Source organism: Staurois parvus, unplaced genomic scaffold (genome assembly GCF_062004578.1).
Source record: "Staurois parvus isolate SC_StPar_1 unplaced genomic scaffold, SC_StPar_1.0 ptg000084l, whole genome shotgun sequence".
Classification (NCBI taxonomy): domain Eukaryota; kingdom Metazoa; phylum Chordata; class Amphibia; order Anura; family Ranidae; genus Staurois; species Staurois parvus.
The window spans coordinates 233,359-377,537 of NW_028317880.1; the positions used below are offsets into that span (position 1 = coordinate 233,359).

Below are 144,179 nucleotides of genomic sequence, written 5' to 3' on the forward strand. Positions count from 1 at the left end.
AGGTCGCCCATGCCTGGCTGCTTTCTGGGTAGACATTTTATAGCATGCTACGCATTCCTAGAGCTTTAATTGCCTAAAGCTTCATGTGTGACAGAATGGATAGATTTTTCATTGTTTTCCGACAGGTCAGAGGGGAAGCGTTTTATGTTCCGTAGAAACAGACATCCTGCAGGCCTTAATTAGAGGTTTACAGCTCTGACCAAGGCCTATATGCTGGTGTCTGCTGAACCTAATTTGAGATAACAGGCTCTTTTGAAGTGTGTTAAAAGTTAAAGCTTTGATTTCCATAGTTTGAAGGAGGAGGGGGGGTAAGATCACTGGGCTCAAAAAAAACAAAATGAGACCTGACAAGATGGCTGTCGCCTACAGCTTCCATGTGCCTACTGCACACAACCATTACATCAGGCTAACTCACTTATGGGTTCTCAATGACTAGAAACAGGGTTTAACTCTCAATATGAATTTGCATGTAATAACGTCCTCTTTAGTATCACTCCCAAGTATAGAGCAGATTCTTCTGTGTGCTTGATGGGGCCCTAGTTGGTACACATTAGAAGGCCATCTTGATGGAATCAGAATCTCCTGAAAAGGGTACAGTAGTAAGAGAAGCTCCCCCAAGACTAATGGTGAGAAACTGGGGAAGGTCCCTTTAACACAGAAGATGAATGCAAGAATTGTTAAAGTTGAGAAAGACTTCAGTAGAATTGAATTCCTATAGGTAGGGAATTAGCCTGATGAAGCAAGCTCCTTTACAACTGGAGGATGTTTGAGATGAGATACTAACAGTATTCCTGCCTGCAAGGACAAATGTGCAGCAGCAAGAGTCCTGCATTCAGAGCAATTGGGGGGCCCCCTTGTTCTCTTGATCCCTCTGAGAAAGAAGTGATGCTGATGACAATACCACAATCCACCTGCCTGCAGGGACAACTGTTTAAAATTTAAAATAAATACACAAATAAATAAAAATAATCATAAATAAATACTTGTAATAATAAATTAATAATAATTAACCCATAACCTTAACCCCCTAAACCTGAACAAAAAAATACTTTATTATTATTAATAATAATAATAATAATAATAATAATAATACAAATAATAATAATAAATTATTAAATACATGTAAAATAAATGCACAAATAATTAAAATAATCATAAATGCTTGTAATAATAAATTAATAATATTTAACCCATAACTTTAACCCCCTAAAACCTAAAAAAGTGATAAAATAATGATAATAATAATTTATTATTATTGATAATAATAATATTATTATTATTGATAATAATAATAATAGTCATTTATTTCATTTTTTAATGGGTAGGGGTTAATTATTATTTATTTATCATGATTTTTTTTATTTATATGCGTATTCATTTTATTTATTTTACATTTATTTATTCATATATTATTACAATTTTTTAAAACATATTTTCATTTGAGCATAAAATCACGCAAAAGCGCGTTAAAACGCGTGAAAGTGTGCAAAAACGCACCAATGGCGCGTTTCTATTATTTTATAAAAATGCACCAAAAATGTGCAAATCTGACAATCTGAGCTATAAAAATAGCTCCAAAACTTTTTGGAGCTTCAGGCATTCTGCTTCAGGTGACTTGGAGTGGAGATGTGAACCATCTCCATTGAGTAATATTGTTTTTTTTTCCCTCCTGAGCGTTTTGGAGCTCCAAGCTTCACGCTACAAAACGCGTTGGTGTGAATGGGGCCTCAGGGTCAGTCCCATATGTGTGCCCCCATAGCAGGAGACTTGCTATGGGGGCACATGGCAGGGGGAAGCCAGGAGCGTCAGCAGTTGACCCAAGAAGAAGAGGATCGGGGCTGCTGCAGGTATGATATGTTTGTTGTTAAACAATAGGTATAAAGTCACTTTTTTACAATTTGCACTTAACAAACAGCTGCACAACAATTGTGTACCATAAAACAACCTCTATTTTATTCTCCAGGGCCTTCGTTTTCAGAAAATGTATAATGTTTGGGAACTAATTTTCTTGCAAAAAAAAAAGTTTTTTACATTGACCCTGGTAGGCAGGGGAGGTTAATAAGAGAAAATTAATTGGAAAAAAGAAAAAAACCGTTTTGATATCTGTGCCGGTCCCAGTCTACAAGTCATACATGACCATTCTCTGCGCTGTTCTGTTATGCAGACCTCTGTAGGTGGTCACGTGAACACGCGCCCAACACAAGGAAGTGCACTGCCAGACAACTACACAAGGATACAGGTGGCCGGTATGACAGCGGTGAGGCGCATGCGCAGAATTGTACCAATCGCGACACTGGCCGGGCGGAAAAGGAAAGAGATGAGGGGACGTTGAGAAATATGGCGTTCTTCTCCGAGTGTCTGACAGAACCGGAACACGGTGAGTGGTTTTACTGGGCTGAGTCCGTGCTGTAGTGACGTGTGTACCTGTGTAATGTGTCTGCTGGAGTGTTCTCACAGAGCTTATTTTTAGTGACAGGTTTGTGAGGTGAGCGCGCCTTCCTTCCCACTTCCAGCTTCTCTATCGTTTCCTGGAATCCCTGCCATCATATGTAGGTGATCGGGCAGGTAGTGATGATACTGGAGGACAGAGCTGCTGCTGGGCCTTTGGTCTTATGTGGCATGTTCTGGCTGATTCCACCTGCTGCACCACATATGGCACCAGGTCGGTGCCCGTCGTCCCCAAGCGGGAGCAGGTCGGTGCCCGTCGTCCCCAAGCGGGAGCAGGTCGGTGCCCGTCGTCCCCAAGCGGGAGCAGGTCGGTGCCCGTCCTCCCTAGGCAGGAGCAGGTCAGTGCTTGTTCTGGCTGATTCCACCTGCTGCACCACATATGTCACCAGGTCAGTGCCCGTCGCCCCCAGGCGGGAGCAGGTCTTTGCCCTTCATCCCTAGGCGGGAGCAGGTCAGTGCTTGTTCTGGCTGATTCCACCTGCTGCACCACATATGGCACCAGGTCGGTGCCCGTAGTCCCCAAGCGGGAGCAGGTCGGTGCCCGTCGTCCCCAAGCGGGAGCAGGTCGGTGCCCGTCCTCCCTAGGCAGGAGCAGGTCAGTGCTTGTTCTGGCTGATTCCACCTGCTGCACCACATATGGCACCAGGTCAGTGCCCGTCGCCCCCAGGCGGGAGCAGGTCTTTGCCCTTCATCCCTAGGCGGGAGCAGGTCAGTGCTTGTTCTGGCTGATTCCACCTGCTGCACCACATATGGCACCAGGTCTGTGCCCGTTGTCCCCAGGCGGGAGCAGGTCTGTGCCCGTTGTCCCCAGGCGGGAGCAGGTCTGTGCCCGTTGTCCCCAGGCGGGAGCAGGCCGGTGCCCATCGTCCCTAGGCGGGAGCAGGTCAGTGCTTGTTCTGGCTGATTCCACCTGCTGCACCACATATGGCACCAGGTCGGTGCCCGTTGTCCCCAGGCGGGAGCAGGTCGGTGCCCGTCGTCCCCAAGCGGGAGCAGGTCGGTGCCCGTCATCCCTAGGCAGGAGCAGGTCATTGCTTGTTCTGGCTGATTCCACCTGCTGCACCACATATGGCACCAGGTCGGTGCCCGTCGTCCCCAGGCGGGAGCAGGTCGGTGCCCGTCGTCCCCAGGCGGGAGCAGGTCAGTGCTTGTTCTGGCTGATTCCACCTGCTGCACCACATATGGCACCAGGTCAGTGCCCGTCGCCCCCAGGCGGGAGCAGGTCTTTGCCCTTCATCCCTAGGCGGGAGCAGGTCAGTGCTTGTTCTGGCTGATTCCACCTGCTGCACCACATATGGCACCAGGTCTGTGCCCGTTGTCCCCAGGCGGGAGCAGGTCTGTGCCCGTTGTCCCCAGGCGGGAGCAGGTCTGTGCCCGTTGTCCCCAGGCGGGAGCAGGCCGGTGCCCATCGTCCCTAGGCGGGAGCAGGTCAGTGCTTGTTCTGGCTGATTCCACCTGCTGCACCACATATGGCACCAGGTCGGTGCCCGTTGTCCCCAGGCGGGAGCAGGTCGGTGCCCGTCGTCCCCAAGCGGGAGCAGGTCGGTGCCCGTCATCCCTAGGCAGGAGCAGGTCATTGCTTGTTCTGGCTGATTCCACCTGCTGCACCACATATGGTACCAGGTCGGTGCCCGTCGTCCCCAGGCGGGAGCAGGTCAGTGCTTGTTCTGGCTGATTCCACCTGCTGCACCACATATGGCACCAGGTCGGTGCCCGTCGTCCCCAGGCGGGAGCAGGTCGGTGCCCGTCGTCCCCAGGCGGGAGCAGGTCGGTGCCCGTCCTCCCTAGGCAGGAGCAGGTCAGTGCTTGTTCTGGCTGATTCCACCTGCTGCACCACATATGGCACCAGGTCAGTGCCCGTCGCCCCCAGGCGGGAGCAGGTCTTTGCCCTTCATCCCTAGGCGGGAGCAGGTCAGTGCTTGTTCTGGCTGATTCCACCTGCTGCACCACATATGGCACCAGGTCTGTGCCCGTTGTCCCCAGGCGGGAGCAGGTCTGTGCCCGTTGTCCCCAGGCGGGAGCAGGTCTGTGCCCGTTGTCCCCAGGCGGGAGCAGGCCGGTGCCCATCGTCCCTAGGCGGGAGCAGGTCAGTGCTTGTTCTGGCTGATTCCACCTGCTGCACCACATATGGCACCAGGTCGGTGCCCGTTGTCCCCAGGCGGGAGCAGGTCGGTGCCCGTCGTCCCCAAGCGGGAGCAGGTCGGTGCCCGTCATCCCTAGGCAGGAGCAGGTCATTGCTTGTTCTGGCTGATTCCACCTGCTGCACCACATATGGCACCAGGTCGGTGCCCGTCGTCCCCAGGCGGGAGCAGGTCGGTGCCCGTCGTCCCCAGGCGGGAGCAGGTCAGTGCTTGTTCTGGCTGATTCCACCTGCTGCACCACATATGGCACCAGGTCAGTGCCCGTCGCCCCCAGGCGGGAGCAGGTCTTTGCCCTTCATCCCTAGGCGGGAGCAGGTCAGTGCTTGTTCTGGCTGATTCCACCTGCTGCACCACATATGGCACCAGGTCTGTGCCCGTTGTCCCCAGGCGGGAGCAGGTCTGTGCCCGTTGTCCCCAGGCGGGAGCAGGTCTGTGCCCGTTGTCCCCAGGCGGGAGCAGGCCGGTGCCCATCGTCCCTAGGCGGGAGCAGGTCAGTGCTTGTTCTGGCTGATTCCACCTGCTGCACCACATATGGCACCAGGTCGGTGCCCGTTGTCCCCAGGCGGGAGCAGGTCGGTGCCCGTCGTCCCCAAGCGGGAGCAGGTCGGTGCCCGTCATCCCTAGGCAGGAGCAGGTCATTGCTTGTTCTGGCTGATTCCACCTGCTGCACCACATATGGTACCAGGTCGGTGCCCGTCGTCCCCAGGCGGGAGCAGGTCAGTGCTTGTTCTGGCTGATTCCACCTGCTGCACCACATATGGCACCAGGTCGGTGCCCGTCGTCCCCAGGCGGGAGCAGGTCGGTGCCCGTCGTCCCCAGGCGGGAGCAGGTCGGTGCCCGTCGTCCCCAGGCGGAAGCAGGTCGGTGCCCGTCATCCCTAGACAGGAGCAGGTCAGTGCTTGTTCTGGTTGATTCCACCTGCTGCACCACATATGGCACCAGGTCAGAGCCCGTCGCCCCCAGGCGGGAGCAGGTCAGTGCCCGTCGTCCACAGGTGGGAGCAGGTCTTTGCCCTTCATCCCTAGGCGGGAGCAGGTCAGTGCTTGTTCTGGCTGATTCCACCTGCTGCACCACATATGGCACCAGGTCGGTGCCCGTCGTCCCCAGGCGGGAGCAGGTCGGTGCCCATCGTCCCCAGGCGGGAGCAGGTTGGTGCTCGTCATCCCTAGGCGGGAGCAGGTCAGTGCTTGTTCTGGCTGATTCCACCTGCTGCACCACATATGGCACCAGGTCAGTGCCCGTCGCCCCCAGGCGGGAGCAGGTCTTTGCCCTTCATCCCTAGGCAGGAGCAGGTCAGTGCTTGTTCTGGCTGATTCCACCTGCTGCACCACATATGGCACCAGGTCGGTGCCCGTCGTCCCCAGGCGGGAGCAGGTCGGTGCCCGTCGTCCCCAGGCGGGAGCAGGTCGGTGCCCGTCGTCCCCAGGCGGGAGCTGGTCAGTGCCCAATTTTTTTCCCCCCAGCCGGGATTAGGTCAGTGCCCGATTTACTTATTTTCCCCAGCCGGGAGTCGGGTGTCCCCTGCAGGTCACTGCAGGGTGTCCCCAGCTGGGAGCAGGTCACTGCCCAGGTTATCTAGCTGTCGCTATCACTGCTGGGTGTCTCCATCTGTCACCAGATCACTGCTACGCGTTTCCAGCTTGGAGTAGGTTGCTGTCCGGTGTCTCCAGCTGGCATCACTTTGACATGCTCTGAGCTCATTCAGAATTCAGTGACCTGCTTTAGGAGAGTTTGTGTTCCCATTGACTTGTATGGGAGTGTAAAACACTAGCTGGGAGCAGGTCAGTGCCCGATTTTCCCCAGCTGGGAGTCGGGTGTTCTCTGCTGTCACTTCAGGGTGTCTCCAGCTGGTAGCAGGTTACTGTCCGGTTTATCCGGCTGTCACCAGATCACTGCTGGGTGTCCCAGCTGTCACCAGATCACTGCAACGTGTCTCCAGCTGGGAATAGGTTGTTGCCCAGTGTCTCCAGCTGGCATCACTTTGACATGCTCTGAGCTCATTCAGAATTCAGTGACCTGCTTTAGAAGAGTTTGTGTTCCCATTGACTTGTATGGGAGTGTAAAACACTAATGAACAAACAAAAGTTCATCAACACAGACTTATTCTCTCATAACAGATTTCATTAGGACCCATTCACTATAGGACTTGAGTATTTTCCTCATGGGTAACTGCAATGATACACAGAAAACAATAGTTTTCTGTGTGTCATGTTCACCCCAGAACTTGTTTCCTTAGTATTGCACCTCAGTGGATGGCCCTGCATGTCACTTCTCAGCAGGCACAGCATGCTCTGTTGCCCATAGGACAGCTTATTCATTTCAGTAGGCTTCCCTACCCACAGGGAAGGAAAGGAAACCAGTCCCTAACCTTTTTTAAATGTGTTGCACTGGACCACATGATCCCTTTTTTGCAGGGCCTTTGTGTGGCCCTATTCCATCCTGATATCTGCCTGTAAAAGCTGAGCTCCTTTCAAAGGAGGGAACAAAAAATTTTATATATATATATATATATATATATATATATATATATATATATATATATATATATATATATATATATATACACACAGTGGGGATCGAAAGTTTGGGCACCCCAGCTAAAAATTTGTATTAATGTGCATAAAGAAGCCAAGGAAAGATGGAAAAATCTCCAAAAGGCATCAAATTACAGATTAGACATTCTTATAATATGTCAACAAAAATTAGATTTTATTTCCATCATTTACACTTTCAAAATAACAGAAAACAAAAAAATGGCGTCTGCAAAAGTTTGGGCACCCTGCAGAATTTATAGCATGCACTGCCCCCTTTGCCAAGCTGAGACCTGCCAGTGTCATGGATTGTTCTCAATCATCGTCTGGGAAGACCAGGTGATGTCAATCTCAAAGGTTTTAAATGCCCAGACTCATCTGACCTTGCCCCAACAATCAGCACCATGGGTTCTTCTAAGCAGTTGTCTAGAAAACTGAAAATAGTTGACGCTCACAAAGCTGGAGAAGGCTATAAGAAGATAGCAAAGCGTTTTCAGATGTCAATATCCTCTGTTCGGAATGTAATTAAGAAATGGCAGTCATCAGGAACAGTGGAAGTTAAAGCAAGATCTGGAAGACCAAGAAAAATATCAGACAGAACAGCTCGCAGGATTGTGAGAAAAACAATTCAAAACCCACGTTTGACTACACGATCCCTCCAGAAAGATCTGGCAGACACTGGAGTTGTGGTACACTATTCCACTATAAAGAGATACTTGTACAAATATGGTCTTCATGGAAGAGTCATCAGAAGAAAACCTCTTCTACGTCCTCACCACAAAAATCATCGTTTGAACTTTGCAAATGAACATATAGACAAGCCTGATGCATTTTGGAAACAAGTTCTGTGGACCGATGAGGTTAAAATTAAACTTTGTGGCTGGAATGAGCAAAGGTACGTTTGGAGAAGAAGGGGCCCAGAATTTAATGAAAAGAACCTCTGTCCAACTGTTAAGCATGGGGTTGGATCAATCATGCTTTGGGGTTGTGTTGCAGCCAGTGGCACAGGGAACATCTCACAAGTAGAAGGAAAAATGGATTCAATAAAATTTCAGCAAATTTTGGATGGTAACTTGATGCCATCTGTGAAAAAGCTGAAGTTGAAGAGAGGATGGCTTCTACAAATGGATAATGATCCTAAACACACCTCGAAATCCACGGGGGATTACATCAAGAGGCGTAAACTGAAGGTTTTGCCATGGCCTTCACAATCTCCTGACCTCAACATAATTGAAAATCTATGGATAGACCTTAAAAGAGCAGTGCGTGACAGACAGCCCAGAAATCTCAAAGAACTGGAAGACTTTTGTAAGGAAAAATGGGCAAAGATACCTCAAACAAGAATTGAAAGACTCTTGGCTGGCTACAAAAAGCGTTTACAAGCTGTGATACTTGCCAAAGGGGGCAGTACAAGATATTAACTCTGCAGGGTGCCCAAACTTTTGCAGACGCCATTTTTTTGTTTTCTGTTATTTTGAAAGTGTAAATGATGGAAATAAAATCTAACTTTTGTTGACATATTATAAGAATGTCTAATCTGTAATTTGATGCCTTTTGGAGATTTTTCCATCTTTCCTTGGCTTCTTTATGCACATTAATACAAATTTTTAGCTGGGGTGCCCAAACTTTCGATCCCCACTGTATATAATTGTGAGGCACTGGCTGGCAGCATTGTTAATATGTGACACACAGGAGTTGATTTACTAAAGGCAAATAGGCTGTGCACTTACTCTGGATCTGAGAGGAACATGCAAAGAAAATAAAAAACAGCATTTTTGCTTGCACGTGACTGGATGAAAGAAATCAGCAGAGCTGCACCTTATTTCAGAGCTTCCCCTCGGTTATAAAGCAACTGCACTTGCAGTGCACAGTATACTTACCTTTAATAAATCAACCCTATAGTTGGTAAGGTTGAATAAAGACTCCTGTTCATCCTAGGTGAATTTATGTCCCTACCATTTCCCATCTCCCTAAGAGATGCCCATCCAAGAGGTGTGTGTTTTTTTTTTTGTTTTTAATTATTACATTAATATTAACACCGACACCACCAATTGTGGAAGGGACTTCTGCATCCTTTCCTCTATGACAGTAAAGAACCCCCTATGTAGTTTAAAGACAAAATCCGGGCAAAATGTTTATTTCCCATGCTTGGCTGTGCCTGTACTGCATGGGTTAAATACTTGTTTTTATCTAGGGGCTCAGAAAGTAAAGATAAAGTAAAGAGAGAAACATTTTGAAAAAAAGTTTTACTTTGTTTCTATTATAAAATTTTGCAAACGGGTAATTTTTCTCCTTCTTCACTGATGTGCGTTGGTGAGGCAGCAATGGTAGGCACACTGATGAGGTAGCACTGATAGGTGGCATTGATGAGCTGGCACTGACTGACAGCACTGCTGGGCACAGGTGGGTGGCACTGATGGGTACTAATGATCAGTGCCGATCACTTCTCTGACAATTGCCGTTATCGGCAGTAGTTTCCTCACACTGTGACAATGCGAGGAAAGTACAGCCGATAACCGGCAACTGTATTTACCCGTTGATCTGCTGTGTCATTAGACACAGCTGATCATGTGGTAAAAGGCCTCTGTGATTGGCCATTTACCATATCACGTGATCAGCCATGTCTGCAGGACACAGCGATCACTGGCGGTGCCAAATGCCTGCTGCTGGGGATGTGTTCTGGGAGGACGTCCATGGATGTCCTCCCAGAACTAGACGAACGCACTGTAGCCGTCTTTCGGCTGTAGCGCAGTAGGGAACCGGTTAAATCACTTCTCATCCAACTTCACTGAGTGACTTCCCTGAGCCTGAATAGTTTTCTCCTCATGCTACAATCACTATTAAGATATTTTATATATTTCAATCATATCTCCTATTAAAGTATTACTAAACCCACAACAGTAAAATCAGTCTGTAAAGCATGCTTGTTATACTCACTGTGGAACCTAAGGGGTTAATCCTCTGCATTGTGTAAAAAGGCTGTTTGATCCTGTTTTCTCTGCTCCTCCGCAAATGTCTGAGTCTTATCTCCTGTTAAGACAGACTGAACCTGTGGCCATTCTGCACATGCTCAGTTTAGTGTGTATTGCTAGAGAGGTTTTTTTTTTCTTTTCTTGGGCGAGTGTATGTGATTAGCACAGTACCAATCAGCATTTTCCAGACAGAAGTCAGGGGTTTTGCATCCCTCTAGAGCAGAATGAAAACTCCTCCTACAAGCTTTAACCAGTACTCTGGACACTGATAGAAGTCCCAAAACTGCTCTAACTGCTGATGAAAAAAGGTATTTAGCAGTTTTTATGTATTAAAATAATTGTATTTCCATGTTCTGTGTACTGTGGGAGACCAGATATAGTGAGTGTAGGGTCCTGGGTTTAGTAACACTTTACTTTTAAGCTTCTCTTCTCAATGGAGAGTATGTTTTGGTGGTTGTAGTTGTTCATCATAACTGAGATTCTCCAGTCCCCCTTATCAGCCTTGTTGCCCTTCTTTGGACACTCTCTAGAGTTCCAGCACATCCTTGATGAGGACTGGTGACCAGAACTGGACAGCATACTCAAGATGTTGCTGAACCAGCGTTTTGTAAAGTGGCAGAATTATAGTTTTAGTAATCATTAAAAATGTTATTTACTCAAGAGATAATGATCTGCTAGCTTTACTTGCTACAGCTTGGCGTGGCATGCTATTGTTAAGCCTGTGGTCTACTAGGACTCCCAGATCCTTTCAATCCTCACTTCCCCCTTGCATGTAACTTTCATATTTTTAGTCCCCAAGTCCATTACTTTAAATGTATTAATATTAAACCTCATTTTCCATGCAGTTGCCCACCCCTTTATTTTATAGAGGCCTTCTTGTAAAGTTGCTATATCCTGTTGGGAGATTATTACCCTCTTTATCTTTGTGTAGTCAGCAAACACTGAGAATGAACTATGTATTCTAATCCCTTTTATATAATTTATGTACAAGTTAAACAGAATTGGTCCCAGGATAGAGCACTGGGGCACCCAGCTCACAACTCCAGACCATTCAGACTGCGTAAACTATTGGCAATATATAAATCCTGTATAATAATAATAAAGATACGCTATTTAAATATACATAAATCCAAGCTGGTTGCTATTAATGATACTGTTTTTAATCAGCAAGTGCTTGGATCTGGTCACTTATCATCCCGTCCAATAGTTTACATACTATTGATGTTAGGCCGACTTGTCTGTAGTTTCTAGGTATCAGGGATGTTGAATTTATATCACCCGACGCCCTAGACATGTAGTTCTGGGCGCTGGGCAGGTAGTTTTTTTTTAACCCTTAGCCCTACTGCGGGCAAGCAGCAGGGCTCACCTGTCAGGTGAAAGCATTCGGGCGGCAGCGTTGCCACCCGATTGCTTTCACACAGCCCACAGTGCCAGTCTCTGCCACCTTGCGTGAACCTCCCCCTGTCTCCTGGGCTCCGCTTGGCCACCTGCGGGCCCAGGAACCGTTAATTGCCGTCGGCTAGAGGGGAAGGAGGAGAGTGGACACGTCCGCTCCCCTCCCCTTCTTATCCTGACTCGTTGAGAGATGTACCCAGCCATTGAGGCCAGGAAAGAATGTAATGTGGTGCGATGTGCACTGCATTACATTCAGTGTAATACAAGGTGAGACATTCAGGGTCTTTTAGACCCCGGATGTCTCCAATAAAAAGAACCTGTCGCCAAAAATCATCACATAGGGGACTTTTTGTCCCTTATGTGATGAAGAAGAAGAAAAAAAAGTGAGGGTTTTGTAAGTTGTAAAACATTAAAGTTACAGCCAAGCACATAACATTCCCTCAAAAAGGCTCCCCCCACTTATGTACAAACTTAAAAGCACACGCTGGGGTGCCTATGCATGAAACCGTCGATTGCGATACACATGTTGCATATCGCCACGCTCGCCAAAATGAGAGCAATACTTCTAGCACCAGACCTCCTTTGTTACACTATACTAATGGCCTATAAAGGGCTTTAAAAATGTTGCCTATAGAAAATATAGGGTACTGAAGTTCGTCGCCATTTCACGAGCGTGCACAAATTTAAGGTTTGACATGTTGGGTATCTATTTACTCGCTGCAACTTATATTTTACCAAAAATAGGGTAATTTTATTGCTTTTTTGTGCTCTAAAATTGAGTATTTTTTGCTGAACTTTTGCTGTAATATTGTGGGCCATGAAAAATTGGAACTACCACTATTTTATTCTCTAGGGTCTCTGCTTTCAGAAAATATATAATGTTTGGAGGTTTTGTGTAATCGTCAAGCCTAAAATGTTTTTTTAAACTTGTGGAAAAACCGCAAAAACGGCTCTGGCAGCAAAAGGGATAAAGGATATGCCTGACATTCCCCTTCTCTGACTAGCACTCAATCATTGCACATTACACTGCAAGGTCTCTCCCCTCCCTGCTATTCTGTGGGTGCGGTGCTGGAGACAGTCAGGGAGGGGAGGGCAATAATTTGCAGGTCCTTTTCTTTATAGGATGAATTCACCTTTTTGTTCACTTTTTTTTTTAATTTTCTAAATTTCATCTTCCCTATGTACCAGTGTAGCATTAATGTACTTCTTTTGGCAGACATTCAAAAGCTTTCAATTTTTTCTACCCACCTTTTATGTCAGTGTCACCCACTTCCAGGTGTATTACTATTAAATAAAATGCATTCAATCATTGATCACTGTTCTCATTGACATTGATTATTTTTCTACCTTTTTTAAAAGAACTCTGGGATAGGCAAAAATCACCTATTAGTACACAACCCTGCACAAAACACTAAACAGTTAATACATTTGTGAAATTCCTTACCATTGAAGAGAAGTCTAATTGAATTTCAGGAAGTCATCTCTGTAATTCAAAAAAATAACAGCATCACATCTGCTCTGCCAAGGAGGAAGTGTAACAACAGGGATTACATCATATCCTCTCCTCTAAGGAAACTATACTTCCCATCAACCTTTTGGAATTGCATTGCATGTGGGCGGGTACCTTAGGCCTGTACATGTTGAATGTGTACTCGCCCACTTCAGCATAAAACATGCCCACACATTCCCCAACTGCCACTGCTATCCTCACATGTGATCACTCACCCTCCAGGCACCACAGAATAGGAACTTATTGCCATGACAATCTGTTTTTAATTCCAGAATAAATATGGCCACGTTCCCAGAATTAGATTTTTTTTTTTTTTTAATCCACCGTTGTCTGCTGGAATTAAATATTAGAATTCCCATGGAATGGGAGGACCCACCTCTCTACCCAATTGCTCTATCCAGTCAGGCGTGCGCTACATAGTTGATGGTAGATCTAAAGAAGATTGTACAATCATATTGTATATTGTATAGTGTATGTGAACTGTACAAAACCCAGAACACAATTCTCCTATTTTCAATACTACAGCTCTATCCACATAGGCTGTTATCTGTTCACTCAGCACACTGTGCCAAGTGAATGATCTATACAAGATGAAAGTTAGGGTAGAAAAATAAAAATCAATGGCCTGTGTATGTAGGTAGAACAGTGATCACTGTGTGAAGTGGGTGGGAGGTAGGAGGGTAGATGATTCAGGGTGTGTGCTAATCAAGTTGCTTGTCAACTCCTTCCCGTGTCATGACCTAAAGGCTCTCCCGGAAGTAAAGCAAAAGTAATGAAGCTTTTTGGACAGCCATCTGGACACTGACATAAAGGTGGGTTGTATTTCTGCAAAAGAAGTACATTAATGCTATATCTAATAGACCCCAGATCTCTCAGTGAAATGTACCTGTCACTGCTTATTGCTATCACAATGAAGTTTAGATTTCTTTTGATAGCAATAAAAGTGGTGTATATTTCTAAAGGTGCTATTGACATGATATTTTAACCACATGTCGGTAAAAACAAGGATTTCTAACCTTCTAAATGTTCTAGTGAGCTCTGTTGGGGCCATAATCTGGAAGTAGAAAGAACATCATTTGGCACCATTCACCGGCCACAACCAGGTGCTCATCGCAAGATTTCTGACAGAGTGAAAAGAATTATCAGAAAAGTTGTCCAAGAGCCAAGGACCACTTGTGGAGAGCTTCAGAAAGACCAGGAATTAATACGTACAATTGTTTCAAAGAAAACAATAAGTAATGCACTCAACCGCCATGGCCTGTATGCATGCAAGACTCCATTGCTGAAGAAAAAGCATGTTGAAGCTCATTTTAAAGTTTGCTGCACAACATTTAGACAAGCCTGTGAAATACTGGGAGAATATAGTCTGGTCAGATGAGACCAAAATTGAACTCTCTGGATGCCATAATACACACCATGTTTGGAGGTTAAATGGCACTGCACATCACCCCAAAAACACCATCCCAACAGTGAAGTTTGGCGTAATGAACATCATGGTATTGCACTGTCTACCAGCATACGGTACTGGCAAGCTTCATATCATTGGATGAAGGATGAATGAAAAAATGTACCAAGACTTTAAAAATTTCTGCCATCTACCAAGATGATGAATATGAAACGAGGGTAGTCATTTCAGCAATACAATGATCTCAAACACAAAGTCAAGGAAACTCTCAATTAGTTTCAAAGAAAGAGAAAATAGCTAGAATGGCCCAGCCAATCACCTGACTTGAATCCAATAGAAAATCTATGGAAAGAACTAAAGATCAAAGTTCATAGAGGAGGCCCACGAAACCTTCAAGATTTGAAGACTGTGTGGAAGAATGGGCCAAAAATCACACCTGAGCAATGTATGTGACTAGTTTCTCCATATAGGAGGTGTCTTGAAGCTCCATTATCAACAGAGGATTTTGTATGAGGTATTAAATTAATTTCATTTAGCGTGCTCAATGCTTTTTCTATGTCATTCTATTTTATTACAAAAAACTTAATTACTGGACTTATTTGTTTTGGTTTCTTTGTATGTATGGATTGCATGGGTTGTTACCGGTTTTGTGTGATGACATTTCATGTCAATAGCACCTTTAGAAAGATATTTACAGAGAAAAATGGTGATGCGTTTAATACGTATTTTACTCTCTGTATTCAAGTGAAAATAAAAATCCAAAAAGATCCAAGTAACAAACTTATGCCCAACACCACAAGATTGGTGGGTACATTTTTCAGATAAGCCACTAAAACTTCACCACATGTGCCGGAAAAATACACAGGGATTGACCCCTAATTAAAGGAAGGTCAAAATTGCTTTGTTTTTCCATTTAGATTTTCAGCCAGAGCGGATTTTATGTTCTTCCTCCACTTTCCATAAACACGTCCCACTCTCTCCAATCATTGAGCCACAGACCGGGTGAAATACTAAATAAATGAAATCATTGTCTAGTAGTAATTTAAAAGCTTTCCCACAAAATCACACTGACCTAATAGTGCCTTTAGACCCGCACCAGTGTAAACATTTTTGTTTGTAGAATACCACACTGCCGCTCCGTTTTGCATGATCCGGCATGCGCTCCAATTACCAGAAGTTTAGGTTCAGACGTTACGTTTAGGACAGGGTCTTTCCTGAAGATGCCATCTTGGTGAAACGCCTTGAAGCTCATGTTGCCATCATTTTCAGTACCCGTGTGACATTACATCCGGGCTAAACTTATGGATAGAAAAAAATTTGCCTTCATTTACATTTTAAGTTAACCCTGACCACGCTTCCTTCTCAAAAACATACTTAAGTCCTTTCTGCAGCAGCGCTGCTCTCTCTCCCTGGTTTCACAGGACACAGGGGCAGCATGTGGGAGCCATCGTCTTCTCCTGCTGTCAGTTGAATACTGTGAGGAGGGAGTGGGTAGGCAGGTCTGGGCCATGCTGTGTGTCTGTAGACACACAGAGCCTGGCTCAGGAGGATGTCCACATCTGTGCCCCCATACCAACTGGCTTGTTGTGGAGGCACATGTAGAAGAGGAGTGGACATCATCGGCCGGAAAACCCAGAAGAGGAGGTAAGGGGACAAGCGAGTATGTATGTATTGTGACAGGAGGTCAGGAAGAACTAAGGGATGTGTCCATGATGGGAGGTATATTTGTCCCAGGTTCATGCTCTACACCACCTGTTTTCCTGTTGTGCTGTGTGGCTCACTGTGGATAATTAGCTCAGGTGTAGTGCATTAAGGGCTCTGGGCTCTATAAAACTCCCAGGCTGCATAGGGAGATTGCTCCACCCTGGAACCAGTTGGCTGTGTAAGACATACTGGGGAGCAACCAAACCAACCTATGGTGAGAAACAATCTCTGTGATTTTGGAACTGTGTGAACACCCTGGGTCTGAGCAGTGGTAGGCTGTTTACAGACCGCTAGATAGGAAAGCTGTGTGTTGTAGTTAGTACCCCAGTGTGGCCAGGCTTTATTTTCTCTTTTGTTTGTTTTGCTGGTGTTTTTATGCACCGTGTGTTCACTGGACTTTGTAAATAAAAGCACAAAACTTATTTCACCAAGTACCTGCTGTCGTGCTGAGCCTCTTTTTATGGTGTTCTGACCCATCCAGGGGGTCAAGCACAACCCGCTAGTGAGCTAATCCCTCACAGTATGTATGAATGTATGTATATAACCTACTTTTTATTTATTGAAAAAAGCAAGTCTTTAGTGTCGCCTTAATTGAACAAAGAGCAGCTATTTGCACATTTACATAAGAAACACAACCTTGGTAGCTAGTGAACTAAAACAATGCAGTCACCGTCTAATTTTTTCAAGGCTTGTTTATTTTCAGCATAACCTTAACATAAAATACTGGGTGAACTGGTTCCTGAACTTTACAACAGTTTGTTTACCTTCTATTTTCCAGGATTTTTGGAGCTTGTATTAACTTTTTTTGCAGCCAGGTCATTTTTGTAATTATTTGTAAATGTCCCACTAAACCATACATATTTCAGGAGCACAGGGCCAATAGACTTAATGGATTAGTTCACCTTTTTAACAAAAAAATAACTGCACATTTCATTTATTTATTTTATTTTTTTCTTGCTTTAGGTAAAAATAAAATGTGCATTTATAATTTTTTGTTTGTGGAGCCTCTAAAGCATTGCACCACCGATCAGTAGATCGCTGGTGCCATGCAGGTCTCCCCCTGACCTGTCGGTATATCTGCTTTCTTGTATACCCTGTATGGGCAAGAAGATACTTACTGACAAGAAGGCTCAATGAGCTCCCCAGCGCCGTGGTAGTTCATTGAAAATTACAAGCTGACAGCTGCAAAGGCTGCCAGGACTTGTAGTTTTCCCATTCATAGAATGCTGTGAATGAATGACGCGGCCATTGGGCAGAGCCCTGCACATCCATGGTTTTGTTTTTTTGTGACAGCTAGTGGGGGGGGGGGAGATTCCCTGCTAGCTGTCACAGCGGGGAGGGGGTGCAGGGACTAATCAGATTGGTGCATGTTACACCCCGAATATGGGTGTAACCTGTTATAAAAGGTGAACTTTATCCTTTAAAAGATGGTGCTTATTATTTGTAGGTCCCTTGATAGTTGAGCAAATGCATATGAAAATTTTATGTTTTTGCTAAAAATACATTGAAATGAATATTGGCACACAACAACATAACTTAAAAAATTGCAATTAAATTGAAAAAAATAAAACGCTGCTGAATTAATAAATAACAGAACAGAAAACATAAATAACAAATATATTAAAATTTCAGTTTGTGCCTTTATGAAAAATTGTGCAAATCAGAGGTACAAACCTGTAAAAATGCAACTTTTGGGAAAAAAAAAAATCGGGATTAGCGCTACACTTGTGTGTTTTGGTAATGCTGACCCACCGTGCCATGTGTCCCCTGCGTTGGTGTGCATTGTGATAAAATGATGGAGGCAAACCATTTGTCACAGCTCATTACAGTGTGCAGCAAGGAGTCGCAGTTCTGTGCTGCACATAGAGCTGAGTAAATGTAGGTTTTAAAGCTTTAGAAAGACAAAAAAAGCAAGCATTGCCACATACTGTAGCACATATTGCATCACACACACCAGCCACATGCATTATGCACACCATCTATCTGCTGGCGATTGGGTCCTTGGTGTGGTGGTGTGTGGTTTTTGTTTTTTTCTCTAAACAGAGCCTGGACATTTTCCCACACACAGTCATCAGTCTCCTCCTCATCATTAGGCCCTCCCAGGGGTGGCCAACCTGCGGCTCTCCAGCTGCTGCAGGACTACAAGTTCCATCATCCCTCTGCAAGTCAGTAACTTCCCATCTTTGCAATGCCTCATGGGAAATGTAGTTCCACAACAGCTGGAGAGCCACAGGTTAGCCACCCCTGCTCTATACCATTGATTGTCAAATACAGGCCCTTGCTGTGCTGTTCCAGAGACCCCCTAGCCACTCATTCTTTGGTTAAGGCCTTTGTACAGGGTATTTGTTACATAATCGCACCGCAACAGTGAGCTGACTGTTTGTGTCTCAAAATCCCCTTTGGGATTGAAGGGAAAAAAAAAAAAACAGACGTAGATATTCACTCCTGTACTGCTCTCTGAAAAACTGTCCACCATTCATAGCTTTTCAGAGGGTAGAAAGCATACCATCTGTCTGAAAGAGACCTTAAAGCGGTAGTAAACTGCATCGAAAACAAAAAACATTCCCTGCAAGGCAAGCATCGCATATTCGCACATTATGTAGAACTTGCTTTACAGTGAAGCCCTCCAGCAGCGCTCTGTCACCAATATAAAGGCTTCCATCTTCAGCCAGTCTTCCTTCCGTCTTCGCGAGCTCCGGCAATCTGGCTGGCTGAGTCGTGATGATGTCACACCTGCACATGCGCACAGGAGTCACAGGCCCCCGGCACAGTGCTCTGCAGGAATGGCACAGGTATGCTGTATTTTCAGAGCGCATGTGAAAACACGAATATCTCCTAACACGGTGCACATATAGGAGATATACCGTATTTCGCGCTCCATAAGACGCACCTAGGTTTTAGAGGTGAAAAAAAATATTCTGAACCAATACAGGGAATGACCAGAGACTGCGGACACAGTACAGGGGATGACCAGAGACTGCGGACACAGTACAGGGGATGACCAGAGACTGCGGACACAGTACAGGGGATGACCAGAGACTGCGGACACAGTACAGGGGATGACCAGAGACTGCGGACCTTTGGGGAGGGAGGAGGAGCGGGCACCTGAAGTTGTCCATCCTTTAGTGTCGGCACGCTGGCTTCTTCCCGCACCGGCTTCTGTGACAGCCGGGTGCCCACTGCACATGCGCAAGAAGTGCTGCACTTTGTGAATGGCCCGGTGCTTGCTGGGACCTATCGTGTCCCAGAAGTCGCCGGACCATTCACAAAGCACAGCACTTCTCGCTCATGCGCAGTGGGCACCCGGCTGTCACAGAAGCCGGCGCAGGAAGACTACAGCGCTGGACAGAGGAACAGGTAAGGTCCTGCAGGAGAGAAGAGCTGAGTGGTCGACCCGGTATTCTGACGCGGTGGCGGAAATACTGGACCGGCCGCTCCATATTTGCTCCATAAGACGCACTGAAATTTTCCCCCCTGTTTTGGGGGAGAAAAGTGCATCTTATGGAGCGAAAAATACGGTAATAATGCTTACCTGTAGGTAAAAATAAATAAGTTTACATTTTTAGGTAAAAATTAATAGTGTGTTTACTACCACTTTAATGTTTTGTTGCTTTTGCCCGTCACTTAGTTGGACTGCTTTTGGATCTCTCGGTTGTCTATAAATTACTTCTGATCCTTTGTCCCTTTTTTAAAGGATAAGTTCACCTTTTTAACAAAAAATAATAAATGCACTTTTTTTTTGCAGGTACTGACAGGCTCATTGATCTACCACAGCGCCTTGATAGTTCATTGAAAACTACAAGTTGACGGCCGCAAAGGCTGTCTGAACTTGTAGTTTTTCCATTGACAAAATACTGTGAATGAGTTACGTGGCTGGATGGGCAAAGCCCTGCACAGCCGTGGTTTTTAAATTGTGACCGTTAGTGGAAGGAAGAAGATCCCCGCTAGCTGTCAAATGGGGATCAGAGGGTTTGGGGGGTCGGTCGGTTTGGGGGGTGCAACGTAATGTTACATGTCACACCTTGAATATGGGTGTAAAGTTATGAAAGGTGAACTTATCCTTGAATGAAGACAGGATTTTTGTACTTGGTGTAAAATCTGTTTGTTGGAATTCATTAAATTACACAGGTCTCACCCCCCTGTGTTTTGAAATCTATTCCTAATATTGCTTTTCTACAAAACTGAAGCATGATGGGAGTGGGTGGGATTATACTTAATGCCTTTTATATTTGCTAGTGTCCAGTTCCTCCTGTAAATGGCAGTATAACCTCTGAATTACATGTGATTCTATGTCTCTTACTAAACTCCCATGACCTGCATCTAGTTATCAATAAACAATAGCTGGGTGCAGGAGGTAGGAGAGGCAAGCATGTCATCAACTTTGTGAAAAGTTCATATTAGTGTTCTTTGGTTTTAAGAAAATTGGAGGAATGCTTGGTGGTTTATGCAGGTACACAGGGATGTCTGCTCCTCATTTATGTGGCTGCTTTTTAAGTGCTATCCAAAATGTGTGCACAAGAGATTATAAAGAGCCAAAATGGGACTTTTTCGGTACACGCCTGTTTAAAATTAAATATTCAATAAAAAAAAATTATTATATAGCAGCTATTTATTCACAGTGACTATATCAAAGAAATGTCCTTGACTACTAATTGGAATATCACACACACACACACACACACACACACACACACACACTTGCCAAAAGTATTGGGACACCCCTGCAAATCATTGGATTCAGGTGTTTCAATCACCTCCATGGCCACTGATGTATAAAATTAAGCACCTAGGCATGCAGACTGCTTCTACAAATATTTGTGAAAGAATGGGTCGCTCTCAGGAGCTCAGTGAATTCAAGTGTGGTACCGTGATAGGTTGCCACCTGTGTAATAATTCCATCTGTGAAATTTCCTTGCTACTAAATATTCCACGGTCAAGTGGAAGCAACAGCAACTCGGCCACAAAGTGGTAGGCCATGTAAAATGACAGAGTGCAGGGTCAGTGCATGCGGAAGCGCACAGTGTGCAAAAGTAGCCAACTGTCAATAGCTAAAGATCTCCAAACTTTGTGTGGCCTTTAGATTAGCACAAGAACTGTGCATAGAGAGCTTCATGAAATGGGTTTCCATGGTTGAGCAGCTGCATCCAAGCCTTACATCATCAAGTGCAATGCAAAGCATTGGATTCAGTGGTGTAAAGCCTTCCTCCACTGGACTCTAGAGCAGTGGAGACATGTTCTCTGGAGTGACAAATCACACTTCTCTGCCTGGCAATCTGATGGACGTATCTGGGTTTGGCAGTTGCCAGTAGAACGGTACTTGCCTGGCTGCATTGTGGCAAGTGTAAAGTTTAGTGGAGGAGGGATTATGGTGTGGGCTGTTTTCAGGGGTTGGGCTTGGCCCCCTAGTTCCAGTGAAGGAAACTTTTAAGGCATCCGCATACCAAGACATTTTGGACAATTTCATGCTCCCAACTTTGTGGGAACAGTTTGGGGATGGCCCCTTCCTGTTCCAACATGACTGCGCACCAGTGCACACAGCAAGGTCCATAAAGACATGGAGTGGAGGAACTTGCCTGGCCTGCACAGAGTCCTGACCTTATCCCGACAGAACACCTTTAAGATGAATTAGAGCAGAGACTACGTGCCAGGCCTTCGCATCTGACATCAGTCCCTGACCTCACAAATGCACTTCTGGAAGAATGGTCAAACATTCCCATAGACACACTCCTAACCCTTGTGGACAGCCTTCCCAGAAGAGTTGAAGCTGTTATAGCTGCGAAGGGTGGGCCAACTCAATATTGAACCATACGGACTAAGACTGGATGCCATTAAAGTTCATGTGTGTGTAAAGGCAGGCATCCCAATACTTTTGGCAATATAATATCTTTGTTCCAGGATGTGTCTACAGTGGTCACTGATTTGGTAGATAATAACTTGCTTAATGAACCAAGAGTCTACACCAGGGTATAGGAAGTGTCTATAATTATAAATAGTATTTTTTTCAAATCACTTTGAAAAACAGCCCCTACCATTTTTGATCTTGGCCATCTTGAGTAAGGGTAGATGATTCATGTAGCATATACTTCCTGGAATCCATCTGCCCTTAGTTCAGGCATGCAAACAGGGTGTGCTTAGCTTGGCAAACCCCTCCTCCCCTTCTGAAGACGCCCGGGATGTATGACATAACTTGTCTAGGCATGGAAACCAGGAAGTAACTGAGGAAATGCAAAAAAAGTAATGTTTAAAACAAGTAAATATGATATACATGATATATTCTCCTATCTATTTACTAATGCTAGCAGCATAAGGATTAAAATGGGCAGTGTTGAATGAGAGAGAGTAAATTTCATCTTTAATCTCAGGTTACCCCTGCTAAAATAATTTATCGGGTCGGTGGGAATAATGTCCCTTACATTGATGATCAGTGGGAATAATTCCATTCCCCTACCCCCCTTACATTAATGATCACGTTTACATATTGTTAAAAAGATCATAGTTATCATGCAGCCATCTCTACGTAGTGTTGAACCCAGATCTCTAGGATATAGACACCATCAGATGGGAGTTCAATCAGCTACTGCTTAAGGAGCCCCTAACAACCCTGGATGAGAATGGCTTCTTTAGGGTGCCGGGCCTAGGAACAAGAAGAACTGCCCAGTGATAGCTTGCATCTCCACACAGTGCTTCAAAATGCATACAGTCACTGCCAAATCATTTTACAAACTACTTGTCTTGTATTGTTGGAAATATAAGTGCCTGAATTGAGGTTCGCTTTTAAGACAGCCATAGATGAGTCGAAAGCCGAACAAAAATTCTTGTCGGTTGTCGAATAGTATGTTTTTCGCATCATTAGTGTGCCAGCTGCGACACTCGATTCCCTTGCCGCAATCGAAAGTGCCTGATCCAACATGCTGTTTTTTTTAATTTTTTTTGTTTTTAGAAAGAACAATTAATGGCACAATTGTATGAGCTATTTTAATTTTTTGATGAACAGAACATTCAGTTTTCGACTCCTCTGTCTGGCTTTGATTAATGGAAAAGATCAACTGGAGATTGTGGTTAAAGATTCTTCTTTCTGTTTGAGATAAACCTTTTGGAAGTGGTTGCTAAAAATGCTGATTGTTATGGCAAAGGAGCACTTAGTCCTCCATGCACACATAGACTGTAATCAACGTTTTTTGGCTGGAAAAAAAACAGGACTAGTGGGTTTCTAGAGGTGTTTTTTTAGCTGCAAAAATGCTCTAACACTGAAAAACACAGTAAACCGGCAGTTTTGGACCTTTTTGTTTTGATCAAAAACCTTTTTTTTTGTTACAAAAAACGCCACTAAACGCTAATGCAATAACATTTAAAAATAGCTGAAAAACTCACATTTTTAATGTGACTTTACACAGCTAACGTTATCAGCGTGTGCATGGAGCCTTAAAGTGACTCCCATTTGTTAATGACCCATAAATAACTTTGCTTATGGCATTTTACTGATAAAGCAGAACATGTTTCTTGTTTAGCAGAAATTACATTGGAGAAAAAAAAATATATATATATATTTATGAGAGAACTTCTCTTTTGCAGGGTTGATAATGCCTGGTGGAGAATCTCCTTGAAGATTTGGATAACATATTGACTTAGACTTTATATGCAGTAGCCATGGAAGAAGATGTGAAGTTGGAAAGTGCCAACGATAACCCCAAGCCAGGAGCTAAATTAGACAGGAATATCTCTGTCAGCGAGTTTTCCTGCAATTGCTGTTATGATATCTTGGTGAACCCTACCACTTTGAACTGTGGGCACAGTTTTTGTAGGCACTGTTTGGCCCTCTGGTGGGTTTCATCAAAGAAGACTGAATGTCCTGAGTGTCGCAACAAATGGGAAGGATTTCCTAAAGTAAATATTCTGCTAAGGTAAGGATAACAGTGTGCTGAATTTTGCATTTTAATCTGTAACAATAATTAGTTTCTGTGTTGACAAATCATGTCTGCTGTGTTTCAACATTCTGTTTGATCGCTGCAGTTTTCATTTCCAATTTATTGTTTGTAAAGGCAGCATAGCAAAGAAATCCCCAAGCACTCCCAGAAAGTACCTGTTTACAGTGCTTGTCCTGTCTATGGCAGGGGTTTTACACATTAATATTATACAGTGCTAACAGTTTACTCAACGTTTTACAATATAAAGGGTGACAATACAGCAACGATACAGTTCAATACAAGAGGGTTAGGAGGGCCATGCTCCTTGGAGCTTACAATCTAAGAGGGAGGGGCTGGTGGTACAAAAGGTAATAACTATGGGGGATGAACTGATAGGAGAAATAGAAGATTTGATTATTAGCTGAAGGTAGGATATGTTTCCCTGAAGAGAGGTTTTCAGAGATCGCCTAAAAGTGGGCAGAGTAGGCAATAGTCGGATAGATTGGGGTAGAGCGTTCCAGAGGATGGTGGAGGCTCTGCTGAAGTCCTGGAGACAAACCTAGGAGGAGGAGACTAAGGAGCTAGAGGGGGGAAGCGCTGAGGACAGTTTGGGTGATATTTGGTGACAAGATTGGTGATGTAATTTTGAGTTCTAAATGGCTTTCTATGTTGTTGGTAATGTTTTGAATTGTATTTGTTGGGCAGTGGGAAGCCAGTGGAGGGATTGGCAGATATGGAATGGTTGGTAAGGTGGATGAGTCTGGCAGCAGCATTCATGATAGACTGAAGAGGGGATAGCCTGCGATGAGGTAGGCCAATGAGGAGGGAGTTAAAATATTCAAAGCGAGAGATAACAAGGGACTGAATAAGTTGCTTAGTGGTTTCAGAGGTTAAAAACGGGTGTATCTTGGAGATGTTGCAGAGGTGAAGTCTACAAGATTTGGACAGTGATTAGATTTGTGGCTGAAAGGACAGATGGGAGTCTAGGATTACACCTAGTACCCCGGCAAGAGGGGAGGGACTGATGGTTGTATTACTTATCTTGATAGAGAAGTCAGGGGATGGGGCACGGGCTGGAGGGAATAGTATTAGCTCCGTTTTTAGAAAGTTTTAGTTTGAAGAAGTGAAGTGACATCCATGCTGCTGATATGTCACTTAGTAGGTTAGTAATGTGAGAGGAGACAGAAGGGGTGAGGAGTAGAAAGATCGATAGATTTGTGTGTCATCACCATAGAAATGGTACTTAAAGCCATGAGAGTTTATAAAGTGACCAAGGGAGGAGGTGTAGATGGAGCAGAGAAGGGGTCCAAGGACAGAACCTTGAGGGACCCCTACAGAAAGAGGAAGTGGAGAGGAGGAGAAAGAGTTATAGGTAACGCTGAAGGAGCGCTGCAATAGGTTGAAGGAGAACCAGGAGTGAGCAAAGGCCAACAGAGTGGAGTTTTTGAGGAGGAGGGGATGGTCAACAGTATAAAATCCGAAGAGAGGTAAAGTAGTAAGAGTATGGAGTAATGGCCATTGGTTTTAGCAGTTAGTAAATCATTAGGGAGTTTTAGTAGGGCAGTTTCAGTGGAGTATAGTGAGCGAAAGACAGACCTTAAAGGGTCAAGGAGGTTATTGTCTGTGAGATAGGAGCTCAGGCAATTGTAGACTAAGCATTCCAAGAGTTTTGAGGTAAACGGGAACTCTATACACTATATTGTCAAAAGTGTTTGGACACCCCCCCCCAAATCATTGGATTCAGATGTTCCAATCCCTTCCATGGCCACAGGTGTATAAAATCAAGCACCTAGGCATGCAGACTACTTCTACAAACATTTGTGAAGAATGGGTCGCTCTCAGGAGCTCAGTGAATTCAAGCATGGTATCGTGATAGGTTGCCTCCTGTGCAATAAGTCTATCCGTGAAATTTCCTTGCTACCAAATATTTCATGGTCCACTGTTAGTGGTATTATAACAAAGTGGAAGCAACTGAGAACAACAGCAACTCAGCCACCAAGTGGTAGGCCACGTTACATGACAGAGCGGAGTCAGCGCATGCTGACGCGCACAGTGCGCAGAAGTCGCCAACTGTCTGAGTCAATAGCTAAAGATCTCCAAACTGCGTGTGGCCTTCAGATTAGCACAACAACAGCTTTATGGAAGAAGCGTAATTAGTCACTCCAGAGAACACGTCTCTACTTCTCTAGAGCCAAGTGGCAGCTTGCTTTACACCACTGCATCCGACACTTTGCATTGCACTTGGTGATGTAAGGCTTGGATGCAGCTGCTCAGCCATGGAAACACATTCCCATAGACACACTCCTAAACCTTGTGGACAGCCTTCCCAGAAGAGTTGAAGCTGTTATATCTGCAAAGGGTGGGCCAACGCAATATTGAACCCTACGGACTAAGACTGGAATGCCATTAAAGTTCATGTGCATGTAAAGGCAGGTGTCATGATACTTTTGGCAATGTAGTGTGTGTATATGCACAACCTTAAAGACCTGACGAGGCATCTGTCAAGAATTTTGGAAGTGGTGATCTGGTTTAGTGCCCCAAAAAAAAGTTTCTGCTATTGTAGCAGACAGACTTATGAATTGCAGGTGCACTGATTAGTACATACATAGTACAGGGGTATGGACAACAGAGCTGTAGGCAGTGTGTGCAGAAGTCTGACATTGCACCTGCAATCTGCTGATCGCAGGTGAAATATTTTGCAAACTCCTGTTTTAAAAAGAGTAATGTCCTTTTTGTTGCTATAAAAATGTAAATTTGATTATATTTTATGTAAAGGTGTACTTTGCCTTTAAACCCAAAAGCAAACATTTATTATTTTTCAGCTTACCAATTGCTAGATGTGGTGGCTGCATTAGTTTTCCTTTTCAGGGTTTGTTTCTTTTTTAATTTGCATTGTTTTTCAAAAGAACACGCTCTCTTGCAGATGTGTCAGTTGCAAGGATGAGACAAACCATTTAACATTGGCAGAGTTTCTTACAGTAATCCGTATTTGTGTAAAACCTTTATCCAAAAAGGAAAAAACAGTTTTAACTACTTGCTTGTAACTACTTACCTGGAGTTTGGCTTCAATTTGTTAGTGTGAATCTGTTTAGTACATCTAACTCTCCCTTGCCCAAAGATTGACAGTGCTGCTGTCCAAATGTGTCCCCTGTGCTCATTCATCCAGAGTGGGGACAATCTATAGGAGGTTTTACTGGCCTGATCACCAGGTGAAAACAGAGGGGGGGAAAAAAGCCTAAAAAATTAAACTAATGCAACAACCACATCTTATGATTGGCAAGCTACACTATATAAAATTTTTTAGTTTTGGGGTCAATACCACTTTAATACAGAGCTTCATAGCTACTGATTAGGCTGACGATTCAAGCACAGGTGGTAATGCCTAAATGGCAACTCCATGATATACTGCTAAATAAATCTTTGGTAATTTGAATGATACATTTATTCTTTTTTCGAGTTCCAAAACAAATGCATTGAAGTCTCAGCTAGTTTGGTGTGACTATACTTCTCCTTTTAAGTTCTGTACAGTCATTTCTTAACCACTAGGGGACCGCCCACAGTACATATACTGCTACAAGGCGGCCCCTGTGCGCAGGTTCACGTATATAAACGTGATCCTGCATTCCATGGTAGGGGGCGTGCATGAGGCATGCGACCGCCCTACCGGCGGCACCGATCGTGGGTGTCAATCACCGGGCGATCAAATACCACCAAAAAGCCCAATTCGTGGGGGAAAAAAAGAATGTTAATTTCACTTTGGTGCAGCATTGCATGACCACGCAATTGTTAGTTAAAGTAAATCTGCTGTAACTGCTTCCTGACCACCCTATAGCAGAAATACTGCTGCAGGGCGGCACAGGTGCGCAAAATCATACATACATATATATAGTGATTCGCACTCCCGTGGTTTTCACACCCCTCCCAGATGGTGTCAGATTGCCCGCCAGTACACCAGTAATCACATTTAACCCCTTGATTGCCAGGAAGATGCTCATGCACAATAAACCTCCATTGCTAGTATAGTGTCTGAACAGATCAATATCTTTGATCAGAGCAGCACTATACCAGCGTTCACATTAGTATAGCATCCTCAAAAATGCAGCGTTAGCGGCATCAACCCTGGCACCTGCGTTTTTAGTCCCTACGCTTACCCCCCCCCCTTCTCCCCCAGCAAGTTCAGTGTCAGTAGGTCACTGTCACTTGATACATTGCACACAAAACCGCAATGTTCACAGAATCGGGCCTGATCTCTGTTGGCACTTGTCGGTAAATTTTGATGATTTTCATATGCAGCAGAGTGCCAGTACTAGTGCCGCGCTATCTTTTGGTAAACTGGCGAACACTAGTGGCCTGGTACATCCTGGCCTTTCATATACCTCTTAGATTGTTAGCTCCAAGGGGCAGGGCCCCCCTAACCCTCTTGTATTGAACTGTATTGTCTCCCTTTTATATTGTAAAGCGCTGAGCAAACTGTTGGCGCTATATAAATCCTGTATAATAATACCAGCACTGCAGTATAACTTGGTGACGTGGCGAGTCCCATAAGTGCAGTACAAGCTGGTGCAGTGGCGAGCACAAGTATTGTCCCACAACCACCAAGAATTCGCACATAGGCCGTAGAGCCACTAGTATCCTTCCGGATGTGCTTGCAAATCTTGATTTAGCAGCCCACAAATTCTGCAGCACCCGTACTTCCCCATTCACTTCCCAACCCGGAATTCAGGTGGAAATAGCAAATTTAACTCCTCCCCTTCATTTTTGATTGTGGATCAAAACAATTTATATGTACCACAGTTTATTGCCGCCAACCCAAATTCAAACCTTGCCAGACCATTCACATGGAAACTCATTACGGTTTCTGAATTCATATTTATTTATTTTTTATTTATTTTTTTTGGGCCTAACCCTCAACATGGGCATTACTTAAAAAAAAAAAAATGAATTGCGGTTGTTTTGGTCCACAGACCCGATTCATCATATGTCCGTGTTCTCTGCTTTCATGGCTAGGCATAGATATTTGAGTATAATGTGTTTTATGCATTTCAACGACAATACACTCTGTCATCCTCGAGGTGACCCTGAATTTGACCGGCTACACAAAATTCAGCCCCTCATAAATCACCTTACCAAAAATTTCCAGATGTCTATACTCCCCAGCAAAACATCTGCGTTGATGAGTCCTTCATTAATTTTTCTGGCTGCCTTGCATTCAACCAATTTCTCCCCTGCAAGTGTGCCAGATATGGGGTCAAGATGTAGAAGACCTGTGAGAGGGCAACAGGCTATACTTATAAGTTTCAAATTTACGAGGGAAAAAAGCCCCCCGGATGCCCAGACTACATGGGGAGTAGTGGCAAGATAGTTTGGGACTTGGGTCATCCTTTTTCCATATGGGGTACCACTTATACGTGGACAATTTTTATTCAAGCGTGCCACTATTTAGACATTTGTACAATCTTGGAACTTGCGCTTGTGGCAAAGTGTGACCTAATGTGTGCCCACCATTAGAAGTGGGTGGACACAGGGCGGTATATTCTAATGGTGAGCATACCACACATTTCTTCTGGCAGAGATTTTTTTTTTTTCATTCAGTCCACAGGCTGCATACAAAAAAAAGAGAACATTAGCATATACAGTAATACCTCGGTTTACGAAAGCCTCTGTTAACGTAATTTTCGGTTTTCGAATGAAAATCCATTGAAAATAATGCCTCGGTTTACGATTTAATTTCTTACTAATTTTTTCACAATACGAAGGGTATGTCAGTGCTGATTTTTAAATGCAACTGCCATCTTTTTTTTTTTTTTTTTTTCTTTTCTCTTTCCTTCACTATAGCTCACAACATTAGCTGTTAGTTTTCCCAGAGCTAAAGGATACTTTGTATCTTTTAAGAAACTGAAAGGAAACATCTTTTAAACTAAAAGAAACTTTCTCTCTTTTAGCTGGAGGGGGAAAGTGACTACTGAATTTCTGAACTACTGTATAGTGAAGAAAAAAAAACAAAAACCAGTAATTACATTTAAAAACTGGCACCTGACAGCTGAGTGTAAAAGAATTGCGCCAAATAAAAAATGTTTTTTTAATTGCCAGCAATTCTTTTACATTCAGCAGTCAGTGTGGAACCCTGCTGACAGCTGAAACATTAACACATGGTTGTCCCTAATAAAATACTGCATGATTTAATAAAATACCTCATGCTGTATTTTAGTAGTGTTTACTGTTTTTCTGACCTTTGAAACTGATAATTGGTTTTCAGTGCATTCCTATGGGAAACAGTGTTTCGGTTTACAAATTTTTTGCTATACGAAATGTCCTGCAGATCGAATTAAATTCGTAAACCATGGTACTGGTACATCACTGGACTTTGGTTATACCAGGATGATGCCTACAGCTGCAGGCATCATCCTGGTATCGTTTTTTTTCAGCCGGCAATCGGCTTTCATGTAAAAGCAATCCTAGTGGCTAATTAGCTGCAGGATTGCTTTTACAAGCAGTGGGAGACTGCCCCCCTCCCCCACTGCCTTCTACGGCCTTCTCGGGCAGTCCCGTGCCATCGGGGCAACCTGAGAATGGAGCTTGTGTTTCTGCCAGCTGACCATAGAGCTGATTGGAGACCAGAATGGTGCCAATCATCTATAATAGCCTAAGAAATCTGAAGCTAGGAGCATTTCATCACTTCAGTTTCACAGGATATAAACAGCGCCATTTGTAAATTGGGAAAGCATCTGATCACACCTATCTTGGTTTGATTAGATAATGTAAGGGCAGAGGAGGTATCTAGAGTCTGATAGACCTCAGATTTCTGAAAAAAGAATATATGACAATGCCCATTGAAGTTATAGGGGATATTTGCATTCCCTGTGATAGCATTAAAAGTAATTAAAAAAAAAATGAAAGGGACAGTGTAAAAATAATATAAAAAAAAAAAATCAAAATAATGTAAAAAAAAAACCCTCGCCCCTCCCCTGCGCACACGCATCTGCATTCATGAGCGTTGACCCTGTGCCAGTATGGAAACAGCGGTTGCACCATACATGTGAGGTATCGCCACGAACATCAGGTCAAGGGCAGTAATTCTAACAGTAGACCTCCTCTGTAAATCTAAAATGGTAGCTTGTAAAGGCTTTTAAAACATTGCCTATGGATATTAAAAAGGTATGCAGTTTGTTGCCATTGCTCGGGGCATGCAGAGTTTTAGAGCATGTCATGTTTGGTATCTATTTACTTGGCATACCATCATCTTTTATACTTTACCAAATAATTGGCCAATATTTTGTGTTTTTGTGCATTAAAAGTAAAAAAGGTGTATTTTTTTTTTAAATTGCCTTTTGAAAAATCACTACGTGAGTACTATGTGACATACAAAATTGCAGCATCCACCATTTTATTCACTAGGGTGTTTGCTTTAAAAAAATATATAATGTTTTTGGGGTTTAAATTAATTTCCTAGCAAAAAATACAGATATTTTTTTTCATGTGAACAAAAAGTGTCAGAAAAGGCTTGGTCTTCGGGTGGTTAGAAGAGTGAGTGACGTGGCATAAACTTCTAATGCTGGGCATAAAATACCCCCGCCCCCCAAAATGACCCCTTTTTGGAAAGTAGACACCCCAAACTATTTGCTGAGAGGCATGTTGAATCAATAGAAGAATTTTATTTTTTTTACCACAAGTTTTTGGAAAATGCAAACAAATATATTTTTTTTTTTACACAAAATTGTTACTTAAATGATTTATTGCTCACACATGCCATGGGTATATGTGGAATTACTCCCCAAAGTACATCCTGCTACTTCTCTCGAGTATGGGGGTACCACATGTGAGAGACGTTTTGGCAGTCTAGCCAAGTACAGGACCCCAAAAACCTTCGGGCTTTTAAAGGGCTTTATTTCCTCATTACACTTCCTGACTACCTATCACAGTTTCGGAGGCCCTGAAATGCCAAGATAGCACCAAACCCCCCCCCCAAATGACCACTTTTTGGAAAGTAGGAAAGTAGACACCCCAAGGAGTTTGATCAGAAGCATGGTGAGTATTTTGCAGATCTCGTTTGTTGCCACAAGTTTTTAAATTTGAAGAAAAAAAACAAAAACATATGTTTTCTATTCTTTTTTATATTTCAAAACCTTGTGGGAAAAATTGAGATCTGCAAAATACTCATCATGCCTCTTTTTAAATTCCTTGGGGTGTCTACTTTCCAAAAAGGGGTCCTTTGGGGGGTTTGGTGCTATCCTGGTATTTCAGGGCCTTCGAAACGGTGATAGGTAGTGAGGAAGTGAAATGAGGAAGTTCAGGCTTTCAAAGTGGTCATTGGATTTCAGGCTCCTGTATGTGGCTAGGCTCCCAAAAAGTCTCACATGTGGTACCCCCATACTCGGTAGAAGTAGAAGTATGTATTTTGGGGTTTAATTCCACATACACCCATGTCTTGTGTGACAAATATATAATTTTAAATGACAACTTTATGTGAAAAAAAAAAAAAAGTTTTTGTCATTTTCCAGAAACCTGTGGGAAAAAAAATCTTCCATGGACTCAATATGCCTCTCAGCAGATAGCTTAGGGTGTCTACTTTCCGAAAAGGGGTCATTTAGGGGTGTTTGTACTGTCCTGGAAATTTAGCACCTCAAGAAATGTGATGGGCAATCAGAAAGTAAAAGCTGTGTAAATTCCATTATCAATTTAACAAAAAACATATAGCGGAATACATTTTGGCCTAAATTTATGACGAAATTTTAGGTTTTTTTTGGATGTTTTATGACGGAAATGAGAAAATATTGTTTTGTTTTTTTTTAAAAAAAAAATTTTTCTCAAAACTTTTTTTCGTTATAGCGACAAAAATAAGCGCACAGGTGATCAAATACCACCAAAAGAAAGCTCTATTTGTGTGAAAAAAAAGGACATAAATTTCATGACCGCGCAATTATCAGTTGAATTAGTGCAGCGCTGAGTAGCAAAAAGAGGTCATGAAGGGGGGTAAATCCTCTAGAGGGCAAGTGGTTAAAGAGGACTGTGAAACAAAGTTGGTTTAACATCTATTTATTTATGTGCGCCAACCCCCATAAAAGTTTCCTAGCTTAACAAATTCAACAATAATTCTGATATTTACTGCAGAGTCTGACATCTGGCCCTAGGTGACAATGACGTCACTCAGACTTCCCACAAACTGGAAAGACAGGAGTTAATAAACGGGTAATTGTCTTTATTTGGTAAAATTCTGAATAATAATTTAACAGTCTCCACCCCCCCACCCCCCTTTTTTTTCTTTTTTTTTTTTTTTTTTTCTTTTCTTTTCTTCTTCATTTGGCAGAGATGTGATAGAAAAACTATTTCCTGATGCCATCAAGGAGAAATATGAAGACCTTGAGCAGAACAGTGAAATTACGCGAGCCTTGCAGGCTTTCAATAAATTTGGAGATGAGCAGAACCAAACGTCTTCCAGATCAGGACGAGCAAATGTGAACAGAGGAGGAGGATTCTTTTCAGGGGTGTTGACTGCTTTAACAGGGGTGGCAGTGAGTTGCTTTATTTACATGAATAAATGTTGCAAAAGGAGTGTGACATATATGTATTTTTTAAACCAAATTCACCTTAAAGGCTCCATTCACACTTGCGCGACTCCAATGTCTCACAATTTCCAGTGCGATTTTGGAGCGTAACTTTAAGTGCGACTTTACACTCTATGGATCAAAGTCACCTCAAAAGTTGCATCAAGGTTAGTGCACCTTTTCAAAGTTGCTGCGTCTTTTTAGGTCACACCGATTTGAATGGGTGGCATCGAAAAGCATGGGCTGTGATGTGTCGTGTGACTAATGTCCAAAGTCGCATGACAAGCCGCACAAGTGTGAATGGAGCCTAAGTGTTCTTTAAAACCGAAATTCACTTTGATCACTTTACTTTAAGTTTCCTTAAAAATGAAATATGATTTCATTAAAAGTGGAATTCCAGGCAGAACACAAGGTTTCAGTGGACTTTATATAGTTTGCTTGCACCAAGCTGGCCCGAGTGAACTATTTACTTCGCTAATAGGTACATGTGCTGTATAAAACTCTATGTAGCCTCAACTACGTACAGTACACACCACTCTGGGAGTTCCCATTCTGCTCCTGGAACAAAATAGTCTTTCTCCCCCCCCCCCCACCTGTGTCCCACTGAGAGCTACCTGAACTAATGTCCTCATTGGTAGATTTCTCCTCTATTCCTGTTCTGGTGACCACTTAAAATTTGGGATTTCCTTTCGCGTTCACTTTTGGTGATAAAATTTACCAAGACAAACAGAGGTGGTTATCTTTTCTAAAAATTCCACAGATAGCAATAAAATTCTGATGGGTGTTATAAGTCCTTTTCACTCGATCTTAAAAAAAAAAAAAAAAGATGGCATCCAGGTTTGGGACCTGGAGTAACCACCATTACATGTCAAACTACCATGATGTCCTATTATATTGATGGGAACCTCCTGTGCTCCTGTCTAAACCAATAAATAAATATAAATGGAATAATAAAGCTGCCAATATCCAATCATATATCTAAAGATCTATAGACAAAACAATACAGTAAATGATGTAGCGCTGTCTATAATGAATATTCCATACTTGAGTGAATAACATACCAAACACACACAAATAAATAAAAGTGAATAAATTCTAAAATAAATAAAAACAAGAACAAAGTGTTAAATAAGTGACTTGATCCTCGTAAAATCCGAAAAAATACTATAGTATCCGAAAGTGACTTGATCCTCTGGGGATCTTTTTGTGAAGGAAGTGAATATCAATCCACAAAGTGATAACAATGAAATGTGTCTATACCAATGATTCCACACAATATAGTGTGTATGTGAATTGATCCTAATAAGGATCTGAAAGTGATAGTGAACACTCAAATAATATAGAATAGTACAAATGGGACTAGTGCATAGTCTCTGTCCAAAATTGGTACTGAAGACGAAAGAACGCACATAAATCCCAAAAAACTCCTAATCACAATAATCCCCAAAAACACCCCAAATCAAATATAAGCCCAAACACAAAGAATTGTGTAAACGAAACACACACGTGACAATAAACGCTATAGTGTAAGTAACCGTGTCACACTATATGTGACAAACATGCATTAAAAAAAACGCATGACTCTAAGAAAAAATGCTTAAAAGGTAAAATATAATAAGTGAACGAATGTCCAAATTGGTGTGTTTAAACACCACGTAGTCCAATGTATAAAGCACCCATGCACGTGGGTGGTGGATGTGCGTGACCACAGAAGGATATCCACAGATAGCTGTAATACCCGCTCACCTCCTTGCTTCGACCCGCAAAGGGCCAAAACACCTGTAGGATCACCAAACTGGTTGCTACATGTATAAGACTCCTCTGTCACTGCGCCCCTCTCCCTGCAGCGATCTCCCCCTCAGGAATAAGTGTAATAGTGGCGTGCTCCTCTCCAGGCAGATAGGTGTGGTGTAGCCAGTTTTCTCGTTAAAAAACTTAAGCAGACTCTCCCACAGCGTATTACTATTTTAATGTATTAAGAATAAAGCCAAACCTTCCAAATTTGCACTCACATTTCATTACATCTCTATAAAAGCATTTGGAACCTCATGTTCTGGGTGTAATTGCATGAGTGTAGTAAGATGGTGTCCACGCTGGAAGTGCGTCACCAGGTGCCTACGCGTTGCGTCACGTGACTTCCTCAGGGCTCACACACACACGCATGCACGCACTTCTTTATTCCCTGTTTATCTGATATTGGGTTCTGCACAGTTTAATTACTCACCCAGCCATTGGATCCACTATTGTCCTGCTTTTTCTGCATCCACCGCTCACGTCCCACGCTACCATTTTCTGTTGTTGCATCATCAGGAGGCTGCCCGCTTTTCCGGGTTCAGGCACAGCCTCCCAATGGCTCACCACTAGGCCTAACTCCCTCCTCCTTTTGAAGGATAAGTTCACCTTCTGGTAACATGCTACACCTGTATTTAGGGTGTAACATGTAACCAAAGAGCACCTACCTGCAATCCCTCACTTACAACAGGCGAGGGATCTTCTCCTTGCATCCACTGTCACAGTTTTTGAAAACAGATCAGCTGTGCAGGGTTCCACCCTAACAGCTGTCATTAATCCAGATTTCTGTGAATAAATGAGTTAACACTACAGTCTGCCATTGCAGCAGATGGCTTTTAGTTCTCCATAAACTGCGAGGGTGCTGGTGAGTGCTTGCTTAGTTCATTGACCGCTCTGCTCTGCCCCGCATGGGTAGACCGCTATACTAAGTTTCTGCAGTAGCCTGACATTGCACCTGCAATCTGCTGATCCTGAGTGCAATACTTTCCACATTCCATGAAAAAAAAAGTTGTTTTTTTTTTTTTTTTTTTTTACTGCAAAAATGTATGCTTGATTTATTTATTTTAAGGTGAACTTGGGCTATAATGAATGGAGTGACATGCAGCGGTCCCAGTGCCTCCTGATTATATGTATGTCACATATTCCAGGAGACACCAAGGGACTGCACATCATTTGCCTAGGCAAGGAGGGAGGATAAGACAGGGAGAAAACCAGTGCAGGGGGGAAGTAAGTACAAAATTAAAAAAATTAAAAAAAAAACTATTGCTGTGGGGGAGGAATGGAGAGGGGTGAACTTCATGACAAGGGTAAGATCTGCTTTAAATTGGTTGTAAAAGGTAAAAAAACATATAGTTTGCAGCTCTCCCCTCAGTACCCCCCCCCCCCAGTAATTGCCAAATCTCGATCCAGCACTGCGAACAGTGTGATCTCTCCCTCCTCATTGGCTCCTGTTGCTCTTAATCACAGCCAATGAGGAGGGAGAGATCACGGAGAGCCACTGTTCTCAGTGCTGGATTGGGTTTGGGTAATTATTAGGGGGGGAGCTGAGGGGAGAGCTGTAGACTGTTTGTTTGTTTGTTTTTTTACCTTCATGCATAAAAGGTGAGGAGGGAGCAGGAGGTCAGAGCCGAGCCATTCTCTGTCTTAGGAGCAAGTACACATGAGTGCCTCCATAGCAAGCAGCTTGCTCTGGGGACACTCATCAGGGAAGAAGAGCCAGGAGCATCGGCGGGGGACCCAAGAAGAGGCGGATTGGGCTACTCTGTGCAAAACCTCATCATACCTGGAATTCTTCTTTAATACTATTTTACCTAGATCTGGTTGAAGATTTATAGTTCTGGTTAGTGACATTCACCACAGAGAACTCTAACCCCCCTTTGGTTTCCCTTTAGTGGGACTATCACTAGGATGTCTTTTTTTTTTTTTTTTTTCTTTCTTTTCTTTTCCCCTTTCAACAAAAAAAAAACTTTTTTTTTTTTTTTCTCCATATGAAGCACACTTCACACAACTTTTAAACTCACTGTAATTCTGTAAGGATACACATATTTATCATGTATATCCTTTAACATGTTTAAATTTACTTCTCAGGTTGTGTTACTAGTGTATCACTGGAGCAGTCGAGAGTCTGAACACGACCTTCTAGTTCACAAGCCAGTTTCTAAATGGACACCTGAGGAGGTAGTGCTTTGGCTTGAGCAGTTGGGTCCATGGGCCTCGCATTATAAAGAACGCTTTTTATCAGGAAGGGTAAATGGAAGGTAAGAAAACCTCTGCAATTTTCACATTTTTCATCTTCACTGGTAATTTCAAATACCTTTTTTTTTTTTTCTACTACCATATACCCAGATCAGCCACAATTTTATGACCACTGACCTGTAAAGTGAATAAAATTGCATTACAATGGCATCTGAAAGTGGGGAATATATTGGTCAGCAAGTGAACATGTTGTTCCAGAAGTTATGTTGAAAACAAAAAAGATGCGCAAGTGTAAAGGTTTGTGCGACTTTGACAACGGTCAAATTGTAATGGCTGGACAAGTGGGCAGTGGTCAGGGCCTACCAAAAGTGGTCCAAGAAAGGAAAACTGGTGACAGGATCATGGCTAGCCAAGGCTTACTGATGCAAATTGGGAGCGAAGGCTGGCATGTGTAGTCCGATCCAGTAGAAGAGATACTGTAGCTCAAACTACTGAAAAAGTTAATGCTGGTTCCAATAGAAAGCTGTCAGAACGCATAGTGCATCGCAGTTTGTTGCTTATGGCGCTATGTAGCCACAGACCGGTCAAGTTGTTCATGCTGACTCGTGTCCACAGCCAAAATCGCTTATAATTGGAACGTGAGCATCAGAACTGGACCACTGAGTAATGGAAGAAGTTGGCCTGGTCTGATGGGAGTGAGTTCGGCTGTGCTGTGGAGGGGGCGAGTTCAGCTGTACTCAGGCAGGGAGGGGAGCGAGTTCGGGTGTGGTCGGGCGGGGGGAGCGAGTTCGGCTGTGGTCGGGCGGGGGGAGCGAGTTCGGCTGTGGTTGTGTGGCGGGGGGAGCGAGTTCGGCTGTGGTCGTGTGGCAGGGGGAGCGAGTTCGGCTGTGGTCGTGTGGCGGGGGGAGCGAGTTCGGCTGTGGTCGTGTGGCGGGGGGAGCGAGTTCGGCTGTGGTCGTGTGGCGGGGGGAGCGAGTTCGGCTGTGGTCATGTGGCGGGGGGAGCGAGTTCGGCTGTGGTCGTGTGGCAGGGGGAGCGAGTTCGGCTGTGGTCGTGTGGCGGGGGGAGCGAGTTCGGCTGTGGTCGTGTGGCAGGGGGAGCGAGTTCGGCTGTGGTCGTGTGGCGGGGGGAGCGAGTTCGGCTGTGGTCGTGTGGCGGGGGGAGCGAGTTCGGCTGTGGTCGTGTGGCGGGGGGAGCGAGTTCGGCTGTGGTCATGTGGCGGGGGGAGCGAGTTCGGCTGTGGTCGTGTGGCAGGGGGGGGGGGAGCGAGTTCAGCTGTGGTCGTGTGGCGGGAGGGGAGCGAGTTTGGCTGTGGTCGAAGAGGAAGGGGTGGGGTTTACTGATGAAGGGTGGATCTTATAGAGGAAGGGTGGGACACATTTAGATTGGGGGGGTTGCCCCATTTTAGCCTTGCCTAGGGCAGCAAATAACCAAAATACACCATTGGGTGTGTTACTGGCCCGATCACCAGGTGAAAACAGGGGGAAAAAAAAGTCAAAAGAAAACTGATATAGCCACCACATCTTAAAGCTGCAATCGGGCGGGGGGGCGAGTTCAGCTGTGGTCGGGCGAGGGGGGCGAGTTCGGCTGTGCTCGGACGGGGAAGTGGTCTCGGCTGTGCTCGGGTGGGGGGTGGGTTTCGCTTAGCTCGAAGGAGGGCCCGCAGTGAAAAGCATAGGTTTTCTAAATATTTTAAAAACTTTTTTCTTTTTGGCTCCTTAATTACTTCTGCAGTATACTGATGTTCTCCTGTATCCTGTCAGCAGTCTCTGACCATCTTCTGTATCGCGTCTGCAGTCTCTGACCATCTCCTGTGTCGTGTCCGCAGTCTCTGACCTTCTCCTGTATCGTGTCCGCAGTCTCTGACCTTCTCCTGTATCGTGTCCGCAGTCTCTGACCTTCTCCTGTATCGTGTCCGCAGTCTCTGACCTTCTCCTGTATCGTGTCCGCAGTCTCTGACCTTCTCCTGTATCGTGTCCGCAGTCTCTGACCTTCTCCTGTATCGTGTCCGCAGTCTCTGACCTTCTCCTGTATCGTGTCCGCAGTCTCTGACCTTCTCCTGTATCGTGTCCGCAGTCTCTGACCTTCTCCTGTATCGTGTCCGCAGTCTCTGACCTTCTCCTGTATCGTGTCCGCAGTCTCTGACCTCCTCCTGTATCGTGTCCGCAGTCTCTGACCATCTCCTGTATCGTGTCCTCGGTCTCTGACCATCTCTTGTACCGTGTCCGCGGTCTCTGACCTCCTCCTGTATCGTGTCCGCGGTCTCTGACCATCTCCTGTATCGTGTCCGCGGTCTCTGACCTTCTCCTGTATCGTGTCCGCGGTCTCTGACCTTCTCCTGTATCGTGTCCGCGGTCTCTGACCTCCTCCTGTATCGTGTCCGCAGTCTCTGACCATCTCCTGAGATAGAGCTCTAGTAGGAAGAGGTGGAGCCTAAAGAGGAAGGGGTGGGGTTTACTGATGAAGGGGTGGATCTTAAAGAGGAAGGGTGGGACACATTTAGATTGGGGGGGTTGCCCCATTTTAGTCTTGCCTAGGGCAGCAAAAAAACAAAATACACCACTGGGTGTGTTACTGGCCCGATCACCAGGTGAAAACGGAGGAGAAAAAAAAGTCAAAGAAAAGAAAACCGATATAGCCACCACATCTTAATGACTGGTAAGCTGCAATAAAATACATTTTTGGTTTTGGGTTTACCCATTCCAGCTCCAGGGATGTACCCATATGTCACTGGAGTTTGAGCTGTTGTACCGGGATGATGCCGATACCGTTTTTTAGAGGCGGCAGTCTGCTGTCTTGTAATAGTAATTTGAGTGGCTAAGTAGCCACTTGATTGCTATTACAAGCAGCGGGAGGGAGTCTTCCGTGCCTTTTAATGGGAGCTCCCGTCCCACTGGCAGTCCTGATCTACCACCCGGCACTGCCACTGGCTGGTTACAGAGCCAGACAAAGACCTTGGCTCTGTAGTATAGTAAACCAGAAGTGATGACTTGACACCACTTCCGGTATACTTGGAACTAAACTGTGCCATTTAAAAAAAAAAAAAAAAAACACATTCAGTCACACTGATCTTGATGTGTTCGAATGAGATTAAGGGCAGATGTGGTATGTGGGTTCTCATTGACCTCAGATTTTTCCATAAAGTCTACCTGTCACATGCCTATTTCTGTCTTAAAGGATGTTTACTTTTTTTTTTTTAAATCATTTTTATTGCTTTCACAAGAAATGTAAAGTGACAGTATAAATTAAATAATAAAAAAAGTACCCCTCCCCCATGCTTGTGCGCAAAGGTGAACGCATACATTGATCCTGCACACAAACCGTGATCTTCCCACACGTGAGGTATCGCAATGAATGTCAGATCATGGGCAGTAATTCTAGCACCAGACCTCATCTAAACTGGTAACCTGTACAGGCTTTTAAAGCCGTTGCCTATGGATAGTAAAATTTACGTCGTCTGTCGCTTCTACATGGGCAGGCACAATTTTAAAGCATGACATGTTTGGTATCGATTTAGTAAGTGTTGTTTTTTTTTTTTATCCAAAATAATAGTTTGAAAAACCACTGTTCAAATACTGTGACATGAAAAAAATTGCAAAACCCACCAAATTATTCTCTAGGGCCTCTGCTTTAATGGATCACCTTTGGGAACATGTACGTCTTCCACCTGATTTTACGGTGGAACATGTAACATGTTCCCGATCCTGCAGCCCCCCTCCACATGTCAGAAGTATGGGGTGAAGCTCCCCGTACTAGCTGTCAGTTTTCAAAAACTGTGTGGCTGTGTGGTGCTCCGCCCACATGGCCACATCATTCATTCACACATTCAACACAAAAAGAGAATAAATGCACTTTTTTTTTTACTTGTTAAAAATGTGCATGTATTATTTTTCGTGGAAACGTGAACTTATCCTTTAAACAATTTATACTTTTTAGGGGTTCTAAGTAATTGTTTAGCAAAAAATACTGATTGTTACATGTAAACAAACTGCCAGAAAAGGCCTGGTCTGGAGATGGTTAATACCGCTTTAAATGATCTGCAACTGATGGCTTAGTGCCTGATACTACAGCATACCTTCAGAGATCTAGTGGTGTCCATGCCTCGATGAGCTGGGGCTATTTTGACAGTAAAAGGGGGGACCCACTCAGTATTAAGTGGGTGACCATAAAGGTATGGCTGATTGGTGTATATCATTAGTAGTATTGTACTATCTGTTGTTTAGTCTGTTCTGTTTTTGAATCTATCAAGAGGAGCAATTGTTATTATGACACTTATGACATGCCTTGACCTTTTGAAAAATTGTTTAAATGCACTTGGACTACACCAAATCAGTGGTAATATTTTTTGGCTTCTTCTGGTCAACATGGTTTTGCTTCATGCAATGAGATACTCTTTCTGTCTTCCATTCAAGTGTTCCAACCTACTCCCTTCTTCCATCCATTTTTATATTTTTCTCTATTTAAGGCAGTAAGATTAACATGGGCAGCCAACTAGTTTCACACCTAACCGCTGAGGTGTGGTGCATTAAAGTGCACACTTTTTTTTCACACTAATGTTCTCTGCGTTAGGCAGCCAATTGAAAATGAATGGACTGTCACCAACCTTAGCAGCCCAGAAATTGTACCTGCAGCATCATTAGCCTATGCAGCATTTTTCAGTGCTTCGGGCTGCTGTCCAGCACTCCTCTGTTGGCAGAGTGCGTTGGGTGCCATGCAGGAAGCAAATGGAGTGCAGTGTCGCTAGTTGCCGTTCTGTACACAAGAATGTGCCATTTCCCACAGCACTACAATGTTAAGTCACACTTGCATCTAGGACCAATCATTTGCAGGTAATCGCTCCATGACAATTACTTGTGTGCAGCTGCAAATAGCGGGAAATGACAGCCTCTCATTGCTTTCAATAGGGCTTCTGCCTCAGTTAATCGCTGGGAATCCCTGCTGGGTCTCCAGCGTCCAATCGTTAATGGCCCATTCACAAGTATGACTGGGGCCTTACTGCAACCACATGGTTAATCCTTGTGTGGGTAATAAACATTAGATGTGCAATGTCTAAGCCAAAGATGATGCTTCTGATGCTAGGACATTGCCAGGGGTGCCAAGTTCCAAAATATATACTGTGACGATCGCAACGTCAGACCCCTGCCCTTCTCACCAAACTCGTGACCGAAGGACTAGCCAATCTAAAACCACGATGTCAGGTGCATAACAATGCTGCTCCCTGCACAACGGTTTTCTAGCTAATGGACCACAATCTATGTACTGGCAGCCTGAGCGCAATTGTTACTGGGTCAGGTTAATTACGCAATTAACCCTTCACACTGCCACCACCTCCTTTTTGTACAGAGAAAAAGGAAACTCGGCAATATCAGCAATAACACTACGATGGTTGAAATAATCGTCTGCATACCACTGTCACCGCAGGCAGGTTATACAGAGGGTTAAACACACACAGTAGCGCTCTTCAGCGGCAGGAATTCGTAATTTGCCTTAAAGAGCTTTAGAAACAGTTCAACACTTTCAGAAAGTAAGATGTATTACTAAAAGGTCAAAAGGGTGCAATAAAAATATTTACAGAATAAGATGTAGCCTATATATACACACACACACACACACACACACACACACACACAGAGGAGAATAGCACAGCAAAGAGATAACAAAAAGGAGTTTAAAGTACTTGCCAGTCAGCCTTGGTTTAAGCAGCTTCAAGTTTCATAAGTCAAAAGGATTTATTGTCTCTACTGTCAGTTTCGATGTTAAAACAGGAGACTCTTCTCTCACACACACACCAAGCATAACAGCCTTTTTCTAGGATCTCAGCAGGGTGTCTCTTTACAGCAGAGAGCCAATTGCCTCATTTGGGGAGGGGTGTTAGGGTGGAGACCCAAGCTAGAACAAAAATCCCTCATAGCTTATATTATGGCCCATAACTTTTCCTCGGGGCATTTAGCAGCTGTGCCACTAGAATAATAACACTGTTCAACAAATTTTTATTTTTTGCCAGTTTTGGAAACAAAAGGATCCATTTCTTAATGAATTTCACATTCTGAGTTCAAATATAACAATGAAATTTGTCAATTGGCTCTAGTTTTTCTGTAAACGGAAAGTTTTCTACTATAGGCGTAATGACTACATAATGCACAATAATTATATAGATAGATGTCTTTCCACAAATATAAAGCAAGTGATATTGACTACATAACAAAGCCTAAATGGCATAATATATTGCATAGGATTACCAAGAAAAATTATAGCCATAAGCTAAGTTGAATCATTTTAATACTTAGGATTCTCACTAGTTTTGTCTTCAGTTTGTGTCGGTTTTGCTTCTTTTGGCTTTTCTCTTGTATTCGAGGAAAGGGCTATCTCTTACAACTGCACGTGACTACACGCTTCAGGTTCTTCCTCACTTGACTCAACCACAAAGGATTCTGGTGCTTTAGGAATTGGTAGCCCCTCTCCATGAGGAACTGGACGTATTGCCGATGGAATATTTGGATAGTGCACAGATAACTTTTTCTTCTTATTTAGCCCTTTTACAATTGGAGGCACCATACAAAAGTAACAATTACTAACATGATCTGTTGGCTCTCTCCAAATCATTGGCACAGCGAAAGGCATAGATGCCTTTTTTCCATTCAACCATTGCTCCAGTGCCGTCCCACAAGAATTGCAGCATATATGTGGTGCCCAGCTCTTGTCCTGGTCTCCTATCTTGCAGCCAAAATACAAGTTGTAGGCTTTCTTAATCATTCCTGTTATCCTCCTTTTTTGTGAGATAAAAGTTATTTCACCGCAGATATAGCAGAAATTATCTGCTTTATTCACACAAGTTCGAGGCATTACTGATTAGCCTATATAAGCATAAAACGAAATGTAAAGACGCTGTCGAACTACAATCAGCTACAGATACTGCAGCTTTTATGCAGTGAAGTGATGCAATTAAAGGCTAATATTGCATCATCTCGGTATACATGCAATTTTCTATTGGTCACCAGTATCAATTGCGCAATATGCAGCTGAAGTTGCATCATAATTTTGAATGGCTTACGTCATTAGATGAGTGAATATATCATGGAAACTAGAGCCAATCAACATTTTTTAGGGTCATTTTCGTTTTCAGCACCCCAAAATTATGTAAGATTAGCTAATTTTATGCCCAAAACTTTTTACCTGTTGAACAGTGTAATAGGCAGATGCATCTGCGGAACGGTTAGATATATGAAATATTCGCGTGAGTGGTTCAGGAGATATAATTTTCTGCCCTCCGATATGTTTCAGGGGGTGTAATATACCAGGAGAATGGTCCCAAATTGAGCCGTCCGAATATGGGCTCCATGTTTAGGTAATTATGTCCTACGTGAAGATATCAACTTATATGAGAAAGTGAGTTTTTAAAAGGAAGTCTGTTTTTACGACCCCTTGGAAGGTCTTTTGAAGTTCAGTGAGAGACTTGGTTTACTCTTTTACGATATCCCAGATGGCGATCTAATAGCCAGCTAGGCCCCAGCTCCGTTCTATAGCTCGGAGCTCTCCGGCTGTGTTTTGGCTGCCTGTGACCTCTGTCATCACTCAGCCCACATGTCACTCCACAGCGAGGGAGGAGGGGGGATGATTGGAGGAGGCAGCCTGCTTTGGGAGTGAGAAATGGTACAACATGGAAAATGCTTAACAAAATGGAGGTTCGTATCCACCTCTGGGTGCACGATTGCTACATATACTGCCTTCAGTTGGGCTAGGTTCACATTTTGTGCAGTGCGGGAACATGTGCAAAATTTGTATGGTTACCTCATCGCATTTAAAAAGAAAAGTGCTTCCCTTTTTGCAAACGCTTAGTGGTGGTATTCATTCTTAATGGCACACCAACGTACCTTGCTAACTTGTACACCAAAACGCATTGTAACAAAGTACCATGCATATTTTGTGCAGCAAAATTTCACAAAAAGGTCATGCACTTCTTTTGTGCACATCATTGCACCTGAATACATGTGAACAGAGCTTAGCTATCCATTTTTAAGTGCTTTTTGCAGAAACTCACTACAGTCCATTTCAACATGGTTACCTATGGGACACGTTCACCGTTGTGTTTTTGGATAGGGTCAGGGAAAAGTTTTCCTCCCAGCAGATTGCAGCATGCATAGGTGTGAACCATGCTTCAGACCTCAAACACTGTACATTTCTGGCAGTAAGTGGAAAATCCACTCCTAAATTCTTTTCCTGTGTTTGTTTTCAATGAAGATTTTTTTTTCATAAAAGCCATAATTGGCTTCTGATTAAAAAAAAAATACATTTGCTAAATTAAAAAATTTGCTCTGTAAGTGAAATTTTTGGTATTGTTCCATTATCTTTGAACGGATTCTTACAGCTGAACCTCACCGTACAAGGAAAGTTCCACTTTAACACCTCCTCCCACCTCCCTCTCCCACTTTTGGGGGTTTGTTTGTTTTTTTTGGAGGGGGGGCCTCAGTGATAGGAGCAGAAGTTCTTACCCCACCCACCCACCTACCAACAACCTTTTGGGACATGTCACAGGTCCCAGGAGGCTGTGGGACAGTTCATATAGCCAGGCTCTTACATGTGCAGTGGGAAGCCAGCTATGAAGCCGCAAGGAGTCTCTGCCAATGTCCCTTAGTAAACATGCTGGTGCCGGGCACCCAAAGTCTGGTGAAGAACCTCCCAGGTGAGGACAACGCTGGATCTCTGCACAAGTAAGTGTCCTTTTAAAAAAAAAAGTAGTCAACTACAGTATTTGTAGCTTCTGACTTACATTTATTTTTAACTACTAGCCTACAGGGCACTTATACCCCCTTCCTGCCCAGGCCAATTTCCAGCTTTCAGCACTGTTGCACTTTTGCGCGGTCATGCAACACTGTACCCACATGAAATTTTTATCATTTTTTTGTAACAGATAGAGCTTTATTTTGGTGGTATTTAATCACCTCGGGGTTTTTTATTTTTTCTTAAACCAAAAACCACTGAAAATTTTGAAAAAAAACGTTTTTTTAGTTTTTGTTATAAAATTTTGTAAATAAGTGATTTTTCTCCTTCACTGATGTGCGCTAATGAGGCTGCAGTGATGGGCACTGATAGGCTGCACTGATGGACACTGATAGGTGGCACTGATGGGCACTGATGAGGAGGCACTGGTAGGTGGCACTGATGGGCATTGACAGACATCACTGATGGGCACTAAAAGGCAGCACTCATATGTGGCACGGTTAGGCGGCACTGAGTGGCACTGTTGGGCGGCACTGACTGGCACTGTTGGGCGGCACTGATAGGTGGCACGGATACACACTGATAGGAGGTACGGATGCACACTGATAGGCCGCACTGACTGGCACTGATAGGCCGCACTGATTGGCACTGATAGGCCGCACTGACTGGCAGCACTGATGAGTGACACTGAAAGACAGCTCAGATGGGCACTGATATGTGGCACTGATGTGCACTGTCAGGTGGCATGGATGAGCACTGAGAGCTGGCACTGATGGACACTGACAGGTGGCGCTGCTGGGGCTACACAGATCATCAGCGCGACAGCTCATGGGGAGAGAGATGCTGATAACCGGCATTTCCCTGGTTACATGTGATCAGCTGTGATTGGACACAGCTGATCACATGACCGAGCTGACATCTTCAGCTCTTTCTGTGGATCGGTGATCTGCTGTGTCCAAGGGACACATCGCAGCGCCGATCGCCGCACTCCGGGAGCCGCGCATGCGCGGTTAGAATGGGAGGACACCATATGACATCTTCCCAGAACGAGAGAACCGCCTTGCGTCCATCATATTAGTATATGGCAAGCGGGAGGCGGTTAAAGTGCATATTAGGGAAAGCATATTTATGCTTTCTCTTTTGTGAACATTTATTTTTTGCAGGTACTTGTATAGTGCCAAAAATTTACACAGAGATTTACATATGTATTGTACATTCACATCAGTCCCTGCCCTCATGCGCTTACAATTTAAGGTCCCTAACACAGTCATACAAACATATACTAGGGCCTATTTAGACAAATGTCAACTGTTAGTAGGTGTAGTGACCACCATAGTATGCTAGTTGTACTGGGGTGAACAAAAAAAAATACTTTTTAACATATAAAATTGTTGTTAGGCTTGTACTTTTGAAACTTTTGTAGCCTTTAAAAGTTCCTCATGCATACATCATTATTTAAAACGCACTGCTGATTTTGTGCTACCTTCAATCTCCCATGGTGTTTTTACAGGCTGCTGCTCTCGCTTGCAGAAGAGGAGTTCTCAAAAGAGCCATACAGCATAGAGAGTAACAGTCATAGAAAAGCCATTATTATGGAGCTGGAAAGAGTCAAAACCCTAGGAGTCAAACCACCTCAGAATCTGTGGGAATATAAGGTACAATTTTCATTTCCTTTGCCTTAAATTCTTTATTTACATTATATATATATATATATATAACGGGCTTTAGTGTCTGTGTGACCACTGTATATTAGGTCAGAACTTAGTAGAGATTATGTTTCTGGGATTTCCCACACACAAAGTGCAAGGCTAGGATGAGATTATTTCTGGTCCTTAGCTGGGTCCTAGGTAGAATTTATAAAGTGAGCACAGGTTTACCTTTTTTTACTTTCGGCTATATGTTCAATCCAGTGTAAGAGAATTTAAAAAAAAAAAAGTTTTCTTTCTCATTTCACAAGGAACGTTGCATTCAGGGAGATTACATAGCTGCCTACAGGAGGATTTGGACATTTTAATTTTTTTGCATCAAGACTTTCCCTACATGCTTCTTAGGGCATTGGGCTGTGTTTTTTTATGGCGCTTTCCAGACCTCTGTGTACTGTTTGCTTCAGAGCACTTTTCAAGTCTAAAGCCATGGCATAACATCTGGGGTGACAAGGGTTTGAGGACTTAATTTTGAGTAGGCCCTGTGGGGTGAGCGTCTGGCTCTATTATATTACAATTATTATTATTCTAATATTACACTTGTTTTCCGTTGGTCTCCATGGAAGAGGTTGATACGGTGAGTAATTGTTGTATCCCTAACAGGAGTGTTGTGCACTTTGTACCATTTTCCTGTTTTTCAGCGTGAAATGCTATCTTCCTGGTATTTCTGCTATTCGCTAGAGATGCGCAGTTTCACCTCAGTAAATACCTACAAAATATTTCCTGTTCCCAGCAGCCAGTTTGTGGGTACGCATCTTTTTTACCTGGTATTCTCAGTTGAGTTGTCTGTTGAACAGGTGTACCAAGTTCAAGGGTCATTTCAGCTCACAGTCCACTAACTGTTCCAGAGTGGCCTGCTATTTCCCTCCTATGGACCTGACACACAGTCTGGACCATTGTCCCCTGCTTGAGTCCATACATTGTTCAGAGTCTTTCTTGGCTCCATTGGGTGTGGCCACTTCCTTGGCTTAATCAATCAAATTCCTTTTTTGTACTCCCACAAAAAGTCACACTTTCTCCCTAGAAAGTATACAATCTCACATAACCTTTTTGTGATTACCATAAATTAAGTATAATAAATTCATATAATCAAACCTAAAGATAAAATAAAAATAAAAATCTATAAAAATGTGAATTGTGTCCAAAAAAAATGTTTAAACAGTAATAGTGTCCAATGTCCAAATCCCAATTTTCCACCTTGATGCAGTTAGAAGGAAATCAATCCTAGATATTCTGAAATACCTCAAAAGAAAAGAAAAGAAAAACCATAGTGCATTATCTTTTACATATATAACACTCCACTCAGTGCTCAACACAAAAATCACTCTTAAATTGTGCAAAAAAAACTCAGTGATCACTATATAACCACACACTTTGTGATCAACCACTTCAATTCCAAAAAAACACTGTGCACAACCCCTAGTGAATAGTGATACTAGGTACTAGTACCCTTTTTTATTCCAGCCACAAATGATACCAGGTACTATTACCCTCTTATAGTTGTTTTCAGGCATGGGCTATCAAAAGTACTCCTTCCTTTCCAATGCTTTACTTCAAGGGCAATCCTCCAATATCCTCGTGAAAATAAACAGGCTCTTAGGCAGAATCCATATTAAAGGAACAAATTTAATCCAAACTGCGTCTTGACGTCACTCCCCTAGGAGTCTTGATGCATGCACACCAAACCGGAAATGTCGCCGCGGCCATCTTTTTGGTGGTGTACATGTGGTTTTCTAAAATGTTTGTAAAAAGCCATTGAAGGAGTAATGCTGGGAGCTGGATTCTGCTTTCTTTTATGTAAGTTGTGATTAAATTTGTTCCTTTAATATGGATTCTGCCTAAGAGCCTGTTTATTTTCATGAGGATATTGGAGGATTGCCCTTGAAGTAAAGCATTGGAAAGGAAGGAGTACTTTTGATAGCCCATGCCTGAAAACAACTATAAGAGGGTAATAGTACCTGGTATCATTTGTGGCTGGAATAAAAAAGGGTACTAGTACCTAGTATCACTATTCACTAGGGGTTGTGCACAGTGTTTTTTTGGAATTGAAGTGGTTGATCACAAAGTGTGTGGTTATATAGTGATCATGGAGTTTTCACTTTTTGGGTTTGAATTTTATATAAATTAAAAATACTTTTTGTATAATTTTTTTTTTTTTTTTTTGTTTTTTTTTTTGCACAATTTAAGAGTGATTTTTGTGTTGAGCACTGAGTGGAGTGTTTATATATGTAAAAGATAATGCACTATGGTTTTTCTTTTCTTTTATTTTGAGGTATTTCAGAATATCTAGGATTGATTTCCTTCTAACTGCATCAAGGTAGAAAATTGGGATTTGGACATTGGACACAATTACTATTTAAAAAATGTTTTTGGACACAATTCACATATTTTTATAGATTTTTATTTTATCTTTAGTTTTGATTATATGAATTTATTACACTTCCTTGGCTTGTTCTGGGGAGGTGTTATACAAGAGTTTATGTGCCAACAGACAAACAGTAGGTGCATGCACGAGGCGTGCACCACTTACACCGCGCTCCTAGTACTGCGTCCGTATAACAGTCTTGTGTAAAGGATAAGTAGTCCCAAAGGCAAAGCCAAGGGGGTCTGTGTTAGTCCAAAAGAACTCCCACAGCAACCACAAGGATCTGGGATGAATCCAATCACATGTAGGAAAAGAAGGTACAATGGCGCTGGAGTTAGTTGAGTAAAATCGGTAACATTATTGAAACAAAGCACACTTACATTTAAAACACATTGAGTCCAGCCTAGATGGATTGTCAACATGGCACAAATAAACAGACTAGGGTAGTACAGGCAGCAGCGGGAATGTAAACCGACCAGGCAGCAATAGATATGAAAAGTGAATGTTCACCTTGTTAGGTAAAATACATCTACTCCTGTGGCAAATCATACCTAGTATGTATCAAGCTTTATCTCAGAACTATTTAAGCTGTGGTGCTGTTTAAAATGTTTTTATTGCAAACAATTGTATTTGGAACTTTAACCCTTTTTTGTGTTATGCTCTTTTTTTTAGGCTGTAAACCCTGGAAAATCCCTTTTTTTGTTATATGCACTGAAGAGCTCCCCGCGACTCAGCATGTTATACATGTACTTGTTTGATTATACAGATACCTTTTTACCTTTCATCCATACAACTTGTCCTCTTAAGGAGGAGAATGAAGAAGACATCATCACCAAGTTTATAGTAAGTCAGTTTTGCATACCCGCTTTTGTGCAGTGACTATTTTTATGTACAGTGCATTCATAAAGTATTCAGACCCCCTTCATTATTTTTTTCTCAATTTTGTTATGTTGCAGCCTTATACTACAGTTGTTTAAATTAATTTTTTTCCTTCTTAATCTATGTACCTCATAATGACAAAGTGAAGACCAAAATTTAGAATGTCTGCGAATTTATTAAATATTTTGTTTAAAAATACGGAAACTTCACATTGGCATAAGTATTCAGACCCTTTGCACATGAAATTTTAGCCTTGGTGACTCCCATTTCTCTTGACTGTTGCTGAGATGTTTCTACACCTTGATTGGAGTCCACCTGTGGTAAATTACATTGATTGTACATGTTTTGGAAGGACACACACCCCTCTCTCACAGCTGACAATGCTTATGTATTAGAGCAAACGCTATGAGGTCAAAGGAACTGCCTGCAAACCTCAGAGAAAGGATTATTGCAAGATGCAGATCTGGGGAAGGCCACAGAAAAATTTCTGCTGCACAGAAGGATTCCAAGGGAGCAAAGTGGCCTCCATAATTCTCAAGTGGAAGAAGTTTGGCACATCCTGGACTCTTCCAAGAGCTGGTCGCTCAGCCAAACTGAGCAATGAAGGGAGAAGGGCCTTAGTAAGAGAGGTGACCAAGAACCCGATGGTCACTCTGACTGAGCTCCAGAGGTCCTATGTGGAGATGGGACAAAGTCCCATAAGGACAACAATCACTGCAGTTCTCCACCGATCTGGGCTTTGTGGCAGAGTGGCTAGACGGAAGCCTTTCCTCAGTGCAAAACACATGAAAGCCCACTTATATTTTGCAAAACAAAAGCTGAGAGTTTTCGTCACAGACCAAGATTCACAGCATGGATCAGCGTGTGCTGCAATGCCACCCAAACTTCACCTGACTTAAGGCAAGCTGATAGATACCTTTTTATAGTAATGTGAGCACAATACAGCTCAAAAGGCTAGTGGAGCTTTCTCTGTGACAGTTCAGCTATCCCCAGAAGATGGTGAAGCATCACAGATGCACAGGCTCAAGGGACTGCAGGTTCTAGACCAACTGCAGGCACATGACAACATTGATTGAATAGGAACAGGAGAATTAAGAATTCTATCTACAATATGTAATATGTACATTGTGAAAATATAAAATCAGATAAAATAGGTATGTATTAAAAAATGCACACAAAAGCCCAATTTAATGATACTGTTAAGGAGGGGTCCCTTTAGGGAGACTAATTCTATTCTGTAATCTCCATCCATCAATGCCACTGAATAGAACAAAGTATGGGTAACATTTTACCTTTCCAGGTATTATGGAATTTTATTTCATTGTGCATTTTCAGCCTGTGAGTGTTCTATTTCTGCAGTAGTTGGAGACTGACCGGGTCTCCGTGTGACAGAGGTATTCCCTTTAAAGTACTCATCCATTCCCACCAGTTGTTCAAAGCCTCCGCAAACACCAATGTCTGTTTTTTGGGTTTTTTTTTAACGATTTCCATTGAGTTTCACCTTTCGAGATGTTGCTTATTTCTTATGTGGATGTTATAGCTTCTCTGCTTGTTTTGCCAATATTGTGTTATGGAGAAGGGTCATTTGAGCACTATGAAAAATTTCAGTCTAAACAGAAAAGACTAACTTCAACAGAATTTCATGGGGAGACCCTTGAAAACCCTACAGTTTCCCTTTTTTACTGCAGAAATTGGCTTCTATTAAAATTTTAAATCTGCTATGCTGCTAATCTCAATTTTTCCATCTCAAAATATTCAGTAAAATGTGTTGACTTCTGTGTTTAATCCTATTTTCCCAAATCGTCTTCAAGGATAGCCCATGAGATATAGGCACCTGCTCCAACAGGAACAGTAAACACATCACCAAGTACGCTTTAAAAAGAAGTTCTTCTGCTGAACTGGTCAGTTTTTGTGTTTCCTCCATTACTCCACCTGGAACCTGGGTGAGAGAGAGACGCCTGTGTTTTTTCTGGCTAGACTTTTCTTCCACTTGCAACTTCACCTACCTGGCTCCTCCGGGAGCCGCTGGTAGGGTTCTCGGCTAAATTGCCCTCCAAGACCACTCCTCCGTATGGAAGGAGGTTCGCTTGGTTCCCTTCCTCCTTCTGTGCCTAGCGAAGGCCATCTCTGGAAGTGGTATACCCCGTTGATGGGGATCAGCACACGCAGCGTGGTTCCCAGTCTGAGTGTCTGGGTGCCTTGCACTGTAGGGCATTTTTTTTAGCAGGGGCTCACGTGGTAGCTGTGTTGGTTTTGTGGGCCGTCTGTGTTCCTGTTTGACCGGACGATGCAGAGGCATTGGTCCTGGTAGAAGTGGAGTCATTTCCAGGTGCTGGAGGCTCTGGTTCCAAGCCTAATTTTTGGCTGGTTGCGTTTTTAATAGTATTTCCTTCAAGCACGGGTTGTCAGGATGCTATAAGTGGAAGAGCTAATGCAGCATGTTGGATTCTCAATGCAGTCTGTATATCAGGCGGATACAGGCGTCCTTGGCACTAGCAGGACACATGTAAGTAGAGGTTGCTGTACCTACTTGCTTTTACTTGTATTTGTCGCTAGGTTTTCACCTAGCCTGTAATCTGTCACCTTCGGACCCTTGGGTTCAGGCTTATTGTGGCAGGGCACTGTTGGGCTCTCCTATCTAGGGCTTCTTAGGCTACATTCACACTAGGGTTGTGTGCAGGCGGCAGAGAGGCGTTTGGGAAGCGTTTTTAAGAGCTTAAGAGAGGGGAAATTATTTGCAGTCCACTGCTTGCTCACAGATCACATTAATTAATCCTAATTGTTTCTATTAGTTGTTACCTGGGTGTGGCTGCTTCGCAGGCGCTTTGGCTTGCCTTCCTACACACAGAACAATGTCCAGGGTGTTAACTCAGCTGGCAGAGATTTCACATCCACCTGTCTCACATAGCCTTCTATTTCCACTACAGAGCTGGAGAGGCTGAATTATAAATTGTAGCCTTTCAGAATGATCATGTTCGCTGGTATACCATGATCTTCACTAACTCTGGATCAGGATATATGGACCTCATATATATGGTTTGTGGGGCCACATTCACTGATCCTTGCTATAGATATTTACCAGGGTAGAGATCTGTCTCCTGTACTAGGTCTACAGCCTTGGCATAAGTCTGTCTTGTTGGGACTAAGGTCTTGTGGTGTATTATACATCTAATACCTGATGTGTAGTAACCAATTTGTGCTACTGGTCTTGCATGTGGAGTTGCTTTAGGTTTGCATGGGACTCTTATGCTTAGACTCTGTCCAAGACCTTAAGGACCCATTCATAGCAGAAACTGCACATTACTGCGTGTTATTTCCTTGTACCTATGCATGCAGTTGACGCACACTTTTCTATCTGCATTTGACCTGTGAGGTAACTTCCTTCTTTTCCTTAGGCTTCTATGTTCACTGCAATGCATTGCAGTGTGTTTTTGTGCATTTGCAGTGCGGAAGAATGCAGCATGCTGTACTTTTCTGCATTGCACTGCAGTGGTGTGAACTATGCCCATAGGATAGCCTGGGTTTTGGACTGTCTGTGCAGTTGGAGTGCAGTCCAAAATGCATCCAACTACAGCCAACAGCTACTAGTTAAATATGCTTCTACTATTTGTTTATGGTTGTCAGTGATGACATTATGTACCACTATACTCCCCCACAGAAAGAGGGTACATTTGGAGACTTATTCCAGTGGATTTTTGGCATCCATTAACATTCCTGATTTACTGTAGTTATGTCATTTTAGGCCAACACCCTACTGCTTAGTCTTTTCAGTCGCAGTAGGTGCACAGTAGCTGGATGTATCAGCGTTGTCTCAATATAACAAATGTGTATATATATTGCTTATTCCTACATAGGGGAGATAACATGGGTCCCTGAATAATTTATATCTCAAGGCACTGGGCTTTCTCACATTCATATACAAAAGTGTAGGTGGTGGAAAGTCACTAAATGTGTTTTTTTGTAGCAGATCCTTATGTACTTATATTCTATATAGGGTGGTGTTTCTATATCTCCACCATAGTTCAGACCTAGTCATTCCATTTGGGTCTGTAGGGGCTTATTTTTTTTTTTTTTAATTTACACTTTGCTGTCAAGTCTTTACCTAGTGTTCTTCAATTACCCTGTTTCTTTGGCCACACAGACTTGAGTCACTGGTCACACAACTGCGATTTGTGTGCGCGATTTTTCAGGTGCAATTTCTGAAGACTTTATTGCGACTTGTGAAGATTTTCAGCAATTTCTTGCAATTTGCATTGTGGTTTCCATTATATTTTTATGTATGTGAAATCGCAATAAACAGCAGAAAAAGTAATGAAGGAACTACTTTAGAAATCGTGCTGCAGCAAATAGCACATGTTAAGACACTGATATTTACATTCATTAGATGCAATTCCAGGTGTGATCTCAATTTGCACCTGTATGACTAGGGCGTTCATTAGTCCTTAGTTGACCAGTGCCTCACTAGAGCTGGCTCTTTTATTAAGGATATTGATTTTTTTGGATCAGTCCAGTGTGCCTTTTGAGCTTTCCAGATATGACTTGGTTTTTCCTACAGCTAGATCCCCTACCTCCTCCTTTTTTTTTTCTTTCTGTAATGAGAATTTAATACAACCTGGTTCACCATATCTATAATATTTATGGTCATCCTGAGGGTGGTATAGGTCTTTGGACTTTTAATGACCCTCCCTAATATAGTAAGTTCTTGCTAATCATCTCATGAGCTGTCCTGGAAGGCAATTTGGGAAAATCGGAGTTAGACTTACCGGTAACTCTGTTTCCAGGAATCTTCCAGGGCAGCGTGTAGTTGGTGATGCGTTTCCTGTTCCTGTTGGAGTAGGTGCCTATATCTAATAGGCTGCCCTGGAAGACTCCTGGAAACCAAGTTACTGGTAAGTCTAGCTCTGTTTTTTTTTTTTTTTTTTTGTAGATGAGCATTATTCAGTGTCTGGCCACTGTACACTATGTGCAGATGTGATGCTGTGACCCATGCCTGCTTACTAAATCTTGCAAATTGCAGTAATAGTTATTTAATACCTTCCTGGCCTCAGTGCCAAAATACAGCATCTTCATGGGTCTGTGATCAACTCATTAGTCATTTTTTGTTTCTTTTGGATTAATTGGGTAATTATGAACAATGGTACATTCAAAGTAACGATTGACACAGAGAAAATATTTGTGCATATATCTGATACATTTCATAAACGTGCAAGTGGAAATTGGGAAATGTGATACTCTTACCAAAAAGTAGGGGCAGTGAAGGATATATGTTGTGTAATCTATTCACAGGTTTCTGTAGCATTAAGTGCATTGCGTGGAAACTCCAGACAGCTGGTAAGCTGCTGTTAGCACTAATATTGTGGTGTCTTAGTGTTATTAAAGGATGTCTTGGACACTAACATTAACTAACTTTTTACTGGTCGTATTAAGACTCATAGCTTTTATTAGTAACTAACCATTAGTTACTGCTAGAGAATAGTTTGTATACCAAACAATACAGCTTTGTTTTTTTTTTTTGGGGGGGGGGGTTCAGGTTGTAGCACATCAGAAAACGCTGTGCTGCGTCAAGCATGGTAGTAATCTCTTAACTAGGGATGAGCTTGCATTTGTTCAGAACCGGATTAGGTCCAAACCTGGAAGACCGTTGCCAAACAAAAGGGGTGGGAATACTTATGATATCATTAACCCAATATGGGCCATATCAAGTAAATGGCATTTACCTCTTGCTGATAGACTCTTCTCTTAAGTTTGCTAGGAAACCAACACTTCTGGTAATCTTGACTTTCTATATTCCCAGCTGTGCTCAGTGGTTTTTCCTGCTGACCATTCTATCACAACGGTGTCATGAAGAGATATGAAATTTAGTGGGAGAAACCGGTGAGCACTGTGGGGAGATAGAAGATTGACACTCCTAGATGTTTCAATTTACCAACAGACTCCTGGGAGGATATCTCATCAGCAGAGTGTCATTCAGTGGTGCAGGCAGCAGGAGAGGTGCTTACCATCTTCTTTTGCAGGCAGATCACCGTCTTTTTTTGTGACACAGTGGTTTTAATAGATTGGCCATAATCTCTATATCAATCTCCATCATTGGAAGCAAAAATTTAAAAAATCTAAAATATTTTTGTTTAGGCAACACACACTGCAGCACTCCACATTGCAGAGCATGCGCATTGTGGTGGGTTGTGTCGGGAAAAATGGTGTGTCCGTTTTTGGCTGCATTGTGGTGTGTTGGCAGCCCAATCAACGTGAAAGGCCTGCCTTAATGCAGCGCACATGCCAGCACAATGCAAATTTATATGTATTCTCAACATACTACAAAGCAATGCTAAAATGTAGTAGCAATGTTACCAGAACAGTGTAATTTCTTCACAAAAAATTGTACTTGTGGCAGCAGTTGTTGCCAGGAAATCTATAGTCCTCAACATTTGCATATACTGTACACGTAAATCAGTCAGCATAATGAAAATAATCCAGTCATTGCACTTTTTTTGTTTTCTAAAAATCTTGATTAAATGTGTGTGCATGCAAATTATGATTGTTGCAAGGGATGATACTGGCAAGGAATGCATTGCTTGACTACATGCTTTAGCGGTTTACCCTTTTTAATTATTTGTTTTATTGCCTTCTCTATATGTTATGTCTGCCTCTTCTTCTTTTTTTTTTCTTTTTTTTTTCCTCCCTCTCTTCCTTTTTCTCTCCCTCCTCTCTTCCTTTTCTTTCTCTCCCTCTCTCTTCCTTTTCTTTCTCTCCCTCTCTCTTCCTTTTCTTTCTCTCCCTCTCTCTTCCTTTTCTTTCTCTCCCTCTCTCTTCCTTTTCTTTCTCTCCCTCTCTCTTCCTTTTCTTTCTCTCCCTCTCTTTTTTTTTTCCTTTTCTCCCTCTCTCTTTTTTTTCCTTTTCTCCCTCCCTCTCTTTTTTTTTTCCTTTTCTCCCTCCCTCTCTTTTTTTTTTCCTTTTCTCCCTCCCTCTCCTTTTTTTTTTCCTTTTCTCCCTCTCTCTCCCCAGTATATTTTGATGTTACATAACTTCAATAGACCTAAAGATGATTTGAATAATTCAAAAAAGTCGTAAGTTACTTTTCTGTATTTTTTTCTTGCTGTTGCATATTGACATTTGCGTACTTTTCACAGGATCTCCAGGATCCAACATGGACTCAATGGCGTGAATTTCTTGTTAAATACCTATTTCTTCCATATCAACTCCTTGCTGAGTTTGCTTGGGACTGGCTTGAAGTTCATTATTGGACCTCTCGGTTTATAATAGTAAATGCCATGTTGCTTTCAGTGCTGGAATTATTCTCGTTCTGGAGGCTGTGGTCAACAAGCCAACTGAGGTATGAATTCACTGCTAATCTGTTGATTTAAATAATGATTAGATGTTTGAGCTTTGGGGCTTCTCATTCCGTCTAGTTTGTGCATACCATCACTGCATGTGCATCAAACACATGCAAGTGTAGCTAATAAAAAACAATTTTTGCTTTAGGGCTGGTTCACACCAGACACAGTCCAGTGCGTTTTTATTCTGCATCAAACACGCATGGACAGTGTTTAACATGGATTCCAATGGCCCTTGTTCACACCAGTGCAGTCAACAAAGGTAGGACATGCAGCACTTTTTCTGTATGGAACACATCTGGAATGCAGCAAAATGCATAAAAAATGCACTGCTATGCATATGTCCCTAATTAAGATGAAGGAAAAAAAGGGGGGAAAATGCCCTGGAACACACAAAATATGCACTAAAACGCTTCCAGAATGCATCAATTGTGGTGTGAACTGGCCCCAGTATTATGCATTTATGGTGGCTGCGAACGCACCTGCATTTGCTAGACACATGGGAGTGTCATTAAGACACAGTGGGTAAATGGTTAGAATTTCTGCCTGGCAGTACTCGGGTCGTCGGTTCGAATCCCAACCACGGCACCACCTGCCTGGAGTTTGCATGTTCTCCCTGTGCCTGCGTGGGTTTCCTCCAAAAGACATGCTGGTAGGTTAATTGGCTCCTGTCTAAATTGTCCTTAGTATGCTTATGTAAGAATGTAAGTTAGGGACCTTAGATTGTACACCCCCTGAGGGTTAGGGACTGATATGAATGTACAATATATGTGTAAAGCGCTGCGTAAATTGACGGCGCTATATAAGTACCTGGAATAATAATATTTAAGATTAATAATACTTGCACGCATCTGCAGAGGACAGAGCATTTCCTGTGTGGTGTGGGAAATGCATTCCTGCACCGCAAGTGGTGTGAACAAGCCCTTAAAGCTCAACACTAGGCAGGCACCACAGTTGAAATGCATATGAAATGTCCGACTGTCTGAAGATTTGTAACTTTTCCCAGCCAGTTTTGGGATTAACCTACTTCCTTCAAACAGCAAAATTAGCATAGCAGTTATTTACATTGATGCTTGGCTCATTTACACTTGCTTTGTAAACACATTAACCACTTGCCCTCCAGAGGCTTTACCCCCTTCATGACCAGGCCATTTTTTGCGATACAGCGCTGCGTTCCTTTAACTGACAATTGCACGGTCATGCAACGCTTCACCCAAATGACGTTTACGTCCTTTTTTTTTTTTTTTTCCCCCACAAATAGAGCTTTCTTTTGCTGGTATTTGATCAGCTGTGTGTTTTTAATTTTTTGTACTATAAACAAAAAAAGACCGACCATTTTGAAACAAAACAATATTTTTGACTTTTTTTGCTATTAAACATGTCCAATAAAAAAATTTAAACTCAAATTTCATCATAAATTTAGGACAAAATGTATTCTGCTACATGTCTTTGCTGGAAAAAAAAATCCCAATACGTGTAAATTAATTGGTTCACGTGAAAGTTATAGCGTTTACAAATGGGTGTGTGTGTGTGTATATAAATGTGTGTGTGTATATATATATATATAGCGGTGATCAGCGACTTATAGCGGGACTGCGGCGGGTATTCTGACACTGGGGGGGGGGGGGGAAACTGACTTGGTGTCACTGACATCCCCAGTGACACCAATACAGTGATCAGTGCTAGTAAAAAGCACTGACACTGTACTAACGAAAGCGGTTAAAGTGTGTGTTTTTATATGTGTGTGATGCTTCTGCCATGCTTTGGTGGTGCCTTTTGAAGTGTGTGTGTGTCCAAAACCGAGCGAAGCTGAATAAAAACTCTCAAAAGCTGCAGGTGCTGTAAGCGAGCTTTGTCATAGACTTCTATAGAGGCTTTGAAGCACCACTAAATCGACATGAGGTATAATTTTGAAGCAAATGCAATGTGTAAACAGGACTGTAACCATTTTATTTAGTGAACGATGCTTTGACTGGCATTTAGAGTGCTTTAAAAAAGCGTGTCCTATACCATGTTTTACAGCGTAAGCGAGCCCTAAAAAAAGAAACCTAGCCAGGAAAAAAAATTACTTTCAAATATATATCATCCTAATTTCACTTGGGTTTCCACTTGTAAATTTCAGTCGAACCTGTGCTGAAAGTTACAAATCCGCTCTAGTAGGTTTACAGCATGAAAACAATACTTTTGTTTTGAAGCAACATGTTTGCTGGAAGCCAAATAGGTTGGTGGAGATTGAAAAGAAAATACCTTCACGGCACTACATCCTGAATACAATGAACAACAGTGGATTAAGAACCAACGTGACTTTCAACGTGCCAAATGAATTCAAAGTAGGCTGAAAAATGTAATTTACTATCACATCAACAAAATCACAATAAAACCGATAAATGCACAGTATATGGATTACAGAGTATAGTTCAACAGCAGTTCTTCATTAATAGGATTTATGAAAACTACTCTCAACATGTTTCACCATCTTTAGGCTTCAGGAGACCTACATAGCTGTAGAGTACAGTGTGTGAGAAAAAAGAGCATAATACGTACTACACATTGTCCACATTCTACATCTCCCCTATCTACTGCCACATCCTGTGTACAATCACAGGTGGTCCCAAGCAGTAGAACAAACTTGAAGTTCTCAAAGATAACACCTTTTTGCTAGGCAGTTAAAGTTTATGCATGACAAAGACTAACGCTTAGAAGTCCCTGAATTGTATGAGACTAACTCCCCTTTGGAATTATCCTTTAATGATCTTCGATCTTTGCAAGATCTGATGAACTTATGGGAAGAGAGTATCCGTGTCTGATATTGGTACATTGGAGGCAGCTGCTACCAAAGTCTCACAGCCATGGGAAGGGGATCCCCGTTTTCCCCCTCCTCTGAAATAGAAGTTGAAATCCCAAACGTTTCCACTCTTAAAGCTGATCTCCAACTTTTGTTTTACTTTACATAGTATGCCGTCTGCCATCAGATGAAGCTTTGTATTCACTGATATAATACATTGTTTACTCTGAATGGCTGAGTGCCGCTGTGATAGACTCTGTATCCGGTATAAGACTGGAAGTCTGCACTTGCTCCTGGAACACAGTGCGGTATGCTGTATGTAGCCACTGCTACATACAGTTTATACTGCACATCCAAGCTGGCCCAAACGAACTATGTAAAGTATATCAAAAGGTGGAGATCAGCTTTAAATAGTATTCTCAATAATTTGGCCTTCGTATGACAGGTGTCTAGAGAAATTAATAATAATTAAAATTAATTTATTGGAAAAGATCAGACCCATCGCAATTTTAACTAGCTCCCAAAGACAGGTTTTAACATCTTTTTTAAAAAATACCGACTTAATTAATAAAAGGGGCAATATTGCGAATATGGATTGCTTAGGTTATGAACAAATGTGTTACTGGGTGGTAAACGATGACTGGTATAGGCCAATTCCAAAACCTAGTATTGAAGATTAAATGGGAGCATATAGGAACCTAACAGGCTACTCCTATTAATAGGGTATTATTATGACATTACGTGTTGAGAGTAGCTTTTAAAAATCTATTAATGAAGAATTGCTGTTGAACTATGCTCTATAATCCATATCCTGCGCATTTATTGTTTTTTATTGTGATTTTTATTGATGTACTAAGAAATTAAAATTTTTTAAGCTATTTCGTATTCATTTGGCACCTTGAAAGTCGCGTTGGCTCTTACTCCATTGTTTGTTGCTTCAAGACCGTAACTACAATTGCAAAAGTCACACCAGTACAATACATGTTTATCAATAAATGTAGAGTTAGAGTATACATGAGTTCTTCTTTTTGTCTCTTCACAAAAATATGTTGTATTGGTTGAGAAAGGCTGATTAAAAAATGAGATTGGTCTTTACAACTCCTTCTAGAGCTGTCAGACCTTCGCCATAGATCCATCTGCTTTAATGGGGAGACATTTTTACAAAACAAGCAAACAACATGGAAACTAGACTTTTAGAAGGCACCTAAGCCACTGTGTGTACTTGCTGTGAAATGAAGGGAAGCTGTGCTGATTTCTATCATCCATCCAGTCATGTGCAAGCAAAAATGCTGTATTTTTTTTTTCTTTTGTTTGTTTGGTTTTTTTTATGTGGTTTTCTGTTTTTGTTTTTCTCCTTTTTGTTCCCCTCCGATCTAGAACAAGTGCACTTGCAGTACACAGGCTATTGGCCTTTAGTAAATCAACCCCATTGAATCTAAATAGCAGCTTTGCAGATTAAAGCACAATTATAAAATAACTGAATACATTTTAATTGAGTGTTTATTGTTGGCTGAGTTAATTCTTAGTGCTTGTTTCTCTTTTAGGTCTTTTCCTCGCCTCATGTGGGGTCATTTTTGGAAGATGTCAACGCAGGGGCTTTTTGTTGCAATATTTTGGCCTTTGGTTCCACAATTTGTTTGCAATTGTCTATTCTACTGGGCCCTGTACTTTAACCCAATTATCAACATCGACCTGGTGGTCAAAAAAATCCGCAGGCTGGAAACTCAAGTAATGTAAAGGCACTCCTTGCCAGGGTTGGGTGCAAGTCACAACACTGAACTAAAAGAAGAAAATGCCTCCGCTTAATAAAGTCACTGTGTGATTGGAGAATTTCTTTTCAAGGAATTGAGAGATTGAAGCACTATCGAGGTCAACACATTTTCTTTAACTTTTCTTTTTTTTTTTTTAAAGAGGATGGTAGTTGAAAGTGATGTATGGTATTTGCAGTTCACAACTTACATAGCAACATTTTGCAGCTGAATTTGATGTTTTTGATTTTATTCAGCAACACTGAATTAAAAGATCATCGGCTATAAGACTTGTGGAAATCAAACCCAAGCAATAGAGGCGTAAAACTCCTGTCTAAATGCTCTATGCCCGTTAATATATTTGCAGTGATTTAATCAAATACAGGGTGTTCTATAAGAGTGAAGGGCATGAAAAGTGGAGGTGCTGTCTCCTGCAAACAGCAGGATCCCACCTGTCATTTCTGCAGTTGCAAAAAGAAACTGAAGCCTAACTATTGTTTGCAACATGTCAAGTTTTTATATTTATAGCGTCTCATAATTGTGTGTGGGATTCCCATTTTTCTTTAGTTAGATTCATGCTAACTTAAGCCGTTTTAATTTAAGCACACTTTATTTGCTCTGCTTGCATAATTCACTGATCTAACTACTAGCTAAAATTATTTTGCTAGAAAATTTAGTAGTTGCATATCACAGGCACACAACGTGGTAAATTTATATTACAACCGGACCATTGCATTTAATTTGTTGGGTTTCCCTTATAAATATTATCCTGTATATTGTTTACATTTTCAGCTGCCAAATTTAAATTTCAGAATTGTCTCATTGTTAGGGGAGTTTTAGCACTTAATAAGAAAATGCAGCATTTACTTTATTTGCAAAAAATAGCAGAAAGGGAGCTGATGTTGGAGAGATTTTAATTTTACAATTTCCACCTCCCAAGCTGTCCTGTTGGCCCCTTGTTGATATGGATGGCCCTTAGTGACCAATGGGCAGAATGGGCAGGATAAAGCTTACCTGTAACAGCAGACTTTGAAATTTTGTGCCTGAACAAACCGCTGAAAGAAGCCATGGAGAGATGCCAGCTAGGGACCTAGTGGGCGTTGGACCATTGGAATAGAGGTAATTATTGCTGCCTTTAGTTCACTAGCTCTTTAATTTGTTAGTCAGGTCCACCTATATCTGCTAGTGCATCTAATAATACTCTCCTCCCAGATTGACAATGCTGCTGTCCAAAGGTATCTCCGTTGTCCTCCTAATTGAGTGGAGACATCCTAAGACAGGAAATGTTACTGGGCAGATCACTAGATGGAAACGGTATAAACGCCTACAAAAGAATGCAGCCACCACATTTAGGATTTTTTGTAAGCTGCAATATATTACTTTTGTTTTTGCATTTAATACTCCTTTAACTTCAGTGGAGTCTTCACTGAGTTTCACTTTTATAACAAACTATACCAAGTGGACCAGATCTTAACTCTACTGATCATTTTTGATTTTGCTGAAATTGGTTTTAGAATCTGAATGAACCTAGGAAGTCTTTTGAAAGTATAGTGTTAGTGTTTATCCAGGCTGAATGTGCTATTTTCATTGATTAAATCTACCACACTTCCTTGTGCCCCCCACACATTTTTATTGATCCAGCACTCACTCATTGGCAAATAGAATTGTGATGGAGGCAGGAAGGGGTGGGCAAGATTTAACATTATGGGTAAGTTCCAAGCTTTGCCTATCAGAACATCCTGGGACTGCAATGACAGCAGGGTTTCTGAGACTGCTGCAAGGATGTGCAGGCGCGTGTGTGTGTGTACGTTATAACCGCAGCAATTTTATTTTGTCTTTTTAAATGAATGACTATGGATGTAATTATTAGAATTTGCTTTCTGATTATTTTTTTTTTGTTTCCTTTTTGTGCTGCATTATTTTTAGGCTTTCTTAAAATTTGCCTCAAGAAAAGGTTATGGTATGAATGCATATCTGGCTTTTTCTGTAAATGTCTTGTCATTCTCCACAATTTAATATTTATTAAAGTTAACATTTTCTTGCAATCCTTTCAAATTGCGACTTATCCCGATTATTCATATTTATGCAAGATAACCCTTCAACACTATAACCCGTGCACCTAGCAGCCATCTACCAAGCAAAAATCCTAAAGGTGACCAATACCCCAGTACTGCTTTAACATGGTATAGCTGTGTGGGCTGAACCAGGAAAAAAGGGTAACTGTCATATTATTGTAATAGAGTTCCCTCTTCTCTGCCCTAGCTGTTATGCTGGTATTTCATAATAGAGGGGATGCACACAAAAATAAATTAAAGCAGAAATTCACCCAAAAAGGGAAAGTTCCCCCCACAATATTTTGTATTTTTTTTTTTTTTTTGGGCAGCAGGAACTGCTGCCACTTTCTCTGCGACTGCCTAGGCGATCATAGCGGAAGTTTGACCCCTTTCTTCGCAGCCTCTTGGGACACATCAGAGGTCCCAGAAGACTGTGGGACTATTTACAGAGCTTGCGCATGCGCAGTGGGAAGCCAGCTGTGAAGCTGCAAGGAGTTAATGGGCTGCCCACAGTTTGCCTGGACCAGAAGACTGGCAAAAGAGGACACCAATGAAGACCTCCCTGGATCCTGGGACAGGTGAGTGTGTGTTTTAAAAGTCAGCAGCTACAGTATTTGCAGCTGCTGACTTTTTAAGTTTTTGTTGACAGGTTGAAGATCCTCTTTAAAGGGATAGTTCACCTTCACCAAAGAACTGCCTATGCAGGTAAGGGGCATCTGTGGATACAAACTGTGTCTCTGACCAAATATGAATAATGTCCTCGCTATAGTTGTAGGCCATTTACTTACATTATGAAGCCTAACTGGAATATTTCCAGGACATTGCTAAGTGAGGCCTAGTCATTACTGCTCACCCCCACCATCACAGGAGTTAGCTTTTTTTTTCCCTGATTCAGACACCCTCGCATGCCCTTGCTCTCCTCTGATGCAGTAGCTCTGAGCTCCACATCTGAGAATTCACTCCTGTGATGGAGGAGGTAAGCAGCAATGAATAGGCCTCACTTGGCAACATACTGGGAGTATTCCAGTCAGGCTTCATGAGGTATGTAAATGCCTACACCTATAGCAAGGGTATTTTTCAACTTAATCACAGCTGCACAGTTTTTTTTTATTTTTTTTTTTTTATCTACAGACACCCCTTATCTGCATAAGCAGTTTTTTGGTAAAGGTGAACTATACCTTTAAGGATGGGGAGATATACTGTACAACTGTGCAAGAATGTGATGAAGGGTTATGAGATATTTACTTTTTTTTTTTTAGTTTGACACAAAGCAGCAACCATAACAGTTAACAGAAATGTATCCAGATACAGAGGTTAGAATCTGTGTAACATCAGGATATACAGGGCAAAAGGCGAGATAAAACGTCCACCAGGAGCCCATCTGGGCCAATATACCAATCCCACCATCACATTTAAGCACGATGGGTAAGTATATTATGAGAGAGGGTCTGCACTCGTGACCTAAACCAAAATATTTACCTTTTATTGCAAAAAAGATAAATATAGGATGTTTTTTAGAGATTTAAACAGTTCTTCAGTTTAAAGTAATATCTTGATTTCTGATTTGACCAGAAAATGTTAGTGTATCTGGTGACAAAAATATAAAGCCAATTACTTTGTAAGGATTAACCTATCAGTGTGTGAACAATTACTCTGATACCCTGTATCATGTCCTGGGACCTTGAAAACCAATTCAAGTACAAACCAGCTTCCATAGTCTCTGGCTCTGATTCACCCTTCCTGCCTCATTTTTCTTACTATTGGTTAATGATGCTTCCCATTGAAAAGATGGCCCAATAGTAAGACACATTAAAGTTGGCATGAGTAGACTCGAGCAAGTGATCTTGAAAGTTTAAATTTGCACTACAGAGCGCCACAGGTTTTAGGGTTCCCCAGGTGCTCTAGGGAATTGGAGGTGGCATGTAATCTGTGCTTTTCATTTGTATTTTTCCTTAGTTTTTTTTAAACAAAAAAAACAACACATTTTAGTTTGGTAAACTGTTCTAAGAACTTAAAAGCAGACATGGAATGGAACACCTGTTCCAAAGCACTCAGTATGCTGATTTTGGCTTCCAGTCCCAAAAGTCAGAGCTCTGGAAACTTCATCCCCTCCACAATGCACAACTCGCTATTGATCATTACCCTTAAAGTGGAGTTCCAGACGTTTTTGTGTTTATTAAAAGTCAGCAGCTACAAAAACTGTACATAGTAAAATAGTCTGGCTGAAAAAAGACAAAAGTCCATCCAGTTCAACCATTTAAAAAAAAAAAAAAGTTATAATCCTACACCCACAGTTGATCCAGAGGAAGGCAAAAACCCAGCAAAGCATGATCCAATTTGTTCCTTCAGAGGCTCTTGTAGCTGCTGACTTTTAATAAACACACACTTACCTGTCCGGGAGTCCAGTGATGTTCTCACCTGCGTGGTCCCTTCCCCCCCCTTCTTTCCTCCATGGCTCCGGTATCTCAACTCTGGCCACCAGGCTGTGACAGCTTGCGGCTTCACAGCCTGGTGCCCACTGCGCATGCGCGAGTAATGATGCGCTTCCTTATTGGTCTGGCAGTCTCCTGGGACCTGTGAAAGTTCCCAGGAGACTGTGGGAGGAAAGAGGGGGGGCAGAACTTCCGGCTCACTTCGCCGCGGCGAACTGAGTCGAAAGTGTCAAAACCAGGTATCTGCTCCCCCCCAAAAGGTGCCAAATATGGCAGTGGAGGGGGAGGCAAATAAGCGGAATGGAACTCAGCTTTAAGCTGGCCGTACGTATTAAGATTTCTCTCATTGAGCCCTGCTGGCTGAACAAGAGAAAAAAAAAATGGATTTCACTATCAGCAGGAATCAGACCAAATTTGATCTGTATATGGCCAGCTTTATTCCTAAGCTGGAAGTTGACATTTGCATGCTTTGATATCTTGGTTTGGGAGCACCTGTAGAGTTATGAAAGATAGAGGCGAGTGCAGTTACCTGCTTTTAATGGCTCGGGTCTGTTTCAGATCTTTACCCATGTTATACTGTGTTAAATTGTGGCCCTCCACCTGTTGCAAAAAATCAAGTCCGATCTTGCTTATGCCTTTGGCAGTCATGCTTGTGGCTTTCAGAGTCCTGCAATGTCTCATGGATTTTGTAGTTCTGCTACGGCTGGGGGCCAAAATTTACCTACCCCTGGTTTATACCATTTTATTTCTTCTATACAAGTAACAGCGATTGTAAAGGAGCAGTGCGGCCTTGTGAATATCCTTTATGTCTTCAGAAGTTTGGAATGAGGTCGTAGTTTCAAATAATCCAGTTATACCAAAATAGAATTTGTTAGCCATGTTGGAAATCAGTAACCATATTGTGATATGTGAAACTGTTAACTCAGTCCCTATTATTTGTAAATATTTGCAATGTATTTCATTCCTGTTGAATGTATATATAATTTATTTAATGCCAATGAAATGAATTTATTTTGGGTGACTCAACTGTATTGTCACTGTGACTGCACATGTCCTAACAATCCCTTTTTTTTTGTATGCTTGTACTTCCAGGTTAAACAATTTTGAGATTTTTAAAATATTTACTTTAAGTGAAATTAAAACTTGAGTTTTGATCTTCTTGGTTTTATTTTTTTATGACCCGTGATGTTTTCTTTTCTGCATACCTTTTATAGCCAAGGTCATGGCAAGGAACACACACCTATATCCATTTTACTGAGAATAAAAAGCACTAGAAAAATGTCATGGTCCTCTTCCAGTGTTAAGCACATAATGTTCAATAAAAGCCTGGAAATTGTTTCTTTAGGGTTCTAGCTGAAAGCCACAAGGCCCTGGTGCAAAACTGAATGGGTCATTCACATAACACACGGTAGTTCAACCACAATCCTTGCGCCCAATGTGCATTTCCACATGCTTGTTTACATGTGTTTGTAATGTGTTTCAGTGATTCCACCTCACTTGGGTCTTCAGAGTACTAAGGACCCCCCTCACATTTATGTGTTCCGGTACAAAAAGTGCATGCTGCTATACTTGCTGTAGCTTTAAACAGTTGGTAAGTTACATAGTTGGTAATGTTGAACAAAGACAACAGTCCAATCCAATTCAACCTTAAGCATAGATGATACAATTTTTTTACTTTCCACCATGGGTGGAAGGAAAGAAAATCACTTGATTTCCCCATCTACACAGTCTGTGTTGATGGGTGAATACTTCCCTCTCTTGGCTCTTTGAAACCTCCGCAGATTGTTCAGGCCTTTCTGGTACATCCTTTTATAGAACAGATTATGTATGCTGACTGGGATCACCCAGACAAGGTTTTCTTTCTACCAAAAAGATTTTCCGTTTTGTATCCCATGGAAGATAAGTTTGTAAAGAAATGGGATATGCCTGTAGTGGATGTGGCTGTTTTTATCTCTGAATAAGTCTTTTTAACATGTCCTGTAGATAATGTCCAGGTCTTCAAGGATCCAGCAGATTGGAAGCTGGCTAAAAAGTTGGTCGACGGAACTGCCGTGCAAGAAATTGTTGGCAGGTTTTCCCTTCCATGGGGAGAGACAGGGGATGGTTTAGACAAATATATTCAGAAGATTTCTGGGGGGAAAAGTTTTTTTTTTTACCCTTTTAAGAGGAAATCCAAGTGCCTTCCTTTTAAGGGGGAAGGGCCTCTGTTGCTGGGCCCTCAAGCTTCCAAGACAGTCATTTTGCCGCACACAGGTGTCAGCCTGTAGGGGTAGACCTCAAGGTGCAAATGTCAGCCAAAGCAGATCCAAAGTTTGCATCATTATGAAGGGGAACCCCAACTCATTTGGGTTGGGGGGAAGGCTTTTGGATTTTATAATAGCCTGGAAGGCTCTTATCCAAGACAAGTGGGTAGTTTCCACAATTCTGCTAGTGTACACACTGGAATTTCAAGTTCTTCCCCCGCCCCGGTTTCTAAGGTCAAACATACCGATGAATCCAGAGCAAAGAAGGCTTTTACAGGCGCTTGAGCACCTGTTCTCCCAGGGCGTGATTACGGAGGTTCCAGCAGACAAGAGGTCAAGGGTTTTATTCAAATCTGCTCACAGTCCCAAAGCCAAATGGGATGTGAGGCCCATTTTGGATCTCAAGGGTCTAAACTGGTTCCTAAATGTCTGGTCTTTTCGTATGGAATCCGTTCTGTTGGTAGTGGCATCTTTGCAGGAAGGAGGCTTTTTAGCATCTATCGACATCAAGGATGCTTACCTGCACCTGCTGATATTTCTTGCTCTTCAAAGATTTTTGCAGTAGGGGCTCAGCATTTTCAGTTCATAACAAAAGTTCACTTCGGTATTGGGGCTGCTCAGGGGATATCAATCATAGGATATCTAGATCTGTTGCTTAGGGGTCAGTCTGTGCTAGGTCTGAAGCAGGGTGTGGCTTTTACGGTTCAGATCCTGAAACAAATGGGGTGGCTGCTCCACTTCGAGAAGTTGGCTCTTGTACAGAGCCTGGAATATTTGGGGATGGTCCTAGACATAGCTCAGGCAAAGGTGTTTCTGCCTCCTGTAAGAGCAGGTCTGCAGCTTAAGGACTCCTTCAGTTCTCCTCTGTATGAGGTTGCTGATAAAGATTTGTCTTCGTTCGAGGCAGTTCCCTATGCGCAGTTCCACTTCTGGGTGTTTGGAACAAATAGAATCCAGACCTGGATTGTTGTATGTCTCTGTTTCCAGAAGTACTGCAAGGCCTGAATTGGTGGTTGCTGTCTCAGAATTTGAAGAAAGGGAGCTCCTTTCAGCCAGTGGTATGGAAACTGGTAACCACCGATGCCAGCCTCTTGGGTTGGGGGGCTGTTCTGGAGGAGGCCACAGTTCAGGGAACATGGCTGCTGCCACGTCTCTTATGCAGGATTCAGGTGGAATCCGTTCCAGTGATACTGATTGTCCCGGCTTGGCCCAGGAGGGCCTGGTATACAGACATAGTGAAACTGGCAGTGGTTGGTTTGTGGTCTCTACTGTGCCGTCCAGCCCTGCTGGCTCAAGGACCTACAGTGGGGCAAAAAAGTATTTAGTCAGCCACCAATTGTGCAAGTTCTCCCACTTAAAAAGATGAGAGAGGCCTGTAATTGGCATCGTAGGTAGACCTCAACTATGAGAGACAAAATGAGAAACAAAATCCAGACAATCACATTGGCTAATTTGGAAAGAATTTATTTGCAATTTAAGGTAGAAAATAAGTATTTGGTCACCTACAAACTAGCACGATTTCTGGCTCTCACAGACCTGTACCTTCTTCTATAAGAGGCGCCTCTGTCCTGCACTCATTACCTGTATCAATGGCACCTGTTTGAACTTGTTATCGGTATAAAAGACACCTGTCCACAACCTCAAACAGTCACACTCCAAACTCCACTATAGTGAAGACCAAAGAGCTGTCGTAGGACACCAGAAACAAAATTGTAGACCTGCACCATGCTGGGAAGACTGAATCTGCAATAGGCAAGCAGCTTGGTGTGAACAAATCAACTGTGGGAACAAGAATTAGAAAATGGAAGACATACAAGACCACTGATAATTTCCCTCGATCTGGGGCTCCACGCACGATCTCACCCCGTGGCGTCAAAATTATGACAAGAACAGTGAGCAAAAATCCCAGGACCACACGGGGGGACCTAGTGAATGACCTGCAGAGAGCTGGGACCAACATAACAAAAGCTACCATCAGTAACACACTACGCTGCCAGGGACTCAGATCCTGCAGTGCCAGACGTGTCCCCCTGCTTAAGCCAGTACATGTCCGGGCTCGTCTGAAGTTTGCTAGAGAGCATTTGGATGATCCAGAAGAGGATTGGGAGAATGTCATATGGTCAGATGAAACCAAAATAGAACTGTTTGGTAGAAACACAACTCATCGTGTTTGGAGGAGAGAGAATGCTGAGTTGCATCCAAAGAACACCATACCTACTGTGAGGCATGGGGGTGGCAACATCATGCTTTGGGGCTGTTTCTCCACAAAGGGACCAGGACGAATGATCCATGTACAGGACAGACTGAATGGGGCCATGTATCGTGAGATTTTGAGTGCAAACCTCCTTCCATCAACAAGGGCATTGAAGATGAAACGTGGCTGGGTCTTCCAACATGCCAATGATCCCAAACATACCACCCGGGCAACGAAGGAGTGGCTTCGTAAGAAGCATTTCAAGGTCCTGGAGTGGCCTAGCCAGTCTCCAGATCTCAACCCCATAGAAAACCTTTGGAGGGAGTTGAAAGTCCGTCTTGCCCAGCGACAGTCCCAAAACATCACTGCTCTAGAGGAGATCTGCATGGAGGAATGGGCCAACATACCAGCAAGAGTGTGTGCCAACCTTGTGAAGACTTACAGGAAACATTTGACCTCTGTCATTGCCAACAAAGGATATATAACAAAGTATTGAGATGAACTTTTGATATTGACCAAATACTTATTTTCCACCATAATTTGCAAATTCTTTCCAAATCAGCCAATGTGATTGTCTGGATTTTTTTTTTCTAATTTTGTCTCTCATAGTTGAGGTCTACCTATGATGCCAATTACAGGCCTCTCTCATCTTTTTAAGTGGGAGAACTTGCACAATTGGTGGCTGACTAAATACTTTTTTGCCCCACTGTATATTGCACCGAGCTTTACAGTCCCTAAATTTGATGGGGAGGCTATTGAGTCCCAGATCCTGAAAGACCGGGGGTATTGAATTCAGTCATCCACATTTATTATGTTGAGCACTAGAAAGGTAGTCTCTAGGAGCATTTATTACACAACTTGGAAAGATTCCATTTTCTGGTGTGAGGTCCAGAAATGGCACCCACGAAAATATGTGATTGGTAGGATTCTGTTGTTTCTTCAATCAGGGTTGGAGAAGAAATTGACTGTTGGTAACATTTAAGGGCCAGGTTTCAGCAGGAGTAATGCGTATTGTTCCTCTTGACAGGTTACCTTTTGAGTCCTTGGGACCTGAACTTGGTTTTGGAGGTTTTGCAAAAACCACCATTTGAACCTATTAGGCAGATTCCACTGGTCCTGTTGACTCGTAAGGTTTGGTTTGTAGTGGCAATCACTTCTGCAAGAAGGGGGTCGGAGCTGGCAGCTCTTTCTTGCAGAGAACCATTTTGTGGTTTTGCATCAAGATAAGGTGGTGCTGCGACCTCAATTGACTTTTTTTTTTTTTATCCAAAGGTGGTTTTTAGTTTTCATCCCAATCAGGACATCATTCTGCCTTCATTCTTTCCTAGGCCTCAGTCAGCAAGAGAAAGATCTCTGCATACCTTGCATGTAATGTAGTATGCGCTGTAAGGGTCTTCTTGAAGGTGCTGGCATAGGAAGTCAGATGCTCTGTTTGCATTGCCTGAGGGGCCTAGGAAAGGGCAGGCAGCATACAAGGCAACTATTTCACATTGGATTCACCCATAAATAATTCAAACCTAGGGTTTGAAAGGTAAGGTCTTACCCTTTCATGCGAAGGCACACTCTTTCAGGATTATGGGGGCCTGCTTGATTTCCAGTGATGTACGATTAAAAAAAAAACTATTTTTTTCTGCATACCTGTAAAATCCATTTCTTGGAGTACATCATGGGACACAGAGGTCCCATCCCTCTTTCTGGACTTTCATTTCTTGCTACAAAAACGTTAGTACTTCCTGTGAAAGAGGGTTATATAGGGGATGACTTCCTCTCCGATTGGTCGGCCAGTATCCATTCACCTACAGTGAAGGAAATAAGTATTTGATCTCCTGCTGATCTTGAATGTTTGCCCACTCACAAAGAAATGATCAGTCTAAAAGTTTAATGGCAGGTGTATTGTAACACTGAGAGCCAGAATAGCAACAAAAAAAATCTAAAGAATCGCATGTCTAACAAATGATGTACTGATTTGCATGCTCATGAGGGAAATAAGTATTTGATCCCCTATCATTCAGCAGGATTTCTGGCTACTAGGTGTCTTTTATACAGGTAACAAGCTGAGATTAGAAGCAGTCTCTTAAAGGGAGTGCTGCTAATCTCATTTTGTTACCTGTATAAAAGACACCTGTCCAAAGGAGCAATCAAACAATCAGATTCCGAACTCTCCACCGTGGCAAAGAGCTGTCCAAAGATGTCAGGGACAAGATTGTAGACCTACACAAGGCTGGACTGGGCTACCAAACTATCACCAAGCAGCTCAGTGAGAAGGTGACAACAGTTGGTGCAATCATTCGCAAATGGAAGAAACCCAAAACAACTGTCAGTCTTCCTAGGTCTGGTGCACCATGCAAGATCTCACCTCGTGGACCACAGTCACCAAGAAAACAATTAGTAACACACTACGCTGACAAGGGTTGAAAGGCTTCAGTGCCCGCAAAGTCCCTGTGCTCAAGAAAGCACATATCCAGGCCCGTCTAAAGTTTGCCACTGAACATCTGAATGATGCAGAGGAGGACTGGTTGAAAGTGTTGTGGTCAGATGAGACCAAAATTGAGCTCTTTGGCATCAACTCAGCGTGTTTGGAGGAGGAGGAGGAATGCTGCCTATAACCCCAAGAACACTATTACAACTGTCAAACATGGTGGTGGAAACATTCTACTTTAGGTATGTTTTTCTGCTAAGGGGACAGTACAACTGCACCGCATCAAAGGGACGAGGGACGGGCAATGTACCGTCAAATCTTGGGTGAGAACCTTCTTCCCTCAGCCAGGGTATTGAAAATGGGTTGTCGATGGGTGTTCCATCATGACAATGACCCAAAACACACAACAAAGGAGTGGGTCAAGAAGAAGCACAGTAAGGTCCTGGAGTGGCCTAGCCAGTCTCCAGACCTTAATCCGATTGAAAAATCTATGGAGGGAGCTGAAAGATCGAGTTGCCAAACGGCAGCCACCAAACCTTAATGAAAGGAGTGGTTCAAGAAGAAGCACAGTAGGACACATGTCTAGGGGTGGAGCCTAAACATGGCGGCGATGGAGAGCACGATGTGAGTGCTCTCCAATAACCTCCAATCTGACCATCCCGAGACCCTCACGGAGTGAAGCCCTACCTGACTGAGGAGGGCTCCAAGCGGGGAGAGGCTGGCGCGGTGAAGGGAGAGGAGAGCGGGCACGGACCTCCAGGAGGTGAACTCGCTGCGGAGATCCCAGTGCAGCTGTCGGGTTGCCGGGGAAACGAAGCAGGGCGGTGTGAGCACGCTGCTCGCCGCAAAGGACTACTGGGAAGCAGAGACACCGGCCGGTTCCCTGTCAGAGCGGCATTGACACGTCGGCTCCCCCGGCGCTACATCACTGGAAATCCGTGCGGCTAGAGGAGGAGGGACGCTGTAGGAGTATGGGGCCAGCTGCGGAGGACCCTTGAGGGAAAGAGGAGGCTGGTTGGCGCCCTGATGTGACAGGGTGCTGCCGGCTCATAGCTGCTTGTCCCCCCTGGCCGGCTGTTTGATCCTGGGTCAGGGAGACCTATAAATATCAGGAGATCCATTCTCCTTCCCTGAGACGATTCCTAAGGAGAGAGAAAGGAGGAGGAAAGAAAGAAATACAGTATCGGAAACCCAGAGGAATCCCCCCCAGGACTGAGCAGCAGTGAAGGCCCTCCACACAAGTCTGGAGTCAACGTCCTGAGAAGGGAAGGGTGAGTGAAAGCTGTTTGGGGCTCATTGTGTTGTGGACCCCTGAGTGACATAGGCGACCAAGGGGTGAAGGAGGGGAGGATTCCCAGGGGTTAGAAGAGAAGAAGAGAGGAGGCCCAGGTGTCCTAGGAGAGTAAAGGATATAGGAAAAATTGCAAGTCTATCAAGATATATAGAGGACATGAAGAACAAAGGTCCCAAGGGAGCAGGGCCCAAAGGGTCCCAAACAGGAACAATAAAGAAATTTACATCATTTGGAAATACTACGCCAGAAAGGGCCCAAGGCGCAAAGGGGGAAATGGACACTAGTTCAGGAAATAGCCCTAGATTATCATTGGGCATGAATAGCAGCGGTAGCCAACAAATAGTGGATGGCTTGGGGAAAAAAAGAATCTGATGGTGAACTACAAGTACCAAATAAGGAGATGATAGAAATGTTTCAAAATTTGGAAAAAACGATAAAACATGAAACGACAGCTATTCGAAATGATTTAGAATATCTGCTATCAAGAATGGAAGAAACGGAGGAGAAAGTTAAAACCCAGGCCCAGAATATAGATAATCTAAGGGAAAAAATAAGCCAATTAGAAAATAACCAGACAAAAATGATCTTTAGGATGGAAGTTCAAGAAAATAAAGAAAGAAGGTGTAATCTTAGAATACGAGGAATCCCAGAGACTGCTAAAGGGGAAATACTATATGAACTAGTTAAAAAAAAATCCTAAACTCCATAAGAGATATACCTGAATCAGACTCGATCAAGTTAGACGGAGTGTTTAGAATAGGAAAGTTCAAACAGGCTACTGAGAAGGAAAGACCGAGGGACATAATTGTCCAGTTCCAAAATTTTGGGGTCAAAGATGAGATTTGGAAGAAGACCAAGGGAAGATCATTAATTAAGTTTGGAGACTTGACTATCCAAATCTATGCGGACTTAACAGTAGAGACCCTAAGGAGAAGGAGATCCCTGAAACCCCTGTTGGCGCAAATGAGAAAACAGAATGTGCAGTATAGATGGGGTACCTCAGCATCTCTAATTGGTTGGAAAAATGGAGTCACAGCGTATCTGAGATTTCCGGAGAAATTAAGAGATTTTTGTGATAGACTGGACTTGCAAAGAATGGAGATAGCTGGGTGGGAAGAAGAAAAAGAAGACAAAGGAAATACAAATGTTACAAGAAAAGAGGACTGGCAGCATGTCGGGGGGGAGGGAGGCCCCGGGGTTGGGGAGGGAAGAGAGGGAGAATTAAGTAGAAAATGATTTTTTTTTTTCTTTTTCTCTCACTTCCCCCTCTCGCCCCTGGTCTTCCCCCTCCGGATATTGAGACCCGCTTGGAGGCTCCGGTTAAGGAAGGGAGGTAAAGAATAAAGACTCTTGTTGAGTCTAGACGATAGAGAGAGGGATTCGGGGGGGTTGGAGGAGAGGTGAGCCGTACATAGGCGGAGCTGACGCCCCAAATTTTAAATCAAGGGTGGAAATAGATCCACAAATGATTTGTAGGCAGTTTATAGGCCTAAAAATGGGTAGGGGAAAAAGAAGAGAGGGTGAGGGGGGTGGTGGGTGGGGGGGAGGGGGGGTGGGGCTAATATTCTGCAAGATATTCGGGCCTAACAGGAGGAGACGAATTAGAAGAGAGTTAGACAGAATTAAGAAGGATGGAAGAAATACAGTTTATAACATATAATGTGAATGGGTTGAATTGTCCTGGGAAAAGATTTAAGTTGTTTAAAGAGTTACATCACAGGGCAACGTCGGTGGTATTTTTACAGGAGACACATTTTGAGATAGAATCAAATGTGAAATTAAAATCCAAATACTACCCAACATGGTATTATGCTGACTTCCAATTAAAAGAGCAAAGGGGGTGGCAATAGGATTGGCAAAGAATATCAGATTTGAGTTGGAAGATAGGACTGACCCAGAAGGGAGATTCCTGTTTTTGAAAGGTAAACTACAGGGAATTGAATGTAAACTAGCCAATATATATTGCCCCAACAAGAAACCTGAGATCTTTTTGAAGGGTTGCTAAAAAAATTGATAGATTTTAAAAAAGGGCGTTTGATAATAGCAGGTGATTTAAATCTTTGTATGGACCCACAAAAGGATGCAACCTTTCTTGTGCAGAGAGAGGGGGGTAGGTCTCTGAGAGCCTTGAAGAAGGTGATCCACGAGTACCAACTGGTGGACACCTGGAGAATGATGCATATGAAAGACAGAGACTATACCTTCTTCTCTAATGCACATGAGATATACTCGAGACTGGATTACATTCTAATAGATCATCAACTCATTGAAATGCTGGTTAAAATAGAAATAGAGACGAGAACTTTTTCGGACCATGCCCCAGTCATAATGAAAATAGGATGGGGAAAAAGATGGACGGGAGGTTTAGGATGGAGGTTAAATGAGGCTCTTCTCTTGGATGAGGATATTGTGCAGAAGATCAGGGAAGAGATTAAGGTATATTTCAAGGAGAATGAGACAGAGGAAGTATCGACAGCTACAGTATGGGAAAGTCATAAGGTATATATAAGAGGAATCTTGATTGCGATGGGAGCAAGGAAGAAAAAAGAAAGAAGAGAGAGGGTTAGTGGACTCTTAAAGGAAATCCTGGATTTGGAGCAGATACATAAGAAGAAAATAACAATAGAAACAAGACAGAAGTTAATGGATAAAAAAGATGAATTAGAGAGATTGATGGAAGAGGAGAGGAGAAGAGTATATAACAAAGTATTAAGTGAAAGATATAGATGGGGAGATAGACCAGGAAAATACTTAATGAGAGCCCTGAATAAAAAGAAAAACAGGAATTATATAGAAAAGATAAAAAGCCCTAAGGGGGAGTTGGTCCACTCAACTAAAGAAATCATTAAAGTATTCATGGAGTATTATAGAAAGTTGTATAACATCAGTCACCAAGGTTCACCAAAAGAAATTAGAGAAGGTATTAACGAAAAAAGGATGATTTATTTAAAAAATGCGGGATTGCCAAAGCTCAGTGAAACACAATTGAACTCCTTGGATGCGGAAATTTCCCAGGAAGAAATAGAAGCAGCATTAAGAAGTACAGGGGGAGGGAAAAGCCCAGGCCCGGATGGTTCTACAGTTAAATACTATAAAAAATTTGGTGAAGTACTGTTACCAAAGTTAAAGAAATATATGAATGACTTGGGAGGTGGGATGGAGGGGAGGAGGGAATCCCTTCAGGCCCATGTCGTTCTCATTCACAAGGAGGGAAAAGATCCTTCTCAGTGCTCTAGCTACAGACCAATTTCATTATTGGACACTGATGCCAAGTTGTACGCAAAGGTCCTAGCAAACAGGCTGAAAGATCAAATGCCCGAATGGATCCATGGAGACCAGGTGGGCTTTGTCCCGGGGAGAGAGGGTAGAGACAATGGGTTGAGAACTTTGATGCTTATCCAGAAAAGTAGAAAAGGGAAAGCCCCGGTGGTGCTCTTGTCAATCGATGCCGAAAAGGCGTTTGATAGAGTGGACTGGGGCTTTATGATGGACAACTTGGAAGTGTTGGGGATTGGAGAGAGAATGCGTGAGTGGATAGGAAAATTATATAGGGAGCCCACCGCAATCATCACGGTAAATGGGGAGAGGTCAGAATCCATTGGGATGTCCAATGGAACAAGACAAGGATGTCCATTGTCCCCCTTGCTGTATGTTTTGACATTGGAACCCCTGCTATCAATAATAAGGAATAGTGGAGCGGTAAAGGGAATCCAGATAAAAAATATAGAACATAAAGTAGCGGCCTTTGCGGATGAACTACTGTTTTATGTAGGCAACCCCCGAATAACACTACCAAGTATAATGAAGATCATGAAGGAATATGGTGAACTATCAAATCTAAAAATTAACCCAACAAAAACAGAGATTTTGAACATTAATATACCAAAGAGCGAAAAAGAAAAGCTACAAAAAGAATTCCCCTTTATCTGGAGAGAAAAAGATCTAAAATACCTAGGAATAAAACTTGCTACCTCATATAAACAACTGTATAGATTAAACTATATTTCTCTGATAAATGAGACTAAGGACGAACTAAAAAGATTAGGAGGAAATCCATCATGGATAGGCCGTATAAACCTAATTAAAATGGTAATTATACCTAAAATACTCTATAGATTTCAAATGATTCCAATCAAACTCCCAGAGGCGTTTTTTAAGATAATGAGAAGAATGTTAACAAGATATATATGGAGGAATAAAAAACCAAGAATATCATATGAAACACTAAGTAGGACTAAAGAGAAAGGGGGGATGGGACTACCTGATGTCAAGAGATATTACAAAGCAGTAATTTTAGCAAGAATGTATGATTGGACTTTTAACCAGAAGGGGAAAAGTTGGGTAAAAATAGAAAATGAACTGAGTGGAATTAATTTGAGTAAGATGATTTGGGTTCCAGCACATTATAGAAAAATTAAAGAAAGCACTTACACTTTAAATGTTTTAAGGACATGGGATAATTTACATAAACACATGAAATGGGAATTTAACTCTATATTAATGCCTCTTGCAAACACGGAGTTTTTCCCTCCAGGAAAAGAAGAGATATCAGGGAGATGGTTTAAAAAGGAAGATATCCAATTGAGAGACGTATTGGTAGAGGGGGAATTGAGAACACTTAAAGAATTAAGAGAGGGGAAGAGATATGTTTACTAAAATAGATGAGTGGAAATATCAACAACTAAAATGTTTTATTGGAACTCTCCCAAAACCCTTGAGATTAAAAAAGGAGTGGAATATGTTTGAAAGGCTATTAGAAACACGTAGAGATGGGAAACACGGTGTTACAAAAATGTATAGAATACTCACAGAATTAGACACAGACACAAAGTTAATTTTTATAACAAATTGGGAAAGAGATATGGAGGTGGTATTAGATGAAGACCAACAGAATAAGATATTTAGACTAGTTCACGAGAGTCTTAGTATGAGAGACGTTGAGATAAAAAAAAGCACAGTAAGGTCCTGGAGTGGCCTAGCCAGTCTCCAGACCTTAATCCGATTGAAAAATCTGTGGAGGGAGCTGAAAGATCGAGTTGCCAAACGGCAGCCACCAAACCTTAATGACTTGGAGAGGATCTGCCAAGAGGAGTGGGCCAAAATCCCTCCTAAGATGTGTGCAAACCTGGTGACCAACTACAGGAAACGTCTGACCTCTGTGATTACCAACAAGGGATTTGCCACCAAGTACTAAGTCATGTTTTGTGAAGGGGATCAAATACTTCTTTCCCTCATGAACATGCAAATCAGTGCATAATTTGTTAGACATGCATTTCTTTTGAATTTTTTTTTTTTTGCTATTCTGTCTCTCAATGCTACAATACACCTACCATTCGATTTTTAGACTGATCATTTCTTTGTGAGTGGGCAAACATTCAAAATTAGCAGAGGATCAAACACTTATTTCCTTCACTGTATAGGTGACATATAACCCATGTAGTCATGAGTAGCCTGCTCTGTGTCCCGTGATGTACTCTAAGAAAGAGATTTTACAGGTAAGTTTGTAGAAAAAAAATCCAGCTATCAACTATCTGGGTGGGAGCCGTCCACAATCCAAAAAATATATAAATATTAACTTATAACTCAAACCAATTGCAACCTTTATATTAATGTCAATTTGAATCTGATGGTATAGGTGAACAAAACAGAGATCACTCTCTGACTAATGTCCTTTTTAATATAAGTTAATATGTACTAATAATGTCATACTGGAATGGACGGGAGAATTGGTCAGAGGCTGCTGCCCTGGCACACAGTGTTATTTGGGAGAGGGGGAAGTTCATGCTGGAAACTTGGCCATGATTGATGAAATCTACAGTCTATCACTAATAGAAGTGACAGCACCATCAGTCTTATCAGGCAGAGGAGAAAAGCTAGAATAGTTACTGTAGAAAGGATTCTGCTCTGTCGTCCATCCAGCAACAGCCAACTGTGGGTTGAGGAGAGCAGGGAGTGGATGACCATTGAGAACAGACCTACTTCTCAGTATGGGTGTCTGCTAAGGAGGATCCTGTTATTTTTAAGATCTATAGAAAAGCAGGTACTGTGCTTTATTAACATGTGCCATGTCAGGAGAAGCAAGGCTGTGTAGCAAATGTCTTCTGTCAGGAAATCTAGTGCCTGGGGAAACGGACTATGGTAGCATGGAGATCTGACAAGTAACAGATTTTCCTGCTTCCCTTCAGATTGCATCAGTCCACTAACTGTAGTAAGAAAAATGTTTATTGCAGAGAACAAGTGTCCATAGAGTAATTAGCATGGTGATTTTTCACCTCTGCTCCTTATGACACAAGGTGGCAAATCTGTGAGCTCAGTTTCCTTTGCTTGTCCTTATTTCCAAGGTTTTACATGGTTCCTTTGTGTTTACACACATTCAGATTACTTTTTGTCAGTACATGTGTTGCAAAAAAAAAACAAATGTAAACTGCTGTGGTCTTTGCAGCTGCTTTCTGTGTATTCAACTGCCATTTAAAAAAAAATGTCCTTGGGATATTGAGAACATGGGAAAATGTACAAAACTTAGCCTTTTACATGCCATTTTAATAAAGCTACCATTTCTTTCTGGACATGTACAGAAATTATGCTGGAAAAGCTGTCAAAGCTGAAAAGAAATAATATGCACAATTAATGAAACTAAGCTGGTTTATGTTTACAGCGCCTAGGAAAATGATTTACCTTATTTGGACGTTTTCTTGCTTTATTGTCTTAGAACATAGAATCACACTGGATTTGATTTAGGGTTTTTTTTTTTTTTACACTAATCCACTAAAATTGATTCTTATATGACAAAGTGAAAACAAAAATCTCTGAATAATTCCTATTACTTGCAGAAGTCCAAAATGAGTGACTTATAATGCCCTGTAAATCTATATTTAGGAGATTTACATTCTGCTTTGAGCCTGTGTATATACTGCTACATAGTTACATAGTTATTCTGGCTGAAAAAATACAAAAGTCCATCCAGTTCAACCATAGAGAAAAAAAAAGTTATATTCCCATACCCACAGTTGATCCAAAGGAAGGCAAAAATAAACCCAGCAAGGCATGATCCAATTCGCACCTGCTGGGAAAAAAATTCCTTCCTGATCCCCCGAGAGGCAATCGGATATTCCCTGGATCAAATTTACCTATAAATGTTAGTATCCAGTTATATTCTGTGTATCTAAGAAATAATCCAGGCCTTTTTTTAAAGCAATCCACTGAGCTGGCCAGAACCAACTCTTGAGGGAGTCTATTCCACATTTTCACAGCTCTCACTGTGAAGAAACTTTTCCGTGTTTGGAGATTAAATTTATTTTCCTCCAGATGTAAAGAGTGCCCCCTTGTCCTCTGTGATGACCTCAGGGTGAATAGCTCTACACAGAGTTCAGTATACACCCTGTTCCAAATTATTATGCAAATTATATTTTTCTCATTTACCTAAATAATTGATGTAAATAACAGCATAATTCTCATGTTATCAACTATTAAGAGTACAATTGATATTTTATTGAACAAACCTCCTAATGATAACAGTATATTTTTTAAACATAAAAAACTTACAATGCACTGTTCCAAATTATTACGCACAGTAAGTTTCAAAACACTTTATAGGTTGTAAAGAACTGAAAATTGTCATTTGTTGTGTTTGCAGCATATTTACTGAAATCAAAAGCTATTTCAATCAAACTTTTAACAACATTTTAACTTTTTAAACATTTTAACAGGTCAGGTTACATTTTAACATAGGACCCCTTATTTGATAGCAGCTACACAAGTCTTGCATCCATTGAACTTGTGAGTTTTTGGAAGTTTCTGCTTGAATTTGTTTGCAAGATGTCAGAATAGCCTCCCAGAGCTACTGTTTGGATGTAAACTGCCTCCCACCCTCATAGATCTTTTGCTTGAGGATGCTCCAAAGGTTCTCAATAGGATTGAGGTCAGGGGAGGATGGTATTCTTTGCAGCATGAGATGGTACATTGTCATGCATGAAGATGATTTTATTACGGAAAGCATAGTTCTTCCTTCTGTACCAGGGAAGAAAGTGGACAGTCATAAACTCCACATACTTTGCAGAGGTCATCTTTACACCTTTGGGGACCCTAAAGGGGCCGACCAGCTCTGTTTCCATGATTCCGGCCCAAAACATGACTCCACCACCGCCTTGCTGATGCCGCAGCCTTGTTGGAACAGGGTGGCCGTCCACCAACCATCCACTACTCCATCCAGGGTTGCAAGGCACTCATCAGTGAACAGGACTGTTTGAAAATTAATCTTCATGTATTTTTCTACCCAATGCAGCTGTTTCTGCTTGTGAGCATTGGTTAGTGGTGGCCAAATAGAAGGTTTATGCACAGTTGCAAGACCCTGGAGGACTCTACACCTTGATGTCCATGGGACTCCAGAGGCACCAGCAGCTTCAAATATATGTTTGCTGCTATGTAATGGTATTTTAGCAGCTGCTCTCTTGATCCGATGCATGGATTTGGCAGAAATCTTCCTCAATGTGCCTTTATCTGCACAAACCCGTCTGTGCTCTAAATCAGCCGCAAATCTCTTAATAGTGCGATGGTCATGCTTAAGTTTTCGTGAAATATTTAATGTTTTCATACCTCATCCAAGGCATTGAACTATTTCACTCTTTCCGGCAGCAGAGAGATCCATTTTCTTCCCCATATTGCTTGAAAATGGTGCTCTGCTTAATAATGTGGAACACCCTCCTTTTAGTAGTTTTTCCTTAAATTGGGCTCGCCTGCCAATCGAATTATCACAGGTGTCCGAGATTGTTTTCAGTGATCAAAAGAGCCCTGAGATACAGTGCCATCCATGAGTTAAACTGAAAAACAAAATATTTAATCTTTGTGACACTTAAATAGAATTTGCATAATAATTTGGAACAGGGTATATGAACCACTGATGTATCCATACATGTTGATCATATCCCCCCTTAATCTCCTCTTCTCAAGAGAGAATAAATTCAGTTCCTCTAATCTTTCCTCATAGCTTATCTCCTCCATGCCTCGTATCAGTATAGTTGCCCTTTTCTGCACTTTCTCAAGTTCCCCAATGTTCTTTTTGTGAATTGATGCCCAAAACTAAACTGCAGAAACTGAATACTGTAGGTCTTGATCTGCTTTGCACATCTGGGCACTGCAATGTTAAACCATGCTTTTCAAAACTGCTCTAGCTCTGTCAGGTTGCTTTTACCCAGAATAACCCTATGATTAAACAACCATTTCAAAACCAGCCACACATTCTCTTTTGGACTGAGATCTGGGCTTTGGCTCGGCCATTCCAGGGAATTGGCATTTTTCTGCAGTCCTGGCTTTATAATTGGGGCTATGGTCTTGCTGGAAGAGCAATCTTTTCTCAAGGCTCTGGTTGTCCTCCAGAATTTCCACCAGCGCTAGGCTTATTATGATTTTATTCATGGACTACCAAGAGATAAAGGGGTGTTGCAAAATTGGTAATTTAGTGCAATTTATCTATAATGAGCACAATAAAACCAAATTTTTTTCTTCCATTTGGGAGACTATGTAGTGCAAAACTCATACAAATTGTTGCTTTTTGTTAAGGTACTAAAGTGTCATAAAGCATTTTTAATGCAAAACTTCAAAAACAAGCAAAAATAAAAGTTTTCAATGAAGAGCGAAAAAAAAAAAAGGGGCTGAAGAAGTTGAGAGGCTTTGGTTTGGTTTTTATGTTCCCTTGTTCTAAACCGCACTCATAGTATCAATTAAATGACTAATGCAGTGTATACTGCAGCCAAACCAGCACATTTATAATCTATTTAAAAATGGAATACATGTCTTTAGCATGTAACTTTACACATTGCAGAATTTGTGAACAAAGCATACAGTATTTACAACATACAAAGAAACCCACCAACATGAATAAAAACGGTGTGTTTAAACTTTTTATTGCTTCTTTAACTTTTATAGACTGAACAACTACAATGCTTTGATAAAAATTATTTTAATAATTAAAATATATCCTAACCGTAAACAAAAGCCAGTGATTTTATACGACCTGAAATCATTGTGCAGAAGCATGGATAGTGAGCCTTTGCAGAATAGCTATGGGGAGACTTACCAAGCTACCCATAAATGTCACCAGTAAAGGGAGCATGCAGAGAAACTAACATCACTAACAATCAATTGCCTCCTTTGAAACATATGACAGGCAATGGAAGCAAGGGTATGTGTGATTTTCAAGACTAAACTGTAAAAATATATTCTAAGAGGTAGAGATTTTTGGCAGAAGAGACATGCAAAGTTTCTTCCTCTTCCCTAGCAATTTCTTTTGTCACATCATTAGTGATGGCTCAATAGCTAAGAATCTTCACAGGACCTGGGGTTTTTTTAAGCAGAAATTTCAGGGGATGGGGAGGAGGTAGGTGTGTGCCATAAGCTGCAAGTATGGCAAAAGCTCACCCCCACCATCAAAGTTTACTTCCTCTTTAAAACATATATTCAGGCAATTGATCATGAGCAGGGGCGGACTGACTATTTGGAAACTCGGGCACCGCCTGAGGGCCTGGGGTCAGGGGGCCTCATGAGATGCCCCTGGAACCTTTTTTCATAGGCTTTTTTGAGTTTGGGCAAGGACACAGGGGCCCCATGAGTTGTCAGTCCGCCCCTGATCATGAGACAGTATCATATGCTCAAAATTGGTCATATCTTATCTCAGTTTGCAGAAAAAAAAAAAATTGATACACTCTTGAAAGTAAAGTGATTGTAAAAGCAGATTTTTTTTTTTTTTTTTGTAAACACTCGCACTCCTGAGGATTTACCGCCCTTCCTGACCAGACCATTTTTTGTGTTACTTCACTTCGTTACTTTAACTGACAATTGCATGGTCATGCAATGCTTCACCCAAATGAAATTTACATCCTTTTTTTTTCCCACGAATTGAGCTTTCTTTCAGTGGTATTTAATCACCTGTAAGTTATTTTATTTCTTTTGCTATAAGCAAAAAAATACCAATTTTAAGAAAAAAACTAAATTTTGGACTTTTTTCTATTAAACATGTCCAGAAAAAAAAATCAAATTTCGTCATAAATTTAGGCCAAAATGTATTCTGCGACGTCTTTTCTAAAAAAAAAAAAAATAAAAAAAAATCCCAATACCTGTAGATGAATTGGTTTAAGCGAAAGTTATAGCGTTTACAAATGGCTGTATAGATGCTGGGAATTTTTTTTTTTCTACTAGTAATAGTGGCGATCAGTGACTTTTAGAGGGACTGCGGTGGACATTCTGGCACTGGGGGGGAACTAACTTGGTGTCACTAACATCCCCAGTGACACCAATACAGTGATCAGTGCTAAAACAAACCACTGACACTATACTAATGGCACTGGGCAGGAAGGGGTTAATGTGAAGGGCGAACAAAGGGTTAACTATGTGTAGAGCGTATTTTACCAGGGGGTGGGGGGGTGTGCTTTACTGTGAGCACACTGATCAGGATGGCTCTGCTGTGCACTACCATCCTGAGCAGTATGCTTGAGCTAACAGGGAGGAAGACTGTTCGTAAACAACAGTCTTCCTGCCCGTCGGTGATTGTTGGTAATCACTGGGCGCTGGCGGGTAATTACCATCTAGAACCCGGTGCTTGACATTCGTGGCCGCAATTGGCGGTGCGGGTAGGGCGTGCATGCCTGCCCCCTACCTGGACATGCAAAATCATGTGTATATATACATGATTTTGCGTACCGGTGTCGCCCTGTAGCGTATATCTGCTATAGGGCAGTCCTTAGGCTGTTAAATAACATATAATACCTGCTCTGTGCAGTGGTTTTGCACAGAGCAGTCCCAATCCTCCTCTTTTTTCAGGTCCGCTAACCCCGCTTCTGGCCCCTCCCTCCTGCCAAATGCCCCCATAGCAAACTGATTGCTGTTGGGGCATCCAAGCAGGCTTGCTCTCGAGCTGCTACTGTGTGTCCATTCACACACAGATGCGGCTCGGCCCTGCCCCGCTCTCTACTCCTTGGCTCACTGGCTGCGATTGACAGTAGTGGGAGCCAATGGCTCGCACTGCTGTCTTAACCAATGAGGAGGGCGAGACCCGGGACAGCCAAGGCTCTTGTGCACATCATTGGATAGAGATGGGGCTCAGGTAAGTATTGGGGCTACTGGACACAGGGTTTTTTTTTTAATCTTCATTTATAGAATGCATGAAGGTAAAATCTTTGAACCTTTAACAACCATTTTAATAGAAGTTAATGTTGAAGGCATTTCACTGCTCATCCAAGTAGATTCTTTAGTTTAAATTGGGGTCAGGAACATACCCCATCAGTTATATCCACATACATGGATAACTCGGTTGCCTTCATCCAATCACTATGAAATATGTGAAGACAGATTTTACACATCAGACAGAAGTCACATTCCATGAAACAACTATTTAATCAACACGTGCTTGCTTTCTGCGACGTGGGTACCATTCTCTGTAATAGCAGGATGGAGTCTTTCTCCCACACAAGAAATTGGGGTATAAAATATACTTGTTGTTGTAAGGTGCTCTTCTCAAACACTCAGCTAACTGTTTGTCACAGTAGCACAGAAGTCTTTGGCAGTGGTCATGTGTATTACCTGAAAGAAAACATCTTTTTTAATTAAATTTCAGTTGTATCATACGTGGCATTTTAATCATTTACCTACTAATTATAAAGGAGGGAGATTAATGTTACACATTGAAAAAGCTGTGGCCATTGAAGCCAACCTGTTTCAGCATGGCTCATTTCTAGGGCCACTATTCTCAAGGTTTCTTCTGGGTTTGCTGGGGTTCCTTGAGCTGTGGCTCATTGACCTCCCATCCAATGGTGCTTGCCTAGTCCTGGAGATAATATGACTTGGCATTGACACCAGTGAATTTTAAGCTGTTTAAAAGGGTGCCATTCTGACAATGACGCCCAATAACTTTTAGAATTGGTTCCTGAAAACTTGAAAATTTATTTTAAGGTTTCCTCTGGGGTAAAAAGGTTGAGAGTGGCTTCTCTAGAGCTGGTGATGATGCAGCAAGATGAAAAATGTCTCATGACGCCCTATCTTTCCTTCAAATAATCTTATTGCGGACCAATAGAATGAAAAAAAATTTAAATTAAAGGACTAATAGTGCTAATTGTCAACCACCACTGAACCTGTGTACTTTTTCCACCAACTAATCTTGCACTTTTCCACTGACTGCTGCTGAACACAGGTGCTTATCCACAAACTGCCACTGTGCCTGTACCCCCTAACTTCTCCACTGTACCCTGACCACCACTGCAGTATAGCACTTTTCCTGACCACCATTGTGTTCACTTTTTCTCTGACCACCAATTTAGGGGGTGTAGTTCTCCAAAAATTGCCAATGTAGCAATGCGAATTTACATGGTACTGAGGCATGATGTATTGCAAACTTCTACTGCATGTACATTTAGAGCAATGTGATTTTTTAAATTAAGGTTTTTATGTCAATGGACAAGCATAACATTGACTAGTACAATACAAGGCTTTTCTATGTATATCTAACTTATGATTAGTAATAAAACTACAACTAGAAGGTTTTAGTTCTTAGCATTCCTCCATGATATTGAATATACATAAGTAGAGATTTTATTTTTGTCTAAGTAGAGACATCGATACTCTCGTATCCCGCCTCCTAAGCACTATTCAACATTGCCCCACCTACCAAACACCACGCCTCCGCTCACGTTTTGTAAATAACAAGAAAACAAATTATTACACAGGTTATAGCACTGTGTTGTAGAGCACTGCACAGTATGCACAGTGCTTTATAAAAAAAATGGCAATTACAAAAATTAATTCTATAAGGGAAAAAAAGAACTTTGCATACAACCGCACAGTACAGTCTACAATACTAAACACAGATTAGCCATTGCAAAAGGGCCTACATTCAGTTATAATAGAGACCATGATAGTGCCCTGCTATGTAGTGACTACAATATACTATAACCTAAAGCAATGTAAAACATGGCCAAAGCATAAGACCTCACTAATGCATTATCTGCCCTTTCACCTTCTATGGAACATGAATAGTTTTAGCACACTTGGAAACAGTGACTATCCTGTTTCTTACTAGAATGGCATTCTAATATAAATTACAAAGTCACGTTTAATAACTTATTAACAGTAGGATATTTGTTCTGTCACCTTATTTTCTCAATTATATTTAATTTCCCTTTACAGGACTTTACTTTTATCATGTTTAACTTTGCTGTTTCTGCCTAGCTCTGTAGTGGGATATATGGTCCTTTTAAGTTGGATTTCTGCCTTATGATTGCTTGCCAACCTTCTCCTGTCACTCATCCAGGGTATAAGCAGTGGGGAGTGGAGTGGCTGGGCTTTATGGTGGGCAACAGGGCAGCAGGTGGACCCTTCTTGTCTAGAGCCTGCACAGAAGACAAAATGAAAGTTTTCATTGATCAGGGCTGTGCACTTCCCTGGAGGGTTGGGCACTTAGACTTTTCATCATTGGAGAGGGGAGGTAAGCCATATCGCCCCTTAGCTGGGAAGTGTTCTGTATGAGGAGGTTTATACAATGTGCAATGTGTTGGCAATGGTTTTTCCAAGAGAGCTGAGCCATTTTAATCTTTTACAAGAGTATGTGCCACACTGAGAAGTAACAGATGTCTCTGCAGATGTTGGAAGCTACATTATTGGAAATGTACAGTAAAATGCTTATTTTGTTAAATATACAGTTCTAACTTGGCTTGTTGATCTCCTTCAGGGGGGAGTTCTCTTAATCAAGAACCTGTGTGCAGTGACAGGGAGAGGCCATCAAAGTGTGGATTGATGGTGGGGCTATAATCTGGTTAAGCCAGACTGGGCCTTGCCTTGAGTTCCAAAAAAGTTGATCTCTTCTCACTATTCCACCCTTAGAAAAGTGGGAACTGTGGGGGACACCATGCAAAAGAACATAGTGACACCACACTTATTGCCCCAAGCTGTGAATGCTCTGTAGCAAGGTGTTAATGACCCTAGTGTAATTTCCCTAGGCGTGTGTCACAGCTCTGCCCAATTACAAATTTTAGGCTTCCCACTGGTTATCTGGACTACAATTTTATAGGCCTTCTCTTATTAATTTGTTACTGAGTCCGGACATTTTTGGAATTTTATTATCCAATTAGAATGCTATTATTGGCCACTGAGGCACCATCACTAAAAATTTAAATTAGTAATTGACCTCAAGTCAGGCCCCATTAGCAAAGTAAAACTATTTAATTTATAATATGTGCAGCAGTCATTATGGAAGTAACCACTAGACGTTTTTCGTTACAAATCAAAATTCTGATGAAATTTTACATTATTTGGAAATCCAGATGTATCCGAATCTCTGAATCACAATAGTAATGAATTTCAACAAATCCAAAATTAATTACAACAAAATCAATGAATGAATTTGTATTAATTTGTTTCATTCATTTGTGACTTCAAAGGCTTTTGTAAATTCAATAATATGTGTCACACACTGTATTGTTATGATTGGCCAATGTCACAAAGCATCAAAGTCGAAAGCAAGTCGGCAAAATAACATAACGAATGAATACTAATCTTCAAAAATAACTTCTGAAAATATGAAGCAAGTCGGAACAATGAATATACGAAACAAATCTGAATATACAAAACAAATTCTGAAAACGAATAAATCTAGCATAATAAATATGATGAAACAAAATGATTGACTTAACTAATTAAATTTGAAATGAAAGATATTTTTTTGTGGCGTACATCCCTAGTAACTACATAAACTATAGTATTATAAACCTTGATAATAGTATGGAAAAAAAATAAATAAATATATATATATATATATATATATATATATATATATATATATATATTACAGTTGTGTTCAAAATAATAGCAGTGTGTTGAAAAAAGTGAATAAAGCTCAAAATCCTTCTAATAGCTTTTATTTCCATACACACAAATGCATTGGAAACACTACACATTCTATTCCAAATCAAAACATGAAGAAAAATATATCAAATTTGTGTTATTCCTCTAAAAAAAAATTGAAGAAAGGTGAATATTAGACAGTTCAAAAAAATAGCAGTGTTTGTATTCTTCTTTACAAACTCAAACATTCACTATATAAACTGAAAAATGTTTGAAGATTTCACTTTCCTTTGAATCAATTAATATTTAGTTGTATAACCACTGTTTCTGAGAACTGCTGTACATCTGTGTTGCATGGAGTCAACCAACTTCTGGCACCTGTGAACAGGTATTCCAGCCCAGGATGATTGGACTACATTCCACAGTTCTTCTCTATTTCTTGGTTTTGCCTCAGAAACTGCATTTTTGATGTCACCCTACAAGTTTTCTATTAGATTAAGATTCGGGGATCGGGCTGGCCACTCCATGACGTCAATCTTGTTGGTCTGGAACCAAGATGTTGCACGTTTACTGGTGTGTTTGGGGTCGTTGTCTTGTTGGAACACCCATTTCAAGGGCATTTCCTCTTCAGCATAAGGCAGCATGACCTCTTCAAGTATTCTGATGTATTCAAACTGATCCATGATCCCTCGTATGCAATAAATAGGCCCAACACCGTAGAATGAGAAACATCCCCATATCATGATGCTCACGCAACCATGCTTCACTGTCTTCACAGTGTACTGTGGCTTGAATTCAGTGTTTGGGGGTCGTCTGACAAACTGTCTCCGGCCACTAGACCCAAAAAGAACAATCTTACTTTCATCAGTCCACAAAATGTTGCGCCATTTCTCTTTAGGCCAGTCAATGTGCTCTTTGCAAATTGTAACCTCTTCAGCACATCTTTTTTCAACCGTGGGACTTTGCGGAGGCTTCTTGCAGATAGCTTGGCTTCACATAGGCGTCTTCTAATTGTAACAGTACTCACAGGTAACTTGAGACCTTCTTTGATCTTCCTGGAGCTGATTGTTGGCCGAGTCCTTGCCATTTTGGCTATTCTTCTATCCATTTGAATGGTAGTTTTTTGCTTTCTTCCACATCTTTCAGGTTTTGGTTGCCATTTTAAAGCATTTGCGATCATTTTAGCTGAGCAGCCTATCATTTTCTGAACTTCTTTATATGTTTTCCCCTCTCCAATCAACTTTTTAATCAAGGTACGCTGTTCTTCTGAACAATGTCTGGAACGACCCATTTTCCTCAAAATTTCAGAGAGAAATGCACTGTAACCAGCATGTACAACATTTGCTGCCTTTCCTCCTTAAATAAGGGCAATAATTGCCACCTGTTTTTCAAAGCATGAATGACCTCACTAATAGAACTCCACACTGCTATGATTTTGAACATTCCCCTTTCAATTAGTGATTCAATTACACAGATTCAGCAGTATGCATGTCATGACTGTTGAGTCTGTTGGATTTCTATTACTCTACTACACCTGCTAGTAAATTATTTGCCATGTAGAAATATCATTTCTACCAAAAACAGTGATTGATCAGGTTAGTGATGTCTGACTGCTATTATTTTGAACACAACTGTATGTGTATATGTATATATATATATATATATATATATATATAATTTTTTTTTTTTTTTTTAAGAAAAAAAACTACAGTGCAGCCCAAAAATAAAAAAACTGGTGGACATTCCACATGTCACTTGATGGAGTGATTATTGGAGATCTATAAAACTTCTTATAGTTTATGTAGTTACTACCATATTTAGCACAGAACATATTGTAATTTTTTTATTTACAGTTAGTGCAAGCAGCTTTGTGAAGGTGATATTTAGACACAGTTGTGTGTGACCTCTTAAAACTTTCAATGTGAAACTATTATCAAGAAGCACATAAACGAGGATTTTCTGGCTGACATGGTTAATGTCATGCAGCTAGTGCTGCTCTGAGGCAAGATTTTTGAAAATCAAATTTCCTGACTGCTCCGCCTGAGGCCCTGCACACCCCCTGCCTGATAGGGGCGTACCTCAATACATTTTTGACCCACCTCAGCTTGGATGTTCCCTGTTCTTCTTCTTGCAATCAGGACAGGTGGCATCTCCCCTCCTAGCTGGTCTAATGGCTGGCTGTCCATCCAGAGTCGCTCTCAAGTTTGGATTCAGTCCCTGTACTCCTTTGCTAACAGCAGTTTGCCCAGGGAGCCCCGCTGCTGGTCCTCCGGGTGGCATCAGGCTGTGGTAAAGTACTGCTGGCTATGGGGTGTTACACTTGTAGGGGTTCCTTGGTGGCTGCTGGTAGGGATAAAAATCCTTCCATGGCAGCTGCTGGGGATGATGGCGGTGGATAGAGCTGTGGACGTTGCTAAGGGGAGTTGTGCTGGTCTCCCCACTTCTTAACAGCACCACTCGGTCAGTGTGTGCAGGCCAATGGGACTGCTCAGCCAATCAGGAAAAGAAAGGCGGGCCAGGTTTAAGGGAGCCAAAATATAAAGATACTTCTGGCTGAAGCATCTGGCTTCTATGTGACTATGTGCTCCTGCACCCTGCCTGTGTCTGCTATTCCTTCTCTTTCCTCCAGGTATGCATTGAACCTGCAAGGCTGTGGTTCTGTGGTTCTATTTGCTGTATTGATCTGCCTCATGCTTAGTTTTTTTTTTTTTTACAGCAGTGATAACATGCCTGTGCCTATCTAAAGTGTTTTCAGAGAAGGTAAAGGAGATGTCGCCAGATGCGCATATTCTTTTTGTTGTTTTTTAAGTCAATTACTAATTTTGTCTTATGTCTGTGTTTCCCCAGCTCTTCGGTCTTGGTCATGATCCTTCTTAATGATCAGAAAGAAGAAGCTCTGAAAGGAGTAGGAGACAGTCATCTGCAAGGGAGGACGACATTCCCGTTCAGCCTCTAGGGGTCAATGCTCCCCATCACGATACGCCAGAGATTCGCATCATGACCAAACCAGGCCAGGAGGATGCTGGGCATGCCCTAGAAGAGCTATGCTGGGCAAGATGGCTTGTGAGAGTTGCTACGAAGAAGCAACCAAACACCAAGAACCTGATAAGGCAGAGATGGTATTGCTAATGAAGCAGGCATTTGAGAAGACGCTAAAGGTGTTTGCATCGCAGTCGTAGCCTTCAGCCACCACAGTTCTGTCCACCTCACGTTCCTCGTCTCTGCAGATGCTGCCAGCTAGTCAGGTGATTACAGAGGCCCAGGAACCTTTGGCCTCTGACGCTGTTTCCTCGGAGGAGGATGAGGGTCGTTTTTGATTTTGCCTTGGTCCAGCCTTTTTGTGAAAGAGATTAGGCAGGCTCTACTTTGGAAAGATGCTGGGGAAGAACGGCAAAAGAAGCAGAGGAAGTTTTTCACGAACATGAAAAAGGAGGGGGTGAATTTCCCATTCATGGAAGAAATTCAGGACATAATTACTGATGAGTTTAACCAAGCGAAAAGGAGAATAACTTTTAAGAATAGTTTCGCAAAGCTATACCCCTTCAAGTCTGAGCGTATTAAGAGTTTGGAGGAGCCTCCAGTGGTGGATGCAGCACTTATGCGCCTCGCTAGACACGTAACCCTTCCACTAAATGATGCTCAGTGACACTCAGGAACATGTTGGATAGAAGAGTGGATGTGGATCTTAAAAATATTTACACACTTGCTGGTGGGGCGTGTAGACCTTCTATGGCTTTGGCAGCTATTTCGAAGGAAAAGGAGTCCTGGGTTCAGAAGTGGCAGTGGGAAGTGACCTGAGCAATGCTAAGGTCTTGGCCTACTTTGCCAAAGTGAATGGTTTCTTTTGTGGCGGAGGCATCCATTGACTTAATTAAGATGTTGGCCAGGATCATGCTTAATGCAGTAACAGCCAGAAGAGCTCTATAGCTGAGGCCCTGGGTGGCGAACCCAGCCTCCAAACAAGGATGGTGTAAGTTACCTGTCAGGGCCTGGACTTGAATCTGGGACTTCTACTGTGTCAGGCAGTAACTCTTCTCACTGAGCTACCTGGGATGCTGGACAACACTCTGCCTGATCCATTGGATAATCCTGCCTTGTGCCTTGTTTTCTCTTGAACCTTGAACTCCTTGCTCCTCCCATGAACTTCCTATAAAAGCCATGTCCATGCACGTCCTCCTTGCCAGATTATTGTGCCTTCCAGCCAATATCCCGCTCATCCTTACTACTGACGTCTATATCGTTTGTGACCGACTTTTGGCTTGTGACTGACTCCGCTTTTGTCTTATCCCTAAACTGTTTGATCCGCTCTTGGTTTCCAGCTTGCCCTTTCCCTGGTGGGGTGATCCTGAGACTGCGACTTGGTATTCACACGCAGCCAAATCCATCTCCACCATTAGGAGCTCTGGTGAAGACCGGTGGATACTTAAACCCCGCACCTCAGGTGAGCCTGCGTCATTCCCAGGGTGACCCACTAGTGGACCAATCCTGCTGGTTTCAGGTAAGCCTTACAACTGCTGTAGCAATTGGTCTCTGAACCTGACCTCACACCGTGACAGAATAATCTGGCCCAAACATGGAGGCCGCTATAGCAAATGCCATGGCTCCTGTCAGGCAGCAAATTTCAGAGCTGCAAGAGTTTGGTGTTACCTACCAAAAGAAATTTTCCGAACTGCAAAATGTAGTAGAGGGGCAACAGGAAGAGATCCATGCTCTGCAGAGACGATTGCTGGATTTAAGTTCACGCGATGTTGCTAATACACGCATGCCTCTGCCACTCAAGTTTAATGAAGACCACCGCCACTACAGGGGTTTCCTTAACCAATGCCGCATTTATTTTCAGATGCAACTTGCTGCATTTAATTCTGAGAGACAGAAGGTATTATTTGTTATAATCCACCTGACTGAGGAATCTCTAGCTTGGGCCTCTCCTTATATAGAGCAAGACAACGCAATGTTAAACAGCTTTGAGACTTTTGTGACTGCAATGAATCAGGTCTTTGATGATCCCAACCGCTGAAGCAAAGCTGCATAGTTTGCAGCAGGGTAGACTCCCTGTTGCGGAGTATACAACTGAATTTCGACGATGGATCTCAGATACCACCTGGAACCCAGCAGCGCAAAAGAGTCAGTTCCGGCAAGGGCTCTCTGAACAGGTGAAGGATGAGCTCGCCAGAGTAGAGACTCCTAACGATCTTGAGGAGTTCATCCAATTATGCATTTGGATTGACCAGAGACTTACAGAAAGGAGAAAGGAGAGATTGGGAATGTTTGGAAGTAATGGTGGCATGCGTTTCTCTGCTAATCAGTTCAGTCAGAAGGATTTAAACATTTCTTCAGATTCTAGCACATCTGAACCTATGCAGGTAGATGCTATTAAAAGATCCATTTCTACTCAAGAGAAAGAGAGAAGACGTTTAGAGAACTTATGTTTATATTGTGGGAACTCTAGGCATTACGCAGTTAATTGTCCCAATAAGGTCAAAAGAACAATTGCTGCGACTGATGTTATCCTGCCTGAACACATAAACTCCATTACCCAGTCTATCTCCCCATTGATCCATGAAGAAAATAAAGTTGGTCCTAAACATTTTCTCATTTTGTTGTCCCTATCAAACTTTTTACTGAGGGCTATAAAATTCCTTGTTCTGCTATGCTGGACTCTGGGGCTGGGGGAAACTTTATGGGCATAGAGTTTGCCCACAATAATAATATTCTCAGAAGAAACAAATCCGCCCCTATTGATATGGAGATGGTTGATGGTTCACCTTTATCATCAGGACCAGTTACTCATGAAACTGTTCCTCTAGTACTCCAATTTCAGGCCGACCATTTTGAGACCATCAGCTTTCAGCTGATTACATCACCTAAATTTCCTGTCATCCTGAGCATCCCTTGGTTTTCTACTCATAATCCCTCCAACTGGGGAGCACGGACTATAAATTTGACATCCCCCCATTGCGAGGAACATTGTAGTAAACCATGTGGTACAAGTTCTCTACCAATCAGGGAATCACAGGCTGATATGGTAACTACACAGTTATATGACAACCTGCCTCCACAATACCATGAGTTCCGAGACATCTGTGATAAAAAGAATGCGGATCAATTACCTCCTCATCGTCCATACGATTGTCCCATTGAACTGCTCCCAGGAGCAGAAATACCATTCAGCCGCATTTTCAATTTATCAGAACCTCAATTAAAGGTGCTAAGGGAGTGGCTTGATGAGATTTTGGAGAAGGGTTTTATCAGACCCTCAACATCTCCTGCAGGGGCAGCCCTGTTCTTTGTTGAGAAAAAGGACTCCACTTTGCGTCCATGCATTGATTTTAGGGGCTTGAATAAAATCACTGTTAAAAACCGTTACCCACTCCCTTTAATCGCAGAAATGTTGGAAAGACTCCGCTCTGCCAAAGTCTTCTCAAAACTTGACTTTCGGGGGGCATATAACCTGGTATGCATGCGTCAAGGAGACGAATGGAAAACTGCTTTTAGAACCAGATATGGACACTTCGAGTCCCTAGTTATGCCTTTTGGCCTATGCAATGCTTCCGCGACTTTTCAGCACTTCATCAATGATGTTTTTCGAGATCTGTTGGACCAGTTTGTTATTGCTTATCTGGACGATATTCTCATCTTTTCGGACAACCTGGAGGAGCATCGCAATCATGTCTGCACTGTATTCAAAAGGTTAAGGATGAACCAACTTTACATCAAACTGGAGAAGTGTGAGTTTGAACAAACCAGGATCCAGTTCTTGGGATATATAGTTTCTTCAGAAGGAGTGAGCATGGATCCCGAAAAGATCAAGGCAGTGGTGGATTGGACTGCCCCTGGAAACGTTAAGGAAATACGATTTATTGGATTTAAAACAGAGTCTAATAGTAGTGCAGTGCTACAAATACATGTGCATAAAGCATAATAATAAAAACATAGGTGTTAGATGGGAAAATTAATACCAATATAATACCCCTTGCAGAACCTCATGCATAACAGGGGGTCTCTCCTAGTGACACATACAGCCCCAAATGAGTGAGTCCCAAGTAGGTAAGTGTCCTATAGGTGAAACAGCATAACACACTCAGAAAACTCTTCATGCAGGTGCTCCAAACTCTGTTTGAATCCACAGTGACAGGGGTGCCCCCTCAACTTCTTGCCCAGGCCCCTCAGGACCATTGAGCTAGATATGCCTCTTTGAGATCCTCCAAGAGGATGGAATCCTTCTTAGCTGGGGTAATGCAACTCTCTCCTCCTCTGGTGGGTAAGTATCCAGACGCTGTCTCCTAATACTGGGACGAGTATCACTCCATATACATCCCCAGTGAAGCAAAGAGATCCAACACAGTGTAAAATCATTTATTGCAACCTCCAAAGTAAAAAATGCTTACTCACATTGCATCAGATAACAATCAGCGTTTTCACCACACTATGGGTGTACTGCATGTGTGGGCAATGCTGGGGTGCACCAAGATGGCGCCCACGCCGGATATGATGTCACTACGTAAACTCTTTCTGCCCCTCCTACTGGCGTATCTACGCGTTACGTCACGATTGGAACACGTGACTTCCTCAGGATATACGCCTACCAAAGGACAGAGCTCTATTTAACTCTCCTCCTGGCCAATAACATGTCTGGGGGTGGTAACTAAGCGGCCATACTATTGTAGTTCATATAGGCTCCATAACTTAGGGACATCTCTTGTATAGAAATAAGATACAGGGATAGCATGCGTATCCCTCTATTAGTGTGAATCCTTTTACACTATGTTGGATCTCTTTGCTTCACTGGGGATGTATATGGAGTGATACTCGTCCCAGTATTAGGAGACAGCGTCTGGATACTTACCCACCAGAGGAGGAGAGAGTTGCATTACCCCAGCTAAGAAGGATTCCATCCTCTTGGAGGATCTCAAAGAGGCATATCTAGCTCAATGGTCCTGAGGGGCCTGGGCAAGAAGTTGAGGGGGCACCCCTGTCACTGTGGATTCACACAGAGTTTAGAGCACCTGCATGAAGAGTTTTCTGAGTGTGTTATGCTGTTTCACCTATAGGACACTTACCTACTTGGGACTCACTCATTTGGGGCTGTATGTGTCACTAGGAGAGACCCCCTCTTATGCATGAGGTTCTGCAAGGGGTATTATATTGGCATTGATTTTCCCATCGAACACCTATGTTTTTATTATTATGCTTTATGCACATGTATTTGTAGCGCTGCACTACTATTAGACTCTGTTTTTTATCGTGTTTGGTGCCTAGGTTGTGGCACTTGAGTGCTGACTGCTTAGCGTGTAATTGGCTAATAGCGCAGGAGTTATTACACTTATTATCGATTTATTGGATTTGCCAACTTTTATAGGAAATTCATAAGAAACTTCTCTAAAGTAATAGCACCAATTACACAACTGACAAAGAAAGGAGTGCCCTTTGCATGGTCAACTGAGGCGCAAACTGCTTTTAGTAAGCTAAAGACCCTTTTCACTTCTGCACCAATAATGGTACATCCAGATCCTGAGCTACCTTTTATTGTGGAAGTGGATGCCTCAGACTCTGCCGTGGGAGCTATCATTTCTCAGCGACGAGTAGAAAAAATGCAGCTTCATCCCTGTGCATTTTTTTTTCGTTTGATGTTACCAGCTGAAAAGAATTATGACATTGGGAATAAGGAGTTGCTGGCAATTAAGGAAGCTTTTTCCAAATGGAGGCATCTGTTGGAAGGGGCTAAGCATCCTGTGACTGTCTTCACGGATCATAAGAATCTAGAATTCATCCATTCTGCCAAGAGATTGTCTTCTAGACAAGCACGTTGGTCACTGTTCTTTTCCAGGTTCAATTTTATTATCTCATATCGACCTGGGTCAAGAAACGGTAAGGCTGATGCCTTATCATGGATGTCGTCTGGGCCTCTCCAGGAGAACAACTCTGACTGCACAATCTTGCCTCAATACCTCAAAAGAACTTTCTAGGGGCCACAAGTCCTAAGGCATTCTTGAATCTTCTTAAAGAGGGGTATGAGAATGACCCACTTCTCAATCATCCACCTAAGGACATTAACCTGACTTATAAGAATGGCTTTTGGATTCAAGGACATCGACTTTAGGTACCTGAATCTGTTCGGGTGGAAGCTCTCAAGTTGGTTCATGATTCCAAACTTGCTGGGCATTTTGGAGTTTCTAAGACTAAAGAACTGTTATCTCGTTCCTTTTGGTGGCCAGGGTACAAGAAAGATGTCAAACATTATGTGGTCTCATGCTTGACCTGTGCACGCAATAAAATTCCCCGAGCCTCTCCTTTGGGGTTGCTTCAGCCACTTCCTGTTCCATCAAGACCATGGGGGGTTTATTTCTATGGATTTTGTGGTAGATTTACCTCCCTCAAAAGGAATGACCACCATTTTGGTAGTTGTTGATCGTCTCACAAAAATGGTCCATTTTGTTCCAGTTAAGGGGGTGCCCACTGCTGAACAGACTGCAGAACTGATGGTTCGAGAAGTCTTTAAACTGCATGGAATCCCTGATGATGTGGTATCTGCCAGAGGTGTGCAGTTTACTTCAAAATTCTGGAAGAGCTTTTGCTCAGCCTTAGGTGTTACAATCAATCTGTCTTTTCATCCACAGTCTAATGGTCAGACTGAGAGAACTAATCAAACAATGGAACAGTATCTTCGATGCTTTTTCACTTATCTTCAGGATGACTGGGTGGACTGTCTTCCCACTGCAGTTTGCATACAACAATTCTAAACATAGTTCCACTTCTCAAAGTCCCTTTTACTTAAACACCAGTTATCATCCAGTTTTTATTCCTGATCTCCCTATCACAACTCCAATTCCTGCTGTTACCAACAGAATAACTACATTGCGGGAGATTCAAGAGAAATTGATTGAGACTTTGAGGGAAGCTCAGGAATATTACAAAAAGGCTACAGTTCATGTGGGTGACAAAGTTTGGTTATCAACAAAGAATTTTAAGGTACATCTGCTAAGTTGGGTCAGAAGTTTGTGGGTCCTTTTCACATTTCTGCCCAAATCGACCCAGTCACCTTTTGCTTACAACTTCCGGACAGTATGAAAATTCACCCTGTTTTTCACATATCACTACTCAAACAGTTTCAGGAAAATCCTTTCCCTGGAAGAATTCTTCCACCTCCTCCACCTGTTGAGGTAGAGGGTGAAGAAGAATTTGTGGTAGAGAAAATTCTTGATTCCAGGATCGTTTGGAACAAATTACGATATCTGGTTCAATGGGAAGGATATGGGCCAGAATAAAATTCTTGGAAGCCTGAGGAGAATGTTCACGCCTCTAGATTGACAAGAGAGCTCCACCAGAGTTTTTCTCACAAACCTGGCCTTAAAACATCCAGAGGACATCCTGGGAGGAGGGGAGTACTGTCAGGGCCTGGACTTGAACCTGGGACTTCTACTGTGTCGGGCAGTAACTCTTCTCACTGAGCTACCTGAGATGCTGGACAACACTCTGCCTGATCCATTGGATAATCCTGCCTTGTGCCTTGTTTTCTCTTGAACCTTGAACTCCTTGCTCCTCCCATGAACTTCCTATAAAAGCCATGTCTATGCACTTCCTCCTTGCCAGATTATTGTGCCTTCCAGCCAATATCCCGCTCATCCTTACTACTGACGTCTATATCGTTTGTGACCGACTTTTGGCTTGTGACTGACTCCGCTTTTGTCTTATCCCTAAACTGTTTGATCTGCTCTTGGTTTCCAGCTTGCCCTTTCCCTGGCGGGGTGATCCTGAGACTGAGACCTGGTATTCACACGCAGCCAAATCCATCTCCACCATTAGGAGCTCTGGTGAAGACTGGTGGATACTTAAACCCCACACCTCAGGTGAGCCTGCGTCATTCCTAGAGTGACCCGCTGGTGGACCAATCCTGCTGGTTTCAGGTAAGCCTTACAACTGCTGTAGCAATTGGTCTCTGAAACTGACCTCACACCGTAACAATACCATTTGAAGGGCAGTCCCTGTTTGGAAATAAATTAGACATTGCCATCGCAAAAGCCACAGGGGGTAGTCAGGGTTTATTCCCCAGGATCAGAGGCTGCTTCGCGGAAGAGGTGCAGCATACAAAAATTCACCAAGGACCAGAGATAGAGATGCTAAGTCTTACAGGCCAGGGGGAGAATTTCGTCGTCAATGGTCTAACACGGCGGCAAACCGTAAGTTGAGGAGACTAACTTCGTCTCTGGGACAGGAGTCCCATAAGCCTTTTTGACTATCTGCCGGCTAACACTTGTTGCGTGGGAGCCAGATTATTCAAGTTCCCTCAAGTGTGGGTACAAGAGGTAAAGGAGCCTTGGGTAATTTTCACCATCCAGTTCGGAAGTTCCTGAGGCATCCCTGCAGAATCTTTGTCTCAACAAAATTACCTTTGTCAAGAGAAAAGCAGGATGTTTTAGGGAAATACATAGAAACCCTCCTCAACCAGGACATGATAGTTGCCATACCCCAGCAAGAACGTTTTTCTGGAATCTACTCGTTTCTATTTCTAGTGCAGAAAAAGTCGGGAACGTGGAGACCGGTGCAAGACCTCAGGAGGCTCAACATGTATATCAAGAAAGACAGATTCAAAATGGAATCTCTCCAGACAATTCTGAAAATCATTCAGCCAGGGGATTGGTTTCTATCTGTGGACCTCAAGAATGCATATTTCCATGTACGGTAGCCCCAGACATTTCTACGGTTTGCGGTAGGGCAGCTCCACTTCTAGTATGTATGTCTACCCTTTGGGCTGACCACATCACCCTGAGTATTCACGAAGATTCTTCTGGCCCTAGTAGCATAGCTGAGGTCGCAGGGAGTGCGAATATATCACTACTTGGATGACATCTCCCTGTCTTCATTCTGGAATCTAGACAGAGAGACGCTTCTGTCACACTGGAAGTTAACCATGGAGACACTAGAGAACTTCAGATGGTTAATCAACCAGGAGTAGTCACCTTGTGCCAACCCAGAACTTGGTATACCTAGGCACAGAAGTGAACACTCGGGCAGCATCAGTGGCGTTACCGGAGGAAACTATTTCAGGCATCCTGGACACGCTGTCAATAGCCCAGAAGAGGCTCTATCTTCCTTCAATAGAATGTATGCGGCTGTTAGGAAGGTCATACTTGGCTATTCCGATAGACAAATTAGCGCAATGGACTTTACGTCCCCTTCAGGTGGGGCTCTTAGAGCAATGGAGATTGGAGGATCTTGGGCAGAAGATACAAATCACTTCCCAGATGAGAATGAGCCCGGAATGGTGGTCGAGACGGCAGACTCTCCTACAATGCCATTCGTTACTTGCGATACAGTAGCATGTGTTCCAATGGGATGCCAGCGAAGCGGGCTGGGGAACTCTGTGTGGAGTTCACTGGGCCCAGGGCCAGTGGTCATTCCAGGCTGTCAATATGGTTTCCAACATTCTAGAATTGAGGGCAGCATTCCAAGCACTCCTGGCTTTCAAAAGACTCATTCAGGGTGCACCTGTTCTGATGGAGTTGGACAATACAACGGCAGTAGCCTACATACTGAGACGGGGGCACCTACAGCATACCCCTCCTGAGGGAGGTTACTCCAGTTATGGAATGGGCCCAAGCCAACTTACAACTGCTAACAGCAATGAGAACCCAGGTGGATTATCTATCTAGAACGAGTTTGGACAACGACGAGTGGGTCCTTTCACCCCAAGTTTTTTGGAGTCTAGTGGTATGGGCATTTCTTCCTGAGATAGACCCGTTTGCCTCACCAGGGAATACCAAACAACCATGTTTTTTCTACAGGATCAGTCGCCCACAAGCTATAGTGGTGGATGCATTGACAATGGCATGGAATTTCAAGACTTCCCTCCAATTCTGGTGATTCTCAGCTTGCTGCGCAGAATACACCAGGAGAGGGTTACTGTTCTATCATTAATACCAGATTAGCCAAAGAGTCCCTGGTACCTGATACTCCACTCATTGAACATCAGAGAACCATACTCTCTTCCAGTGGCACCATGCACACACCCTCATACAGGGACCCATTCGGCACCCCGCTCCACAGAAACTCAGGCTGATGGCCTGGGTCTTGAAAGGCAAAGGCTGATCAATCTAGGATGCTCGACAAGGTCATAGATACCTTGATGAGAGCCAGAAAGGACAGCAACAACACAGCCTATAGCAGGATATGGAGCAAGTTCATGAAATTTGCAAACAGGCTTGGCTTTGGAACTGATACCCCGAGAGTCTGCCACTTATTGGAATTCCTCCAGGCAGGGTTGGAGGAATGGCATCTTACTCTGAAAAAAGCATTTCTCGTGGCAATAACATCAGCCAGAAGAGTCTTAGAACTAGCAGCCTTAGGGTTTAAAGAACCCTTTCTTTAGTTCTTTCTGGATAGGGTCGTGCTTAGACCAATTCTAAGATTCGTACCCAAAGTTGACTCCAGGTTTCACATAACGCAAGATATTACACTCCTGATGCTCCTTTCAGAACATTCCCAGGACCCAAGTCCATTGGATGTTGGTCATTCATTGAGAGACTATGTGGACGCTACTTCTGAGTTCAGGAAGTCAGATCATCTTTTTATCATCCCTAACAGTGCACAGAAAGGCTCGAGAGCAAGTAATCACTACATGGCTGGTCAAGACCATCTCTGTAGCTTACAGAACAAGAGGGTTGCCTGTGCCTGAGGTAGTCACAGCGCATTCCACTAGAGGGGTTTCAACATCATGGGCTGCAGTGAGCCAAATTTCCCAGGAAACAATCTGCAAAGCGGCTACATGGTCTTCTGTTCATACCTTCATGACTCATTATTGTATAGAACCTGCTGCTTTGATTACTGCTGATTTTGGCAGGGGTGTCTTGGCCTCTGCTTCCAGTTGAAATTAAATTGGTTTTGTATTACCATCCCGTGTGTGGCCAGTTTAATCCCAGTTGTGCTGACATGGAGCCATTAGGAAAATGGAAAATTTAATTCAAATACCGCAATTTTCCTTTTCTGACAAGCTCCATGGCAGCACAAATCCCACCCAGTTTTGTAGTACGAGTTACGGAATGCCTAGGCTGAGGTGGGTCAAAAATTTGAGTTACGTCCTGATCAGGCAGGGCCTCATCCAGCTGTGCTGCCATGGAGCTCTTCAGGAAAAGAAAATTACGGTAAGTATTTCAATTAAATTTTTCGGTACATTTTACGTGAACCAGGTCAAATATATTTCTAGAAATACCAAAACCTTATTTAAATAACCCCTGAAAACAAGTGCCACATAAACTGTCAAGCCACTTCCTCCCTATATATAACCATGTTAGACTATTTAGAGATCTCTAGTGTTTAAATGATAAAAATATAAAGAACTTGGATGTCCGGTTAAGGCCACTAAATGCATGTTTTGCAGGAAAAATGAACTGTAATTGCTGCATGTATTCTGTGTGTGGTCAGAAAATACCACTTTCATATGACCGTACAGAAATATTTTCCATAAGCAGCCCACACATAACATGCTCTGCTTTAGACAAAATTACAAAGATTACATATGCCCACTGTATTATTCAGTTTAAAATGAACCCAATGACTTAGGTGTACTTCCCCACTACTCCTAACTCTTCTTAGGCCTGCTCCTTATTTAGACTTCTTTCACCAAGATAGAGGAGTTATTTGACCTATTTTATTTTATCGCACGCTAATTGTTTCCTAGAACTGTTCAGTTCACAAACATAAATATGACCTAAATGTGAAATTGCTATTTCTGGGGGTGGGAAAAAATACCCTCTTTACAGTGGTGGTTAGAGACCTTACTTATAGACAACTAAAAAGACATTTTGTGCAATGCTGCTGGATCTTCAAAGTGGTATTGACTCTAAAACTCTGCAGACACCATCAAATGGGAAGTCAACCAGCCATAGGTCAAGCAACTTCCAGCAACCTGCATGAATTCCTGGGTTCCATAGAACCCTGTTTGGGAATGAGTGGTATAAAGCATAATAGCTGGAAAATATGAGACAGGTGACACTAAGCACTTTGATTCATAAAAGTGTATTGAACCTACAACCACAATTCCCAAAAAGTTGAAACACTGCGTAAAATCCACATAAAAACAGAATGCAATGATTTGCAAATCTCAAATTCATATTTTTTCCACAATAGAAAATATAAAATATATCAAATGTTTAACTGCTTCCTGACCACCCTATAGCAAATATACCGCTACAGGGCGTCACGGGTGTGCAAAATCACGTGTATATATACGAGATTGTGCATTTCCAGGTAGGGGGCGTGCACGTGCCCTACCCGCGCCGTGGCTGTCAATCACTGGGTCCCAGCCAGTGATTACTCGCCAGCGCCCGGTGATTGCCGAGCATCTCCGATGAGGAGGAGAACTGTATGTAAACAATACAGTTCTCCCTGTCAGCTCATGCACACTGCTTTGGATATCTGTGCACAGCACTGCCATGCAAAGCAGTGTGACTACAGTGCAGCACAGGCACAAGTAAAACAGCACACAGTAAACCCTTTAATTGCCCCTCATGTTAACCCCTTCCTGCCCAGTGCCCTTAGTACAGTGTCAGTGCTTTTTTTTAGCACTAATCACTGTATTAGTGTTACTGGGGATGTTAGTGATATCAAGTCAGTTCCCCCCAGTGTCAGAATGCCCGCCGCAGTCCCACTATAAGTCGCTGATCGCCGCTGTTGCTAGTAAAAATTAAAAAAAAAAATTCCAGTATCTAAACCGCCATTTGTAAATGCTAAAACTTTCACGTAAACCATTTAATTTACACATATTGGGATTTTTGTTAGCAAAGACGTATAGCAGAATATATATATATGGCCTAAATTTATGATGAAATTAGATTTTTTAAATTTTTTTAATGGGCATGTTTAATAGCAAAAAGTCAAAAATACAGTTTTTTTCCCTCAAAATTGTTGGTCTTTTTCTTTATAGCGCAAAAAAATAAAAACCACACAGGCAATCAAATACCACCGAAAGAAAGCTCAATTTATGGGGAAAAAAAAGGATGTAAATTTCATTTGGGTGCAGCATTGCATGACCACGCAATTGTCAAAGTAACGCAGCGACGTAACGCAAAAAATGGCCTGGCCAGGAAGGGGGGTAAATCCTCAGGAGGGCAAGTGGTTAAACTGAGAAAATATATTTTAAGATAATAATTTTTAAAAAGATTTTAAGTAATTTGGAAATTAATGGCAGCAACGTTTTAAAAAGGTTGGACAGGGCCATGTTTGCCATGGTGTAGCATCTCCTCTTTTTAACATTCTGTAAATGGCTGGAGACTGAGGAGACCATTACTGGTGTTTTGAGTAATGTTGTTCCATTCTTGCTTGATATAGGATTCTATCTGCTCAATATTCCTGAGTCTTCTTAGTCATATTTTTCATTTAAAAATGTGCCAAATACCAATTTCAATTGGTGAAAGGTCTGGACTGCAGACGTCCAGTTAAGCACCAGGACTTTTCTACTACGAAGCCACGCTGTTGACATTAATGCAGTATGTGGTTTAGCATTGTCCTGCTGAAATATGCAAGGCCTGCCCTGAAAAAGACGTTTGGATGGGAACATATGCTGCGCTTAACCTTGGCTATATCTTTCAGCATTGATGGTACCTTTCCAGATATGCAAGTGCAATTCCATTTGCATTATTGCATCCCCATTCCACAGAGCTGCAGGCTTATGAACCAAGTGTTGATAACAAGCTGGAAGGTCCCTCTTCTCTTTAATCCAGAGGATGTGACACCCGTGGTTGCCAAAAAAGAATGCCAAATTTTGTTACATCTGACCAAGGAACAGTTTTCCATTTTACAACAGACCATTTTAAATTAGGTTTAACCTAGAGAAGATAGTGATGCATGATAGAGCTTTGGATGGACTTTTGTCTTTTTTCAGCCAGACGAACTATGTAGCTTGCATTTTTGGATGGCACAGTGAACTGTGTCCACGGACAGTGATCTTGTGAAGTATTCCTGAGCCCATGCAGTGATGTCTATCACAGAATCATGCTTGTTTTTAATGTATTGCCATCTGAGGGCCCAAAAATCATGAGCATCTAGTATTGCATTTCGGCCTTGTTCCTTGCACACAGAGATTTCTCCAGATTCCCAGAATCTTTTGATATTATGTACTGTAGATGATGATAAATTTTAAGTCTTTGCAATTTTATGTTAAGGAACATTCTTCTGAAATTGTTTGACAATTTTTAGATGCAGCTTTTCACAGATTGGTGAACCTCTGCCCATCTTTACCTCTGAGACATTCCCACTCTTTAAGATGCTCTTTTTTTTGCCCAGCCCTGTTACTAACCTATTGCCAATTAACCTAATTAGATGCAATAAGTTTGTCTAGCTCTTCTTTGTTAGTGCCACTTACTTTGCCAGCTTTTTGTTGCCCTGATCTTTTTTGGCGTTCCTGCCTTTTTTTTTGCTAAAATGGTACATTTTCTCAGTTTGATTATTAAATATGCTTTTTATTTTCTATTGTGATCAAAATGTAAATTTATGAGATATGTAAATCATTGGATTCTGTTTTATGTAGGTTTTACATAGCATCCCAACTTTTTTGGATTTGGACTTATAATACTGATAGTACACAAAAATAAAAAGTCACATTAATACATTTATGTAACATAGTTACCACATTTGATAAATGTGTCATCAGTACAACTCCACTCATAAATGTCAGACTTGGGCAAACATCCATGTTCCTCTGCAATTCCATAACAGCAGTCATGTTTATGGCAGCACCTGGCAGACAGAATGAACATTGTTCAAGAAATATTTGTATGTTGGCATTTTTCCCAACAGACAGTGTAAAAGCAACAAACTAAACTAGTGGATAAATGAGCATAGTAAAAGATGGGGAAAAACAGTAAAAGCACATATCAGTCATTACAAAGATGTGACATTTACGGCCTATTGCAAATATAATTACATTTTGCATTCTGATTAAAATTTGCTTGGAAACGTAAAAAAAAGCACGATGAAAGAAATGTAAAGTTGCAACTGGCAAAATTCCACTTTTCAGGCTCTCACACTGTTTTATACCTCACTAAGAAGGATAAATCGAGCCTAACCCCCCTACCTTGTAGATGTGGAGGGCTGATGCAAGGGAATTGACTCTATAGCTGGTTTATTCTACAATGACCATCACTGAGCTACTGATTTGAAGCATTGCTGATCCTTTATAGCTGGATCTGTGCAGTAAGGGATTATATCCCCATGGACCCCTACCTCTATCTCTCCCCCCTTCTTGTTCCATTTTCATCCTCCCTTTTAGGTAACTGCGCTGAGATGCAATATATACCCTTTTATTTAGTTGTTCTGAGGTGCATTATATCGTAGTTGAAATTAGCACAATCCGAACCCTATGGCCAGACGTTCTTATATGCTCTGTTCATTCTATTGTACTTTATGTAACACTGAATTATGCTGTATGTTCTCTCCAATGTATCTGCTGTTTCTGATGAGGACAAGGCACCGCTGCTTGTTTTATTTTATTGTTAAACTTACTAAAGTTTTCTGTTTAAAACAAAAAAACAAAAGGATAAATTGATGAGGTGGTTGTTTATATGATTGTCTTTTATTAAAAATGAATAGCCAATGTGTTTTGGAAGTTATGAATTCCTCCTTCTTCAGGGCTCATCAGTGTAGCACGCAGCTGCTGCAATATCGATCTCTCTGTGTTTGAGTTTTTGTGGCAATCAATTATATCAGCTGGGAATGTGTAGCAGCAAACTATTGTGTAATTATTTAATCTCTTAGTGAGTGCCTGTGCCACTAAATTTGGATGATTTGGATGAAATTGGCACTGAATCTAAGGGATCTTGGCTGAAAATTTTAAAGGCAAATTTGTCTTTATTATTTTCCGTAAATTTAACAAACAGCATAGGAAGTATAAAAAACAAGTACATAAACAAAAGAAAAACATCAGAGAGGTGGTTATGATCCATGTGGGTAAATTAAAATAGTGCAATATAACAGTAAAAGGGAAGGATCGATAACCCATTACAGAGGTAAAACATAACTTTTCAGGGGGGGGGGGGTATCCCCTGGCACGATGTATGGACCAGTATGAAAGAGCTCCGCACAACCAAGATGGTAAACCATAATTGAGGAAAAAAAAGGGGGGGGAGGAAACAGAAGGAAAAAGAAAAGAAGGGGTCAGTGGAAAGGGCTTCGAAGGAGAAGAAAGAAAAAAGAAGGGGATGGGTAATAGGATTGGCACCTCTCTACCTAGGTCTCAAGCCCAAGCCTTAGTGTAGGAAGGGAGTTCAGAATAAAGAGCATTATGGAGCACTTTATAGAGAGAGGCAAAGACGTGTCTCGGCGGTTGAGGGAGGGAGCACAGCCGTCCAATCTTAGAAAGTGGATGATGGATGTTGGAGGAAGAGTGTAAATGCTTGCAAAATGAGGATAGGTGTACAGTGGTCAACCAGTCCCTAGACCCACCTTGAAGGAGCGGAAGACCCAATTGGGGGCAAATAAAGTCCCGAGCTATGGGCCAGGAGGCACGTGTAAAGGGTCCAATAATAGAGGAGTCCAAACTTTGGGGAAGAGTGGTGTTATCAAATATGGATGACAAAGGAGAAGGATTGGAAGATAAGAAAGCAACTATGCCTCATTTATACCACCACTGCAGCACAGCTAAGGTCAAGGGAGACAAGGCGGAAAACCGCTGATAGTCCCGATCGTACCCCCATGCTAATGCCTGAAGATCCATCTGAGAAAGATCTTGTTCAATCACACAAGAGGCTTTATTAAAAGGTCTAGGAAACCAATCAAGCATCCGGGCCAGCAACGCAGCTCTGTAATAAAGCTCAAAGTCCAGCAAACCCACTCCACCCTCAAGTTTCAGGTAAGTAAGTAACCTGTGCTTTAACCTAGAAAACCCACGGTGCCAAATAAATAATCGAATCGAAATGGAGCATAAAGAGAGGAAAAAACTCTTAGGAACAGTGATCGGTACCGTTTGAAAAACGTATAATAGCTTAGGTAAGGTATCCATCTTGAGGGTGTTGATACAGCTGAACCAGGGAAGGGCTGAAGTGCCCCATGTAGCCAAATCTTTTCGAATACGTGAAAGTAAGGGTAAATAATTAAGAGAATATAAAGCATTAAGATCAGCCAAAATCAGGACCCCGAGATATGTGATGGCCTTAGGTCGCCATTGAAACGAAAAATTAGGCCGAAGGTTCGCCAGTACATGGGCAGGTAGAGAAATATTGAGGGCCGCAGTTTTAGAGATATTAAGTTTAAAGTTACTGAAGGAACCAAATCTACGGAATTCGTGGGAAAGAAGGGAGGGAAACAAGTGGTTGTTAAAGGTAAACTAGCAGGTCATCGGCATATAAGGATAATTTGTGGTGCACGGAGGAAGTATATATGCCCAGTATAGAGTCGTTAGCTCGTATGGCTCGCGCGAGATGTTCCATTACTAAAATAAAGAGAAGAGGCGAGAGGGGACATCCTTGTCTGGTCCCATTCGATATGGGAAAGGACAAGGAAATCGTACCATTAACCAGGACAGACACTGAGGGGCAAGAGTAGAGGGACATAGTCCGAGTAAGGGTCCGTGAGCCCAAACCATTAAGACGGAGAAAGCACCAGTCCACGCGATCGAACGCCTTCTCGGCATCAAATGAGAGAAGGCAAGCCTTTAAACCATGCTGTTTGATATAAGAGATAAGATGAATCGTTTTGGAAGTATTATCCTGTGCTTTGCGACCCTGAACAAAGCCGACCTGGTCGTGATGGCTCAAGGTTGGTAGAAAAGGGGAAAGACGGTTCGCTAAAAGTTTCGCAAAAAGCTTTTCGTCCAGGTTAAGTAGAGAAATCGGGCAATAAATACTGCAATTAGAAGGGTCTTTACCCAGCTTAGGGATAAGCAAAATGGTAGCGGACGGAAAGGCTGATGAAGGCACATTCGAATCGTCGATGATATTAAACGCTCAGGCCAGAAGCGGAGCCAATTGGGCGGCGAATGTTTTGTAAAAGTGAGGGGTGAATCCGTCTGAACCCGGGCACTTACCATTTTTCAGGGCCCTAATTGGCCCAAGAACTTCAAAAACTGAGAAGGGCTCCTCTAGATCCAAAGCGTCTTGGGCATTAAGGACAGGTAACGTCGTCTCCACAATATATTGGGACATAGCCATCAGGAAGGAAATGGGGGGGATATCAGGATTTGCCGAGGAGAGATTATACAGTTGAGAATAATAGCGCTCAAACGCAGAACAGATTTCCTTATTGTGAGTTTAGAATTATCAGGCGCCTGGATGTATTGAATCGGACAACGGGATGGACAAGGCTGTAGTACACGCGCCAACTGTTGGCCACATTTGTTAGCTAAAGAGTAATGGGTGTTGCCTGCTTTGTCTCGCGCAATAAGGGAGGAGGAATCTAAAAGTTGGAGTAAATCTCTGTGTGCGTTGGATAGGTCTACCGCAAGCACCAGGTCTAACGTACGTTTGTGGGACTTTTCCAAATGTGCAATAAGCGAAAATAATCGACACATCTCCGTCGTACGAGCCTTTTTTTAGGTGAGAGCCATGTTTAATAAGAACCCCTCTAAGAACACATTTGAGGGTCTCCCATTGAGTAAGAGAGCCGGTAGTGTCCATTGTGTGATCCAAAATAAAGTCCTGGATAGTCTTCTCTATCTCCGCGATACAGAGAGAATCTTTGAGTAGGGTGTCGTTCAGGCGCCACGAAAAACGATGTACAGACATGGCCTGTCTTGAATCATAAAATGGATTGGAGCGTGGTCCGACCACAAGAAGTGACACAAGAAGAGGATGAAGTCGGCCAATCTAGCAAAGACTGTGAGACAAAGAAATAGTCTATACGCCTGTATGATGCATGAGCTGCAGAGTAATAGCTATAGTCTCGCTCCGAAGGATGTTGAATACGCCAAACATCCACTAGGTGTAAGTCATGCAAGCGTGACTTAATTTGAGAAAGGTTCGAGAAGGAAAGAGAAGACTTACCCGCTGAAGTGTCCAAATCTGGAGAGAGAGCTACATTGAAGTCCCCTCCGACAATGAGACAGGAACCCCCAAAAGCGGACAGCTGGGAAAGGACCTCCGTAAGAAACGGAGCCTGATCGAGGTTGGGAGCGTAGATGTTTGCCACTGTAAAAACAAAATCTTGGTATTTCTATTTAAGGAAGAGGTAATAACCAGTTGGATCAATTAAGGAGTCCAAGACCTCCGGGCCGAAGGTATGATGAAAGGCTACCGACACCCCCCCCAGACCTAGTTTGTGGATTAGTACTATGATACCACTGATTATAGTAACGATTGTGGAGGACTGGAATACCATCAGAGCGAAAATGAGTCTCCTGGAGTAGTAAGATCTGCGTGCCACATTTATGGAAATGGTAGAGCATCTGGCTCCGCTTCTCCGGAGTGTTAAAGCCCCTACAATTAATAGAAGAAGATTTTATCAGAGTCATATTTGGTTGTGGGGGAACAAATTGGTAAAAAGTGTGACACCAAAAGAGCTCTGCCGAATCGCCCCCAACCCCAGAGAAGAAAAAGAAAAAAGGGGGAGAAGTCAAGAGAAGAACAGATAAAAAGAGAAAAAAGGAGAAGGAAAAACTACTAGACAGGCGAGCTGTCAAAATAACATACAGTGTAATACTACGCAGTACACTGAAGGCCTAGGAGGGGAACGTCAAAGGTGCATGTATCTGATCCCGACCCAGTCCTCCCACAGGCAAATGGTAACTTGAGGAAGGTCACCCATAAATAAGGGCGACCTCCTCTACAACACATATTTCAATAATCCCTCAAACAGGCATGAGAAAATAAACCCCCGCCCCCAACAAATAAAAATGAACAAAGTATGGTAAAGATGGGGTGTGGATAAAACAAACAAGGAAGAGCCCAAAGCCCCTAAGGCTAGGGCCAAAGGCGTCCTCGCCCGTCACGGGAAAGCTGCGGTGGCGATACCCAAGGATTAGCCACAGGCCACAGCCTCAGAACCTAAAACAAAACCAGAAAACCAACAGGCACAAATAAAAGGCCCAAATACAAGCTACTGAACCAACAGAGGTAACCCTCAGAATGTGTAGAAACTGTAGAAAAAGGAGTAAAGGAGAGGCCTCCCAATTCACGTAGATAAGGAGTTATCCCTCCGGGATCTGTTGAGAGGAGGATCTGGAACACTTCTTCTTCCGATTGGACCGTTGCCAGGAAGAAGGAAAAGGGAGGCCTGGGGTCAGAAGTTGAAGGGGCCAGTCCTGGAGGGACACCTGGGGCAGCTCGAACACACTGAAATGCAGGCAGGTCTCCAAGGGTGCGTTAATGGGCAGATTTACAGTTCTGTGAGGCGTGAAGCTGGAACGGGAACCGCCACTGGTAGCAGATATGCCTCTCTTGCAGCATCTGAGTGAGAGGGCGCAGAGCCATGCGCATAGCTAGAGTCTGGCGGGAAAGATCAGGGAGGAGCATCACCGGTACTTTATTGAATAGGATGGTGTCCTGCGTGCTAGCCAGACGCATAATGGCGTCATTGACCTTAAAGTAATGGACCCTGCATAGAGTGTCACGGACAAAAGATGGATCAGGACGTCTTGGGCCCATCGTGCGATGTATGCGGTCCAACTCAATGTAGGTGTCTATAGGTTGCTGGAGTAGTTGAAAGAAGATGGTGGTAACTGCCGCGGCCAAATCTTTAGGTTCAATGGATTCGGGTATACCCCTGCTATGGATATTGTTACGGCGGTTCCTATTCTCAATGTCATCTTGTTGGTACATGAGCTGTTGTATAAGAACCGTATGGGAGTTAAGGGTCTCTTTGTGGATTTGTAAAGCGTTACACAGGCCGTCAGCGGTATTTTCAGTCTCTTCCATACGCACACAGATATCTTGTTTAAGATCAGAAATTTCCTGTTTGTATGTGCTTTCAATACGTTTCACACATTGTTCAAAATCTGCCTTTTGTAGGAAGGGATTTGATGTAGGTGTGCAGGGATTTCATGTGGGACTGCAGATCCCAGCCATCCTCAGAGCAGAGAGATGCTGGGGGGGGGCTGTGGGATCTGTGTGCCCTGGGCCTGCTGAGCTTTTTGGGAAGAGTCCCCAGACGGAGAGAGAGAGACAGAGCCCTGAGGGCTAACCTTCCCCCTCATCTGCCTGGTGTCTTGTATCCATGGGGGGATGAGGAGGGAAGAGGTGCTGGCGCCATCTTGACGGCCAGAGCGCCTGAGGCCTCGCCCACGGATCGAGTGAGGAACCAGCTCATACTGCCACTGGACCAGCTCCCCGTTGCTCTCTGGGGGGTCCGGAGATTGCTCTTCCCCATGTGAGGTGTATACAGAAGCCCATGAGGGAGAGAAAGTGCCCATTATGGAGGACCGGGTCGGGAGCTCAGCATGGACGCTGATACTACTCCATGCGCCAGGCCACGTCCCCTGGGTGAAAATTTTAAAAAGAACCTTCCATTGCTCTGTCTCCTCTAAATTTCCAAATACTTTTGTTTTTGCTGCTGTGATCTGATTTCCAGTTTGGGGGGGTAACGTTCATTCTCCGTGGTTCCACTGTATTTAGTAACGTAGCAACCCTTTCTTGCTTGCTCCCAAGATGAATGAGGATCTTAGTCTCTATTCCACCTCGGGAGCAAGCAAGGGTGAGTGTCTACATTCCTACATACAGTGGGAGTATGGAGAATGAACATTGACCCGCCCCCTCTAACAAGTCAGATCATAGCTGCAAAAACAAAGGAACTCAGAGTTCTTTTTTTTTTTTTTTAGGAGGCTGAAAGCAAAAGAAGGTACATTGTTAAATTAAGAATACAAACTTGAATACATTGTCATTTTATTACATTCCATGTGCACCAATCAAAAGGTATTCAGTGTTCATATTCTTTCTAAAGGAGCCTGTGTAAAAGGCCTGTGTCCTGCCAGAATGCTGAAGAGTGAGAACCTTGCTTTCTAGTGGAAGTAATGATCCTTTTGCAGAGGTCCAACATGCCTATGACAAGTCAGAGCTCTCCACATAGTGGAGAGTATGAGCTTTGCTGATTACAGAGCTATAGTGTTCACTCCCTGGTTATCTCCCACCTTGACTATTGAAACTCTCTTCTTACTGGCCTATCTCTACACATGCTATCTCCCTTCAGTCTATTATGAATGCTTCTGCTAGATTCACAGCACTCCACCCAAGACCTTCTATTCGCTAGTTCCCTTGTCACCACTTTCCATGTTCACCTCCAGGACTTCCCCAGAACCTCTCCCAATCCTCTGGCACTTCCTACCCCAATCTGTCCAGTTATCTCCCACTCTGTGCACCTTTAGGCAATCCCTGAAAACTCCTCTATTCATTGAAGCCTACCCTGCCTCCACCTAAAAACTGTACGTCAACCTTCTCCATCAGCTCATCCCTCACTGCTATTACCTCTTTGTCCCATTCCCTCCTTCTCTTTAGCTTGCAAACTCTACACACAGGGCCCACCTAATCCACTTGTATCAGATTGTATTGTAAGCGTTCTGTCTCCCTTTTATTTTGTAAAATACCATGCAAACTGTGGGTGATTATATAAATTCTGTATTAAAATTATCATAAAGGTCTGACTCAGTAGGAATAATTTAACACCTCTGCAATGAGACCACTGCTTCCCTAGAAAGAACAGGGACCCAGTATGTAACTGCTGACAGAGGAGAGGCCTTTCTACCCAGGATGTGGATGTTTTCTAACCAGAAGATAAAGGGTTACAGGAAGGGAATGAGGTGATGGAGATGGAAAAGAGAGAACGCAAGGAAAAAAAAGTCTCACACTAGCATTAACTCCACTTCTAAATATGAGGAGGGGAGCTCACAACTGCAGTAATTTATCCATAGAGACAAGATTTTCAAAAATTTGTCATATTTGTCTTCCAATATAGCTGTAAATTTTTCATTGACCATGATGCTATTCAGGCGGGTTTTACCTTCCTGAAGGCTAAGAGAGGGAGACTTCCAGGAGTGAGCAATGGTTTGTTTAGTGGCAATGAAAAGGAAGGTGATTACTCAGGCCTGCTTTTTGCGTACTGCCTGTATGGGCTTATTTAACAAGGCCTCAACCGGGTCCTTCTTTAGATTACAGTGCAGAAGTGTATCAGTCAGTGTACAAACCGTAATCCACAGTCTGCGGACCTTCAGGCAGGTCCACCATAGGTGAGCCATTGTGTATTCCTGCCCAGAGAGCCTGAAACAGACTGGGTCCCTGTTCTTTCTAGGGAAGCAGTGGTCTCATTGCAGAGGTGTTAAATTATTCCTACTGAGTCAGACCTTTATGATAATTTTAATACAGAATTTATATAATCACCCACAGTTTGCATGGTATTTTACAAAATAAAAGGGAGACAGAACGCTTACAATACAATCTGATACAAGTGGAGTGACTGAGAAAAAAATTTTGAGATGCGAGCCGGAGTAAGATTTCAGCGCATGAGGACTTTATAGGAATTTCCCTGTGCTATCACATACCGGGAGCATGTAGCTGTGGAGTACCAAATTACCTTCCAGTCTTTTTCCGGAAAAGTTACTCCCAATTCCCGCTCCCAGCCTGCCATATAAGCTGTTGTTTGAGAAAGGGCAGAGGAGTTGAGAGATGCGTATAGAAGCGAGATGAGGCCCGGGGAGTGCTGGTCGGTACAACATTTGCTTTCAAAGCAGGTAAGCGTTAAAGACGTGATTGAACAAAATGTCGGAGTTAGATTTACCAAAAGATTTTCTGTGAAGGTGTCTCATATTTTTCTCAAATAGTCAAAAGATCAAGAAGAATTAAGAAGGAAATACACACTGATAAAACATTTTTGGGTCCACCAGCGGAATTAGGTTGGGGCCTCAAGACCCAGAGGGAGCAATGGGCAGTGAACCAGGTCCAAGAATGGAAGATAGGGAAATGAGGCCACTCGAGTATTTTTTTTTTTTTTTTTTTAATTTAAATATTTATAAATTTGTCATATTATTACAAAAATCCATAAGAAGAGACACAATACATATAAATATCCATACATTTCTACTCTGTCCCTTCTATTTACCTCTTTTCTATTCCCTTCCCTCCCTCCCCACCATTTCCCCTCTTCTCCCCCCCCCTACCCTCTGCAAGATCTCAAACCTCTCTAGGCCCAGTAACTTCGGATAACTTCCTAGATTAGAGTTTTCTATATTTCTCTTTCATTTCCGATTTTTCCCATTTTTCCCATCGTGAATAGTATATTTTCATCCTATCTTCCTGAATATGATAAGATTTTTCCATTCTGCTAATCTGGTTTACCCTATTGATCCAATCCTCCTCCGTTGGTATCTCAACCTTCCGCCAATACTTGGGGATCAACCCTTTTGCAGCACTTAAATAGTGCCATATACCTGATTCCTTATATTCATTCACTGTTGTTTCAACACTATGTAGGAGACAAATGGTTGGGTCTAGTCCTATGTCATTTCCAGTTATTTTTTCTATTAATTTAACTATTGTCTTCCAGTAAACCTGAATTTTTGGACATTGCCACCATATGTGAAACATCGTGCCCTCTTCCCCACATCCTCTCCAGCACATGTTTGAATTCTCCCCCCTCATCCTGTGCTCAGTGCTCGGTGTAATATGCCATCGTGTCAAACATTTATAGTTAATCTCAACATCTCTCATACTAACATTCTCGTGAACCAGTCTAAATATCTTATTCTGTTGATCTTCATCTATCACCACCTCCATATCTCTTTCCCAATTTGTTATAAAATTTAACTTTGTGTCTGTGTCTAGTTCTGTGAGTATTCTATACATTTTTGTAACTCCGTGTTTCCCGTCTCTACGTGTTTCTAATAGCCTTTCAAACATGTTCCATTCCTTTTTTAATCTCAAGGGTTTTGGGAGAGTTCCTATAAAACATTTTAATTGATGATATTTCCACTCATCTATTTTACTAAACATATCTCCTACCATCTCTTTTAATTCTCTAAATGTTCTCAATTCCCCCTCTACCAATACATCTCTCAGTTGGATATCTTCCTTTTTAATCCATCTCCCTGATATCTCATCTTTTCCCGGAGGGAAGAATTCCGTGTTTGCAAGAGGCATTAATATAGAGTTGAATTCCCATTTCATGTGTTTATGTAAGTTGTCCCATATCCTTAAGACAGTTAAAGTGTAAGTGCTTGTGCCCTCTTTGGTTCTCCTATAGTGTGCTGGAACCCATATCATCTTGCTCAGATTAATTCCACTCATATCATTCTCTATTTTTAACCCAGCTTTTCCCCTTATGATTAAAAGTCCAATCATAAATTCTTGCTAACATTACTGCTTTATAATATCTCTTGACATCAGGTAGTCCCATCCCCCCTTTCTCTTTAGTCCTACTTAGTGTTTCATATGATACTCTTGGTTTTTTATTCCTCCAAATATATCTTGTTAACATTTTTCTCATTATCTTAAAAAACACCTCTGGGAGTTTAATCGGGATCATTTGAAATCTATAGAGTATTTTAGGTATAATTACCATTTTAATTAGGTTCATACGTCCTAACCATGATGGATTTCCTCCTTCTAATCTTTTTAGTTCGTCCTTAATCTCATTTATCAGAGAAATATAGTTTAATCTATACAGTTGTTTATATGAGGTAGCGAGTTTTATGCCTAGGTATTTTATATCTTTTTCTCTCCAAATAAAGGGGAATTCTTTTTGTAGCCTTTCTTTTTCGCTCTTTGGTATATTAATATTCAAAATCTCAGTTTTTGTTGGATTAATTTTTAGATTAGATAATTCCCCATATTCCTTCAGAATCTTCATTATATTTGGTAATATTCGGGGGTTGCCTACATAAAACAGTAGGTCGTCCGCAAAGGCCGCTACTTTATGTTCTATATTTTCTATCTGGATTCCCTTTACCGCTCCACTATTCCTTATTATTGACAGCAGGGGTTCCAATGTCAATACATACAGCAAGGGGGACAATGGACATCCCTGTCTTGTTCCATTGGACATCCCAATGGATTCCGACCTCTCCCCATTTACCGTAATGATTGCGGTGGGCTCCTTATATAGTTTACCTATCCATTCTCGCATTCTCTCTCCAATCCCCAACCCTTCCAAGTTGTCTATCATAAAGCCCCAGTCCACTCTATCAAACGCCTTTTCGGCATCGATCGACAAGAGCACCACCGGGGCTTTCCCTTTTCTACTTTTCTGGATAAGCATCAGAGTTCTCAAACCATTGTCTCTACCCTCTCTCCCCTGGACAAAGCCCACCTGGTCTCCATGGATCCAATCGGGCATTAGATCTTTCAGCCTGTTTGCTAGGACCTTTGCGTACAACTTAGTATCTGTGTTTAATAGGGAAATGGGTCTGTAACTAGAGCACTGAGAGGGATCCTTTCCCTCCTTGTGGATGAGAACTACATGGGCCTGAAGGGATTCCCTCCTCACCTCCATCCCGTCTCCCAAGTCATTCATATATTTCTTTAACTTTGGTAACAGTACTTCACTAAATTTTTTATAATACTTAACGGTATAACCATCCGGGCCTGGGCTTTTCCCTCCCCCTGTACTTCTCAATGCCACTTCTATTTCTTCCTGAGAGATTTCTACCTCCAGGGAGTTCAGTTGTGTTTCACTAAGCTTTGGCAATCCCGCATTTTTTAAATATATCCTCCTTTTTTCATTAATACCTTCTCTAATTTCTTTTGATGTTCCTTGGGGGCTGATGTTATACAACTTTCTATAATACTCCGTGAATACTTTTATGATTTCTTTAGTTGAGTGGGCTATCTCCCCCTTAGGGCTTTTTATCTTTTCTATATAATTTCTGTTTTTTTTCTTATTCAGGGCTCTCATTAAGTATTTTCCTGGTCTATCACCCCATCTATATCTTTCACTTAATACTTTATTATATACTCTTCTCCTCTCCTCATCCATCAATCTCTCTAATTCATCTTTTTTATCCCTTAACTTCTGTCTTGTTTCTATTGTTATTTTTTTCTTGTGTATCCACTCCAATTCCAGGATTTCCTTTAAGAGTCCACTAACCCTCTCTCTTCTTTCCTTTTTTTTCCTTGCTCCCATCGCAATCAGGATTCCTCTTATATATACCTTATGACTTTCCCATACTGTAGCTGTCGATACTTCCTGCGTTTCATTCTCCTGGAAGTATACCTTAATCTCTTCACTGATCCTCTGCACAATATCCTCATCAAAGAGTAAAGCCTCATTTAACCTCCAACCTAAACCTCCCGTCCACCTTTTTCCCCATCCCATTTTCATCACAACTGGGGCATGGTCCGAAAAAGTTCTTGTCTCTATTTCTATTTTAACCAACATTTCAATGAGTTGATGATCTATTAAGATGTAATCCAGTCTCGAATACATCTCGTGTGCATTAGAGAAGAAGGTATAGTCTCTGTCCTTCATATGCATTATTCTCCAGGTGTCCACCAGTTGGTATTCGTGGATCACCTTCCTCAAAGCTCTCAGGGACCTACCCCCTTCTCTCTGCACAAGGGAGGTTACATCCATCTGTGGGTCCATACAGAGGTTTAAATCTCCTGCTATTATCAAACGCCCTTTTTTAAAATCTATCAATTTTTTTAACAGACCCTTTAGAAAGATCTCAGGTTTCTTATTGGGGCAATATATATTGGCTAGTGTGCATTCAATTCCCTGTAGTTTACCTTTCAAAAACAGGAATCTCCCTTCCGGGTCAGTCCTTCTATCTTCCAGCTCAAACCTCATATTTTTTGCCAATCCTATTGCCACCCCCTTTGCTCTTTTAGTTGGAGAGTCGGCATAATACCATGTAGGATAATATTTGGATTTTAGTTTCACATTAGATTCTATCTCAAAGTGTGTCTCCTGCAAAAATACCACTGACGTTGCCCTATGATGTAGCTCTTTAAACAACTTGAATCTTTTCCCAGGGCAATTTAACCCATTCACATTATATGTTATAAACTGTATTTCATCCATCCTTCTTAATTTTTATTATCTCTCTTCTAATTCGTCTCCTCCTATTAGGCCCAAATGACTTGCAGAATATTAGCCCCACCCCCCCCCTTCCCCCCTCCTACCACCCCTCCCACCCTCTCTTTTTTTTCCCCTTCCCATTTTTAGGCATATAAGCTGCCTACAAATCATTTGTGGATCCATTTCCACCATTGATTAAAATTTAGGGCGTAAGCTCCACCTATGTACGGCTCACCTCATCTCCGAGCCACCCGATTCCCTCTCTCTATAGTCTAGACTCAGCGAGAGTCTTTACTCTTTACCTCCCACCCTTAACCGTATCCTCTAAGCGGTTCACGACCTCCTGAGGAGGAAGGCCAGTGGCGAGAGAGTGGAGAGAGAAAAAAAAAAAAAAAACTCGGTCTCTACTTAATTCTCCCTCCCCCCTTCCCCCCACGTGCTGCCAGTCCTCTTTTCTTGCATTAGTTATATTTCCTTTGTCTTCTTTTTCTTCTTCCCACCCAGCTATCTCCATTCTATGCAAGTCCAGTCTATCGCAAAAATCTCTTAAATCTTCCGGAAATCGCAAATACGCTGTAACCCCATTTTTCCAGCCAGTTAGAAATGCTGAGGAACCCCATCTATACTGCACATTCTGTTTTCTCATCTGCTCCAACAGGGGTTTCAGGGATCTCCTTTTCCTTAGGGTCTCTACTGTTAAGTCCGCATAAATTTGGATACTCAAGTCTCCGAACTTAATTAATGATCTTCCCTTGGTCTTCTTCCAGATCTCCTCTTTGACCCCAAATTTTTGGAACTGGACTATTATGTCCCTCGGTCTTTCCTTCTCGGTAGCCTGATTGAACTTTCCTATTCTAAATACTCCGTCTAACTTGATCCCATCTGTTTCAGGTCTATCTCTTATGGAGTTTAGAATTTTTTTAACTAGTTCGTATAATGTTTCCCCTTTAGCAGTCTCTGGGATTCCTCGTAATCTAAGATTACACCTTCTTTCTTTATTTTCTTGAACTTCCATCCTATAGATCATTTTTTTCTGGTTATTTTCTAATTGGCTTATTTTTTTCCTTAGATTATCTATGTTCTGGGCCTGGGTTTTAACTTTCTCCTCCGTTTCTTCCATTCTTGCTAGCAGATGTCCTAAATCGTTTCGAATAGCTGTCATTTCATGTTTTATCGTTTTTTCCAGATTTTGAAACATTTCAGTCATCTCCTTCTTATTTGGTACCTGTAGTTCACCTTCAGATCCTTTCCTTCCCAGGCCATCCACTATTTGTTGGCTACTGCTGCTATTCAAGCCCATTGATAATCTAGGACTACTTCCTGAACTAGTGTCCATTTCCCCCTTTATACCTTGGGCCCTTTCTGGCGTAGTATTTCCATATGATGTATATTTCTTTATTGTTCCTGTTTGGGACCCTTTGGGCCCTGCTCCCTTGGGACCTTTATTCTTCATATCCTTTAAATATCTTGGTAGACTTGCAATTTTTCCTATAACCTTTACTCTCCTAGGGCACCTGGGCCTCCTCTCTTCTTATCTTCAAACCCCTGGGAATCCTCCCCCTCCTTCACCCCTTAGTAGCCTAAATCACTCAGGGGTTCACCACACAATAAGCTCCCAGCATTTTTCACTCACCCTTCCCTTCTCAGGACGGTGACTCCATACTTGTGTGGGAGGTCTTCACTGCTGCTCAGTCCTGGGGGGGGATTCCTCAGAGTTTCCGATACTGTTTTTCTTTCTTTCCTCCTCCTTTCTCGGTCCTTAGAAGTCGACTCAGGGAAGGAGGGTGGTTCGTCTGGTATTTATGGGTCTCCCTGCCCCAGGGTCAAACAGCCGTCCAGGGGGTACAGGCAGCTATACGCCGGCAACACCCTGTCACATCAGGGCGCCAGCCAGCATCCACTTTCCCTCCAGGGGTCCTCCGTAGCTGGCCCCTTACTCCTGCAGCATCTCTCCTCCTCTAGCCGCACGGGTTTTCACTCATGTGGTGCCAGGGGAGCCGACCTGTCACTACCTCTCCACGAGGGAACTGGCCGGCGTCTCTACTTCCCAGTCGTCCTTTGCGGCTCACGCCTCCCAGCTTCGTTTCCCCGGCAACCCGGCATCTGCGCTGGATCTCCCCAGCAAGTTCACCTCCCGGATGTCCGTACACGCTCCGCTCTCCGCTTCTGCCGCTCGCTCCCCAGGTCCCTCCACAATCAGGTAGGGCTTCACTTCATGAGGGTCTCGGGGTGGTCGGGAATGAGATTATCGGAGAGCACTCACATCGTGCTCTCCGACGCCGCCATGTCTAGGCTCCGCCCTCCCACTTGTTCTCTCCCCCAGGCCACTCGAGTATTTGATAAGAGTCCCACAATCAAACAGGACGAGCCAGGGTCAGAGCTAAAGAGGTTGGTTGGTAAAGGGGTTGGGAGCCAAAGCAGGGATGACAATGTTACATTACAATAGTCTATCCGGTCTAACAAAACCAAGATAGGGGTTTTCAGTAATAGAATGAAGTCGAGTAAGTGGAGCCATCTGTGCTATGCTATAATAATGAAGGAGATGGGGAACCCCCAAGCCCCAACTATATTTGTGTCTTTATATATACCAGATGAACAAGAGAACCTTATTTTGCAATACACACAATACTGTGGGTGGAAACGGGAAAGGCAGCACAAACTGCCTATGTGAGACCAGAAACAAAGAAGGGGAATCAAAGATCTGATATACCTCATAAGAAGGTGTTAAGTGAACCCTGAGTTAGTGAAGATGCGTGGCCATGTGAAGGAAAATGAGGACTGCAATATAGACCGGGTTGTGGGATTCAGCAAGACATCCCTAGCCATTGCCTTAGCTTGGTTAATCTTAAGACTGTAAAATGATGCAAATTTGCCCAAGACCCAGAACAAGAAAAGTAATGAGTCCGCCAGGGACAAGATAGTAAAAAAAGAATATTATCAGTGACAATTTTTCATAAACAGGCTCTTTTTCTACCCCCTTAATATCCTCACAAGTGCGAATCACCAGGGACTCAAGAGCAAAATGTAGTATGAGTGGTGAAAGAGGGCATTCCTCTCGAGTTCCTAAGCAGACAGGAAACCGAGAAGATTGGAAGCCCGAGTACCGGATTGAGGCTGAAGGAGTACAACCTTTGTAGGACAAAGAAATATAGTGCCAAGAAATGGTATCAAATGCTTTTATATATGCTTCTATATAAATAGAAAGACGTATAAGCTCCTGCTGGTGTGTAGGAGCTTTAGGACCTTTCTAATATTGTCACCAATCTTGCACAGCGGGATCAAGCCAGTTTGGTCACAATGAATGAGGCAGCCAAGGCCAATTCAATCTATTCACGTGGATCTTTGTAAGCAGTTTGATGTCTATATTTAAAAGAGATATGGGTCTATAGTTCGCCCAGGTGTGGGGATTCTTGTTCAGTTTGGGAAGCATCACCACTTGCGCCTGAAGCATGATAGGAGGTAACATAGAAGAGGTCTATATCTCATTGTACACTGCCACCAATGAGGGACTAAGAAGATCTGTGAATGTTTTGTAAAAAGCCGAAAAGGCCTTGTCTTTTTCCAGTTTATAAAGTATTTTTTATCACGGCTCCAACCTCTTATGAGGTAATTGGGGCTTCCATTTTGGACAACAGAACATCCAAGATATGTGGGAGCTCAATCTCAGCAAAAAAGACCTCAGTGGCCAAAGGATGGACCAAAGTAATTAGAGTCCCAGTATAATTTTGGTAACTGTTCTCTAAACTCCCATCATTTTCAGAGTTGCTGGTGCCTGTGCTAGTACAAGTGCGCAGGCCAATTGCAAGATGCATAGGATTAAAACAATGCTGTTTATTTGCTAGTTGGGTGTTCAGTTTATTACCCTTGGCATAAAAGTGCTGTTTAGACCAGCACACTTTCTGCTTGGCAAGGTACTTGCAGAATTGCTTTTGTTGGGTAAGATTTAGATGCAGTGTGCTCAGACAGGTCCCACTCCAGCTTGTCTAGAAGTTGCCTATGTTCCTTTTTTTTCAACGGGAAGAGCTCTGAATCAGATGGCCGTGAAGAACAGCCATAAAGGCAACTCGCATTAAGAATAAAGAACTCACTGACCTTTTTCTGGATTAGCATAAGCACCTCTGGGGAGTACATTAAAAAATTGTTTAGGACCTATTTGTAGGAGGGTTTAGGACCAAGGAGGAGCAGGTAGTACAGACCAGACAAGGGACTGCTAGAATATCTACATGCACCATGTTAGGGAGAAGGGATTGAGGAACAAATATATGATCTATCGTGGTATGCACATTGTGCAGGTGGGAATAGAAAGTGAAGTCTTTTGACAAAGGATGTACTTCTTACTAGACATTGCGAGCATCGCCATGGTACATACAATATTAGCCCCTGGGTGGGCATGTGCTGAGAAGCTGCAAGGGTCCCACTTCTGCCAGCAAGAAAGCAGAAGTAGACAATGAGAAATTATACTTGGCTTACAGTAGCAACCCCAGGTTTATAATACAGAAGAGGAACGAACACTAGGGGGACCCCTACCAAGGGACCCCCAAAAACAGAAACAGTCTGTGAGAGGATCACGTAATGTTGCATAATGAAGTACAATAAGTCCCACGCTACAGAGCACAGTCTGGAGACAAAATTGTGAGGACATTAGCGATGCACCCTATCCATTTGAAGTTGCTCAAGCTGGATCTTAGGGCACAATTATTGGAACATGGTGTTCACCGTGCCTAGCAGGTCAGTGATGGACTCAGGCAAGCCACTGACTCTCATTACTGTGCCAATACTGGTTCTCTAGATCTTCCTGCTTCTCTTTCATAGTAGCAATTTCAGCTTGCAGCTTATCTATTATTTTATCATGGCTTTCCAGCACAGTGGTGGTATCATCCATGTGGCCCTCTAGGGATGCAGCATGTTGCCCCAATTCCCTGATTTTTTTTATTTTAGTTCAGAGGAGAGATTGCAGGAGGCCGCAGTGATTTCTTCATAGACAATCTCCCTGAGTTTATTGAGGAGGGAACGGGTTGAGATTTTCTGGAGATGAAAGTTCAATGCCAGTGTAAATGTGCTGCTCACCTATGAAAACAGGAGCTGGGACCATCTTGGAGCTGGGCTTGCTCGAGGAGGTGCAGTCAGAGCCATGTTTTGGGTTTGTTCTGACAGGCGGACCCACTCTGTGCTGGTGCAGTAGCCAAAGCACTCCTCAGAAAGAGTGGAGTGAGGTCTGTAGGGCTAATGGAGAAACGGTAGGTGGCCGGAGATTCTCCTGGGCTGAACAGAGTGGTTTCACAGAGCAACCATCCTATTCTGAAGTGCACATGTGCCCTCAACTTACTATTTTCTACCAAAAACAGTTGCTTGCTTTTGGTGGATTTGCCCTTCCCTGCAATTCATCAATTACAAAAAAAATTGTAAAATCTCCATCCAAAAGATGGATATACACATTTGTGTAATGCATATAAAAGCACAATCTAAATAAAAAAAATACAGAACACATTTGATACAGTAAATTGCATTTAAATGCACATCTTATTATCAAACAATGCCAAGCAATAGCTTTGACATTTTGTCCAGCAAGGAAAGGACATCTATAAATGGACATACCAATCTGCTTTGTCCTTTGGTGATCCTTTTCCTCCTATTCCACAGTAACATCCATAACCAACATATGCCAGAGGAGAGTGCCCAGTACCACATTTAATCATTGCAGCAAGGTCCAGTATTGCCCTTTTTTGCCGTACATGATGGTTATTTAATTCTTGGTTCATACCTGTTTAAAACGAAATATTTACTTTAATCAAAAGCATTCTGAACTGTGGCATAGTACTGCGCCAAGTAATATATTTCAAATAACACTCACTTGTATGTGATTGTCCTCAAATTCTGTTCAAAATATAGCTGTAAAGTGTAATGTGCTACAATGAAACCGTAATAAAGATACGTGTGCCCTGTTAATTCAGATTTTGCAGGTGACAAGGAGGAAGCACAGGTTAATTAAATGAAGCAAAAGCAGGGGCATCCTGCCACTGCAGGTAATCAGGAACACCTTTCTCTCCAGCAAGCCCTCATGACAAAAATGAGCAGCCTTAACCAAATATCACTCTAAATATTATTGGACCAGTAGGCACTGCAGATATACACTGTAGATGCAATCACATGTCAAGAAGTAAACTGCTATATTGCAGAGCTAATCAAGACACAAGCTAGATTTTTCAGGGCACAGTGGAAGCTGCTTATCCTCTGCAGCTACTGATTGAGATGAATAACCTCTAAACATCAATGTACAGTGACATTTTTCCTAGGAGTAGTGGCCATGCTGACTACTGAGTCTTTCCCCAGGTGCCATAGCTACGGACAATAACATGTGGCTGCGAAAAGGGCCATTGTAGTACAAGGACAGACACCTGTGAAATGTTTGTGCATATGACACGGAGCCCCCACAATTTAGCAAGCCTGTCCAGGTGTGCCTCTATTTCTGAGACTCCCAGAGCCTCTGTCACTGCTGCACAGTCCATGCAGTCTGTAGATCCTACTCAAGGTAAGCTCTGTCTTGTTCTCCTGGCCACTGGCAATGTTCCTGGTATGCTTTGTCTGTCACTCCTGGTCACTGGCACTGCTCCTGGTATGCTCTGCCTGTTGGTCCTGGTCACTAGTACCATTCCTGGAATGCTCTACCTGTCACTCCTGGCCACTGGCATTGCTCCTGGCATGTCCTGCTTGCCAAATTCTGCTCCTCTGAGCCCTTGCAGCCAAGAACCGCCTTTCCATACACAATATGTTGTTCTACAACATGTTAAATGTATGCAACAGAGTAAATGCTGCTAGATACTGAAAGAATCACTCTAACAATGGCAGGTAGAAGGGTATATGAACATAAGGCTATTAACAACCAAATGATATTAAGGATTTTAATCAAGAATCCTAGAATAGGAGAGCTGGTGAAATCAAATGATGAGTGTGAATACCTTCTAGAACAGTTTGTACACTCTGGATTTAAAAGAGAAGTATGGGATTTCTTTTTTTTTTTTAAATCATACTTACCTAAGTGGATGCAGCATCGTTCCAATTGTTGCATCTGTCCCCCGCTGCTTCAGCCTGCTGTCAGCTGAATGAGGGTCACAGGAGTCCAGAACAAACTGCACTCCACTGATCCACAGATGTACAGCCAAAAGAGCTTTGGCTCACATTTTTGGTTAATATAGTGCCTTTTCTAAGCAGCACACAACAGGATTTGTACCAACTAGTACAACTAAAGCTATGTTATCAGAAGGGCCTTGGGTGCTGTGCTGAGGTGAGTCTTGCAGATTACATTGGGGGGGGGGGAATATGTTTTTTTTTATTTACTCAATTATGCCCGACTTCCCTATATTTTTTCCTTTTCTGTATACTGGACATGTGCAATTTCATTTTGTTTTGATTCATTTTTTGGAAGTAAGTTTTGCTTTTAAAGATTTGAATGTATCCAGTTTTCCGAATGGACATAGAAACGAATAACAAGAAAACTGAAAAAAAAAAGTTTCATATTTTTGTTTCATTTGGATGAATTCCAATGGTTCACTTGCCCCCCCTCCCCCCCCCCGTTTTTTGCTGGTCTGTTGGGCTGCATGCTCAGATAGGGGTCTGGTATAGATATTGGGGGGGACCCCGCACCATTTTTTTTTTTACTTTGGTATGGAGTTCCCCCCCAAAATCCATACCAGACTCGAAGGGCCCTCATGCTGGTTCTTTCTTATTTTTTAACACCAGCACTTTTATTTACATTCTGCTGTCAGTGGGGAATGCCCCTGATAACAGATGAGTCATGGTTGCTGTGGCCACCCACTCCTTAACAACCAGCTATCCACAATGAATTCAGATCAGATTCGAAGATATTGAATCCTTCCGATACCAACTAATAAATATACGAAACTGAATCTGTTCAACACAAGAAATATGACTAAACAAATTTAATGAATGCCCCAAAACAAAACAACAATTTCCAATGTGTACATGTCTATCGTATGACCCTCTAAAATTCTTTGTATCAGAAACATAACACTAGCACCCTTTAATAAAGGACAAATTGCACAATCTGGATTAGTTATGACCTAGCAATTCCTGGATCACAGAATTAAATGAATTATGATATTGTAATGAAAACTTGGCTCTGTTCTACCATGCCAATGTTTTACAAAATCACACATTTTTACCCGTGTCACAATACCTCCCCCCACCTGTTTTAGTTGTCCTTAGACCTAAAGGTGGTAATCCTTGGGCCAGTGAAAGGTGGCTGTCATTTCTGTACCTTGCACCAGCCCAGTCACTGTACGTGTGAATGTGCATCCATCTCAGTTTAGGAAGGGAGGGGGTTAGCACTCTGACACTTTCGCCTTGGGTGCCAGAGGACCTTGTCCCGACACTGATTGATTGTCAGACAGAACATCAACAAATTAATCCATTGAAAAAGCACTCACTTTTGGCCATGCTTTCTATTCCTGTATAATAGAGCTGGCAGCATTCAAATATTAACCATAGGGGTTAGTAGGCTGAGTTATCTGAGAAAGTAGTTAACTAATGAGCCCCTGTCACAGTACCAAGGGCGGTCCACTGTTCCTATATAGTAAACTATCAGTCATGTGGTCTTCCTGCTCCAAAAAAGCAATAAAAAAGTGTGTGGCTGTCAGCCAACATACAATGTAAAATATGAGATTACATTCTTGTCACCGAAATGGAGGAAACAAAAATCTTATTTTATAATTAAGTGGGATTGGAATCAGCTATCACACCATAAAAGGTATAGCCATGCAGAAAATCTGTTTGTTAAATGTACGATGTGAACAGATTCAACAAAAAAACAAATTAATCATAAGCTTGCTGCATCTATAAAAAAAAGTATTTTCTTAAAGATATTTAAAGCACATGTTGAACAAAAACAGATGTAAATTTTAATTTCTCACTGACATTCAAGCAAGCCAACATACATCTCAATAAATAGATTGTTATACTCTACTAATACTTACAGTTATGAAAGAAAAATAAGAGCAATATCTGGGGTTTCATTGGTGAATCTTGGTGGGAACCGGTATTGTGGCGGATGTTCTCTCTTTGGTGTCCTGTGCATATGAAGTCAGTGTCCCTGTGTGCCCTTTTATAAAGCTGTTCTGCAAACTTCCACTGGAACTGTGATTAAAAAAATAGCTTTCCCTCTACACTCTATTACATGCATCCCTCAGACAGCTTCAGCCTTTTCCTGTGTGTGCCTTGGCTGTTGCCATTCATGGCACATGGCCAAGGAATCTCTTTAGTTAGCAGAGGATGATGAAAGTTTGCTTTATATCCCACCTATAGTATATGATTTTCTTGCTGTTTATAAAGGTGATTTTAAAAGGGACTGCAATTTAACATGTACAGTATACTGTATATTTGCCTGAAGCACAAAAACTGTAACCCAGTTTCTCACATCTGTGGCTATAAGTCATCCATACTTACACAATTCTATCTCATACACAAAGTTGGCAGAACATTTCTTGTACATTAGGGCATTAAAAATCTTTATAAAATTATATATCAAAAAATTATTCTGAGGTTCAAATCTTTTATTTTTTTTAATGTAACCAGCTATTCTCAGTCCGAGGTTGCTAGAGGCTCCATGAGCTGTGGCTAATTGGCCCTCGCCTTTGATAGCGTTCACATAGTTCCAGGGCCAATACAACTTGGCATATCCAGCAACATGACACCAGTGATCTTATTTGTGTTGTGCTTATTTTTCTTTTAAGCAAAAAGCATGGCCCTTTTGATCTGGGCACGGGTCAAGGTAGTTTGCATCTCTTTTTCTCACTTCTGGAAGTAGGTTGTGGTAAAATCTCCTGGAAGCAATTGGGACAAGTTTATACATCTGGGAGATTAAATGGAGTGTATATTTATGTTCCCTGCATAGGTGCTTATTTTCTTTTAAGCAAAAAGCATGGCCCTTTTGATCTGGGCTCGGGTCAAGGTAGTTTGCATCTCCTTTTCTCACTTCTGGAAGTAGGTTGTGGTAAAATCTCCTTGAAGCGATTGGGACAAGTTTATAAATCTGGGAGAATAAATGGAGTGTATATTTCTGTTCCCTGCATAGGTCCTTAAAAGGGGTGGTGGGTCTTGGAGACTAATGAGTCTCTACTTACATCCATGAAGACTTCTCTTCAAATTCAGTTTCATATTTAGAACTTCTCAGAAAATATGGGTTTTGTAGATGCCATGGTAATGTTATGGGATGCACATAAAGTTATCATCAGGGGTCATTTAATTCAGCTAGCTTCCTAAAGGAAAGCTCTACATGAATAGAGGATCATAAAAACTTTCCTCCCTTCTAGCACAGTTAGATGAACACTGGGAATCCCAACCTACTGATTCCAACAGGAAAACCCAAAATACCCTCACCACAGAATTAGACCATCTATTTACTGACCAAGCAGAAAAAGCCATTCGGTGGTCCACGCACAAATTTTACTCCTGTTTAAATGAGGTGATTCTAGCTGTATTAGTGCACTTGCGACAGAAACAATTCAGTACTGTCCGTGATACTTATTTTATTTGCACTAACATACAATTTTGAGGACAAGCTTTCGGGGAGTGTCCTCTTCTTCAAGGTCCAAGCAGTACTGTTACAAAGTTTTAGCAGAATGTTAGAAGATATGTGGGGGTTGAGAAAAAAAAAAGGCAGAGAGAGACACAAGTCTAAGGTTAGCCTAGAGATAAGAACAGCAAAGCAAAAGCAAAGACTGGGGGGGGGACAGCACTCGGAGGGAGTCATAAATATTTTGGATAATGAATGAGGAATCCCATGTCCAAATTCAGGCCGTTATCTCTTGTGTTAAATAGAATTATCATTCTTAGTTCAGAAGTTTTTCTTTCCTGAATGGATTTGAAATTTCCTTTAAGAACTAAAACATTGAGGTCTTCCATAATGTGGTCCGGTTGTGCGAAATGGTGTCCCAAGAGGAATCTCATACCACAAGGCCTCCGGATTAAAAATCCTTGCGTAAATACAATCAACTCTCCTTATGCAGAAGGACTTTGCAGACGCACCAGCGAGAGATTAAGGCATAACCTTATTCACAAACTGTATGGAAAAAGGGTAACAATCAGGACACAAAAGCAGTTTTGTTTGAAATCCTAACATCATTGGACCCTACAACCATTAACCAAATCAAGAATAAATTGGAAACTCTACAAAGACAAAAACTTGCAATGATTGGGAAGCAAAAAAAACTTCAGAAGCTACACCAAGAGCAGACCTTTTGGATACAACCTAAACATAAAAGCAACCCAACATCTATACCTCCTACTGTCAGTGACCTGGAATTCAATCCGGAATCCCAAGGTATCCCTTGTGTAAGTGCTGACCTGACTGAAAATGTGGATATAACAGAGGAACTTGGAATCATCAACTTGTCAAATCATAAACTTTCTGAACCAGAATTAACCATCCTCTCCAAAGGCCTTACATTCTACCCAACCACCAAATTGGATCATTTACAAGTATTGTCAGATATGGAGGATTTCTTCAGGAGACTAAGGCTCAAAGAATATTTCCACAGTAATGAAAGGAATCCTAGGACAATGGAATGCTACACAAAGAAAAAGAACAACTGCTTCACACCCTCACAAGGACACAACCCCAAACTGGACACCTATATTGATAGCTTCAGGCTGTGAGCTACATCCCTGATATCCACCCAGCAAAAGAAAATTCTGTACAATCTTTCACCACTAGAGCAAAGGGCTATACACGATTTGCGCAATATTCAGGCCATCACCATCAAACCAGTGGATAAAGGGGGAGCAGTTGTTGTGATGGATACAAACAAATACATACAAGAAGGCCAGAGGCAGCTGGAAAATGCCATCTACTATAAAAAACTGGATTATGATCCGACCCAGGACTTTACAAAACAATTAAAAGGTCTCATTAAAACACTTCCAGCCCACCTACATTCAGAACTTATAAATGCGATTCCGGATCATCCAGAAATCGGGGACTTCTACATGCTGCCCAAAGTCCACAAGCCAGGAAATCCAGGCAGACCCATCATAACAGGTATGAATACACTCATCAAACAAATCTCAGGCTTTGTAGAAAACATTTTAAAACCACTAGTCAAGAATACTGCTAGTTTCTTGCAAGACACAACTGACTTTCTGAACAAGCTCGACAACATACAGCAATTACCATCTAATACACTTCTAGTGACTATGGATGTAGTATCCCTGTTTAGTAATATCCCTCACAAGGATGGATTAGCTGCATGTTACAGATCCTTATCATCCTCACCAAACCACAAATACACTGCTGAGGATGTTACACAGCTCATTGAATTCATACTTACACACAACTACTTTACCTTCAATAAAGACATTTATCTTCAATGTATGGGTACTGCGATGGGAAGTAAAATGGCACCCCAATATGCCAATTTATTTATGGCTGACCTGGAGGAAAAATTCCTGAACAGCATGGAACAAAACCATACAGATACTATCGCTATATTGATGATATTTTCATCATATGGACAGAAGGTGAAGAACACCTAAAACAATTTTACTCATTGATCAACACTTTTCATCCATCAATCAAACTAAAAATGGAATACTCAAACACACACGTCAACTTCCTAGACACCATAGGGATGGTACGCTTCACACCTCAATATACAGGAAACCCACTGACAGATGCAACTAGCTCCACAGTTCCAGCTTCCACCCCCAACACACAAAACGTGCCATCATACACAGCCAAGCCATTAGATACCACCGAATATCTTCTGACCCAAGAGACAGAGATAAACATCTCGGGACACTAGCAGATGCCTTCCATAAGAAAGGTTACAAGGACAAAACTATCAACACCGGCATAAACACAGCCTTGAGAACCCGAAGAAAAAATCTGCTTCAGTACAAAGAGAAAAAAACAAACAACCGTGTACCTCTAGTAATAACATACAACCCAGCACTAGAAGGAATAAGAAAAATAATCAAAGATTTACAACTCATCATAACAGAGGATGGAACTCAAAGAAATATTCCAGTAACCACCAATACTGGCCTTCAGACAACCCCCCAACCTCAGAAATAAATTGATCAGTAGGAAACTTCCTTCTGATCAAAATGTCACAAATAATGGAAGCAAACCCTGCAATAAGAAACCCTGCAAACTGTGCAACCAAATCAATCCATCAAAAAGTGTCAGACACTCAAAAGGGATCTTCAATATCTCCGGATCATACAGCTGCACCTCCAGTAATGTTGTGTACCTTATCCAGTGCAGAAAATGTAACAAAGGATCTTATGTTGGCGAAACAGGACAGAAGTTGCAAACAAGGATGAATCTGCACAGACATCAAGGAACATAAAGAAGGTGACCTTTGCACACCTGTGGGACACCATTTCGCACAACCGGACCACATTATGGAAGACCTCAATGTTTTAGTTCTTAAAGGAAATTTCAAATCCATTCAGGAAAGAAAAACTTTTGAACTAAGAATGATAATTCTATTTGACACAAGAGATAACGGCCTGAATTTGGACATGGGATTCCTCACTCATTATCCAACATATTTATGACTCCCTCTGTGAGTGCTGTTCCCCACCCCCCCAGTCTTTGCTTTTGCTTTGCTGTTCTTATCTCTAGGCTAACCTTAGGCTTGTTTCTTTCTGCCTTTTTTTTTTCTCAACCTCCACATATCTTCTAACATTCTGCTAAAACTTTGTAACAGTACTGCTTGGACCTTGAAGAAGGGGACACTCCCCGAAAGCTTGTCCTCAAAATTGTATGTTAGTGCAAATAAAAAAAAGTATCACGGACAGTACTGAATTACTCCTGTGTGAACAAACCTAATCCTCTCCTTGGGAGAAAAGGTAACTTCTATGGGAAGTCGTTTAAATCAGTACCATTGAAGAACCACAGGGGTGACCTGTTTTTTGATACCTCTAAAATAGTTCCTAGCTTTGCCAAATTGTTGGCATTTTTGTATGACAAACCCGCTTCCTTGTCACAAACTAAGGCAGACCAACAAATCCACATACTCTCTCAGAAGCAACAACCTTAGCCCTTAATACAAACATCTCAGAAGCTGAGGTTCCCCTTGCCGTTAAATTCCTCAAACCGTCCACAGCACCAGGCCCTAACAGTTTTGCAGATCTTTACTACAAAAAAGTTAAAGATGATACCCCCCCCCCCCAGCTTTCTTGCAAATGCACATTACCAACATACCCAAATGCTCCTCGGATGCATTTGAACCCCAGCCTTTCTGACCCTACTCTCTCTTAAACGTACATATGGAACTGGTAGGTAAAATATTGGGCAAGTGCATTAATAAGTATCTGTCTGCCCTGGTACACAGGGAGCAAGTTGGCTTTGTTCCAGCGCACTAAGCAGGAGAAAACATGTACAATGTTGGGGCTTTGGTGCCTCGCTTCTTTTGTGGATCTCTGCTTTATACTCGGCCCCTTCGGCTACGGTTTAATTTGCAGGCTATTACTCCTGTTCTTTCGATATTTACTGAGGCATACATCAGGGTTGCTGACTGTCCCTAATCCTTTTTATTGTAGTCATGGAGCCATCAGAGACAATCAGTGACAACCCCAGCATCACAGGAATCCTGAATGCATGGCTTCATTACAAACACAACTTCTTTGTGGATGATGCTCTCCTAATTCTCACCAATCCCCGCACAACGCTTCCAAACCTCCAACACACCTTTTCCCAGTTTACAGACTTCTCAGGCCTCCAGGAAAACCCAGCTAAGAAAATAACTCTTAATATCCCTCAAGAAATGGTTGCACAAATTCATTCTAATTTTCCTTACAATTGGGTATCCACATCATTGGATACTTTGGTGTGAAACTGACTTTGCATTACCACTCTCTATTTGCAATTAAATATTATCCCCTGCTGCATACTCCTACTTTCCTTATAACAGGTTGGAACTTCCCAACTCTGTTTGGATAGGATGAATCAGCGTAATTTAACTGACCATACTCCCTAAAGCCCTTTACTATTTTTGAACTCTGATTCACGTGCCAACTTTTTACTTTCACTTGCTGCAAAATCTAATCTTATCTTTAATTTGGGAGCATAAACATTTGAGAGTCCCTCCCTGCACCATTTATACTCATAGTTTTTAAGGTGGCTTAGGAGTTCCTAACATTGAATGGCATTACAAAGTGGCATAAATATCTCAACTCTCAATGTTGCATGTTACTTCAGATGTCCTCTTATTGGCATTCCTTGAATTACCAATTTGTGACCAGGTCCCAATTATGGCCTTGCTGTTCCTTCCATCCAATGTTCACCTGCCTCAGCCTACAGTATAGGTGTGGGATTACATTAATAATCCATAAGATAATTATTGTTCACTTTTCTGTCCCTACTGCCCATCACCAATAACCTGCTTTTTCCTCTAGGCTTGCATCAACCTAAATCTTTTGTCTAGTGGACCACTTAAGGCTTCATTCTCATCTACCACTTCTTGACCTAAGGCACTTTTTCCCCTTGGGCCATTTTGAAGAATATCATAGGGTGCCTAATTCGGAGCACTGGTTACCTACTACAATTCGATTACTTACTTCGTCCCTATGGAGACTTGACAATTTTCCATACACTAAAACATTGTTTGAACACATCTGCCTACACTCCCCAAGATTGTCTAAGATCATAACAATACTATGTTCCACCTTGAATACAAAGGGCCCCCCTTCTTCCCTTTCCACATTGGCAGGCTGGGATCAAGGTCACATAGCCTCTATGGAGCTTGAAGACTGGAGCAAATCTTGGCTAAGTATAGCTAAATATTCATTCAACACCTCCACTTTAGAAAAAGCCTATAAAGTCCTCCTCCTGTGGTAGTGAGTACCTGCCAAGATTGCTCGAGCTAACCCTAACTACCCTGACAGATGTTTCAGAGGTTGCAGTTTATGTGACAACGCAATCCATATTTGGTTGTCCTGCTCTAAACTCACAGCCATCTGGTCCAGAATTTTTGGGCTACTGCAAACCTAATTTCACCTAATTGTTTACAAGGATGCTTGGATGCTTCTTTATCAACTGATCCTGAGTCTTTTCTCTTCCCAACAGAAACTAGAAAATTGTTTGTTGCTCATGGCAGAACAAATTATAGTTAGGGGCCAGGGCATGGAACTTTTCAAGAGGTTAAAGATTGCATGAACTTGATGCTGGTAAATGAAAAAATATCCAGTATCCTTCCTGATTCACTGTTCTAATTTCTCAAAGTTTGGGAACCATGGCTCAACTATGCTATGCCTGTCCTAAACCCTATAATTTATTTACAACCACTTTGCCCACATCTATGGGGGATGAGTTCCTTTTTTCCTTCCTCCCCGAGCCTCAGACTGTCCTCATACCTGTCCTTATTAATTTATTGTAGCCCCTGCGTGGGTAATTCAGTTGTTATTTTTTGCCTTAAAATTGCTAAAATAAAGATTGAACATGAAAAAGAGTGGTAAGTCCAAGGAGTCTACTCTGGTCCAAAATAGCCCTCATGAAATGGCGTAGCTGGTACCCTGACCATGGGTCTGTGGGTGGGCTCAGGAGACACTGTATTGTTTCTTGGGTTCGGATTCCTGTTGGAGTTGGCTATAAATACTTGGCACAGGGGTGAACAGTGACAGATGCAGGGAAATCCCGGAAAGTGGGAGGGGAAAGGAAATGACCCAGAGTGTGGCTCGTCAGATGTGTTTGTAGAGATTGTACCTGACTTCATGGGCACCATGGAAGACTGGATAAAGGGACTGAAGTGTACACCTGCTCCAATTGTAACCATATTTCATGATAGTTTGAGTGCATCAACCTATTGACACGCAATTAGTGCTGAGCCCTATAATATTGTAACAGGTCCAGTAGTCCTATAACATCACCTATTTTTGAGAGGTACAAATACATGGCAATTTATCTGCTAGATGAACTGTAGACGTAGGGAGTGTAGATGTGTAAAGAAGCTTTTGAATTAAAGTGATATTAAAGGCTGTTTTTTTTAATGCCAAACATGTCATATGTGTCCTGATCTTCCTCTTCTCATGTGCCCTGATGGCACACATTGCTGGATCAGGATATGGCTCAGGCAAGTTTTGGGGGGATGGAGGCGCTGCTGCACACAAAGTTTTTTTTTTTTTTTTTACCTTCATGCATAGTATGCATGAAGCTTAAAAACCTTCAGCCTTCACAATCAATTTAAGTAGAGTACTTGAGGTCAAGTTGTCATCTTAAATTCACAACTTCTGCCAAATAATGTAAGTCTCTGTGTTCTCCATTTTGATAGGTCCATATGGTTCTTGTCAGAAAGGGAAGAAAATTGTTTTTTTACAGCTGAGCAGGATCAGATGTGAGTCTAATGCCCAGGAATACGACCACTAAAAAATGAGTCTATTTGCTAAAATGTTTGAGAATAATTTGAGATCTACATTTAGTAAAGCAATCGGCCTACAGTTGTCACATTGGGTGAGGTCATTATCTTGCTGTGGCAGTACCATTATGTGATCTCTTATTGAGTCTGTAGGAAAGCTGAATGCCCTACAAAAATGTTAGAGGTAGATAGTTCCTTTTTTTTGTTGTCCTGAAGAGGTAGACCATCTGGTCCTGGAGCTTTGCCTGCCTTGGCAGTTGAGATGCCAAGGTACAACTCTTCTGCCAATGTAGGATACTTTAGTGTTTCTCTGGCTTCTTGATGGAGCACGGGGAGACCTGATGCTTTGGGATGGGATTCAATATGTGATTGGTGAGAGGCAGATGACCCTTGTGCAGAAGTCTTTAAGTTGTACAGGTTATGGTAGTATGACTGAAACTTTTATGCTATTATTTTTGAAACAGTGATTTTGATGCCTGAGGGTGAGTTGATCCTCTCAATGCCCTTGCTGGCATCCTTCCTGGTTTGTTGGAAAATTCGTAGAAAGACCTTTGGTCCCTCATGAGATTATCCTTAGCATTTTGTTATAAAAGGGAAAATAATTAACGAGCGCTTGGAGATAGATGACAAGCAGCTAGCATGAAAGGCACAAACCCCAAACCTTCACACTAAATTAATAACACATGCAGCGCTACAAAGGGTTAATATATGTTAACACAAAGGGTAATAAGTGATGGGCTACTGGTGCTTAATGGTGATTGAAAAGTGTCCTCATAACATGATACAATAGTCCCAGTAAACAGTGCAAAGGTGGTCGACTCCGTGCTGAAAGGTGTATAATATTATGCACTCACCAGAAAGCGCATAATATGCGCATTTGAGTTGTCAGACCACTCCTGGTCCTAGAAAGCTGAAACAGTGTGGATCATCTGGCAAGCTGTCACTCTGATGGGGGTACACCTTTCCTTGGCCAGCAGGGGGATTCCAGACATCCAGAGATACTCAATAACATTGATCCAGACTCCTCACCCAGGGCACTCATATAAGATATCCACCTTAAGAGAGGGGGGGGGGCTTGACCAAAAAGCCCACCCCAAAAAACACTTTAGAATTTAAGTCTTTCTTTTTTTGTTGTCTATGCACCCTCTTTCCTCCTCTTCTTCCTCTGACCGTGTGCTTCTTTTCCTTGAAAAAAGAAGGAGAAGAGGAAGAAAAGGCTACACCTGCTGCCGGGGAATAGGTCCGGCAAGGAAAAGAAGCACACGGTCAGAGGAAGAAGAGGAGGAAAGAGGGTGCATAGACAACAAAAAAAGAAAGACTTAAATTCTAAAGTGTTTTTTGGGGTGGGCTTTTTGGTCAAGCCCCCCCCCCTCTCTTAAGGTGGATATCTTATATGAGTGCCCTGGGTGAGGAGTCTGGATCAATGTTATTGAGTATCTCTGGATGTCTGGAATCCCCCTGCTGGCCAAGGAAAGGTGTACCCCCATCAGAGTGACAGCTTGCCAGATGATCCACACTGTTTCAGCTTTCTAGGACCAGGAGTTTGTCTGACAACTCAAATGCGCATATTATGCGCTTTCTGGTGAGTGCATAATATTATACACCTTTCAGCACGGAGTCGACCACCTTTGCACTGTTTACTGGGACTATTGTATCATGTTATGAGGACACTTTTCAATTACCATTAAGCACCAGTAGCACATCACTTATTACCCTTTGTGTTAACATATATTAACCCTTTGTAGCGCTGCATGTGTTATTAATTTTTTGTTATAAAAGGGAGTTTAGTCTTTCCTGCAAGGTCTGAAGTTCTTTGTAATTTGATGTTGCCTGAGATTTTTTGCGCAGAGCTTTTAGCTTTTGTGTTGGAGAATTAAGCAGTTAGCTTTGAGCCCAGTATTTTTTTTTAGCCGGGAACCATGTTTAAAAATAGACTTCTTCCCAGAGCATGGGTGGGGAAACATTCTTGGTGTCATTAGTCTGAAAATAGACAGTCAGTTCTCTTGGTATTTCTGTCATGGTGTCTTTGTCCTGTAAGAGGGATTCGTTAATAGCAAAATCACTTTTACTTACTGAATCCTCCACACCCCTGGCACACAGTACTCCCTCATGCTCCATCAGTGGACTGTCCCACGGTGTCCTCGTGTATAAAGCAGGGCTATGGTACTTGCATCGCTCTTGCTGATGCATAGGTACCATTGACGATAAAGGAGATGAGGCTGTAGGGACCCGTTTAGCAGTGCAGAGGAGGAGAATGCAGTAAATCTGATTTTCCAAATCCCCTAGATAGAAATTAGCAGCTGACCATTGCACCAAGGGCACAGTCCCACTGCAAAGGAGAATTTTCAGTTTGATGGGGTTCAGCTTTAAAGGATAACTACACCCAAGAACAAAAATGGAATATATTTCAGCTAACCATTCCTTAGATGTGGTGGCTGCATTAATTTTCATTTTCAGGCTAACAACATTTTCAGGAAATGCAGAAGACCACTGTTGATCTCGACAGATATGCAGCATCCTTGTAACTTTCTGTGATCTGAACAGATAGCAAAAACAATCTAATATTTCGTCTATAAACTAATACTCTCCCCTCTTCCCAATAGAAATAAAGGCAGAAATGTTATGGCTCTCTTCCTAGGTACAAAGGAGGAGTGAATGTAGCCACTCAGGAATAGAAAGTTTTTTGTTCTTAGTTTTCTTTTCCTGTAAAAAAAAAAAAAAAACACAGTCACCACAGCTAAGGCCTCATTCACAAACGCAGTAAAGCGCATACACCACAAAAGGGCCAGTTGTTTATACAGCTGGAGCCTCAAGGTCCTTGTAAGTCTAAGGGAACAGAGAGGCTGCACAGATATAGTCACTCATCCTAATTTGTCAGGCCACTCACCCATATCGTTGTCAAATTAGGATGAGCAGCTGTGCCTGTACAGCCGCTGCGTATCCATAGACTTACGTGGGATGCCTGCACTAGGCACCTGGTAGCTCACTCACAATGTAAAGGCCTCAGTGCTTGTGTAAATGAGGCCCAAAGATGCAATCTATAACATTTTTGTTTTTGAGTTTACATACACTTTAAAGGAGATAAAAAGCAGAAAATATAGCAAGTGTGGTTGGATAAATGTAACCAATTATCTAAACTGGAAGTATACTGAGATTTAAAAAAATTATGACAGGAAAGCAATTAGAAAGATACATAACACTCACACTGGAAAGTACATAATGCTACTAACAAAGAATGAACTTCTCTTGAAAGGAAGAACTTCAATCTAAACAAAAACCTTTCTAATGTCTGATGATTACCTAGTTCTGAGTCATAACTGTAACCATTGTACAGATCTAAATGAAACAAGAGAGAAATGTGTTAGTCACAAAAGTACACAGAATTAATTAGAAGTACCGAAATAAATGTGGATTTTTTGGAGCTGCAGAGGAAGTGGAAGTATCTTTTTCAGAATCTCAGTCTTCTTTTTTTCCTTTCTGGTGGTTGCAGAGGTAACCACATAGAGTTCCCAGTGCTTTCTTTATTCCAAATAATATGAAGAAAGCAGTTATTACAGACAGGGAAGCGGGTACTTGAACTTTACAGTAAATTGCTGAGTTTGGCTTTTGAGTAACCCATGCTGTCTACATTTGTACCTCTAAGTAAATAGAGCAGTTTTAAGAAACATTTACGAACAATTCACACTTGTGCTTTGTAGCATCACCACGTCGCATGGCAAACACACCTGCTTTATGTGCAATGCCTTGTGGTGCCATTCACAATACAGTTGTATAGTAGAGCGAGACATACAACGCAATGCAATCCAACACACACACCATATGTGTTGCATTTTTTAAAATAGGTCATGTATGCTTTTCATCTGTTGTGGTGTATTGGCATTCCATTCATAATGAACAGGCTGCCTTAATACAACTCATATTAACACGTGTAGATTAACGCAGAGGACAAGGGGGCACTCTTTAGGTCTGGAGGAAAAGAAATTTAATCTCCAAACACGGAAAGGTTTCTTCACAGTGAAAGCTGTGAAAATATGGAATAGACTCCCTCAAGAGTTGGTTCTGGCCAGCTCAGTGGATTGCTTTAAAAAAGGCCTGGATTCTTTCTTAGATACACAGAATATAACTGGATAGTAACATTTTATAGGTAACGTTGATCCAGGGAATACCTCTCGGGGGATCAGGAAGGAAATTGTTTCCCTGCAGGAGCAAATTGGATCATGCTTTGCTGGGATTTTTTTTTTTTAATGGTTGAACTGGATGGACTGTTGTCTTTTTTTTCAGCCAGACTAACTATGTAACCATGTAACACACCGCAACAAAATGTTTAAAGTGGGCAGCACAGTGGCTAAATGGTTAGCAC

The 144,179-nt window shown here is 42.3% G+C and overlaps 2 protein-coding genes across 3 annotated transcripts; one reads left to right on the plus strand and one right to left on the minus strand.

Annotated features, from left to right (window-relative positions):
• The first annotated feature begins 2,285 nt into the window (after nt 1-2,285).
• BFAR (bifunctional apoptosis regulator) lies at nt 2,286-68,708 on the plus strand. 2 transcript variants are annotated; one of them, XM_089669928.1, is made up of 9 exons: nt 2,286-2,377; nt 23,679-24,007; nt 33,315-33,519; nt 37,432-37,601; nt 47,768-47,912; nt 50,998-51,168; nt 56,491-56,535; nt 58,332-58,534; nt 62,865-68,708. In XM_089669928.1, exons 2-9 carry the CDS (start codon nt 23,754-23,756, stop codon nt 63,055-63,057), a joined length of 1,386 nt encoding a protein of 461 aa, XP_089526054.1. In that variant the 5' UTR covers nt 2,286-2,377; nt 23,679-23,753; the 3' UTR covers nt 63,058-68,708. The 2 variants fall into 2 exon arrangements, with proteins under 2 accessions (XP_089526054.1, XP_089526055.1); XM_089669929.1 differs by lacking the exon at nt 56,491-56,535.
• A 16,879-nt stretch (nt 68,709-85,587) lies between these two features.
• On the minus strand, nt 85,588-131,661 carry LOC149468571 (phospholipase A2-like). Its single transcript, XM_089669930.1, has 4 exons — nt 131,438-131,661; nt 128,043-128,208; nt 109,147-109,256; nt 85,588-88,274 (listed from the first exon to the last, which is right to left on the minus strand). Exons 1-4 carry the CDS (start codon nt 131,475-131,477, stop codon nt 88,087-88,089), a joined length of 504 nt encoding a protein of 167 aa, XP_089526056.1. The 5' UTR covers nt 131,478-131,661; the 3' UTR covers nt 85,588-88,086.
• Between the last annotated feature and the right edge of the window lie 12,518 nt (nt 131,662-144,179).

What these genes read in the sequence shown, in the direction of transcription:
- BFAR (XM_089669928.1), top strand. Translation starts at nt 23,754, where the DNA reads ATGGAAGAAGATGTGAAGTTGGAAAGTGCCAACGATAACCCCAAGCCA. An exon ending in AAAGTAAATATTCTGCTAAG is followed by an intron (nt 24,008 to 33,314) that starts GTAAGGATAACA and finishes TTCATTTGGCAG; the next exon opens with AGATGTGATAGAAAAACTAT. An exon ending in TGGTCAACAAGCCAACTGAG is followed by an intron (nt 58,535 to 62,864) that starts GTATGAATTCAC and finishes TTTCTCTTTTAG; the next exon opens with GTCTTTTCCTCGCCTCATGT.
- LOC149468571 (XM_089669930.1), bottom strand. Translation starts at nt 131,477, where the DNA reads ATGAAACCCCAGATATTGCTCTTATTTTTCTTTCATAACT. An exon ending in CTTATTTTTCTTTCATAACT is followed by an intron (nt 128,209 to 131,437) that starts GTAAGTATTAGT and finishes CGTTTTAAACAG; the next exon opens with GTATGAACCAAGAATTAAAT. An exon ending in TGACACATTTATCAAATGTG is followed by an intron (nt 88,275 to 109,146) that starts GTAACTATGTTA and finishes GTTTTCTTTCAG; the next exon opens with GTAATACACATGACCACTGC.